The sequence below is a fragment of the Sinohyriopsis cumingii genome, chromosome 15 (genome assembly GCF_028554795.1).
Source record: "Sinohyriopsis cumingii isolate HCF-2022 chromosome 15, ASM2855479v2, whole genome shotgun sequence".
NCBI classification, from domain to species: Eukaryota; Metazoa; Mollusca; class Bivalvia; order Unionida; family Unionidae; genus Sinohyriopsis; species Sinohyriopsis cumingii.
In genome coordinates this window covers 125,913,074-126,057,252 of record NC_142975.1, presented here as the reverse complement: position 1 = coordinate 126,057,252, position 144,179 = coordinate 125,913,074, and the positions used below count along the sequence as shown (strand labels likewise).

Sequence of the window (144,179 nt, the reverse complement as noted above, 5' to 3'; positions counted from 1 at the left end):
CTCATAAAAATATCGAAATCCAAATTGTTTATCTTTTCTTATGACACGGAGACAGTTGAGTTTATAATATAATTTATTTTGTGTCAAGTATTGTTTTTCTTACAAAACCTTATGATAAACTAGATCACAGAATTCCTTTAGCACCTTTTAAAGTTGTGTCAAATTTGATATCTTTCTCAAAGAAGTGTCTTTCACCAATCCTATACTAGTAGACTTATATTTATCATTGGTAACAAAATATAAATAATGAAACTATCACTGATAATAGTGTATTATATACTATCCTACTGTCTATCCCGATTTAAATTCAGAATAAAAACTGATTTTCAGAGATATCACTTACACGCATTTATTATTAAATGGTGCTTGTCAGGATTGTTCTGAACCTTATTTATTTTCAAACCTGAAAATGAATTAGAATTGTAAAAGATAAACGTACTTTCGAATCTTGCTTCCCAGTACTTACTAATTCCCGTTAATCCATGCAAAGAAACTAATAAACGAAAATCATTGAAACATTTTGCCTGTAAATTCAGATCATGCTGCATATGTTAACGCCATTTAACGATATTGTTAATCCAATAATGCATTATGCATTTGATTTCAGAAGTTATTCTCAAAATTGTATGTAAGATATTTGTACGTTTATCAAACATACATTGATGTCACAGACTTGTTTAAGGCATGCAAATAAACAAATGTTTCTAATAATTTGAACATAATTTGATTAACTATTAAAGAAACTAAAGTAGAAGGTGGTGAGAAGCAAAACCGAACAATAATTTTAGGACTATTTTAAGCTGATAAGAAATTTTTTGAAAAGATATGCCATACCTCTTAAGATGGACGTCATGACTCTGAAGTTGACATCATGATTCTTAAGTTGGACGTCTTGGCTTGGAAACTGGGCGTCGTAACTGTTAAATTGAAATTCTGGAAATACAAATCACTACTTCCAGAATTCACAATGCTCACATTATTATTCTGGTCATTAGAAATGGATAACACGGGATAAGGCTCTTTTCCCAGTTAACAAACAACCTTTATTGATAGGAAGCATATTCTCTGGGAACTGAGAATCTATGCTAGGAGATGGTTCTGCTATCATACAAACTTCCATTTTGTTCATGTTAATAAGACTAGAGTTTCATCAAAAGCAAAAAATACATATACAAAGTTCTTTTATCCAATTAGGTTTCAAGGATCCCGAAGAAAGAGTTCAACAACATAAAATGTGAACTTAATAATTATTGAACATTACACATCATTTCGTCCAGATCGTATTGAGATCCGCCAAAAAAGAGCAAAGACCCATCACTCTCTTTTCTAAAAACCTATGGATTCTAAAATAACGCCCACCAAAGATCATGTTAACAAACAAAGGAGTTCAAGACACTTTATTGATCCGTTGACAAAAACAATTTTGATATGGTCCGTAGCATATGATATCGGAATATTGGGCAAATACAGCTATAGAACTTCAACAACTAACCAACTGCAATAATCGCTTACTGTGAGTCCTCCTTCATTAATGTACTGAATGAAATCATCAAAAAGGAATGACTCCTCCGTTCTGAATCTAAATTTGCATCATCTACCTCCTACCGTATGCAAAACGTGTATACCTGTATTTTGGAGCCTAACCTGTTGGTTTTGTGACTGCGCACACAATGTCGTCCTCATTTCATCATTCTCTGAGAAGCCTTTCACGTCGGACGCACTTTTACAGATATTGATTACCTACGTCACACAGAGAACATGACAGTAAAATTCATTTGTATTATTGTCACGTAGCTAGTGAGATATTTTATGCAAAATTACAACACCGTTGGATCTGCGTTGAAAACCAAGCATTCTACAGTACTTTGCAATTAAATCAGATACATAAAACAATAAATATGCGTTCTCTGCCTACGACAAATGTGAATATTGTTTTGATTCATGGAGCGTTTTATAACAGGTAATATAATAATAGCGGCCACATGTAAAGAAATATTTTTTTAAAAATCGAACACTTTAGTTGTAACAGCAAATTTAACTGCGTTGTTTTTCCAAGTAAAATCAGCTTTATACCCATATCATTAACAATTATTATGGGAGGTATGCCTCAAAAGCTGTATTGTTTATCATTCATCAGAGTGCATACAATGAATAAGAATTTAGACAGTAATCATTTGAAAAGGCTCTAATAGTGCACTACTTAATAAAGACGGGTAATACAATAATACCTTTGACTTTTAATGTTTTTAACTTATAAAAGAAAACATGCATTTTTCAGGGTCTTTATATAAGCCTCTTTCATGCCGTTACAGCCAGCTATACAGTGATCGTCTAACCTAGAGACAGAACATAAGCCAGCTATATCCAGTTACAGTGACCGTCTAACTCAGAGACAGAAAACAGGCCAGCTACAGTCAGTTACAGTGACAGTCAAACTTATCGACAGTAACCGAGACATTTCCGTTAACAACAGGTCCATACAAAAAACATCCTTTACAAGAAGAGGTTTAAGATTACAGGCAAAAGATTTCGGATCACTTTGAGTGACATATAACGGCCTTGAATCGTTTGAATCAAGTGTATGAAGTCATTACTACATTACATCACGTGTCAGTATGAGAGGAATTATTGGAAATAGGAACTTTGACATGAAGAGTAGACAGAGGTCATTGCGTTTTTTTGAACTGATGTTGATAAAATAAGTAATAGCGGTAAACCTCATTGGGCCTCGTTTTGGAAACAAACAAATATTTGTCGAAAGGGAACATTGCATACGTTGCTTTGTACATTTTTCCTTAATCTAGTTTTTCCCCAGATGGAATCAAATTAGTAGTTAACATATTATTTGTGAAAAGTACCCTTCATGCTTATGTTCAAGGAGTTGTTTTACTTTCTATTGATGAATTATTTTACATTCACTGACATAAAATATGATTGTGAGTTTCATTGTCTGCCATTTCTTCCTCAACATGCCGATGTACCACCACTATCATCTTCCATGTCATCAAGATAGAAATCATTAATCATACAAATAATCATCAATAACTAATTATTAAACGCTATTCATGATTTAATATTCCAGCCATTGTCAGAACTGCTGTAAAAAATATAAGGCTTTGTTTGCATATCTCTATAAAATCAAAGTCTCGGTTGAATATTCTTTGAATAGCCTGCTTTCGATATGCATACAATGTTTAAGGTGAAATCTAATAGAGAATACGATCGATCCTTATTTAGACGTGAGAGGGTATCCCTTTCACTTTTCATTACATGAAACTTCATTAAATGATTTCATTCTGAACTGAAATTATACATCGTCAAGATCCAGTCCAAACAAAAGATAATTGCGAACGTCAACCGAAGAAAACAAAATACATTCTGTGATCAGCTACGTGGTGGATATCACCAACATTAACATCCAGTAAATGGTGGTGTATTCTAACTTGTTACTATTAAAATGATATGTTATACGTCAACCATTATCATGCCTTCTGTTTCTATCAGATCTGTATGTGTGTGTGTGTGTTACAGTGAACTGCAGGTTTTAACAGAGTATTTGACTTGTCAGTTCTTTCCTAGCTTAAACAAAACGTATTCATTGAATGCAGTTGTTTCTGCATTAGTGATAAGTCGTTCTATGTAGCATCGGATTTGTTAGATTTTCATGAAACACCATAGAAAAACTTCTGGAAAAAGAATCAGAAAGAAAACAAACTTTTCTAGTCGCACATGTCATTGTTATTTAAAGTTATCACACTCCATTGGTACATTTTGATTATAATTAGTTTCACTTTAGTGTTAGTTTGCTGGAACGTGTATCAAAGAGCAAAAGGGCCTTTACTGATTTATTGCTAGACAGCTGATAATGTATTTAAACGCAAAGGACCTTTAGTGATGTATTGCTGGATAGTTGGATAATGTATCAAAGAACAAAGGGCCTTTACTGATTTAATGCTAGATAACTGGGTAATATATTAAATACCAAAAAGGCATTTGCTTACATAGTGCAAGAGAGTTTGGTCGTGTATTAAGTACTAAAAGGGCTTAACTTATTTAGAGATAAATAGACTGGCCATGTAAAAATCGCAAACGTATATATTGATGTAGGATAAAGCGCGTGTTCATGTATTAAACAACAAAAGACATATATTGTGATAGATAGTTGGCACACGTGTTGAAACTGCAAATGACTTTTGCTGACGTAGTACTAGATAGCTGGGACATGATTAAATAGCTAAATTCATCTGTCTGTCTGTCTCTGTGTGTGTGTGTGTGTGTGTGTGTGTGTGTGTGTGTGTGTGTGTGTGACTTTGGATTTTTTATATAGCTTTAACAATTTTTTAATCATATGGTTACGATGTATGCAGTATGGCAGTATATAGTGATGTCTAGCACTGGGGCATCATGCTGCAAACATGTTGCATAATGTCCCACCCAGTCATATTATCTTGACACCAGGACATCCTAATTCTAACGTGTGTGTGTGTGTGTGTGTGTGTGTGTGTGTGTGTGTGTGTCGAAAATGTAATAACTTACATTAAAACAAGGTACACTGCCTATAAGAATGTAATTAATGCCGACCGGGCACTGAAACATATTTTAATAAATATGATAGTGTCATTGACCTACTTTAAGAATTTAATTATATAGAATCAAGACGTCAGGGAAAGGAACAATTATGGAGAAAGGTGTATACATCAGTGTCTAATGATAGGATACAGGGTTGATTATGGTAGATTTGGATCAGTAAAAACATAGGGATATTGACATGTATTTCTGGTATCTCGCCCTCAGCAATAGATAATGAAGCTGACGTAAGTGTTTTAAAATTATACCGCTTTTTGACATAGATAATAGACTAAAAATATGTACAAATGCAGGTCGAATATTTCTCTTGATTACATGGTCAGATTAGAACAGAACGTTATAAGTGACTCTTCAGGTAAAATGGTAGCTAAAAGCATATATAACAAACAATAACTACTATCGGTAATCCAAATCTCAAGGATATATTACCTCGACATGTTAGTTTACGTCATATTAATTATACTGAATTCAAACAATTAATGGTATTTAATGCACTATGTTCTAAAAATACAAATCTTTTCTGGCGTCTTGTAATATAAACCACAGTACTCATGCACTGTGTCACATGTAGCTTAGTGCTCACTGTGTCACGTGAAGCTTAGTGCTCACTGTGTCACGTGTAGTTTAGTGCTAATGCACAGTTTCAGGTGTACCTTAGCATGAATATTTCTAAGAATTTATTTTGTCCTGCTCTGTTGAGTTGTTGCCGAAAAATGTAAATATTCAAGCAGTTCAAACGATATTCTAGATAGAATAAGTTTAAATGATGGGTCCACCTCGCGCTAGTAAACTGAAGCCTGGGAAATCTGAGGGGTAGATGCTTTATGCAGTGATTTCATTATATGTACGGACCATTTAATTGCACCAATATTAACGAAAATATTTGTACATTATTTGATCTTTAATTTCATCCAGAATTTTGGTCAACCGGTATAAAGAAGAAAGGTGATGCAAATAAACCATAGGGGCATTAGTTTACTACTTGTATTAATCAAAGACATTATAACATTTTCACATAAAATTATCAATTAATGGGTGGAAGAAAATGAACTACATTGCGAAGAAAAAGTTGGTTTTAAAGCTAGGTATTCTACTGAAGATAATATGTTTACATTTCATATATTAATCTGCAAATAGTTAAGAAAACTTAAGGGTAAATTTCATGCAGTATTTATAGACTGTTAAAAGCCTTTGATTGGGTGGAAAGGAATTTGCTTTACCAAAACCTAGTTAGTGAAGATATTATCAGAAAACTGTCAAGAAGTATTACAGAAATTTATAATGATTTAAAAGCAAACGATTAGTCCAACAATCGTATTACCGATGGGTTTAATTGTCCACTGAGTGTACGCCACGCTTGCGTTTATCGTCTTTACTCCTTTCTTTATATTTGAACAATCGGTAATCCTTCTTATCTGAAGGAAACATTGGTGTTTCGGTTAAAAATAAGACATTAGAACCATACGTACTGTTGCAAAGCGGACGATTTTATAATATTTGCTGACGCAGCAAAAATCAGTTTGAAACTATGTGGAGAAACTGTACCAATACTGCCTAAAATGGAAATACAAAGTGAATACGAAATATCCAGAGTCATTGTATTTTGCAGAAGTTGAAAAATTATGAAAAGTGATACTATAGCCCTGAAGATGTAGATATTTAAACGAATTGCAAGTATCTAGGATGCATATTTTCTTAACAACTCGTGGCATATGTGCCAGAAAAATCGTGTTTTGCAAGTATTGAAGGCTATGCATATTTTGAAGCTAAGTCATTCACAATGCCAGGGATATTGAAAAGGTTCATCTGTCAATTTGTTAATATATTCTTGGTATAATTAAGAATTAGTATGCGGACTATACGATACAAACGTAAAATTAGAATTCCAAAACTGCAATAAGTCAATTAGCCCAAACAATGCTTCAAGTCACAAGTTAGATGAGTGCAAAATTGTGCTTGATGGGCTGAAATGCTGTTTATAAATGAATCTGGCAAAGTGGTGTAGTCAGGGGTGAATAATGAAAACACATCAATCTTTACCAGGTTTAACAAATGATTTCTTCAACATACACTGCCCAAACTTCTGGTAAATATATAAATCATTAGTTTCATTCGTCTGTATACATTGTGCTAATGTTCCTTACAAATTTAAAACATTATGATAATCTGGAACTAATTTAACCAGACCTTGAAAGTTAGAACAACTTCTCTAAACATATTAAAATCATTAATTGGCTTCCATCTCCGAATATTGGGAATATTGAAAGGAGAAAGGTGTAGATGTTAAAATATCCGTATAGTTCATTTGCTGCTCTTTAAGATAAAATTATAGTCTCCTTTGGTATCCATGGTAGTGATGTCTTTTTCACCCATTAAGGGGGATAAGCTCTCAAATGTTAGATTTCCAATAGTATGGCAGAGCCAGAGAATACTTCTTGTACTTTATATGCAGTTAATCTAACTGAAGCCATGAAAGAGTGCACCAAGAAGAAGAAGAAAACTGTTTACACCTGGCATCATTCCACATACCATACAGCCAGATGTCTGACTAAAAGTACTTTAAAACGATCCGGTGCTATAACTGTTCAAGTGACCATAAAAATGGATGCAGACAAATTCTCTCTCTCTCTCTCTCTCTCTCTCTCTCACACACACACACACACACACACACGCGCGCGCGCGCGCACACACACACACACACACACACACAGAAGTGACGAAACAAACAAATGTGGATCTCCATTCACTCGTGGCACCAGACTGTATTTGCAAATTTGGGTCTGGTAGAATCGACCTGAAAGGGACGTAAATGAGCACGATAGGACACGTATGATTTGTATCGAAAGATGTTTAAATGTGGAACGATATCATTCATTGCCATGGCAATCAAAGCAGCATGTGTGAGAGACGTTAGTTCCAAATTTAAAAAATGGGGACTTGCTTGGAAGCATACAATGATGTGTAAATACTGCAGCATTAAGGCACCACAGTATGATTTTACCTGGAGATAAAAACAAATACATCTGGGCCAAATCATGCTGCTGTGAATATTATGTTGCAAACTGGACTACAACATACACTAATGTGCAACTACAGTACTATATACTATATACTTGCTTGCAACGAATGACATTCCACCACCTAGCATAAGAACTATGCAAATGGACTTCCAACACTGTAGGCAACGCAAAACAAATACCTTTAAACCCACATTAAGAAAGCCGAAATCTAACTATTGTATCATAACGCAAATTAGAGAGAAAATATGCTTTACAAAATGACTAGGACTACTGAACTGGAAGTCAACACTGTGACTTTTTTCCGGCTGTCCTTCTGCAAAGGAGAAATAAAATTGGATAACATATATCATTGTTACGTGTTTGGGATTGAATAAACAGTAACACAAGAAAAAGTGAAAACAACAAGCTTTGAAAAATATAATTAATAATTTATTTCTCTGGAACAATACTGTAAAAATTGAGAAATATGGGAACTTACGGCTTCCTGAATCAAATCCAAAACTAATAGAAGAATAATCCACTAATACAAATTTTGAAGTCCTAATATTTAAATGTTCTAATGATTCCAAGTTCGAGTCCCGACGAAGAAACCAGGATGGAATGCAATGAAGAATGATTTAACCTGTACTGTGTTGACGTCTATAGTTCCATGTAGAAACATAATAATTAATACTCCGGTCTTGGAAATCCAAAATATTTTTTAGAAAGGTCCTTGTTCAAGTGTTCTGCATGAATACAATAATATTTCCAGAGATACTAGTTAATCTTTAAGAGCCCAAATAATTTGAAGAAACTTAACAAAAAACAAAACTGAGAAGTTCATTTCTGGTCACAACAGAAGAAAACAACTTGACATCAAATGTTTAAAAAGCCCTGGACTCTCAGATCTCGATCGATCTCTCTCTCCCTCTGAACATCACTATTAATTCAAAGTATTTTGCAATTTCGGAAATTCTGCCTAATTGCGAAATATATTGCGAAATAGAGTATGACGTGATCATGTTTACATGTAAAAGTCACATGGCTCATGTATGTCCTTGATAAGAACCAATCCTTTTACTCCTAGAAACAGTCGTTTACTTGACCCTCAGTGAATGCAAGGAACTAAGCCAAAAATAGGAAAAAAGTCATTCTATTATTAGGTATCTAAGTTAAAACTCTGTTCAAACTGAATGTTTTGGAAAATATGAAATTTCTAGTAAACAAAATTACATTATATTAACATGAAAATAAAATAAAAAGACTCTGAAGCCCACAAACAATCCAAGCAAATAAATACAACTTAAAGAACGAGAAAGAGTTATATGATAAAGCTTTCTTTTTACAACAGGTTAAAGAAAAACATAAGAATAACACAGTCTACATGAAATAATATATTGTTATACACGGGAAACTACGTCTGCTATTAAATTATATTTTCCTTTAATGTGCCTGTAACATTGCCCTCTTAATAAGAGCGGTGGTTAGTTGGGTTTGGCTGGCTTTATCCAGAGGATGACTTCTCTCGATATTATAGCCTGGCGGGAGTGAAAGATGAATGGAATTTCAACATAGAACTGAGCCAGAATACTGGGAAGAAATACAACAATACGAGCCCCCTTTTGACAAGAAAACAACAAATTTCATCAAAACAATTAATACCGGCAATTCTAATTCAAATTAGATTATATAAGTAGAATTTAACAGGTGTGTCCAATTTGGATTTATTACATCATCTCCTGATCCCATAACGAGAGGTGAAAAAGCGCAATGTCGACGATTGATTACATCACCTTTCTGTCTGACCGTATATCAACATCTCCTATTTCATCCTTCCTAAGCTCTATGTTATGTCCCTTCATGGACTTCCTGGTCCCTTTATTCTGTCCTCGTCCTTCTTTCTCTCTTTTCTCCGTACTGCTGTCTTCGGACTGTCTCGTCTCTCTCTCAGAAAGCTGTTCTTTAAATGACACATTTACCCTATAATTCTGTAAACCCAGTATCTAGAGGTATATCCAATTCACTTACGTTATTCAGAGCATGTTGCTATCCCCACACCGCGTAAATTCTGACTTAGTACAGTATGACATTGACATCAATTCCAATGGCAAGTATTAAATTACCACGTGAACGTCTACCAAATATAACCTTATTATTTACATATGCTACTACTTCTTCGATTAATATTGCATGAAATTCAAACGAAATGTGACTCACGGGATTCTTTAACTATAAGATTATCCAAGCATTACAAAATCATAAATAATTAGGTAATTACAATTAACTCACGATGATCTGTATCGTCCTAACAACAAAGGCAGTTATTTCGTATAACCATATGAAATCCTACACATCTGAACATTTGGATTGCATGCAATCAATTCTACCATTAAACTAATAACTGTATAATGAAAAGGTAAATGGCATAACAAGTTTAGCAACAACACTTTCCATCACAATGAATAAAATTAATTGCGTATTAACTCTAGCTACAACACTTTCCGACCGCTCCGGTGGCCTAGTGGTTAAAGCGTCCGCCTCGGATGAGGGAGGTCGTGGGTTCGATCCCCGGCCGATTCGTACCAAAGACTTACAAAAATGGAACTTACAGCTGCCTCGCTTGGCGCTCAGCTTAAAGAGGTTAGTGTTAGGACTGGTTGGCCTAGTGTCAGGATAATGTGACTTGGTGGGACATCATGCTTCATGTCTGCAGCATGATGCCCCAGTGCTAGACATCACTATAAACTGATACATTGCAGACATAGTAGCTATATGACTGACAAATTGTTAAAGCTACGTTAAACATAAAAATCACATCACATCACACATCAACACATTTCCATGAACAGAACAAAACGATGCATAATATGGAAACCTAGTCATGGCAAACACATTTACAAAAAACAAACAATCAAAAACTAGAATATTACGTGAAACTAAAATTGCGTACCTTATCGCTGTTTCTTTCAGGACTTGTGAGTTCTAGAACTAAACATGCCTTTCTTTTAACACGACAACCACCTAGTCCCTTTCCTGTTTCACGAGGAAAGCACTAATGTCTTTATGCCTCCCCGGAGTCGACTAAGGGTCCTCTTCTAGGAAATTTCCAGACTAAAGATTTTCAACTAATGTAGTCACTATTAAGTCTGATTGCTAGAAAGTGTACGCCCTAATTTATTCTGCCCAATCGTAGGTGGTGGTCCCTAATCTTTCCCAAAGAAATGATTCCTTTCATCAGAATCTGTGAACGACAGTGCGTAACAATTTCTGTTTGAAAATATGATAAGTTGACAGGTTCCTACCAAGCGGTTAGGGTTGGTAGGTCAGATGTTTACTTTCTAAGGACCGTGTTAAGATACCCCGGTCAATTTCACTGGGTCGGAATACTGTCTCTTTCAAGTTTACACTGACATGGGAGAGATGACAGAAGAAAGGTCGAAGTGACACTTAAATGCAATGAGACATTAATGCTCAATGCATTCAGCTTTAACATTTTCCGTAATTCAAAATTCGACACTTCACAGTGCCTGATGTCAAGATTATATTCCTGTAACAGCAAACTCCACCTTACAAGTCTTATTTTTCATCTTGCCGATGAATGTAAGGGGGTTGTGGTCACTAAACACAATAATCGAAGAAGGAGCTGAATTAAGGTAAACTTCAAAATGTTGAAATGCCAATATCAAAGCCAACCATTCCTTCTCGATTGTTGAATAATTTCTTTGGTGCTTATTTAATTTCTTATAAAAAATAGGACACTGGATGATAAATACCATTTTCGTATTCTTGAATCAAAACTGCTCCAACCCCCACATTACTTCCATCAACAGACAATTTAAATGATTGGATGAAATATTGAGCTGCAAGGACTGGCGTGCTTTTAAGTATGGCTTTCAACTTGTCAAAAGCCTCCTGACATGTTACAATTCAAAGGAACTTGTTTTTCTTACTCAGTAAATTTGTCAGAGGTTCAGCAATTATAGAAAAAATTGGAACAATATTTTCGATAGCATCCGGCCATACCCAAACATCTCATCAGTTGCTTTTTTATTTTCAGGCACATGGAAATCAGAGATAGTCTTGACCTTAGCATCTAAATGTTTAACTTCTCCATGTCCCACGATATGTCCTAGAAATGTTACACTAGCACGGCAGAACTCACTTTTAGATAATTAATTGTCGAACATGCATCTCTGAGTCTGTCAAAGAATGTCCGAATTGTTGCTAAATGTTCATTTACAGGTGTCATTGTAAATGATGATATCATCGATGTAAGCATCACAATTGTCTAGACCAGACGTAATCATAATCATGTGACGTTGAAATGTACTAGGCGATCCTTTCATCCCAAACGGCATTAGTTTATGTTGCTAAAGTGCATCTGGAGTCACGAATGTCGAAATTTCCTTAGCTTTTTCAGTTAGTGGAATCTGCCAAAATCCTTTAAGATGGTCAAATTTGGTGACATACATGCCATTCCATATCTTATCAATACAGTCATCGATTATTGGTAATGGCAATTAATCTGTTTTTGTCACACTACTCACCTTCCTATAATCAGTAAACATAAGGAAAGTTTTATCTGGTTTTGGAACAAATATGCATGGTGAACTACAGTGAATTTTACTGGGCTCTATAAAATCATTCTCCAGCTAATATTGGAATGTACAATTTCAACGTAATGGAACATTTTATTTGTTTTTATAGGAACATTTGGAAATAATTGGTCATATTCAAATAATAACTGTTTAAGTTCATTTCTTTCTTGCTCTTCCAAATGTGAAAATTTCAGGTCAAGATCTTTATAATTTCTGAATTCTGAAGATTTTTAACTCTACCATCGGTAGAATCTGATGATTTTCCTTTACATAAATCTTCCCTGAGTGGGACAGGTACAACTAAATTTATTGCATGTTTAACCTGGCTATCTATTTCAATATACTGGTAAACCTTATAACTTATTTAGATCCCAGGAGCACAAATATTATAATTTAACTCATTCATTTTCTTCTTAAATTTTAAAGGTCCGTATTATCTAAACTGAATACAAATCTGAAAAATGAGCAAGAAATATAGAACCGCATTATTACAAAACTCAAAAGTGCTCTCCATCTATGTTCTGTCAAACCGTATTTTCACTGTTGTCTTGACTTGCTTAATTCCAAATTCAAGCAGAATAGACTGCAAAAAGTTCCAGACCTAACATTTGACCCTTGACCCGATTGGATAGATTTGGAAAGACCAAATTGAGAGAAGACTTTACAAAGCTTTTACTATTATTTTAGATTTTATATTCCTCAAGAGAATTGCCTCTGGAAACCTTGTTGGCGCACATATAATTGTCAACATGTATTGGTTACCTGACTTTGGTCTTAGGCAACCGACCAACACAATCTACCATAATTCTACTGAATGGTTCGTCAAAGGCAGGAATAGGTTGTAGATGAGCTTTGGTAATTTTCTGATTTGGTTATCCTACCATTTGACAGGTATGACAAGATCTACAGTATTTACCAACATCACGTTTGATGTTTGGGCAATAAGAGTCAGTTAAGATCTTGTGATAAGTTTTATTAATCCCTAAATGACCAGCCAATGGAGTTTCATGGGCCAAACTAAGAATTTCCTGTCTGTAAGGTTTTGAAACTACAATGTGATAGTCCACTGACCATTAGTCATCAGCAGGTACCTCGAAACGTCTCCCTGTTCTCATAATAATTCCATTTTTAATGAAATTACAGACAGGAACTTCAGTAGCTTCAGTTTTGACTAATGGCCCTTTGATGCACGCAGGAGATCTCCGGATCTTTTCCCTGTTCGACGACAAGTGAATGTCGTTTATCACCCTAATTAGAATAAAGAGAATGATTCGTTAAAAGAGGATCACTGTGATCAATACGTTCTGATTGATCCAAAGTGAAAGTAACCTCATTAAAAGCCTGACCAATACATTTCTCAGCTAAAGGAATACTTTCCTTATCCACATCATTCTCAAGCGCTTTCACTGCCATAGCTCTGGTAACTGCACAAGCTGGAAATACATCAGGGAATTCTTTTTCAATCGGAACGACTTTATGACCCATTCAAGGCTTGTCATTACAAGTGGATTAACCACATCCATGTCTCCAGCTAGGTCGTTGCCTAGTATAAAATGAATGCCCTCAACGGGTAAAACCGACACTGTTTCGACTGTCACGGGTCCTGAGACTTAGTATGATGACAATTTTACACAATGGAGAGGAACATTAACAAAGCCGCACTCTACTCCCTGAATAAGAACACTCCCATTAGAAGAATGCTTCTCAGAAAAAAGTAAAGTACCGGACAATAAAAGACTCTGAGAAGCTCCTGTGTCCCTTAAAATAATAATAGAGATAGAATTGGCCAAATCACCCAAGAGTGATATAGAACCCATCGATATGAATGGTTCATAATTCTCCGTAATAAAATCAGACTGGGGTTTATTAGACCCAACAAATGTATTGCTTTCAATACATGACCGTGACCTTGACCTCGTAGAAATAAGAGCATTTGGAATAGGTCTGTCTTGATTATGATGCATATTTGTTAATTTGTATCAATCAGAAATAATGTGTCCTTTTTTCTTGCAATAGGTACACGTTGGAAGAGACAATGATCATGAATAAAGCTTCTCTGAAGTTTGATTTTTAGAAGTTGTGCCAGTCTGAGTTTTAGAAGGGCTTGTATTAGGCTGAAATACTTTTCTGCCAGAAGACTGTTGAGTAAAAGTCTTATTTAGACAAGGAACTTTATGAGTTAAAGAATACTCATCAGCAGCACGAGCAACATTGTCCAAGGTTTCAATCTGATCCTCGTCAAGATAAGACTTAACGTCACTATGGACACAGTTTTTGAACTCTTCAAGTAATATACGTTGTTTGAGACTTTGATAATCTTGTTCCACATTTTTGGCTAAGCACCATCTGTCAAAAATCTGCTCTTTTTCTCTATCAAATTCGACATTCGTTTATCCAGCTTCTTTTCTATAAGTTCTGCATTTTTGCCGATAAGCTTCAGGAACTATCTCATAACCCCTTACGATGCATTATTCGACCTTATCATAGTCACCAATTTGTTGAAATGACAGTGAACGGTAAATATCACTAGCTTTACCAGTGAGTACACATTGTAATAATTGAGTCCAATGCTCCCTTAGCCATTTCAAATTTCAGCACTTTTTCAAAATAAGGAAACTATTTGTCTTCATCTTTTCTCTGAAAGGGGGCACTAATCTGATATTATTTGCAAGGTGAAAACTTAAATTTGGATTTGAAGTATGAATGTGCTTTTAGAGTCCAAATAATTTGAAGAAACGTAACAAATAACTAAAAACTCAAAAGTTCATTTCTGGTCACAACATAAGAAAATAACTTACAATCAAATATAAATTAAACCAAATATATGTAACATCATGTACAAGACCAGTAACTATTTTTCGATGAATAAATTTCATCAAATGATAAATTTAGTCCATAATTCTTAACTTATATCTTCCATTGACAACTTCAATCTTCAAATGCTAACTTCTTTCTGTCTTCAACAAAATCACTGAAAGTATTTAAACATGATCTAAATATATAAATTACGTTTTTTCACTCCTGACTCATCCAAGATACCTGCTTCCGAGAGGTCACCATAACACGGGCAACACGCCCGGCGAATCGCCAACATTACCTAAGAATTTATCATGTCTAATAAATCACCAGAACCGATGTAACCACGTTTGACTCATTATCAGAACTATGGTAACCTTATCCGAAGAATCACCTCAACCGAGGTAACCAAGCCTGATGAATCACCAAAATCGTAAGGTAACCACGCCTGACGAATAATTAGAACCGACATAACGAACCCATACGAATAACCAGAAACAAATAAGCATGCCTATGCATTAACATAACAATTTAAGATATATTTTCGTTCAATACTGTAAACTGATGTCATGGTGGTGAATTTGCATGTCACTTTCTTGTAAATACGAGACGAATATGTGTTATTAATTACCCCGCAAAAATAATTCATCACAGAGCTCTGTTACTTAATTGTGAGCTTGGCGACAGATGAAGTGAATTAATTATTCGTTGGGGAATCCTACTGACATTATAATGGCAAAAACAGAATTTGCGCGTGTAATAGTATTAATTTTGAATTTTCCGGATAATGTCATGAAAGGATATATCATCCACTTGTCAATATTGCATCGATCTGAAAACTATTATATAAAACAAAAACACCGATTCGTGATGGAAATGGGAGCGAGGTTTTATTCTGTACTTATATCCTCGTCTGCCTTTTCACAAGCATGCTGTAATTATAATGCCTTCTGTGTATGATTAATCGTCAAAATTCTAGACTAATCACATTAAAGATTTGATCCACTTCCGATTGCATAAAAAATGATGATAAATGTTCCAGACAGCAGGTGCTCTTTTAAGTGTCATAGGATAGATATTAATCTCTGGTGTCTGCAAACATTTTGCAGAAAGAAGAATGTTCTCGCCCTCTTTTGTGGTAGTATCGTGAATATTCCACAATATGTTCTAGTAAATGCATTAGCCAGAAAGGAATACGGCCACATTTTAATAACGTAAACAATCCATATAAATTTAATAATAAATTGACTTAGTTCTACCGGAAACTAAATTCATTTTCACGTGTGCTCATTTGCATACAGAACATCACATAATGTGTGGAAACGTCGTTATAACTAAACTGCGATCAGAAAATACAAAACATTATCATTCGCACGCTATAAAACGCACACAATGATATTTAGGATATGCATTTCATTCTTGGTGACTGGAACAAAAACGTTCAAGGAAAAACGCAATAAGCAGAAAGTGGCTGAGAAGGCATATGTATATACAACGGCATGGACGAAACGGTGCTATAAATATAGATATAGGTGTCATAAATCATAGCTAGCATGCAGTGCTGCCATTTTGACACTGGTTGGAACTAATTCGCTTTATAGAATATATATGTGTGTGTAAAATTACGATCTTGAAGACAGTACGTGCAATGTTCAAATTGAATTACTTCTAATGGGCACACAAAAAGGATGGGGAATTTTCTTTTCCAAAAACAAGCGTCAATGTATGCTGTTTTGAAGCAGGTCCCTTAACTAATGGAACAGTTAAAGAGCATAATGATGCTGGTGTATGCTATTATAAAGCTAGATAAACGTAATTATCTTCCTAATATTGATAGTTTTTCATATTTCATTGTTATTGAATAGGCGCAGACAGGCGATCTATTTTTCTGTTCATAATGCATGGCTTATCATTAGATGAGAAAAGTTCATCGAAGGTTTGAGGTCCTAAATGATTTTAAAGCTTATCTAAAGTTATTAATAGTAATCTGTATGTGTCGGTGTAGGATACGAAATATCCAAGCATGGCTCAGACAAGAGGTTTTGCATATTCGGATCCCATGGACTTAATTTTTATTTGCATGCATACTGAGGCCTTTTCAGATTCCTGAACAAACAAATATTGTAGAGGTTAAAAAGGTGTAATGTGAATACTGATCCATCAATAAAACAGCGAAACAACTGGTGTCATTGGCAATTTTCTCGTTTAAATTACAGCGCAAAGATACAATTTAAGCACATCGAAGCGTTCATAAGACAGTGATCGATACCGTCGATATATAAGTTGATCACGTTGAACGAATTATGAATTGAAGATAGCCCGCGCTATAATATAAATGCTTACAGATCAAAAGACAAATTCCACTCTTTTTCCAACAAAGAAGTTTAATACACAAACATAATTACATATGCCTCGATTCAGCTTTAATAGAGAAATCAGTTTCTTTTGAATGACACTAAAGAGAAGATGGTTGTAAAGAAATAAAAATTATTGCTCTTGTCCATCAGTGCATAGCACCCTCTTTGTGGGATACAAACTTCAACCGCTGTATGTTTTATGATGTTAAAGCATCGCAACTAATACTTATTCTATTGTGAAAGAATGCCAAATATATTTTGAAAACTAGAAAGATATAATTTTGTGTGGATTATGATTTAATTTAAAGTTGTGTGATGATAGATGCATTTATTTCCCGTTTGGCTTTCCTTTATAGTTAAAAACACGAAGCATGCACTAGTATGTTGTTGTTGTTGTTGTAGGGTTTAACGCCATTTTTCAGCACACGATAGGCTATACATGGCGGCCAGTATTAATGGTGGAGGAAGAACCCGGGAAATCCCCGGAAAGAACCACCGACCCTCGAGAAGCTACTGGCAAGCTTTCTCACATATCCACATTGGCCGAATCCGAGACTCGAACCCATGCAGACAGAGGTGAGATGGCAGTGATCCGTAACGGAGAGCGCTTTAGACCACTCGGCCACTCGGGGCCCCTGCACTAGTATGAATGTGAGAAACGTAGTGTAATAATTTGTTACAAATCTGTTATGTTATAACACTAGAGCCTTCATCTCTAAAAAGTGAATCAATGTCTGAAACATTATAAGTCTTATTCGTAGTGATACATGAGGTATATGAGAAAAATAACATGAATATGGTATGATATCATAATATAATGCTTAACAGAAATTAACAATTCGATAATAGATATAGGAATCTGCAACTATTTTTCAAGAGCCTTTTGTTACGTGTATTTATTTATTGATTGTATTTAAAACCGCTTCTCCTGGAGATCTTTCATCATGCAAATAAGAATGCGAAAGTAGTAACATTCATCACCTAGTGTCCAATATCTTCGTTATAGCAAATATTACACTATCCACTTGTTTGAAAAAGAAACCTTTGATTGGCAGTTCTAAAATTAATTAGGCGATAAAACATATTTCTTATATTAAAATCGGACTTTAAAAAAAAAATTAAATATCGTTTTGGTAATGTATTGAGTTGGCTGTCCAAATTTGTTTGTATTGATTATTTTAATCGTAGATCTACAAACATTGTTAAGCATTTAACAAACACATATTTTAGATTTCTCTATACGTGTCTAAACTCAACATCATCTAATATCGCTTGTACTTCAAGGATCCATGTATTGTCGTAGAAAGCATCACCGAAAATACTTAAGAATTTTGTATAATAGATAATGCATATAATAATACATAAGGCCAATTGATCCTCGTGCTACCTTTAATGATAGTAAGTAAGGGTGACCAGCACGTTCACTGTATATTTGATATGGAGAGGTACCTTTTTATATTCAATATACTTCTAGGAAAAGACAAATGAACTTTTCAACTATATGTGATCTCACAAATCACCAAATTTCACTAGCATGTATTGGTACAACATTGATCCAATGAATCATTAGCTGACAATCAGTAGACAAAAATAAATACGAGTTTTAGGTAAATACACATTTTTAGTAGCTAATGATACTAGATATTTAGGGCCATAAGAGAACTTTTTATTCGTATGATGTATAAGGCCTTATATTTTTATTCATATACAACATCAACGTCGGCATTTACTAACTTACATTTCTATATCGGATATTTAAACTGAAACAAAGGCGCATGAAATAACGATTCTTTGACAAAGACAGTCATGACTTCAGCAAATAGAATACTATCATTTCGTTAAAGTTGTTATATGTCTGCGACGAATACACTTTGTCAATATCAGCATATAATTTATAGAATTATATACAAGCGTTCTTTTATTATGAAAAAGAAATATTTGGAAACACAGTTATATCTATGTCCGAATATGGAATATTAGTTCCTTCAATCTAACTGAAGTTGTATCATCTTACAACAAGAAATGCAAAATGATCCGATAAAAGTTTGTTAGAATACGCTGCTTGTTAGAATTATTCTCGTTAGATAATATACGTTTGTTAGAGCATGCCCGCTTGTTCATAAATCAAGTTTTCATGTAAATATATATTTTATATTGATAACAATTATCAGACCGTCACAATATTTATTAAACTAATTGAATACGATTTAGTTGATAAATAGCATTAAACTCTCTGGCAAAAACTGAGTATAACACTATCCAACACTATTACATTATCCTGGAAAGACTCCTCCCTTTTACAAATCTAACTTGTGTTGCCTGTATCAAAGGACATGCATTTCTCAGTCTTCGTTTACCTCATCACTCAGGAAATGCAGCTCATATTTCCGTAGTTACAAAAATGGTCTTTGTGCTTTGCTATTTTGGTATGCAATCCTGGAGATCATGTGAAATTCAAACAAATTAATGGCACGTACTCGTTCTTGCGTGATACAGGAGACAGTAGGAATGTGTCATAATATCTCAATTATAAATTCGTCAACTGGCATCCGTTAACCTTTGGACTGTTTAATTAGGTCCAACTTAAGTTGAAATCACTAAATAATGGAGATGAAATCATTAAATCATGAAGGTGACATTAACTCAAGAGTACGCACCATATTTATCAAGATTCAGCAACACTAAATATTACAGGTTTTCCGGTAATCAAAAGACAAAAGTTGCCTCGAGTGACACTTACTTTGAAGGAAAACAAAGTGCTTACGAAAAACCAATTGTATTAATCGTAAAAATTTGTAGAATATTCGATTTATACGGAAGTTGAGTTTTTCACCCTTCAATAAGGAACACGTTATAGACTAAGTGCCCGCAAACTACAATTTGTCTGATGCATAAGATATCGCCATTTATGTAAACTCTTCAAGTGTGAAAACAATCATTGTCCATACTTCTAAAGTTGCAGTATCTATTCCGGTTATTCGATAACAGTGACAATCAGTTGAAAATAACAAGCAGTTTTCCTATGTATTATAAGTGCTTTATTTTGTTTAGATACAACATGATTTCAAATGGAAATGTACACATCTTAATAGTATTTGGATACAGTTCTGAGTTTATGTAACGAATCAAATCTATTCACTTAAAGTTAATAGGTTATTGGGGTTGGTTGCTGAACACTAAACTGAAAAATTCAAATTGTGCATCTTTTATGCATTTACTTTTGTGATCCTGGGCTTGTTTAATTAAAATTATGATTTTTGAAATATATCACCCTAGTGTATGCTCCGATTCGGATCGGTCAAATATAAATCTATGTAGGAAATGACATGCCAGTTTACTTGTTGTAAGTTTATGTCTGTATAAAAATTACATACCTGTTCACTTTTTTTAACTTTATGTCAGCAAAACAATTGCATGCCCGTTTACGCTTGATAACTTTATGTTTGTTTAATAAATGTCATACCCATAATATTTACAACTGTATGTATCTATAAGATATGATATATCCTTTGACCTTTTATAACTTTATTTGTTTAATATTCTGTTTCAACATAATTTACTACAGACTACCTTTTAGCGCTTTTAACTCAGTCCTTCAAAAATGACATTACAAATATGTAGTATTTTCAAACATCGTCTACATTGTGGTGTAAATTTCACATATATTTTTCGAACGTTTTATTTGCAAACAACAGAAATATACACACACATATATTCGAAATGGATATCGATAACCTTTTATTTGCAAATAATTCATCCTTCCAAAGTCTTTTCCTGCACTGATGTATTTGCAGTTAAAAATATACCATGCATCCTGCAATTGCTAAACGTCTGATTTGTTTACGAATTGTAATATTCCAGCCAACTTTATTGTTTCTAAAGCCAATATTTAATGACGATGACAAGATCTTAATGTTTAAATTAAACCTACTAGCAATTATCTTATATTTAGCGAATGGAAGAATATATATATATATATATATATTTATATAAAAATATATATATATATATATATATATATATATATATATATATATATATATATATATATATATATATATATATATGCAATCCAGTGACCCGAAACCCCTAAATTCCAAATACCGAAAGAAACTTAGACCCCAAATTTAAATTTTACGTTTACAAAAATCTCAATACACATGTAACTCACTTCACATTTGGAATGTATATTAACTGCTCAATTCATAGCACACGCTGAGACAGATTAATTAAGTTCGCAAGTATTGTCAGCTCATAAAAAAAGATCCAAATAACTAAATGCCTGAAAGTAAGCCATTTAAACAAGACTATGTGTATCCAATTGTGATTGATGTTTTATGTAATCAGTCTTTTGGGGTTCAATTTTGGATTATCACGGCTTTATTAACAAGGCACGAGGCCTCTTATTTAATGCTTTGCCGAAGGACACGGACAAAACAGTATTATAAAAGCCAGATTCACTAAATGGATTTTCAGTGGAGCAAAATCATTAAAATATATGCATTTAGGTAGTTAAGACTGTCGTTTGTCTTCTCACTTTTATGGCTGTCACGGCAACCGGCTTAGAGTCATAGGCTTAACCGATACTTGCAGGATAACATTTGTCTGATCAATGAGTCTGAATCCTTGCACAAACCCACATTGATGGGCTAAAGGAAAACAATTGGCATGAAAATCGCTACTGTTTAAGACTCCCTAAATTTTAGTTCTACAAGGGCGAATTTGAAAATAACAGTGATGCCAACAAGTGTATATCCAGCAATGCCTGCAAATCAGACAAACTGACTGATCTCATGTTGCAATCACTTGACGAAATATATATATATATATATATATATATATATATATATATATATATATATATATATATATATATATATATATATATATATATATATATATATATATATATATATATATATATATATATATATATATATATATATATATATATTGCCACATGTGTTTTTAGGAAAAGACTGATTTTCGCACCTAGGAAAACGTCAGTTAACCGAAAACATTTAGCAACCGAAACATTTTTATTTTTATTTGTGAATGTTTATCACTTTCTCTCCCCATCACCCCTTAATTATACCTCGTCACATTGTTATTTCCTAATAGTCTATCTATCATAGATTCTCATAGAAATTATGTTATATTCAAACGCAGGGTTTGGTAGTCCATCTGAGTGACTATTAGTTTTGCGATCGCGAAATCTTTAACTGATATTCTTCCAATCACAGATATATTTCGTAACTTCCATATTCAAGACAAAGTTTTTCAGTTTATATGCTTTTAGATCTATGTTCTAATTCCTAGTGTTTTAACACTTTACCAGTTCTGTTTGAAACGTTTACTAGAATAATATACCAGACTGCCAGTTTTCAAGATCGCATACTTTAATGAAAGACCTAAATTTTCCTAAAATCATCAGAGAGATTGAGTTTAACTTAAACTTGTTTCCAGTCCATAAAAACGTACAGCGAATTATGTTTGTTTCATTTAATTGGTTATATAGTTTAACGCACTTTGATGAACATGATTTATAATAGAGTGCATTCTAAATAACAACGTGCTGACAGAAAGGAAGGTTCCGATTATAATTTGGATTTGGTCCAGTCTTAAGGTAATCCAACGTTTCAAACAACAAGAAAAGGTGAGACAACCGAAATTCTTTTTGAAATCGGCAAAGAAGAATGAGAAATCGCATTTTCTGTATATCAAACGTTATCAAACGAAAGTTTAACATTTCGACAAGTTTATTTATTATTATTATTATTATTATTATTACTATTTCCTGATACATAGCACACAATTCATTATAATAGTGAACACTAATGCATAGAATTAATTCCTAATTCTACGCTCGATGCAAAATTTAACATTTGGATACTTTATATATATATATATATATATATATATATATATATATATATATATATATATATATATATATATATATATATATATATATATATATATATATATCCTATCAGTTTACTTTTGTTTGCAATGCTGTTCACGAGATGGTAATGCCCCCAATTATATTTTTGTGTATTTGTTGTCGAACCCACGACCCTTATATTACCTATAAGTCAACTAACTGGCGTACCATGGCCTCCTCCCTCCTCGTTTAGGGATCAAATGTACTATGCAAACATTTTCTCGAGTGTATATATTGTATGGTATACAGCCCGCCTTTGTGAGAATCAATACAAAGCAACGTAATGAAATATTTCTTCAAATCTTGATAAAATATCTTATATAATTTGCAGGTGATACCATCTGGCTCTGGACTGTTATTATTTTCGATACACTTTAATAATGTTTTGCAATCAATAATAATCCCTCATAACTTAATATTTTATCATTTTCTGGGAATGAATCGTGACTAAATGAAGAAGTTAACCTCTTTATGGGTAGGTGTTGGTTTGCAGCAGGAGAGAGAGCATGACGTAGGAGACAGATATTTGAATTAAAATGAAACTGCCAGGTGAACGTCCATATAGTTCAGAATTCCGGAAGCAAAAATAACATACTCTATGATTGTTGCTGTATGCGACTTTTAGTGACTTCAATAAAGATTGCATATAAAATTAAAACATAATTCAAAAGGTATACTAATGCATATCAAAGTTATTGCTATAATGTCAGAGCTTCTCTAGGCAGACTTAATCATAAATACTTTAACAATGCGTTACATACTTAATGAAGCTGAAGTGCTTAAAATTTTGAGCTAAAGCCGCCCAAGACGCAGTGAAACCATCCATAGCCACACTATGAAGACAACAATGAAAGATAAATGATGTCAAACACAATGAAGAGAGAATGAACGACTGGTCAGTTATTATGTATGCTATTGGTCTAAATGTAGAATAGAAAGGGTTTATGTCATGTATATAAATGACCGGGCTTAATTGAAAAGACAATCGGCTTCACTTTTCATGCTTTGTCGACAAAACAGTGTTATAGAAATCAGATTCACTTACTTGATTTTCAGATGAGTGTATTAAAATAGCCATGACTGTCATTTGTCTTCACTCAGATGCCTAGATGAGCTAAAAATCTATGTTGAAGAAACTAGGCATAAAAACATTATGAATTATACGAAGTATTTAAATAGTATGGATTATTATACATATTTAATGAATTTTTAGAAGTATATACTTACATATTGCTTGAGATAAGAACCGTATTTATATTTTAAATAACTTTATTTATTCACGTGACCAAATTTAATTTTCGGAAGGCAGATACGTTGTTGAGCTATTTTTCAATGAATGTTTAACAAAATTAAAATCTTTCATATTCTCTCTCTCTCTCTCTCTCTCTCTCTCTCTCTCTCTCTCTCTCTCCATATAGAAAAGACACTTTGTTACAATTGGGAAAACATCATTAAATCGAAAACCTTAAAAATCCAAAACTTTGGTCCAAAGAGGTTTCGGTACCCCAGACGGCTGAATGATCAATGGCTTTCGGCATTACAGATCACACACACACACACACACACACACACACACACACACACACACACATTTCAGATCTATCCGCCTTATTTGAGTCTAGGTTTGACCAACATGGGTATGCGAGAAAGCTTGCCATAATCTTCTCGTGGGTTGTGGTTCTTACAGGGGTCTTCTTTAATTGCAGTACATCGTAACGTTCAGTATGTGAACAGTTTACCGTGTGAGAATTATCAGTACCATAAAATGAACGCTGTTAATTGGAAAAAGAAAATTTAGAGTTGAAAAGACACAATTAAGAATGTTAACGGGTATAATATTTAAAATGCTCATACAATCACTCACACGGAATTGGAATAAACGAAACTGCAGTATTATAATAAAATATTTAACAAATTCAGTAATAAATATTGGCAATAAAGAATGTAAATAATATACAACATAAAAGATGACAATTATAATAATTCAAAATAGAATGTGCATCATCGACTAATATAAAATGTATGAGTAGATTTAAAGTCCATGCATATAATTATGCTGGAAATCCGCTACAATTATCAGACCTTTGCTCCCGTTCAAGACACATCGACATTTAATTGTTTATGTTTTTAAGACTTAATTTGCCAGTGTATTTTTAAGTGCATGGCTATATAACATTGTAGATTATCTGCAATGTGATTCGCCTATTACGGGGATTATGCAGGTTGTCTACTTTGCAAGTCATGCTTTTATGTATTATGTTATACGTACTGTCATTATAAAGCACATTAGAGCTTATTAATTTTAGGGGATCAGGGGTAGGTGGTTCTTCCCGGGCTTTCCCCGGGTTCTTCTTCCACCTGATATGCTGTGAGCCATGATGCAAAAGATACGTATCACATCATATGACGAAAAATGGCACTAACCCAAAAAAAGCAATCTAACACTGTTTACTTATATACTATTGCATCCACTGATTGTAAAGGTGTATATTAGTGTATCTGTATTAACATATTTATTACATGCAGTATTTTCAGTGTATCATTTTTTAAATGTTAGCACGTTAGCAAACACTTTCTATGAATTTGATTTGTCCAAATAAGCAAAAGCAAACCTTGCGCAGTATTCTCGTTATTGTTTGTATGTATCCGCGTGAATTTTTATCGCACCGAGTACTGGAATTAATTTATTTCACACAGACGCTCTACATCTGATAGGTACCAGAGTTGCAATAAACCTTAGACGCTCATAGAAACACATAACAGACATGTGGTTTCACTGATCGAGTGCGGTCTGATGACAGCAGTAAAGAAACGAAGATTCCAACAGATCTGAGACACGTAATTGTCCTCTGACTGTACCTGAGCATGCGCCGTGACAGCAGACGCTGACAACAAAGCCGGTCATTGTCAGGAAGGCGAACAAACAAAACGCATGCACGTCCATTCAAAATTTATGTCCGTGGGTGAATCGGACGTGGATGATATTATCGCCAAGCCGTCAAGCAAGAATACTTAAAATAAAACTTTGTATGACCTAAAGCAGTTCTTTAAAGAACTTGCGATAAACGAAAATAAGGAGACTTATTTCATCCCATTGCCCCAGATAAACTATGTAATCTCTTGCTCCAGTACGTTATTAAAACACAGAGTGATGGATCAAACTTTGAACCAAATTCAATCAGCGGGAGTTTGTCAAATTTTGCAAATGAGCGTTTCAAATGCGATTATCAAACCGGTTAGCACTCTAAACTTGAATTGCTTTAGTTGTCAAAAGCAGACAAATACAACTAAATCGCAAAGAATAATTTGTGCAGAACAATAAAATCAAATTTCTAGCTATGAAATTGAAATGTTCTGAAAATCTGGTCAACTCTGGTGTTTCAGTACAGCACGCAGGTCTTGAGGGTACGTACGAAACAAACCATGGTCAGACCTACCTGGAATTTTCTGAAAGATGACTAAAATGAGAAATGGTCTAAAACCGCAAGATTTTCGAGTTACTAAGCCCAAAATGTGTCAAAACCAAGATACACCAACACGCTACCCTATAAGGATTTACGGTTGATATGCGGAAAAACATCCGACGGCCTACCGCGACGCAGACTAACTTTTCTACCTAACAACACACGCTATGGCTTTTGCACACCACCCCCAGGGCATGAATAGTTTAACGTCAACCAACACGATCAAATAAACTTACCTGCCTTATAAACACAATTTTAACAACTACTGGTCTCTAGGCTGACGAAAGAATTATCCATCCAAAGACCCCGAAAATATTTAATCCAGAAAATGAATAATCACTACATTCTCAAAATCAAATAATTTAAATATCAGGTCACAAAAAACATCCTATTAGTTAATGACAAGATCCAAATGAATGCAAAAACAGCTCCGGAAATACTCTCTAAATTCTCAGCAACATTTCTAAATCTAACACAGCTTCTGCATCCAACCATACTCCCTTAAATGAAATATCCGACAAATGGAATGCTATTTCCTCTGACAAATCCAATACTCCGTCTGTGGTGAATGTCCATGTTGGAATCAGCACACTTTGCGGTGAAAATGTTCTACAATGCCTCATACAAATTCGTGTATATTGCGCTTCAACTACACCAGAGGACTTTTAACTTTTAACTAATGCAGCTTATCTAGCCACGTGTATTATGTAACAACATCCAGGAATTTTCAGAGCCTGTCCGTTTCTTTAAAAAAATGTCATGTTTGTTAGAAATGTTTTATTGATTCGAAGGTCAGTTGCTCTTTTAACTGTGATTTATTAAAAGTAATAATTCTGACTGGTTTTCTTTAACCAAACTGTTCGCCGCTGCTTCAGCACGCACCTGTGACTATTTTTTCACGGGCAATGATTGAAAGATGCAACGTCAGAGCTAGACTGAAATACAGAACATGACGTATTCTTCTTGCTCTTTATTTCCACTATAAATCAACACCATATGATAAACAGTCTCAAACAGGTAATGATTTAGTACCGAATTTACGAAACACTAAAAAGCTGGAAATTACTTACCTCGTTTCATAAATTCAATTTTACATCATTACCCATCTGAGATCGTTTGTATACAAGCGGTTACACTTTATTAATTATTGCACCATGTTGTGTTAAATATAAGTGTAGATTTCTGAATACATTGTTGCATGCCTTCTGTGGAAGTTGGATAATTAAGCCCGTGTAACTACTTAATCCATAAACTGTTGTTCGGTGTTACTCTCCATATTTATTCTTTACCACTACTTCTGTGTTCTTATTGTTATTTGTGTGTTTGTGCCGCTGTTTGTTTGGTTGACAATAACTGGTCATATTCCAACAGTAGATTGTACATCCTTCGGTTGTTTCTTCGCCCATTGGAAACCCCCTTGCTACCTATGATTACTGAAATCAAACATTAGTCGGGGAGTGTCTCACACATTAATGATTTTACAAAACAAAACAACATCATACTATGCAATTACTAAATATAACACTAACTGAGTATGTATGGTTTTGTTAAATTTGACATATTTTGGATGACCCACATCAAGCTCTTCAAAAAGTTCGAAAGTCTTGACAGAATGGAAAATGGAGATCCCTAATACTCCCTCCGGAGAAGCTCTTCGCTATCTACACAAATCTGCTTTACATCGTAATACAAAATGGAGACAACTATGTATTTACTAAGCCTTCTACTGATTGATAATGAAACGATATATGTCTGCCTTCTGAAACCTTGCTAAAAGAGGGTTAATCTAAAGAAATTCATAAACTTCGGCCACTGTTCAATTGATCCTGATATTGCTGCTGAAGAAGCGTCCATCATAATAAATAACAAAATTAGTAACAGCTAAATTAGTCTGAATACTGCGTTAAAGGCTATAGTACTTTGTATGTAGATCCTCAAAACACTTCTTTCAGTATATCTTCTTCTAAAGTCTGTAATCAATCATTCTCGTTTGTACGCTCTAAGGAAACAGATATCATCACGTTTTCTTCTACTTCGAGAATTTAAAGCTCATTATGGCTTTAGATGATCCAGTGATAGTAACTACGAGGAAATAGATTAGGAGACTTTTCAAAACAAAAAACCGAATCTACATATTTTCAATCATAATTTACGAATTTAAAAGCAACCTGCTCGAGAATTCAGCTCGCCTTCATTGATACAACTCTTTTGCATCACTTCTTTGGGACAATGATTGAAAAGAGTTCTGTGTCAGTAACTACTTTCGAGTAATGCTCCTGAGCCGCATAGACTAAGTTAGTGATGGACACCGAACAAGGAGGTCTGGGAAACGACTCAGATCCTTTATTTTAATAAATTCCTTAAAATTAGTGATATGTGTTTTATGTGTTTCATTATGCGTATGTCTCGATCAACACCCTCTTTATGTTAACCGGTCTATAGGATAGGTAATACGAGTTCTCCACAGGGTGGCAATTGCTTGAGAAATGAAAGTAAAAGCAATGTCTTCATAATACCCAACATTACGTAACGTGCTTGTTAGATATTTTAGGTCCTGATTCGATAATGACACAACCTCGATGCAAGAATAAAATGTTAAGTAATACTAACATTCTTGCTCGATCATTTAGGGTCATTTCCTTTTCATTTCTTCTACTGATTTCATTGCAATTCGTTTCCTTTACTCCAATGATTATATCCCAAAGCTTTTCGTTTACTCTGCTGATTGCATCGCAATGCTTTTCCATTACTCTGCTGATTGCATCCCAATGATTTTGTTTACTCTGTTGATTTTAAGGCAGTGCCACAAAATCTCTACAATCGCAGACATTAAATAATGGATGACCAACGTCACAATGAATAATATATACCAGTTTTAGAAGTTATCAAAATTATCTTTTGAAATGGATGTTTTAACTGTTTTGCTATTTAGTTGAGTATATATATATATATATATATATATATATATATATATATATATATATATATATATATATATATATATATATATATATATATTCATGTATCCTGCAGTTATACCGTTTGACATAATTAGGTATATAAGTGGATGATTCTTTATTTTTATCTTTGCCAAATATATGCCAGTAGCTCGAAATAGATCTGTTCACAAAAACTGAAACGTGGCCATTGAGTGACAAGTATATTAAATACTTATACATACAACGTCTGATGGTTCCATTTTTCAATTGCAGTGCTGCGCCATTCGGAGCAAGTACTGCAATTCTACATAAATTGGTAATATTAGCTGTCTGGATCCTCAACTTGTAATACAATTACTTCATTTAAGTCATTACCTTTTGGCTCCTCATCAATCATGTTGTGTAAAACAGTCTTGGAAATGTAGTTAGGTGAATTTAAACGACGATACAGTAAGACATGACGATGAAACGTTTGTTTGAAATATGTTAGAAATAAACATAGCATCTATAGAGAACAAAATGTTTACGAACTATTGCTAATGGTATGCGTCCTTCTGGGTAACATTTAGATTTACTTTCCCACTACTATCGACATAGTTTATAATAATGATGAGATTATCTAAATTTGTATACCTTTGGAATGCAGTTAATTAACTGAAAGGTTCGATATGTTTGTATATGAATGGACTGTTAACAAAATTGCATTCTTCCTGAGATTTCATCATTATGGACTCTGGATCCAAGACATCTGCTACTATTGTGGTATATATCGAGTATCGATGATATAACAATTGGCATATTCCGATCTTCCCTTCTCATTTTAACGTCACTATGTAGCGCACTTGTTTCAGGCATACTGGTAAAACAGAGAGAGGGATGTGTGTGTGTGTGTGTGAGAGAGAGAGAGAGAGAGAGAGAGAGAGAGCAGGTACAGGGACAAAACCACTTAAGGAGTTGGCACAACAATTGCATGAAATTGAAGGTAAAAAAGTATTCCAATCATATTATGCGGCAAACGTGAAATTGTTAATCTGGCAGATATTGTCCGTTCTCCGTCTAGCGTTGTTTTAGCGTTGTTCTAGCGTCGTTCAATCGTAAGAATCAACGATGAAGCAAACATCAGTAAACTAAATAACACAATATGTGAAAAGTTTTAGTTGGATTTACTCTAATCATCAGTCAGGTTGCAGCAGGTCAAATAACTGAGCACCACGGACCAATAAGAAATCATTAAAAGAAACGACCATGGAGGATAGCTCCTACCAATAGTCGATGGCCGATACAATAAGGAATGATGACGGCAGTAGTTTCTGGGGCATCTTCCTCTTACTTCTCTAAAGTTCCCCATAAGGATTAGTTCCGTGGTTGAATTTGTCGAGTACAAATTAAGCCTTTCACCAATAAACAACATCAAGTGGACGCATCACAAAATAGTAAAAGACATATATTGCTAAACTGAACAAAATGTGTCTTCCTGGCATAACAAATATATGTTGAGTTACCAAGACAGTACGAATTAACCCTTAAGAAATTAAAATAACAATTTTAAGTGATACCTTTTTTTATGTAAATACTGGTCCTTCAAAATAGCCATTTGATCCTTCTTTCATACAATCCAACATGGACTTTAGTGGGTTGTTCTCAGATTACTGCTGAATAATGTATTGAAAATCTTTTTCATTGTAAATGCAATACAGTTATCTTCACTTTAAAATGCAATATTAAGTACCATCGTGTTATGTATTATCTCGTGACCAGCTGTACCAGGCTATGATTATTTTGATTGCGGATATCACACAAAAACTTTAAATATTGATGATTCCTTCTCGTTTAAAACAACAATTGTAAGCCGACTATATGGGAGGGGGACTTATTAATATGTCATATGTGCAAGTAAATTATATGTAGAACAATCAGTCATGATACCATTGTATAATGATATGTATCAGTGTGGTATACTTTTATACAGATATATATGGCATCATTAATGCGTAATTGGCACACGTAGAGTATCGTCTTTATACACATGTGAAATTTGTATGTACGTGTTCGTTACTGTAGTTTTTACTATATATTCACTGGTATGATTAATACAAGGCACACACTTATCCGTGCTGTAATTCCATTGACTGCATTAAAAATGTCTTAGGTATTATTTTTGTTTGTTTATATTGGGTACATTACTTTTATTTTTGGCAGATTAATACTACATTCCTCAAGTAGTCGATTGATGAAGTGACTTGAGCAGGTTACCAACCATACGTAGCTAATAAAAGTTTGTATGCTTTGATTTATAGATTAAGATGCGTATTTTGAAATATTGATAGACATATGTCTCATCTGATTCCGGATCAGTAGTGTAGCAAGCCGCTATGTACCTCACCCTCACGAAACGTAATTCCTGGGACCCCTCTAAGCAAAATATTCGTTTGATAGGAATTTAGTACCAACACCCACTATCGCCCTCAATCCGGGTTCTACGCTAATGGCCCTGATGATAAATGTTGCATGTTTTGTTTAGATTAGTTTTTAATTCATTTGAATTAACGTCTGAGCACTATGCATCAATGGATGCGAATTTTATTGATATTATATTGCTCATTGTTGTTGTAGACTTTACTAATTAACGGCTGCTTCCTATTGATTTTGATGATAGATAACAATTGATAATGACTAATGATGATAGACAGTTACATGCAACAATCAGCGCTAATTGTTCGATACGATCTGAGTTCGTGACCGAGAGTTGCGTTAGTCAAATAGTTATGTCAGAACGCGATTTGTGTTTGTAGGTTTATGATCCCTAACATTTTGCTTTCACGATGATACCAATGAAGTGAACGTTATAGTTTGCAAACTTGGTTTATTCAAACAATTCTTTAAACATGGTCTCATTTGAAAGTTGTTGTTTTTTTAATAAAAATCCATGTACATTTTCATTTTTTTTTTTTGCAAGCCACTAGATTTATATCTTAGAATAGACATTTCGAAAAGACTCCATGTCTATATTGCAGCGTGACAAAATAAGCTGCATTACATTTTTGTAAAACAGTGTTTGACTTGAAAGAGACGTTTTCTAGTTCATCTGGCTTCTGAATATAGTAAAATATGGTAAAGTGCATTTCGTGTCCCTGTTGTCAGCAAAGACCAGAATTAATGAAGTACCAAGCTTAGCATGGTGGCATATTACTGTAGCGTTTAAGTAGTTCATTTTGTATCACTGTTGTAAGTAAAATGATTTTCGAAACAAGACTACTGCTCCAAACTTATGTTTTCTCCTAACAATCATTACAAAACATATATTCGTGGAGACAATCTTGACCAACATGAACCAAGGAAAGAGAATGTTAGTAGCCAAATAAACTCGTCCTAATTACTTTATTTTTAATGGGAAAATGATAAACGTTTCAAGAGATAAATAATGGAAAGAGAGCAAGATAGTGGTGTAATTTTTAATAATATATTTCATGGGAAACCCATCAAACTTAAAGGTTAATTATTGGATCTTTACTGATCTGCCACTTATTACCTATTATGATATCCGTTAGCCCCTCTAACATAGTATCCTTACAAATAGTAATCAATCATTATCAAGGGCATAAAGATTTAGCAGAATCCACAAATTCTAAATTTCCTATGATTGTCAACATTTATTATGAAATTCTAATAAGTCTTGATTGGTTAACTGAGTTATTATTATAAAGAAACATAAGTAAATACTGATCTTCAAAAACTACTAACTTCCATTTGAAAATTTCCAAACAAACGTATCGACTGATTTATAGAGACATAAGAGATATTGCCTGATATTATCTAAAATGATACAAAAGCAGCCCATGCATTAACAACGTGTCTTAACTCTGAGTGCTGCTTTAATACTTAGGTTTTCATTGCCTTTAATATGCAAAAGTGCTTTGTTTTCCTTGTTAGTGTTGTTCCCTTGTATAATGCGTATAATTAATAATATTACTGCTTAAAACATAAACGAGAATTGAACTAGTGAAAAATAATTAAATTTTCTCTCTGCCTTATCTAACAAAAGTTATTGAAGTACCAGGCAGAGTTGTTACATCTCACACATAGTAAGAGAACATGAAAGCAGTTGTAAAGGTTAGACTTTCAATTGTTTCCGTTTTCAGACGGATTCACCCATTAGCATAGAAACATTTAAACTGAATATCCTTACATCAAATTTGCAATTGTTGTGTCAATTAATCATTCAGCAGTGATATATATATATATATATATATATATATATATATATATATATATATATATATATATATATATATATATATATATATATATGTATATATGTATATATATATATATATATATATATATATATATATATATATATATATATATATATATATATATATATATATATATATATATATATATATATATATATATATATATATATATATATATATATATATATATATATATATATATATATATATATATATATACTTCTTGAGGTGCACTCTATATATGAACTACAATTTTGAACGTAGAGTGTTATGAGGTAGTTACTATTTTATTGCATCAAATTTACAAACTGGGAATTTGAAAAGCCTAGTTCGTAACCTGGCCGTTTAACATGGACCAGTAGTAAAACATTAACTTTTTCCTCTAGTCTTAGGTGCTTGAGCCGGTGCTATGGTGAACCAACGAATGCTGTGCCAGAGCCGTGAATAGAAAAGTGAATTTTCGATTGCTGCCATCATATCGGTTAATGTGGCGTGCATTTGGGCGAGACACATCACTTTTCTAGCCGTGGCACCATACAACCGTTACTGTGCCGTACAAAATGCCAAGCCGAATAATGTTTTAAGTGCTTCCGCTAATTTTCACAAAACAATTATGGATCGCGAGATTACTTGGGAAAAGTTGAAAGGTTTCTACAAAAGGTCATACGCAGAGAAAAAAAGCAAAGCAAAACACGCTCAGAATTAAACAGAGGCAGCAAGCTTCATATTCAAAACCCACGCAAAGAGGTTTTTATTTAGTTTGAAACGTTTGCTGACAGATTTTGTCTACTGTTGCTATTAGTACATCACAAATACGGTTGTTAATAACAATAATAATAATATTATTAATAATAATAATTGTCACTACAAACATCATCCGCATCAGCTGCAGTTACTGATGATGATGAGGACGACGACGAGGGAGACAACGAGGATTGTGATTATGATAGCGATGATGAAATTGGAAGCAAAACGTAATCGCCTCCGATTAAAATGACATTTTGTTGTTCTTGTCGTGTATCATAAGGTCTGGTTTAGTGTTATTTGTGTCATGAATTGAGAAAATAGCTATGGTTGTCACGACATTATGTATACTTAATGTTTATTCATTATGTCTGATCTAAAATGTGCTCTGTTTTTGTTTCCGCTTACATCTTTGCCAAAGAGTGGTCTATTTACGTCTTAATTGTTCCAGAACACAGAATTCTTGTCACTCCATGTTGCCCGAACAACGTGCTTGCTATGAGAAAACCCGATAAACTTAACGTTTCTGGCCATGTAATCCATAGTCACCAGAAAATTCATAACTTACGATATTTAGTAGGGTCACATCACGAAACGTTTTGTGAATAAGCTGTTCACTTTATCCAATAAGCAGCTCCACGTGCGCGCATGCATAACGTACATCATTTTTGTACATGATAGTGTCGCATATACTACACGGCTTTATGCGTCATATTTTCAACTATATGGCAGCTGTATAACTGTTTGGCTGTCTTAATTTGGAGGGAAGTTCTGTTTTGGAGGTGTCATTGTAGCCGTAGTGCTATTATCCTGGCTGCTGAGTCGTTGTATTCCGTGGCTTCTTGTATAATCTGTGTGATTATGTTGATAATGACGTTGGCTTGGAGAAAGAAAGTGATTACCTCGTGTTGAGGGACCGAAGATTCAGGACCAACGGCAGACTGGGAATGGTGGGCTATGCCTGGAGGCTCCTTGATCATCCGACAAAGCGGTGGGACTGGAGATAATTTGTGCTCGTGAAATGGACGCTACAAGTTATGTTCCGTTCTTTTGAAATTTGTCTGTATCACTATTTGAGTTAAAGTAAGTATGTATATATATATATATATATATATATATATATATATATATATATATATATATATATATATATATATGTATGTATGTATGTATATATATATATATATATATATATATATATATATATATATATATATATATATATATATATATATATATATATATATGTATGTATGTATGTATATTTCATTTGATCCCCTTCGTGTTCGTTTTATGTTAATGTCTAACCATTGATCCACATATCAAAAATAGTTTGTTTATAATTTATATTAATTATTATTTACTGATTACACGTTTGAGTTCCGTGTTATGATTCGATCTATTTAGGAACAATCTTTTATCAATGTACCTCGGTGCCCATCATTTTGTTAAATATATTGTTAGACTGTGCGTACGAGTTTAGTGTCAGATTTAATCAGTTTTCAATCATAATAGAAGTACACATCTAATCACAATATTAGTAAACACATAAATAATTATCTAGTTCACGACATTTCTTCCCGCTGTAATATATACCGAATCCAGATGACCCTGTTAAACTTGTGTTAAGAAAAGTGTGGGTACTAGAAACATGTACTATCCTTGAATGATTACATCAATGACGAAAATATTTTCTTTACATAAAGTGTTTGAAAGTGGAAAACGGCAAGTTATTTGCAGATGACATTAAAGTATAAATTAAACGAAATAAGGACATCACGATTTAGGTCGGTTGTCGTCAATAAAACGAGGATCTATTTTATACTTAAGTACCTCAGTTTTAGTGCTAGCGATAGTTTTAAATCACTTATAGAACAATTACTTTCCTTCAAATTGATAGGTATATGTGTATTTATTACTAATGCCGTAAGAATAAAATAGAACCCATGTTTCATACTTTGTCATTTTTCTGACTTGTTAACTAAAACTCGTCATTAGTCTGTCTATTCAATTCGATATATCCAAATTTTATCCAAAGATTTTGTAATTGTACCATGTTAATCTACAGTCAATCATTTGTTTTTGGCACGATGAAGATATTTCAAATCTAAGTCTAGAATGCATTCGACTCTGAGATGCATGAAATTAGAGCAAGATTCTTCCCCTCAGGAAACTTGCGAATTATTTGACCATCTGTCATTTTAACATACTGTTGTGTTGTCTCAGCTCTTTCGATCTTTTGGAAGGGAATGATTGACAGTCTTTTGCATTTCACTCATTTTATAATACGAATGCATCATTTTATAAGAATGTTGATGAGAATGTATACTTTGTGCTGCAAAAAAATACTTTCCCTTTTGCTGTTTGTCCTTTACATAAAGGTTCAGATTTATCTGCTAAAGTCTAAGTGGGTCCAATGACTTTATAAAAATGGTGGAGGAAGCAAAATCCAGATCTTAAAACATTTTGAAAGAATGGATATAAAAATTATTACTTTTTATACGACAGATCACATTAGTATAGATCTGGAATGAACTGTTATATTATCACATGTCAGATAATGTACTAATTTTGTGATGTAACGGCGTTGATGAATAACATAAAGACATTCGAATGTCTGAAGCTGGAAACCTTAATGTATAAACTTCGGAAACGTGGTTGTAAATGGTGCGATTTTAATAATGTTATATGGTCAACATAATTCAGTGAAGACACTGATAATTTCATTTTATATTAATTGTACTCATTCATGCATACAAATATTGATATGTTCCTAAAGTATGATCGCATCAATTAGTTGATAATGAATTAAATTACGAAACACTGATCGTGAAGTTTTCTTGAACTATCAACCTGATGACAATATATTGTTCTTGTTATTTTGAGCAAGTAGGACTGACGGATTAGTGAGGACAATATAGACTTCCATATAAAACTACTGACATAATCAAATTCTTCAAAGTTATATTAAGCCAGTAATGTTAAGAATGATGTTTATTGGATCGTGGTATAATATATGGGTTTGGAGGGACTTTGTATGTTATAGATTTGTGATTCAAAACAAAAATTATTCTAATGACATGGTTTCATTGATGTTCTTTCATCGTGTTTTGACAGATGCAATTTTTATCATTGCAAATATTTATGTGATTTTCAAGAATATATGCCTACATGTATATAAAATATTTCACTTCGAAAGAAACACGCCTAAAGCAAAGTATAAATGTTTAATCATAAGCAGTGTTAAAGAATATTACTCCAGCGTACTATTTTATCGTCTACATATTTTCAAAACGTCAACTCATTTTTCACACATATGTAATTAGCTGAGCATAACGTTGTATGAAAAGACAGTTGTTGTAACCTTTTATGTTTCGTTCATAACACGTATTATTGTATATTTATTTCACCTGATATAAAGACGTGGCAGTGATTTAAACTGAGTCATTAGGTTACTTTCTATGTACAGGAAGATTTAAAATAGAGCACAAACAAATGGATGGAACAAAACTTTATGTCAAAGCTAAATGAATCAATATGCCATATTAAAATATAAACAAAATATTAAAGGCAACAGCTAACTTAAAATCAGCTGATATTTGTGATATCATCAGCAAAACCTAATTACTTTATATCTGACAGAATTCATAACAATAACATCCTGAAAATACTCATAATATGCCTTAATCAATATGCAATAATAGAAGATAAAAGAATGTTTACATGCATTTCCAATAGCTCGTACTATTAAAACACATAACGAAAACAGAATAAAAATAAACAGGTACCAAACTTTGCTTCAGAGATAAAATAAATGGTTTCCCATGGAAATGCAAGAAAACAGTTGATATGGTAATGCTATGCAACTCCTGTTTTGCATTCATTTCTGTTAAATAGTTATGCTTCTTTTGCAATGGACACGTTATTTAATTTTAAACAACAGAAATTAACAGTTTAGCTTATGTACATGTTTAATTGTGTATGTATATTTCCCAAATTAATTTGTTTTAAATGGCTCTTGCAAATTCCATTGCAGTTACAAATCTTGTTGTAATTGTCTCAAACGATGGTTTTGGTATCCGAATAATGATTCACTATCAAGATTATTGTCCGTAAACCTCTTTACTGGTCTTATGTACAATTTATCCGTCTTATTATTGGCAATTACACTAGGAACAATTTTTATTCTCTGTTTGTGTTTCACACAGTCTATTTCTCTATACCTGTTTCTAAAAGTCCATTTATTTTATACGTCCACTTTTAATAGTCTGATTTGAATCTTATATTCGAGTTCTTCACAGCTTGATTCCAGTAATGCTAGTAATATGTAACAAAAACATATAGACAATGAAATACTCGAAACAAATAATGACCTTTTCTAAACTCTTTGGTAAAACTATATGCCGAGAGGGGCAAGTAAATGGTAAACAATCTACAGCTCAAAAGCTTTAAGACCTATTTAACAAAACATTATTGCAATCCCTAAATAAATATAGAAAATATTTACCTTTAAAATTATCCGATGCAAAGCCGTAAGCACATTTGAACTACAACACATTACTAGATCATGCTAAAAATGCATGGCATAACAGTTTTTATTTTGATTTGCAAAAGCTATGCATATATTCTGGTATATAAGCTGGAAGCATAAATTGTAATATTGAGCTTACTATAACATGTAGATAAACAAATAAAATAGAAGATGTACATAAGTATCCTCAACCGCCCTTGGGCTTGCTTTTACTTGGATCTATTCGAAACGTTAAACTTGCTCTCATCATCAAGTAGTAGTATTATCGGTAGCATTATCTTTTGATATGTTACTTAGTACGATATCATGGAAAGATTGAACTCTTCTAGTTTTAAAGATATGTTTTAACATGATCATTGTTGGTAAACTTGAAGATAATTTTGAGCAAGAAATCTATTGCCTGTGGGAATAATTAAAAAATATAGTTTCTGGTTATGGAATATGTGCAAAACTTCCGTAAATGTCCGTGTTCAATTCTGCATTTTTGTAACCTATGATACCAACACAAGATATGTCACTGAGGCGTCACTAGGCGAACACTCTGGTAGCTGCTTTCGTGTTACATTCGAATGCAAATCGGCAGCTTAAGTAAAATATTTTTGAGCATTGTCTGCAGTCGAATGTTTCATCTATGAAATATTCTACGTCTAGCACAGTAGTGAACATTACTGTGGAACAATTAAACAAGTCTCATTGAAGTATCGCATGTCTGTCGATATAGCCTTGTAAGTGGCATAAGATTACAAGTTACAGTGATTGTGATGCGTCTGCGATTTTCGGAGTTTTAGAATCACTAACATGCGTCTAGTATTAAGTGGGTATTTGCCTGAAACTAGCGAATAACGGATACGTCATCGTGTGCATGGAAGTACTTACAGTTTTAATAGTCTCTCATTGCAAACAAAATTTCTTTTTAACTTATGCTCAAACGCATTGGCTACCAAGATTTACAGCATAACATACTAAAGTAGCCATTTTCCTACTAAGTCCCGTGGGATGTCAGCGGCTTACCTTCATATTCTGTTATTTGATTATTCGCAAAGAAAATACAGACAGTTAAATAATTATCCTTCACAGTTCAAATTTAAATAAAACATTAAGAAAAAATAATTTGCGCCTAATTGGATTTGGACTCGAGTTTTTTAACGGGAGACGTGCATTATTACAACTCGGCTACCTGAGCGTCTAGGAATAACTTGAATTGCATGGTTATGTTATTTGTGTATATTGATGACCAGTCAAAAAGGATGAAACTGTTTAACTCCATTAAAATATCGATACCATTTCTCCCAGAAAATTCAGTGAATCAGGATCTATGATAAATTAGAATCGAATAGGAAAGTGAAAGAGTAAAATGCATGTACATAGTCAGAATGCTGAAGAAATGTCTCAAGCGGTCGATTTGTAATGGTTACTGTTTTCTATGCTCTCCCTCTTCCTCATCCTCGTCTTGGCCGTTGCCGGAAGCTTTGCTGCATGACATGAGTATCATAGTCAGCTCGTCACGGTTAATTTTCCCGTCACGGTTCATGTCACACTTCTCTAGAAGAATACGTTTGCATTCCGCCAGGTCGTCAGTGTCATAATCCTGAGGAACAATTAAGGAAACAAGGAAAAACAAATAACGTGAGTCAAAGGACCATGCATAATCCTGCTATCTAAACCGTATTTTAATGAAATCAAAATTTCCTAAGAAAACTTTAGTATGCACAATTAACATAAAGAATATTTTGTCATATCAGAACCAAGCGACGGTCATTAATCTGTATGTCGTTATGGTCAGTGAAGTCTGAATAACGGGATAATGTCTTGAACCAATTTTTACCCATCTCAACAATCTAATATTGAAACACCGAGGACGAGTGGATTAAATAATATAGATCTTCTATTAGAAAGTAATGGTCGGTGTTATATTTTAATGCTCTTAAATAGTGACATGCATAACTCTCACTATTTATTTTCCTCTTAACAACTGAATTAAGCATTCTGGGTCAATCAGGAATGAACACTGAAGTATTTCAGGGTGTATTACAAATACTAATCTGCAAAGTAAATGGACCCATGCGTACAAAAAATACTAAATGAGATCTATCACGCATTATAAACCGAAGCAAACCCTTTATTATTGCCTTTGTGAATATTTTCGTTTATTGGATTAATATGGTCCATATTTTGCACAAGTAATATAAGTTTTTAACTCAACTCAAATGCCGGTTTAGAAACCGCTGTTAAAAAGTCCTATTTAACAGTGTGTTTGTACGAAAATTCTGACTGCAATGGTATTTAAATAACCTACGGTTTTACCTCTTCTACTAGTTCCATAAGATCCTTCAAAAACCCATGCAGTTCTTCATCTTCTATTCTTCCGTTACCATCCTGCATGCAAAAGAGCCAATTAAACTCGAAAGACGATGCATTATCCTTGTTGATGAACATACGTGTCGAATCTATTGAGGAACTGTTATTTATTATTGTATCGTAAGTAAACTAAATGTATACCTTACACCCGATTTTCATAAATGAAAATCTGACGATTAAAAATTAAAACATCCTTTACATTTCACTTTCATCTACGCCATATTTTGCGACATATTATCTGCAGAAAAGGTAAATAAAGGATGTTTCAATAAACAAGAGAAAGCAAGTAACAACTAAGACATACGATTATGTTTATATTTGCATCGATTTTCAATTTATTTAGAAGCTTACCACGTCGTATAGTTTGAATACTCTTTCAATGTCTTCCTTTGTCAATTTGTTAGCGCTCTGGAAATACACAAACATAAATGAATAATTACACTGAATCATCCCTGAGGCATAAATATAGTGATAAAGATATACATTGTTTTCAAAAGAACGATTTTAGTTCATTAGAACTTTAAATTCATGTTGTAAAGAAAAAAAAAACGAAATCTACTAAATTTGGAACCAAACAAAGTGTAACATAATCGTTTTTCTTCGGTATTTAACAATTCAACATAATCGACAAAATATAAATCTAGTCACTGACATAAACAACGATGCTCCCTGCAAATGAAAAAGATGCGAACGTCAAAGATATTTAGCGTGATGAAATATTATTTTAATGGCACACAAAATGAAGAGTTAAACTGACTCTTTCAGGCAACAACTACATCAAAATATATTTCAGCCAAGTTATTCGTCAGTACATTGATTATTCTTGCGTCCTATTCTCGGTATGATGTGATATTAAAATATTGTAACATAGTCAACAAACATACCAGGATAGACATATTGGCTGTCAATGCAGAGTAAATTCGGTTATGTGATTTATTATTTTTCTCTCACTAATAATATTGTTTATTTTTTCCTGCCAATTGTTTTGTAACATACTGCATTTGGGACTAAGATAAAGAGAATTCTTTTAATTGAGTCACCTAATGGACCCGTTCTTTTAGTTCGTTAATTTAATTTCAGTTAAAATACAGTGAATTAGGGACCCAACGTCACAAAATTATATACAAAATATATCCCACATAGGTTAAATAGAGAACAACTTTACCAACCAAATGTGCATGCTTATGAAGACATTCATGTATTTTCAAATACAGCCAGAAAGCTATACTTTTACATAAACTTTCACACCAAAGACCACATTTGTGTCTAGTACAACCTTAAACCAAATTACTTCAAATAAATTAATCCCTGGCATGAGCCTTGAATTTAAAATATAAACAGTGTCATGGAACCTATTAAATAAAGCCAAAAAGAGAAGAGTAAATTATTGTTTCCCGTTGCCTCAATGATGACTAACATATTTCCAATCATGTTTTCTGAGTGGTCAATATTTTGCATGTCAGATTATTCTACCTGTACAGATGACTAGATCAAGAATATTTTTAGGACAGCCAACCTTGATAAAGAATTTGAAATGCTTCATGATTGATAGTATGATGGTGTCAATACAAATATTTAAAATATAACACATGTAAATTACACGAGGGTCTCTCATAGTTTATATGAATCACACGAAAACTTTGAAAATAATGCTACCAGACATATCTTGACTATACATTTAACACGTTCTTAGACACAAAAAGGACAAAATAAATTTAGTTATATTTGTACTGCGAAGTAATTTGTATATATTAGACCAAGAAAATTGAAATAATGCCGTTATTTCGACAACCTATATTCAAAACCGGTGCCAGAGCTGCAAGTTAAAATAGAAAACAACTTTAAACAGTGCGAGAGCGTCTGCTTCTAATTATAGAAATGATTATATGTGTTTCAGGTTATTGCCATTTTATGTTACTTTCCTATCTTATAATCTACTTCAATATATTCTATTTATAATACCTTGTGTATTCTTTTATGTTGTGTGTTAGTTAAGACTGAGGGAGTTTTCATATTTATAACGAAACTGTGAAAACCAGACAAATATGGCATATATTTTATTTCGCTTCATATCAAATTAAGGTCGCTTGATTTAGCACTGACGATCTTTTGTCTACTAATCATCTATCCTTGTGTAATTAAAACTAGACTGCAGTAAGCAAAATATGGTTCTTCTGTTTCCTTCAGATCTTACTGCAATACACAAAATACAGTTCAGTTTTCTCTCAGGGCTAACAGCAATACACAAAATATGGATACTTCTCTCTTTATTTCAGAGGTTACTGCAGTACACAAAAAATAATTGTTCTCTGTTTCATTCAGGGCTTTCAGCGATACAAAGCTATAATTTTCTCTGTTTCTTTCAGGGCTTACTGCAATGCACAAAATATAATTGTTCTGTGTTTCTTTGAGAGTTTTGTGACGCACAGGCCATCATATAGTCCATATGCACTTACAAGAAAACAAACCCACACGACTTTAGTTTTGTATTAGGAACAACTTAACAGGTCGCATAACATGATACAGAAAGAGTACTACTCCAATAATTATTAACACAGATGTATTTGGATCTTTGTTTTCATGGGAGTATCAAGAACAAGTAATCCTTCAAGGAGTGACACACAGCGCTTAACTGGAATCAAATTGTTTTTGTATGAATGCTGACACTTGGAAGCACATTTTATGAATATGACCTTCCAGCTAGAGGGCACTGGACGTATCAATAATTAGCTTAAGGAACAGCTCAAATACATATAGAACTTATATATAAAACTAGCATCTCGTTTAAGCAAATGATAAACAGTAAATGTCATCAATATTTCAAGATACTTGATTTGTCGATAAAAACCAATCTATCTATATCCGAAACAGACGTGCTATTGAGGCAGTGCACGAACTATTAGACGTCATTTAAATACGATCGTTTCAATCAGTTTCTTTTTGTTTCATATCAAATGTGACAATAAATATTTAACAAGGGTATATTTTGAATGATTTTACAATGTTACATACCAGATTTGGATTCTCTTTCAGTGATACCTCTTGGTTCTCCGATAGTCAGAACCCGAAGTAATTTAAGTACGGAAATTATAATAACTTCACATGTGTTCTATATCAAAGTATTTTTATTTTTTTTTTCACTTTGAATCAACATTGTTCTGCAATTGAAAGATAAACTACGGAGAGAAAAAAATAGTAGTTATGTCAACACTCTAGTTTTAAGCATTAGCGTTGGTATCCAAGGTGACACTTCAATTGACTTTGGATCTTGGACATATTGATAGAGTTATCTAGAACCTTCTGTCTAATGCATGTGTAACTTCCTCTAGGGCGCTGGCCGGATATGCAATTTGTAAAGCCACACCAGTGAGATACTTGATCCGATAACATCAGATCGCGAGCCGTAGGTCGTACATTAATGGTCTAATGGATAGCGATCTCGTTGGTAGAAATCTGTCATCAGCGTAAATTTTAACAATTAAAATAGTGTCATCAACGCATGTTTTCTCATTAAGCGAATACTTGATAATGATTATAATCAGCTTTCACTATGCAAATATCGTCAAATAGATAGATGGATGGATAGATGGACGGGTGGACGCAGAGACAGAAAGATGCATGAATAAATTCTTGGATAAATAGATAATTGCACGAAGAAAAAAAGCACGGCTGCTATTTAATTCTCCAGCATATAAAAGTTAAAATATACATGAATATAATGGTACTAATGCAATATGCATCTATTTCATATTTAAAAGTAGGTAGGTATAGGATTATGACAACATTATATAATTCAATCCGTAACGGCCCAATAAAGCATGTGCAATATAATTATGGGGTAAAGCAATAAATTAGATGTTATATCGAGATAACGCTATTGCCAAAAATACATGATGGCCCTGAAACATACATAGATTTAATGTATGTGTAATTATGTGACATAGGTAGTTTTAAATGTAAATAACAAATTTACAACATAATTACATCGATCTAAAGAGAAAGATATATATATATATATATATATATATATATATATATATATATATATATATATATATATATATATATATATATATATATATAAGGATTTAATATATATGAAACAATAATTTGTAATAGAAATGCAGCAAAAATAATAGGTAATATCAGGAAAAGAGTAGAAGCTGTTGTTGATGTTTTGTTGGAGTAAAATATTTACTAGGTATTACGGGCCACATTGAAAAATACATTAAAAAGATAAATCATGTCTAAAAAATCTCCCAAAACTGTAAATCGGTTATTTTGTTTTATTTATTTATTTATTTATTTATTTATTTATTTATTTATTTATTGTTTAAAATATAAAACTAACTCACCAAGTAAAATACGTACCCAGACCTTACTAAATGCTCGTAAATCATATACTGCATACTTTGGTGGTCATACGTCTTAACGACTTGAAAATTAACGAAAAGTCTCCGCATACGAGCATGCCAACATTGTCTTTGAATAACGAACGTTTTAACAATATTTTGTTGAATTTACTTTACTAAATATTTCGGAATTTAAGATTCAAAATTTGTTCTTAGTTATACACAGTGATAACATTAACATTAAAATTTAAATATTAATTATATATTGTCTATGCAATTGAAACTTTCATCCGTTTATCACAGTACTTCGACAAGAACAAATTAGTAACTAGTGCGCTAAAACTAGTATGTTTACATCTTTAGTAAACAGATGGAAAAAGTAACTTCTACACTTTTAATTCCTTTTAACTTAATGTATTCACTGCAAATAGAAACTGACCGCTCCGTTAGCCTAGTGGTTAGAGCGTCCGCCTCGGATGCGGGAGGTCGTGGGTTCGATCCCTGGCTGAGTCATACCAAAGACTTACAAAAATGGTACTAACTGCTGCTTCGCTTGGCGCTCAGTATTAAGAGGTTAGTGTATGGACTGGTAGGCCTGGTGTCAGGATAATGTGACTGGGTGAGACATGACGCTACATGTCTGCGGTATGATGCCCCAATGCTAGACATCACTAAACTGTCACACTGCAAGCATTGTTTTTTAAAGCTACGTTTAAAAATCCAGATCACACACACACACGCAAACAAAAACTAATACAATTTCACGCGTTAACACTTGCAGAATCAAAATGGTACATAATATAATCAGTTGAAAAGTTAATTGTTCTACAGGTCAAAACGTTTTCTTTTTGTTAAACTAAACCTTTCGGGAAAGAAAAGACATAAAGGGCAGATATAAAGTTGCTTGCGAATATTATTGGTTTCATTCAACAATAAGATCGAGTGACTTTCCCATGCAATATACATGGTGTATAAACTGAAGGAAACATGCAAATTTAAACCCTTTGTCCTAGTTTTCCAATTCTGCCTGAACCTGGATATGAAGCACATGTATGACATTAAATATTCTCCTCCCTTTAATCTATGGATTGTAGATTTATCATAGACCCAATGCAATAGAACCTTTAATGCTTTGAGGACTGGTTGTACCATTCATTTTAAATACTAATTATGTTTACTTATCTGGCCAATTGAATCTTTAGGAATAAAACTGAAATCCCTGCATCTCTATTTGTGTAGCAAAAAGTCGAAAATGTATGCTTAAGAAATGCGTTGCCCTTACTAATCATAACCCAGTGGCGACAGTCTTACCTCTGCCATATAACGTTAGTAAGTTTCAAAGGCGTCGTATTGACAAATCGTATTCCAAGCCATGTAACAATTTTGACGTAGTACACAATGTAACACAAAGACATATGACGTAGTACGCTTATGTCTCTTAAAACAGTTTCATTTGTACCCGAAATATTAGGAACAAGATTCGCAATTAATTTGTCGATCACAAATCCTGTTACAACCATCGCGAAAGGGTTCGCATGTGTTGATATTGCTATCAAAACAAACCATCCAATCCCAAATTAAACATGCCAGTCTTAGAGATATTGCAATCAAATCAAACCATCCAATCCTTAATTAAACATGCAAGGCTTTGAGAAGACAATTAAGGGCAAATAAGTTTATATAAAAAAAGAATTGAAGTAAAATAGATATACAAAGGTCTGACTTGTCCATGCCTTATAACAACAAAAACATTTATAGACAAACTGAATTGAAAGCTGAGAAATTGTATAACAGTGCGGATGCAATAGCTATTTTATGTGGACATGAAGAAAAATAGGTTTATTAAATAACTATTTTTATCTTACGTTTATTCTTTGAATTAGCGATGGATATAAAGATGAATAATTCTAAAAATGGAATACATAGTGTGGGCCACGACATGATAGCATGGCAAAATAGGAAAGCGTTCAAGTATTTGTCAGATATCGATGGAAAAATAACAAATGCCACACTAGATGGGATTTTGTTTCTTTATAAAAGTTTCCATTTTTGAACTTTATATATAATAGCTTGCAACATTTCAGCTGGACTGCAAATTGTTATGTCACGAGTAGTAATTATTACCAATTATGTAGCAAAGAAATTGTTTTGTAGTCTGCTTATTTTTTGTCTCGGATTTCCTATTTCTTTTTTTAATTAATATTTTACTTCGATATCGCTTAGAATTACCAGGTAAAATATTTATACAGATACCATGATATCCTCAACTTGAACGCTTATACTTGGGAGTGAACAAGTTAATCTTTATAAAATAGTAACAAAGGACAATTGCAAAGAAAGGTATTCACCAGATATTTCTTCAAGCGGAATTAAGAAGCATGAAATGCCAAAGACAATCCCTTGTTATACTTTAATATAGGAAAAAGGACAAATAACTTCATACAAAAATAAACATAAAATAAACCTGTACATTGTGTTGAAAGAAACGTAACGTGTTCAGATTAATACTTTTTAGTAAATAAATGAACTACAATATTATAATAGTAAATAAGTTTATTGGCCTTGTCTCCCACAGATCATAACTTAACTAAACATTATATCAACATGTCGATTAAACATATTTCGAAAATAACCAGAAAAATGGTCCCAAAACTTTTAACAGCATGCAGGTTTGCGTCAAACAGTGTTATTTATCCCACCACCTAAGACAAAATTAGACTTATATAAATAAATGTATTCTCACAGCAAACCAGTGGCCCCCTCTTTTCTACCAATAAAAGAAACAGACTAGTGTTATATCTAACTTCTTCAATAATTATGTGTAGCGATTAGCAATCAGTGGCATCAGCTTCAAAACGAACTAAACCAAGAAACACTGATTTATGACAAGAATTTACATAATCCAACTTATACGATGTTAAGCGAAAGTAATTCTGTACATTAGTAAGCTACACTAACTTGCTGGTTTCATTGGTTATAATTTTCTTCACCATGAATACAGATGGCTAACTTAAAGAATATAAATCTTTTTTCAAACCCATTTAAAAACAGAGTAAAATATATCCATTATATTAACGATGTTCATCAAACAAATATATCCCGACTCATCTCATGCTTTATATATATATATATATATATATATATATATATATATATATATATATATATATATATATATATATATATATATATATATATATATATATATATATCGTAAACCTCATTTGAAACATATTTGTTCTTGTTAAGACAATTAGATATATTAAATACGTAATATTTTGAATTGTGCCAAGATAAGAGTAATAGCTGGTTTATTTCATACACTGAAAACATATCCCAATCAATAAATATTAAAGAAATGAAAACGAGTATTGCATTGAAATACTTTATCTTCGTTGCATTAATATAATAATATTTAGCAAACGAAAAATTTGAACCAAATGGAAACATAATCACTTCTTCGTAATGGTTGGGTCAGTTTTTATATAGACTCTGGCTTAACATTTGAGTCATAACTGCCACATATGCCTTCAAATTCCGTAATGGTTGGGTCGGTTTATACATCGGACTCTAATGTTTGAGTCAGTTATGTCATAGATGTCTTCAGGCTCCAATCCGTATAGTAAGAAAAATGATCATGTTACAGAGTGCACTATTGTCTACTTGGTCAATCATCATGTGACACGAATGACTATTTGGTCAATCATCATGTGAAACGAATAACTAATTGGTCAATCATCATGTGACACGAATGACTACTTGGTCCATCATCATGTTACACTAATGTCTACATGCTACAAAATGCACTATTGTCTACTTGGTCCAATATCATAGAGTGTACTATTGTCTACTTGGCACAATATCATGTTACAGAGTGCACTATTGTCTACTGGGCCCAGTATCATGTTACAGGATGAACTATTGTCTACTTGGCCCAGTACCATCTTACAGGTTCATTATTGTCTACTTGGCCCAGTATCATGTTACAGGTTACACTAATGTCTACTTGCTCAATCATCATGTTACACTAATGTCTACTTGATCAGGTATCATGCTATAAAATGCACTATTGTCAGCTTGGTCCAATATCATACATACAGAGTATACTATTGTCTACTTGGTCCAGTTTCATAGTTACAGGGTGCACTATTGTCTACACGGCCCAGTGTCATGTTACAGTGTGCACTATTGTCTACACGGCCCAGTATCATGTTACAGGGTGCACTATTGTTTACTGGGTCCAGTATCATGTTATAGGGTCGCTATTGTCTAATTGGTCCAGTATCGTTTTACGTGGTACACTATTGTCTGCTTAGTCAACATCATGTTACAGGAATGCACTATTGTCTACGAGGTCCAGTATCATAGTTAACAGTAAGGAGTCCTTAGATATGGTGTCAGATGTACCCTTAGACACTGATCACATATTAGTCCTTTCTGTGTTTGGGTTAATTTCGCGTCACCAGGTGCTAGGTTATTTCGACTGTATATTAGTAGTATCAGTCCTTATCAATGCCCATGGACATAATGTATGTTCTATCCAGGAAACACAATTAGGGTTTTCCTTGCTAGAGAAACCTAACCGATGAGAATTCTCAGTCCAATGAGGCATGAACTATAAACAGAGAGGAAAGTGAAATCAAAACAAATTTTAGCAACAGCAAAGGAAGAGACGTATTGTTCACAAAACCTGAACCCTATTCCAAGTCAAAACATTGGTTCCATTTGGAGGTTTAATGGCCATGTCACTAAGCTGCTGACAGCAACATAAAAAGCGTGAAGTCAACATAATAATATAACGTCAAATCAATACCATCTTCCTATAATTATTGATTCTCAGACCCAAACAATCAATCTGTGCATCAATCACCACTGTGATGAGCCTAAATACATGTTAATAACAAGAATATCATTTCCACTCAAACAATCCATTAGTATTCAACAGTGTCTAGCTATCCTTATAACCATTTTACAGCAGCAACTAATAAAAATGTTTGTATACCATACCTTACTACATAGTGTAGACAATTAATTTTTCACCTCTAACCTTTAATCTATATAAATAACGCCTATCCAACAACAGATGAATATTCAAATAATTGCGACTAATTAGTGACAAATTGAAACAGGAATATTTTCGTATCCATAATACAATTATTAATAGACATTATTACCCATAACTCTTAAAATCTATTAATCCAGTTCTTGACATTTACTAATGAAGTCTCCATTCATGAAATTTGTTTAAATAATTCACATGTTATGTTGTATGCAAATATAGTGGTTGGATAGACATAATATGCTGTAATACATTTGGGAAATTTTACATACCTTAAACACCGGTCTGCACAAGAAATTTTCCTTAACTGGAAGTAGTCTGCAAATATGAACAAACTTGTAGAGATCTGAGATGAAATCGGAAATTTAAACAATTGCAGTTAATTATAAATATACATAAAATGTATCAGGTCGCAAGAAAATATATTTTTTCTATTGTGTTTATCGGTTTCTGTGTGTGTCATAAGGCCGAACAACCCAACCAAATACATTAATAAGTAAGATTGAAATCTAAGTAAACCTTGTTTATCTCTTTTTGTTGTAGAAACCAATTATCAGTGCAAAACCCTTACTACCCCACAAATGTCGAAAAGAAAATAGGCATTAGGCAAACAAAACGTTCATGTAACACCTTATCGCGTAGATCTCTAAATTCCAAGTCAGCGAATAAATATCATGGCATTGGTTAGAGAAGTGAAATTACTTCTTTAACAGAAATGTAAAATAAACTTAGAAGACAAGTATAAATAATTTATCCTAACACATTAATCGTTTCCATATTTTTCCCGGAAACTGTAGCATTATTTTTGTTCTCAGTATATTGCGTAAGTGCCATTGCTAACTTTTCCCTATCGGAACTATGATCTTTTTATAATTTTAACTACAGAAAAGCTGACACAAAAAATTGCCGTAGAAACAAACAGAGCAAGAAATATAGAAACCACAGTTGGACGCATCAACAAATATTTACACACAGTGTCTGAATGACGAGAACCAAAAAAGCATTATTTCACGTTAGCACTACTGAAAGAAATAGATTGTAAATAATAAGGATGGTGAACCAGTGATATGATCGAACGATGTGTGTTTTTAATTTATTCGGTAATACAAATTTAAATAGATGTATACATTTCCGTACAAATGTAATTAGACTTGTATATTTCCGTACAATATTCAATAGACTTATACATTTCTGTACAATGTCCAACAGACTTGTACATTTCTGCAGCTACATTATGTGAGTTGGTATTCATGACAGCTTAATGCTATTTTACTTAATCCAGCCACGTATATCCTTCCGCCAGTAATAGATAACTCATGAGGCATCGCAATCATCAAATTGAAGTACTATTTTGACTATATTGCTATTTTCTGGTTTTGATTTACTTCGATCTCAGAGAAGTAATTTCAGCAACTCACGCAACTACATATTTCCCTCACAATGAGTCACATACCGACATTGTTTCCATCATTATGATTCACAAACGTACAAAACAAATCCTCAAACTGATTCACATACTGACATAGCTTCCCTTATAACGATTCACATGCTGACATAGTTTCCCTCATAACGATTCACGTGCTGACATAGTTTCCCTCACTAGAAATAAGAGTTTTTAATCAAGGACAAGAGTAGTATAAACTTTGAGCTAACAGTGAATGCATATCTAACAACAGAAGCAAATATAGCGATAGCGTAGAAGGAACATTTATATACAAAGGTTCGGTTGTTTATCATTTCTACTGGCTTCCCTTTGGTTCACGTTTTCCTCCTTGGATATGATACAAAATAGTACGGTTGCTGATCATTTCAGACCTAATATAAGTTGTAAAAAAAAATCAAAACTTAAAATCAAAATGTACACCATTTTTCTTCTCAGTCTCAGGTTAATAAAGACTTGCCACGCGTTTTTGTCTAATCTCAGTTAAATAATGACTGAATACCACACGTGTCTGCTTAGTCTTGTGCAAATTAAGACATGATAGCACGAGTGTCTGCTTATTCTCCGGTAGATTAAGACCTTATACCAAGCAATTCTGCTTAGTCACACGTAAATGAAAACATTACACCACACGTTATTTGCTTAGTCTCAGGTGAATCAATAATTAACACCATACGTTTCCGCTTAAACTAGTTTAGATTATGATCTTATCCAGGTTCTGCTTTTAGCCTCAAGCAGTTTAAGACCTTACACATCTGTTTAGTCTCGTGTAGATTAAGACATTGCCACACACGTTTCTTCTTGGTCTCAGATAAATAAAGTCTTAACACCACACGTTTCTGCTTAGTCTGGGGTAGCTTAAGACCTTATATCATTGTTTCTGTTTAGTCTCGTGTAGAGATTAATACATTGCCACACATGTTTCTTCTTGGTCTCAGATAAATAAAGTCTTAACACCACACGTTTCTGCTTAGTTTGGGGTAGCTTAAGACCTTTCATTATTGTTTCTGTTTAGTCTCAGGAATATTAAGACCTTAAGCCTCACGTTTTTGGTTAGTCCCAGGCAAATCAAAACCACACCTTCCATTTCTACACCTTCAATTTACTATTACCATTTTTTCATCATTATCAGTATGAGTTCTAACATCATCGTCGTCGTCGTCATTATCATAATTGTAATCTTTCATCTTCTTTGTTTCTTATCACTACACTACTACCATCCCCTGCAGCATCAGCGAACCCCTAACTAGTGTTTGAATATAACAACATTAATAATACGATAACATCGCAGTCATATGAATTACAACGAAGAAACTTCAAGGATTGTAGTTCGATCAATAAGTCCAATAAATCTTTCGTGCACCTTCAGGCGCGGTATTCAATTTCCAGCACCTTAAATCTGTACAGTCCTACATCATTACCGCTGCACATGTGTAATTCGATATTTTAACTAGATATAAATCTGGACTGTAGTATCAAGTGCTACCAAACTTTCTCGTAAAAGGCCATGGGAAAAAATCAATATGAATGTGTCTTTTAACACAGAATGGCTGATAAAACACACAAAGTACTCTAGTTTGTGGTGGATGATCTCCAGTACTAACATCCAGTAAATCCAGTAAATCGTGTTATGTAACAATTTATTGCTATCATTTTCGATCGTACTGATGAGAACCGTACCCGCCGGTTATCGTATATCAATATTAAATGCTGTCATTAAATTGATCAAGGAGTAATTAGGCATAAAAAATGGCACGCTGGCATGAATATTGTGGTTCGCACAACATATTAACCTGTACATTTTGAAATCTTATGGGAATTAAATTGTCTCAAGAATGCATATGCAGAAAATAAAATAGCATTCATGAAATAAAATAAAATAAAAATATGAATAAAAAAAAAATTAACAAAATGAAAATAAAATAGCATTCATGTTTATGTTTATCAGTAATCAAAATTATGAACAAAAACTTACTTTGCCATTTCACTCAGCTGAAGCTTTCCATCTTTATTTCGGTCAAACAGCTGCAACTGCAAGAGATAACGAGAAATGACAAAAAGGACTTAACTGATGGCGAAACATTAATCAAAATATAATACAGGGAGTAGATGCAATATCATGCTATTACCTCATTTTCCTGCCTTTAATGAGGTGAATATAAGTTATATTAACCCGTATATCTTGTACGGATCGGTTAATGTGGAACTTAATAATGATGGGTTAGCGGGTGTATACAACTATATACAGACTAAAACAAAAGTGAATCATTCCATTATTACTTGATGTAATGCACAACATGTAAGTTAGTGTTTAAGAGCAATTGCCGGACCCCATATGTCATAGCGTCAAGTACACGGCGATTAGATCACGACAGCGCCATATGATGAAATGTAACAGCATACGTGATGTCGTGTCATACAATGATAAATAAATATCTCTCCCGAGAAACATGTAAGAACTATATATCTTTACGATGTATCTTCACGTCTTGTCAATATGAACTTTACCGGTTCATTAAAGTTAACATTCACTTCAAAGAGGTATATAATTGTATAATATAATAGGGTAACAACGGAGTTAAAAACGCAGCTACATAAAACAGGTATTAATTAAGAAGAGACCTATGTCGCGATCATTCGAAAGTGACGGAAAATTAGAAATCATATGCCTTTGCTCACCATTGTATCTGCATATGTGATCAGTTGTTCGTCTGTAACATCAGTATCTCGGTTGGACTGCCGTAAAAGATCCCGTAGAAAATTCTAAAATAAAAAATTCCAAAGATAACGGATGAACACAGAATTGCGCAACAAAATTAATAACAACGTCTACATATATTTTTTCTGTTAAGTTGACTCTGAATGAGAGCTTCATCGTCTATTACCAAAGAGTTTGCTTGAAATGCTGCATACTTAGAAATTGATTGCCTACCAAAAGGCATTCAGGTTTTGCTTTCAACTATAATACCCCCGTTACGCTTCATATCGTACAGCCACAAATACTAAGTGGAAAACCGCATATATATATATATATATATATATATATATATATATATATATATATATATATATATATAATGTTTCCTAACTAACTCAATGTTTTTGGATTGTTAAATGTAAGTTACTTACATAGAGCTTATACTGAAATGACAGCAAAAGAAAACATGAATTATTGCCGTTGACATCTATGTTCTCTCAATCTACAGTTTGATTCTTGACTTAAGATTATCTAAACACTTACTTTAAGTTCATCAGCCTCTATATAACCGCTGTGGTCGGTGTCATATTGCCGCCAGATCTGAAAGAGCACACATAGTCAAAATATTGTCACAAGGCGGATACTATTGACGAAAGAGACCGCTCCGGTGGCCTAGTGGTTAGAGCGTCCGCCTCGGATGTGGAGGTCATATCATACGAACATACTATCATAATAATACATAAATACATATAAATCACCATACCAGTAATACACACATACAAAGATCCATACTGTCCATTTGATTCCTTTAATTAACTTTGTCAATTTTAATTTTTCAAAAACAATGCGTTTATCTTAGCAATCTGTCAAAATGTTCATTGTAAAAGTTATTGGTATGTGTACAAAATTAAGAATTTTTTGGATTTTTTCCGTCATGTACTTAAAATGTTTTGTCTTATTGTCTACGCTTTGCGTATCAATTTGTACCACAAGAACCCACCCCCATCTCTCTCTCTCTCTCTCTCTCTCTCTCTCTCTCTCTCTCTCTCTCTCTGGGTCACATCCACTACTTTTAACAGTCGATGCCTGGCTCATATGTATTTGTGTCATGGTCAGTATAGCATGTGAAAACATGTATGTGCATTCTTGTTTTGGGCGATGGGGTTATTTCAAATTAACAATGTATACTTAAAAACATACAATAAGAAAACCATTTAATGTATCATATAGTAAAATGAGCAAACTGTAACAGTACAAATCAATAAACGCAAAAAAAAATCAATATTGATAATGAAAGTGAAGTATAAACATGTGTAGATTAGCACGCGTGTCCATATGTAGGAGTGTTATGTTTGGCTGTGTTATGAATGGCAGTCATCTAACTAATACGGGGAGAAATGTTTGCTAATTTAGATTTAAATAACTGAGGTAATACATGAAAACATTCAATTTTTTTATCTAATTACGTACACAAATTGGAGAGACCGCTCCAGTGGCCTAGTGGTTAGGGCGTCCGCATCGGATGCGGGAGGTAGTGGGTTCGATCCCCGGTCGAGTCATACCAAAGACGTACAAAAATGGTACTAACAGCTGCCTCACTTGGCGCTCAGCATTAAGAGGTTAGTGTTAGGACTGGTCGGCCTGGTGTCAGAATAATGTGACTGGGTGGGACATCATGCTACATGTCTGCGGCATGATGCCCCAGTGCTAGACATCACTATAAACTGTCACACTGCAGACATTGTAGCGATATGACTGAAAAAGTGTTAAAGCTACGTTAAAAAGCCATATCACATCACGTCACAAACTGGAGAACTTTTGTGGTTTTCATACTTTGCTGAAATTGTTTGAATTTCTATTAAGTAAGAAATAAATGGATTATAACAGGAATCCAATAAACTATATTTGTATATACACATTCTGCTAACATCATCGAAAAATGTTCAAACGGAAGCTACTGTGTTCGATTCAATGGCGATAATTGTGGAATTGTCAAGTATAAAATGAGATCCCATGTTCGATAATGATGAAAGGTAGGTTTCTATAGAAAGGCAAGTTGAATAATGAAAAAATAGTTTAACGAATGCATCAAAAATATCTTTGCATATGCCAAATATCTGAATCAATTGCAATTCAAATTCTTACTTCGGCTTGCAAATGAAAAAATGCATGCATATGCATCAGCTAAATGAACAAAAATATTCTATCATGGAGATGCAGTCAGCTAATAAAGTACTATTATTGTGTCACCTCTTCTGAAGCTAGCTAACCCTAATTGAAAAAAAGTTTCGCTCAAAAGTGATTAATGGTCAAAAGACTCTACAAAGCAGTCCGTAATGGGTTTTTTCGAAGAGATCTGATCTCGGCATACCTCCTGAAACACATGAAGACATTAATAATGCAGACTTTTGCTACAAGTCAGGTCTTAATTGGTCGCTTTGGGCAATTCTAATCCCAACGCCATTTCTGAAAAGTAATCAGACATCAACAGTGAATTGGTAGACCAATATAAAATTGTCCTTCTTGATTTTATTGGCTGATAAGAGAGGAAAGAATTATACGCTTTGCGTGCCCTGTGTGAACAAGGCAAAATTTGACAAGATAATTTGGACCATTCAAAAATCTTCCTGGTCATGGCTTAACCAACTACATAAAACGTGTATGAATTTGAGGTTAATATGTCATTTTAATAGTAGCCCAAACAGATGTACATGGCAGAGAGTCAATAGACGCTCCGACAATTTTGAAAACAAACTAAAAGCACCTTTTATGACTCGCCATCACAAATCGGCATTATATATATATATGTGTGTGTGTGTGTGTGTGTGTGTGTGTGTGTATATATATATATATATATATATATATATATATATATATATATATAGTCATGTTTACCCCGACCCAGAGTAGCCCAGTTTGAAACATGTATAATCAAGGTAATTCTGACGGGTCATTGTTTGATGTCGAACATTGCCGAAGGCTAGCACTAATCCGTTACGTAAGATTGTTGTGGCTAGAATCGAAGGACCGGACATTGGAGTTGCACACAGCCAATTATCACCTAGGTGTCGAAATGTTTCCAAGAACAAAAGAAATTGCCTGAAGAAGTGGGAGTGTCCTAACTTCTTTCCCCTGCAAACAGACAGACAGGTTGAACTGGCCGCTAAGACGATTGGACAGGGGCACAGCGCCACCCAATCAGAATCGAGATGGGGGGGGAGACCTTGATTTGGGTAGAATGATATCCCTGCGTTTTCCGGCAAAAGTAAGTTCCCTGAGAGAAATTACCCAGAGAAGAGGTTAGCGTAACTCCGAATAGCCATTCCTTATTGGCGGGAAAATCTTAGAGCGGGAAGGTCTAAGTACAGAAAGCTTCAAAAGGTCAGTAGATATTCGTTCGGTCTTTGTGGAATGCGACTGCATTTTAATTGTAGGTCGTATGTATACTTTATTAGTACTAGAATCGTAGTACGAAGAATTACTTTGTTTTGTTAATATGTTTGCATATTTTGAAGGAATGAGTTGTTTGTTTGTTAATATGTTTGCATATTTTGAAGAAATGAGTTGATATTTGTAAAGAATTATATAGCTTGCCAGCCGTCGTAAGAGTTAGTATTGTAATTTACTATGTGGGTATTTTATAGTAGACTAACACATATGTTCATATGATTATAGATTTTGCCATTGTTGAATATTTGTAATGTACAGACATGCGTCTGATTTTGTCAGATTGTAGTACGATGAGATTAAATATATATGTGTATATACTGACGTGACGCAATGTATTGATGTCTGTATAACAATTCGCTGATACTGTGTTATTACGACATTGTTTACCCAGCAAGAAGTGTGTGGGAATTTCGATGTGTATGCATGCGTGGCCGAAACAGTGACAGCTATCTGATGGTTAATTGTCGATATAGTGTGAGGTGAGGTTCGATTAAACATTTGTTAACGCCTTGTGGTTTTTCACAGGAAGCTTTGAGGGACAGACCAATTAAAGTTTGGTCCCGTTGTCTCGGATAGAGAGACGGAGGAAAGGAGGGAAGAAGAGGGAGAAGTTGAAGTCTAGGAGCGGAATTGGAGGAGGAGATAATAGAGAGGGAAAGGAGAAGTTGAAGTCTGGAGCGAAGCTGGAGGAGATAGTAGAGAGGAAACAGAGACAAAGAAGGAGTTAGAGGAACGGAAAGGAAGGAAGGAATCAGCGGGAAGAAATAGATGAGTAGATGCAAGGACAGGGGAAAATCGAACTCACACTGTAAATCACGGGATGAATTAGGCTGTCACTTGGTCGAGGGAAAGACGAGTGATTGGAAGTTATCGTTTTAAATTATCACATTTATTAAATTGTTATTGATTGAATTTCATCTTCGTGTTCTCTATAATTTAACCGTCGGCATTGCTGACTGGGGGCTCAGAGCTGTAAATCTACATCATCACTAATTTAACTTTCTAACCTAACAAGCCAGGGTGGAACTTTCAATTTAATTTAATTAAATTATATTGGGAGAACCCCACCCCAATACGACAGAACGCCACAGTGGGCGCTTCGTCCGGGATTTGAATTAGACATAAATATTATTTTACGATCTAAAAGTTTATTTGTTAGGAAGTATTAGTGAACAGTGTGAGATATTTTCCATCCTATGTATTTTGAATTTTTATGATTTTCTCATCTTGTGTTTGTTACATTTGATATTTGCATGTTTGGTAGATCTTTAATTACTTGCAGTAATTGTGAAGCAAATATCGAGCAAATATCTTACCTGAACGAAATTAGTTGTTGTCGACAGGTAAGTATTTGGCTGGGAACTTGTAATATCTGTCCACTGTTAGTAAGGTCGAGACAAGGTATCACTTCCTATTAGTATAACAATATGGCTACAGAAAGGCAAATGATAAAGGAGTACTGTGCCACGGGTTCGGAAGATCTCGGCTACGAGGGAGATCGCCTGGCAGCATTTATTGAAGAAAGAATCAAGGAATGGAAGGCAGAAAAAGCAGCGGAGAAGGCGCTGGCCAAAATAGCAGCGGACCGAGAGCAAGAGCTGGCCAAGATAGCAGCGGACCGAGAGCAAGAGCTGGCTAAGATAGCAGCGGACAGAGAGCTAGAGCTGGCCAGACTGGCTCACACTCTCGAAATGGAAAAGGTCAGGCTAGCGGCTAGGGACATAGATCGGGACGACGCTAGCACAAGTTCTGGAGGGACTGGACGACCTTTCATTGACCACCGAATGGTCCAGATAAGTATGCCGCGGTTCAGCGAGAAGGAGGAATCTATCGACGATTTTCTTGTTCAGTTTGAGAAACTCGCTCACGCTCATAAAATTCCTGAACAACATTGGGCGATTAATGTCTCAGCTTTTTTGCAAGGTGCAGCTCGTGAAGTCTACCACGGCTTAGCTGCAGACGATGCTGACGACTATAATGCGCTCAAAAAGGCCCTTCTCTGCCATTATCGGCTGACCGCAGAAACATATCGCAAACTTTTTCGGGACTCGGCGAAAAAGGCAACGGAGACCCACTCTCAATTCCACACCCGTGTTCGAGGGTTATTTGAGAAGTGGATGAAGATGGCCGAAGTCGAACGATCGTACGACGGGCTACGCGAGGTTATACTCAAGGAACATGTCCTGAGTACTTACCGTCGCGAGTTGACAGTCTTTCTAGCAGAGAGAGAGCACCGGACGCTCGAAGAGATCGCTAGCATGGCGGAGCGATACGAGCAGGCACACTCGAAAAGTGGAGGTTCCGGGGGTGCGGACAGACCCCGACCCACTGAGTCGCGCCGTGTGGTTGAGGTAGAGCCGGCTGTCCGTAACCGTCAGGGCGACGGGAGGGTCGGAGGGGGATCTACAGGTAGGGATGCCAACCATAGACCTGGACAGGCCTCACCCACGAAAGCGGGACTTGCAGGTCGGCGAGGGCCGCCGACGTGTTACAACTGCAAGCGCCCGGGGCATATTGCCAGGGACTGTCCCAAGGGCAGGCAGACCCAGGTGAATGCCGTCGCTAGGAAGGAGCGCGAGCCGGAGGCAAGTTGTAACCCAGCCAACCTCGCGTCTGCTACTGTCAACGGAGAAGGTGCCACCATCTTGTATGACACTGGGTGTAGCGTCCCAGCCCTTGTCGACAAGAAGTACGTTAAGCCCGAGGATTACACAGGGGAGGTAATCGAAGTTCAGTACGCGAACAGCGCGCGTGACTCATTACCAGTGGCTGTCATTGACCTCGATTCACCGTACGTGAAGGGGAAAATTGAAGCTGCATGCTTGGATGGTTTGTCGCATGACGTCATACTGGGATGTCGTTATGTGTTGCCACAACCGAACCCCGAAACCTGCACACCGATGCCGGTGAGTGCTGTGGAAACCAGGTCCAAGAGTCGACAGACGAAAGCGAAGCCGATGAAAGTTACATCGACACCGGTGAGTAACGTTCTTCCGGCCGAGCTGAGGAAGCTGCAACAGGAAGACGCAACTCTGGCGCAGTTGCACAAATACGCTGCAGCAGGAACGGAGAGAGAAACTCCGAATGGCGGGGTGAAGTTCGCATACAAGAAGGGGATCTTGTATCGCCACGCCAGGAAAGGCCGCAAACACTTTAAGCAAGTCGTCGTGCCGAAAGAGAAGCGAGACGAAGTGTTAAAACTCGCGCACGAAAGTCTCATGAGTGGACACATGGGAATTGCCAAGACGCTTGACCGTCTTGTCAGAGAATTCCACTGGCCAGGGGTCCAGGGAGACGTTAAGCGGTTCTGTCTCTCCTGTGACAAGTGCCAGAGAATGGCACCGGAAACGGCTCATCGACCCGTCCCCTTGGGGAGTAAACCCGTTATCGATGAACCATTTCGATGCGTCGGGATGGATTTAATCGGACCGATAAAACCCGAATCGTCGCACGGGAATCGTTATACGTCGCGTACGGCAGTCGGAAGTTGTCAGCTGCCGAGAAGAACTACTCCGTATCGGAGAGAGAATGCCTGGGAATTGTGTTCGGTATATCACGGTTCGAGCGGTACTTATACGGGCGGAAGTTCATCTTGGAGACCGACCACCAACCACTCGCGTATCTCGCGCAGGCGAAATTGTCGAATGGACGATTGATGCGATGGTCGCTGTTCTTACAACAATACCAGATGCAGATCAGATACGTGAAAGGAACTGAGAACGTAGGCGCCGATTTCATGAGCAGGAGCGCTGGAATGGTATATCGCTATATATATATATATATATATATATATATATATATATATATATATATATATATATATATATATATATATATATATATATATATATATATATTCATGTTCGCACTCAGTGTGTAGTGTCGCGATAATTTTGTTCTTTATTTCGTGTATTAATGCCATTGCATTTGAAGTAATTTTGAGGGAATAAAATCCCGATTTTATTCTCAAGCGTGGAGGGGTGTCATGTTTACCCCGACCCAGAGTAGCCCAGTTAGAAACATGTATAATCAAGGTAATTCTGACGGGTCATTGTTTGATGTCGAACACTGCCGAAGGCTAGCACTAATCCGTTACGTAAGATTGTTGTGGCTAGAATCGAAGGACCGGACATTGGAGTTGCACACAGCCAATTATCACCTAGGTGTCGAAATGTTTCCAAGATCAAAAGAAATTGCCTGAAGAAGTGGGAGTGTCCTAACTTCTTTCCCCTGCAAACAGACAGACAGGTTGAACTGGCCGCTAAGACGATTGGACAGGGGCACAGCGCCACCCAATCAGAATCGAGATGGGGGGGGGAGACCTTGATTTGGGTAGAATGATATCCCTGCGTTTTCCGGCAAAAGTAAGTTCGCTGAGAGAAATTACCCAGAGAAGAGGTTAGCGTAACTCCGAATAGCCATTCCTTATTGGCGGGAAAATCTTAGAGAGGGAAGGTCTAAGTACAGAAAGCTTCAAAAGGTCAGTAGATATTCGTTCGGTCTTTGTGGAATGCGACTGCATTTTAATTGTAGGTCGTATGTATACTTTATTAGTACTAGAATCGTAGTACGAAGAATTACTTTGTTTTGTTAATATGTTTGCATATTTTGAAGGAATGAGTTGTTTGTTTGTTAATATGTTTGCATATTTTGAAGAAATGAGTTGATATTTGTAAAGAATTATATAGCTTGCCAGCCGTCGTAAGAGTTAATATTGTAATTTACTATGTGGGTATTTTATAGTAGACTAACACATATGTTCATATGATTATAGATTTTGCCATTGTTGAATATTTGTAATGTACAGACATGCGTCTGATTTTGTCAGATTGTAGTACGATGAGATTAAATATATATGTGTATATACTGACGTGACGCAATGTATTGATGTCTGTATAACAATTCGCTGATACTGTGTTATTACGACATTGTTTACCCAGCAAGAAGTGTGTGGGAATTTCGATGTGTATGCATGCGTGGCCGAAACAGTGACAGCTATCTGATGGTTAATTGTCGATATAGTGTGAGGTGAGGTTCGATTAAACATTTGTTAACGCCTTGTGGTTTTTCACAGGAAGCTTTGAGGGACAGACCAATTAAAGTTTGGTCCCGTTGTCTCGGATAGAGAGACGGAGGAAAGGAGGGAAGAAGAGGGAGAAGTTGAAGTCTAGGAGCGGAATTGGAGGAGGAGATAATAGAGAGGGAAAGGAGAAGTTGAAGTCTGGAGCGAAGCTGGAGGAGATAGTAGAGAGGAAACAGAGACAAAGAAGGAGTTAGAGGAACGGAAAGGAAGGAAGGAATCAGCGGGAAGAAATAGATGAGTAGATGCAAGGACAGGGGAAAATCGAACTCACACTGTAAATCACGGGATGAATTAGGCTGTCACTTGGTCGAGGGAAAGACGAGTGATTGGAAGTTATCGTTTTAAATTATCACATTTATTAAATTGTTATTGATTGAATTTCATCTTCGTGTTCTCTATAATTTAACCGTCGGCATTGCTGACTGGGGGCTCAGAGCTGTAAATCTACATCATCACTAATTTAACTTTCTAACCTAACAAGCCAGGGTGGAACTTTCAATTTAATTTAATTAAATTATATTGGGAGAACCCCACCCCAATACGACAGAACGCCATATATATATATATATATATATATATATATATATATACCCTTCCATCCATCGCGCTGGGACCCAGGGGTCATAATTTGAAGTACATATATACCCTGACAACCCAAACCCAATATTTGCCATAACCCAGGAGTCGTAGAACAATGACCCAGTGGTCACAAATCAAATCCATTTCAGCAATGATGTGTCTTCCCCTTACGAGTAAATTCACAAAATAAAATATCATGTATATGTTATATTTTGAAAATGTGACCCCTGATCACCTAAGAAGGGGGTGGAAGGGGGTGAGAGGGATAGAGACAAGGCCATCGTGCACATTTTCTCCCAGCAGTCTCTGAGAAGCTCGCGTAAATGGGTAGATAGTAGATAATCCTAAAACGTTCAAATAACAATAAGCATTCGGGGAGAGATGTATATCATTCTTATGCCGAACTGAGTGAATGATCAGCGAAGGCATTGAGGCGGACAGACTGAAATGGCACAGAGGCGACAAGGCCACAAAGACATTGAGGCAAGAGAATGTATATAATAACGCCGTTCTTTTGAACAATCATGCGGTATATAAAAATATATATTTGATTTAATTTATATTTGATATGATTTGATTATTTTTTTGTTAATTTTAAATTTTGTATATTTTTATTATTCCATTACATAATATTGTAATGTAATTGTATTTACTGGATTTGATATTTTCCTGAAATGCAGTTCAGTTTTTTTGAAAACCTAATATTAGAACTTTGTATCTAAAAGCTGATCCAGTTCCTGTCCTTATTTCATGATTGGAAGTTTTATATAAAAAAATCACTTTTTTCTTCATTTTTAGTGTGGGATTTATAGAGTGAAATCGAGGCTGTAACGTGACTTTAAACATGTAGCAATTATTTTGAAATTATGGTTTTACCGGAGGGTTGACCCTTATCCAGGCGTCTGTGTTGCGACGTAGCCAGATTTAATAGTCATGTTTTGATAAATAATTTGAGTTGGGTTTTTAAACACTTTGACGTCAAGGTTTTATCTTCAAATTATTTGGATTCTAAGAGATTATTTTAACTGGAAATAATTGTGCTCGGAATTAATTCTTGCACAAAGAAAGTTATTGAAATTTACACAATTCAAACATCGGAATATTATTGTATGTGGTTCATCAAAGAACTGTTGATACTTCAGTACTATACTAACTACAGTATACATCATCGCCTTCCATTTTTAATTTTATCAGGAGTCGAACTCAAATTCATTAAAAGATTTTATTACTAGGATTTCTAAATTTTTTATCCTTGGATTATTTTTAGATTTGACTCTTAAAACCGTAAGTTCTTTTCCTCATTACCTTGTTTTCTAGGGGAACACATTATTTGTCAAAATTTACAAAGCTTTTTACTGTTTATGAGAACCTATAATAATAATAATAATAATAATAATAATAATAATAATTATATATAATTATATATATATATATATATATATATATATATATATATATATATATATATATATATATATATATGGGGGGTGGGGGTGATTTACCTTTGACCAAGCATTCATTCATTCTCCTCTACGTAAAGCGTCGAACCATTAGGTCAAAAATTAAATGGAGGTTGTAATCCTTTTCATATGAAGTATTTATGCAGACTGATTAAGGGTATTATATTTCTTAATTTTATGAACACGTTATTGATGTTATTTAAATTTTAAACCAACAGTTCAGTGCATTTTCTGCAGTAAATCAAGCATAACAAAATTTAAAGAAATGAGTATTCAATTATTCTCTTATATTAGCTGTATAACTGCTTTTCAACTATCTTAACTGATTTTTTTTATATTTGTGAAAGAAAGAAAACAATTTTTGTCGGTTGCTTAGAATAAACGTTATGGCAGTGGTCATTTGCCTTTGTAGACGAATAGATAGCTGCCGCTAAGAGGGACTTTGGAGAGTTCCTCGATCCAATTCTGAATTTCCAAAGAAGCTTGGCAGTAATTCTTATTAGATGTTTTATTTCGTAGAACGTGTCAAGCGTGAATTTTTATCCTCCACTTGTCGGCGTTTCTCAGAGTAGTGAATAACTGCCTTCGCCAAAGACGATGATATGTCAGGTAATTGACAATGTTCTACGATTTCACATACTATTTTCCCCAAAGACAACAATCAGTTTCGGGAGTTTCTCATCAGACAATTACAATGTTGACACGACAATTAGTCAGAAAGGCATCCAAACACAGACGAAATTAGCATATATAGATCATTAGTCGAGAACCGGAGAAGTTTTAGTAATGGTTTCTGATAGATTTATTTGATTTATATTTGTTTCCTTACAGCTAAAGGGACCATATGGCTAACCAGATATAATACTTTACATGGTTTAATGCAAGAAATATAATAGCTAACAATCACTCTTTAATGGAAACTGTTTTCTGCAATATCTAAAAGGCTGAGTTATATCTTCGTTAATTTATTAATTTGAGCAAAGACTAAAACTGATTTTACCAAATTCTCTTTTGAGATCGAGTGCTGCTTTCCATTCTGGAGATCCTTTCCTGCATGGAAATGTAACTTTAACACCCATTACCGTTGTGGGAAGAAATATAAATTGATGTACTTTTATGTCTGAGTATTCTCTTTTAAAGTTGTCACAACGCTATTCTTTAGGATATATCTTACTGTATTCTTCTGATAAATATGCCACAGTGGTGTGCACAATGGCGTGAGGGGCCCCGAGTGACCGAGTGGTCTAAAGCGCTCACCGTTCCGGATCACTGCCATCTCACCTCTGTCTGCTTGGGTTCGAGTCCAAGGCTCGGCTAGCGTGGGTACGTGTGAAAGCCTGCCAGTAGCTTCTCGTGAGTCGGTGGTTCTTCCCTGGGTTTTCCAGGGTTCTTCATCCACCAGTTATGCTGGCCGCCATGTATAGCCTATATTGTGCTGAAAAATGTCGTTAAACCATAGAACAACAACAACAATGGCGTGAAATAATGAATAGCAGTAAATGGTAGAAAGTAGTCCAGAGATTTTAAATCATGCGAGGTCTTCTACTTCTTATCAAAGTTCCATCGTAAACTTTAATTCTGATTTGACTTAGATCGTCTACGTGTAAAGCCTCACGCCAAAATCGATTTCAGTCCATGAAGTCCTTTAAAAGTAATGAATCGGAAACGACCATGAGTGGCAGAGTTTAAAGTCCAAACGGACCGTAATTCCTTAAACGTCTGTCAGAAGACAATACAAAAAATCTGCCAGCCCAGAGTCTTGTTCATGTCACGCTTCACCCCATATCTGATCTGAATCCATATAAATGGGAAACCTGTATGCCTATACAGATGGCGTGGACATAAAAAAAAAAACAGTAATGTTACCCATTTCCAACCATGGCAAAGAATTGTTGGTTTTAATAAAGTATGGCTACTGACACCTAATATAACGATCGATTTTGATTGAAAACTGAAATCGAAGCACGACTTGAGGCCAGTGATACACTGTGGGGCACATCCGTACCATATAATCATTTATAAAGACTACCGATATTTTGTCTAAGGCCAATCAACCATAGTTCTCGAAACAGGGATGTCCTTTTGTAGGTTAATGAGTTTGCTATGGAGGTGAGATTGATTCACGACAAGTTTTAACTACTACAAATGTAAATGTTATGCTTAGAGACTTAAGTGAAAATAAGTGAAAATACATCAATCATTTCACGGAGTAAATCAACCAGTTAATGGAATTTAAATGTACATGACTCGTTAAAAGGCAGATGGGTTGGTGAACTGAATATTCAAAATGTATTAATTATAAAAGACTGCCGGAAAAGAGAGGTGGTAGAATTTGCAAAGAATTAATTAAAAACATGCTTCATCAACTGCAATGGTTAAATTAAACTGGAAAATAGTAGAAAGGAACACTGCAAATTGTAATAAAAGTTGAGGAAAGGAGCTTAGAGTGGGCTTTTGTTGCTGTCTGTATTAAATTGTCATATTATGCTATATGTAAAGGAACTTAGAGTGGGTTTTGTTTGCTGTCTGTATGAAATTGTCATATTATTCTATATATAAAGGAGCTTAGAGTGGACTTTGTTTGCTGTCTGTATGAAATTGTCATATTATGCTATATGTAAAGGAGCTATGTAAAGGAGCTTAGAGTGGGCTTTCTTTGTTGTCGGTTTCGATAAAAGTTACGTATTATGCTATAGAATTATTAGCTCACCAATTGGTGCAGTTACAAACCAATTTATCAACCCTTCAAGTTAATAAATCTCTTCTTCATGGGAAGAAATAGTTTATAACAACAAAACAAAACGCATAAAGTAAATGTCGCATATAAGCAAAGCACTTTACGTGACTAAATGACAGGCTGAATGGTGAAAACTACATTACTAAGCATTGAAAATAATCAGGAGGAACCAATATCAAACTGAGTAAAGTACATTTCAATTTTGCGTTCGTGTCACGTATATATATATATATATATATATATATATATATATATATATATATATATATATATATATATATATATATATATATATATATATATATATATATATATATATATATATATATATATATATATATATATATATATATATATATATATATATATATATATGAGTCATGGTAGAGAGGCCATCTAATGTTTACAGTGAGACAGATAATGTATTGTAAATCAATGTTCAATGTCATTAAACAATGTGATTGCAACGGCCATAAAGAATATTAAATCGTATTGTACCTCGTCCCCTGTCCTGTATAAAAGACTAAAGACCTCGTAACAATTTAACCCATACAGTATTATTTATCGGACCACATCGTATACACAAGACTCGAAAATCATAGCACCATAAGCCTTGCACTAACAAATAGTGTCTAACAGACTCTGGACTCCTAGCAACCAAATCCTTATTAGATTACACTGTGAAGAAAACGACCGTGAACACACGGTAATAAGGCGTTGAACCTCTAGCTTTTACCGCAGTGAATAAATTAACCTAGAAAACAGTGCATGCAAACCTCTCAATAAATATCAAGCAGAATTTTATCCTACCCTTTATATACCCTGCACAATGGCGGGAAATAATGAATATGAGTTCTAATATATACAAGATACTTAAATGTACGCAACTTAAAACAAACCCTACATGTATTGAAACAAAACGTCAAAACTCGTATTTACCTAACATTTATCCTAATCTATCGTATATATATATATATATACACACACACACACGCACACACACACACACACACACACACACACACACACACAGAGGTCCCCAACCACTAAGACACTGTCACGTTGACAGTCCAAGAATCGTTAATTTTTACATGATCATTGGAAAACGAAGTAATCTGTTTATATGTAACTAAACGACTTATATGCAAGAATTGGTAATTAGTGACTAATGTGTGCTATTTTTAACTCAAATCTTCATAGAAAAAGAAATTTTGTTTACATTCATGTAAGTATTTTCCACAGTTATTCTGATTACTTTATGGGACTATTTATTCTTTACCTAAGCTTCCGTTCCGATTTTAACAGAACCAATTACCTCTCTTGGTATCCGTCCTTCTACGGGAGACGATGGTGTAGCTCCAGAGTAAGCTTTTGTTTCTCCTTCTTTCTAGCTCTCTTTTCAGCTTGCTTTATGTTTCTGTCTTCCTCGGCTTTTTGAACTACTGTCTGACAGCTAGGCGCCAGGTGGAACGGCCGTTAGCATAGCTCTCCCAGTCGTAGACATTGATGATGACTGTCTTCCTGTCCTTCTTGCAAATATCTTTGTAGCGCAGAGTGGTCGTCCAGTCGGTCGTGCACCTTCTACTAACTCCCCATATAACAGGTCCTAGGGAATGCGGCCTTGGTCCATTCTCTTGACATGGCCGAGCCAGCGAAGGCGCCACTCGCTGAGAATGGAGAACATGCTGTTCATGTTGGCGCTTTCTAGAACCTCTGTGTTGGGTACTTTGTCCTGACACTGGACGTACAGAATGCGCCGCAGGCATCTCAGGCGGAAGATGTTGAGTTTCCTCTCGTGCCTTGCATAGGTGGTCCATATTTTACTGTGTATAGGAGTGAGCTGAGCACGCAGGCCTGGTAGACACGCAGTTTGGTGTTTTCGGCGAGGTTGGGGTAGTTCCAGACCATCTGGTTAAATCTGGCCATCACTGCTGCTGCCTTGGTAATCCTGCCGTTCACCTCAGAATCAATGGAGAGTGAGCTGGAGATGTTGGAACCGAGGTATGTGAAGTTCTCAACAACTTCCAAGTTGTACCCATCGATGTTGACGGAGGGAGGAAGTCTGAATCCTGCGCCATGACGTAATTACCTCTACGCATATTTTAAGGTAACAGCCAAACTTACTCTTCCGTATGCCGCTGAGTTGAGTCTGTCCGGGTTTGTAAATGTCCTTCAATAACAATTGTACATGTAGACGAAAAGCCATAAAATGAATATTCCATGACTACACAGTTTTAAACATTTCCTGCTAGCCACAATATTACATTATGCAGAAACACGAATTTCAGTCGCCGATATTTTTCAACCAAACAACTACAGAACGTTTCCTAATCTGTTCTGTCAATATTCGTAAGCAGTTTTGGATATATGGCAGTTTGGAATATAGAACACCTTGGACTCAGAGTAACGTAATCAGTTACTTTACCACACTATATTTACAAGACTACGAATTCATCGCAAGTTAACCACCTCCACGCAGTGAATAAAATATTTTGGTATATTAGACATAACCTCTCTTACGCTGAGACAATGTGCCTCAAAAATCTGGATTCAAAAAGTCTTGATTTTTCCACTACGATTTGTTGTATTAACAACTTTCGACCCATATTAATTTAGAACTCTAAGCCACAAAAGCACAGTGTATACGACGAATAGCATTAGATATAAAATACTATTGCCCATGCATTGAATATGTCTTCAAGCAAAAAGATTTGAATCAGACTTTCTTAAGCTGGTGATACTTTTGCACTAGGTTTTTCATCTAAAAATATAAAAGTACTACCTAATCAAATTTAGAAACGTTCGTCAGGAAGAACTGAAAAAATTATAGGTTACACCATTCCGCCAACGATGAGAATAACTTTGACAAGCCCACGATTCGTCTCATTGATGTTTCATGTAAACTATAGTGTCATACAATTTTTCACCCCTGCATGTTTGACACAAAAGTGAAATGGTTTGCCGCCTAAATCATCATCGCACATCACTAAGTGCAAGAAAGGCATTATTAATTTCAGTTAAGACTCGATTGGTTGTGCATTGCTCAGTGGCATATAATTTTTTTATATTCATATTTGTATGCACTTCATAAAAAAGCATAGCATGTGTATTAAGATGGACCTAATTTGACAAATCAAAACCGTTGGCTGATAATAGGCGATATAACACTACAACCAGACTGTCCAGAAAGGTCCTTCCTCTGGCGATCAAAACTGTTATTGCTGACTGTTCCCCTATTTATGTACTATTGATATTCCTAATAATATCTTAACAGCAAGTGTAGGTTTAACTTTGTGATGGCTTTTCAACCGATGGTTATTTACAAGGCAGGTATTTGCGTTCGTTTACGAAATGTATGACAGTTCTAATATTCCATTCTGTATTTACTCGGACTGCAGAAGAAACCAATTAGTCGGTTACTTCATGGGAGTTTTGTTATGGTGATAGTCAGCCAGTGTGTACCTACCGCTCCGGTGGCATAGTGGTTAGAGCGTCCGCCTCGGATGCGGGAGATCGTTGGTTCGATCCCCGGCCGAGTCATACCAAAGACTTACATGAATGGTATTAACAGCTGCCTCGCCTGGCGCTCAGCATTAAGATGTTAGTGTTAGGACTGGTCGGCCTGGTCTCAGGATAATGTGTGGGTAGGACATCATGCTATATGTCTACGGTATGATGCCCCAGTGCTAGACATTACAATAAACTGTCACAATGCAGACATCGTATCGATATGACTGAAAAATTGTTAAAGCCACCTTAAAAATAAAACTCACTCACACACACACACACACACACACACACACACACCCACACCAGTGTATACCTATAGCATGACAGACGCTTGTTAATGGGAGTTTTGTAAAGCCTTAAGGTAGATCGTCTTCTGGTGTGTGTCGATAGCATGAGAGAAGCTTGTTAAAGGGAGGTTTGTAAAGGTCCATGCCAAAACTTAATCTGATGTATGTCCATAGAATAATAGAAAACCTAGATAAAGGCAGTTTTGAAATGGCGTGAGGTCAAATAGTCAACCGATGTGTGCCCAAACAATAATAGAAAGCCTTGATAATGGCAGTTTTGAAATGGTGTAAATGAACATCGTCATCTGATGCGCAGCTATAGCCTGACTGATGCCTTGTTAATATGTGTTTTCTAACTTGATAATAGCTTTTTGTTGAGGCGTTAGGCAGATTGTCAACCGATGTGTGCCCATAGCATGGTAGAGGTCTTGATAATAGGCCTTTGTTTAGGCTTAAGGCAGGTTGTCAACCGCCCATAACATGACACAACCATTGATAATGGGAGTTTTGTAATGGCGTAAATGAAAATCGTTCTATGATGCGCAGTTATAGTATGACTGATGCCTTGTTAATAGAAATTTTCTAAGAGTGTGAGGCAGATTGTCAACTGGTACGTGCCCATAGCAAGAAAAACGCCTTGATAATGGGAATTTCGTAAGAGCGTGAAGCAGATTGTCAACCAATGCGTGCCCATAGCATAACAGAAACCCCTCAAATAACAGAATGTTGTTCGCTATTACATGTGTGTACATGGCAAGACGAAAAGTCTCTGACATGCAAGTTTTTTGTAAAAGAGTAAACGCAGATTGTCAACTGTTGTGTGCCTATAGTACCACAGAAGCCTTGATATTTGTTTTGCCTTTAGGTAACAAATGTACTTAAATATTCATGCAAAAATGGCAGACACTGTCTGATGGATCCATTTGAATTTCCCATTAGCAGTACAATGTAATTAAGAGAAATGGAAGCAGTTTCGCCACACTCATCATGTTTAGCCCTCAGGCTCCACAACACATTACAACTTTGTCTAGTTCAATCACTTCTTGTTTGCTGCTCATCGTGGTTTTTTTTGGGGGGGAGGAAGTTCGTGAAAAACAATTGACTAACAATAGGCTGATGCATTCAAAGAAAGACATGCAATATGTACAACATATAAATACGTGTGTATAATTCGCTTATACAGCTTTCGTTTAAATATATATAATGTGATAGAGTTAAATGAGATTCATTATAGATTGTTGCTAGATTGCAAGCGCGAAAATAGAACGTATAAACGATTCACGAATGTGTTATAGCTGATTTTAGAAATTACTCACATGCAATTGAAAGTGATAGTATATTGCACATAAATCCCATCATCCCATAGTTAATTATCCAATGCCGATCAAATCTCGCTGTCGCGGATAACGTGATGATGGTCTTGGTGCTGGTAAGTGTCGAAGCTGGTATCTTAAAGAAGTCACAAGCAACAGGGTCACAATAGTTTAATGGCTATAAGTGAAGCAATGTTGTTCAGAGTCAGGCGAGTTACAGTACCTGCAATGGAATCTGTTTAGCACAAAGACTAATAGTATTCATCTGTCAGTTTGGGAAGGAAGATCATCAGATTCATAATTCGGCCATATCTATATTTCTGCGAAGACGACGTAACGTGTTTTGGGATATATTGCCAATGATTACATCAGAATTACCGTGCAAGCACATTATTACCAGATAATACTGACGAAAGCAAGGAAAGAACCAAAAAACAAGACCGAGCCTTGCAAGAATGTTCAGATCCTTAGGGAAAAATTAGAGACGTTTATATGGCAGGATATTTACATTTTCCAACATACGTCGGGCAAATGGGCAAAGATGGTTTTCACTATATGATGAATTAGTTGAAATAAGATCCGGTCTATATTCATTAAAATTGGAACAAAGCAAAGCATTGCTACAAGTTTTCATGGCAAATGATCAAAACTTTTTAATCTCCCCTTACATACAGCACACTATAAATGAATTCCTAGTAAAGATGGTGTACATAGCCCCACCTTTTATTAGTATTGTTTCTATGATAATCTCGAAGCTGCCTCTTGACTCTCTACATAGGATATATTACACCAATTAAATGTTTTAATAAATCGAGTACACAATGTACAAAGAATGAGTCTTAAAACAACCTATATTTAACTCCAGTCTCTGATGTTCATAGTCGACTCTTGACCTGTTCAAAAACGTTAGATAGTATCACAAACATGTAGAACTGAGTACTTCAAAAGAGCAATACATTAAATGGGTCAAAAATAGATTACCTGATAGAATGTAGCTTTTTCTGAATTTACTGATTTTACAAACAGGTATAAGACAAGCTTTTAAAACTCAAAATATTATTTAAAAAAGACTGCTTACGAACTTACCTTATTTTAATGCTTGACTACTATGATAAAACTTGTATTCATTTTATACGTGTATTTTATTGCACATAATGTGAATACTGTATGCTTTGATACGTATCCATAATGTGTGAGATGAGCACTTGGCTCAATGGTCAATCGAGAATAAATGATTTATAATAGTAGTGTAGTAGTAGTTAGCTGTAGCCAATGCTTGCTGCGACCATATAGGTGAACTAGGCAATCGCATAAGGTGCCAAACTGTAAGGGGGGGGGAGACAAATTAGGCGGTAGTTTATTGTTTCGGAGGGCCAAAGTTTTAGTTCGCCTAGGGCGCCAGAAACGTTTTGGCCTCCCCTGGTAGTAGTAACAAACAATAAACAGATATAAGCATCAAGGTGACGCATTACACAACAGGTGTAAAAATAAAGATTTACGCAAAGAAATGATCTATATCCGATAACGTACAGTAAGGCTGAGTTAGACGTACTGGCACTTTCTCCTCCTAATTCCGTCAAAAGGAAAGTGAGAGAGACAAGACGCAACTGAAAAACTGACATGGAATAAGTATATAATTTTTGAGGAAAAAAGTCTCTAATTTTATACTTAAATGAATGTTCCAAAATCACTTTCTGAAACTAAATTAGAACCATGTTGTTTGGAGCATTTGATACTATATATGTACGTCCTACTTATTCAGATGTATTGACCTGTTTGCTTACATGAAAACGTACGTGTCTGATTTATATCCAGGGCATGTTTTTATTTACTATTATGCAGTAAATTCTCACTGACCATATACGTGTTCTAAAATAAGTATCTAAATATTATTAGCACTCTTTTGAAAGAGTGCTTTACTAAGAATGACTCACATCAAAACACTAGAAAGAACTCAGAGTATCTTAACAAAGATCCACTCTCATTGAAACACCAAAAAGAACTCTGCTTTCGAAGAGTACTTCATTAAAGGCCATTCGCATAAAACACTAATGACAATTTGTTTTCAAAGAATACTTTATTAATGGCCACTCACATAAAACACTACAAGAACAATGAAAACTTCGCAGTTTGCTTGATGATTAATCCTTCATGTTGTCTGAGAGGAAACCACACATCAAAACCAGTCATGCAATAAATACAAGCGATGTAAATGTCAGATGATTGCCAACAAAACATTTTTTCTTCCCATAATTTCATCATTTTTTTGCCATTAAGTGGAGTGCTAGGATATCACCTATATTCACCGAAGAAGAAAGTCACCGTTTTAAAGTGATTCACAAATATTTGTGATGATTGAGGTAAGTAAATAAGTTTTCATTTCAGTTTGTTAATCCGAAATCCTCATTTATAATTGTATAGAATAGTTTCTCCTGAAGTTACTTTGACATTAGATATCATCATCATCATCATCAACCCTTTAACCCAAGAGGTTGTTGGGGCACCACGTTTGACTTTACAACCGATTCTCTTTCCATATTCTCTACTGCCCTTTGGGAATCTCTTAATCCCATGCCTCTCCACTCCTTAATGTTATCTTCCCACCTCTGCTTTATGTCTGCCTCTTCTTTTGCACCGTCGCACCGTACCTTGCAAGATTGTTTTCGCCAGTCCAGATGATCTTGGGACATAACCGTACCACTTCAGTTTACGCTTTTTTACAGTGGTCAAGAGGTCTTCGTAGGATCCAATAGCTCGTTGGATCATGTTGTGGACTTCTTCGTTGGTTAAATGGTCAATGTATGAGATGCCCAAGATCTTGCGGTAGCATCTCATTTCGAAAGTTTGAATCCTTGTGGATCTGATGTGAGTGTCCATATTTCACAAGCATAAAGAAAGATGAATATAACATTCCAGCTCATCAGCCTGATTTTGAAAACAAAAGCAATGTTAGTATCTTTCCATATTGGTCTGAACCTTGTTATTGCTGCTGTTGTCTGGGCATCATGCAAAGTAGTTCTGATTTGGAGCCCTCATCTGTGATAACTGATCCAAAGTACTTGAAGCTTGTGACTCTTTCCAGCTTCTGTCCACTGGCCTTTATTTCTGCACTGATGCCGTTGGTGTTGTTTGTCATCAGTTTGGTTTTCTCGGCCCCAATCTCCATACCGTATGCTCTGGAGGTTGTTTCAACGTGCTCAACAAAGTCAACCAGTTCTTTTTCCTCTCCTGCTAAACCATCAATATCTTCTGTGAAACAAATGTTGGTGATTGTTCTTCCTCAGATGCTGACATTGTCCTTGTGGTCATACAAGGCATCCTCCATGATCCTTTCCAGGAAAATGTTGAAAAGTGCAGGTGACAGCATACATCCCTGTCTGACTTTAGCTGTAGTTCGAAATCAATCTCTTTTGCTGATATTGACAAGGATAGCATTGTGGCTGTGTCATAGAGGTGCTCAACAACCTGCACCAGGTCTGAGCTGATGTTGTACTTCCTCATAGTTGCCCATAAGTCTGCATGCAATACCCTTTCAACGTCTTTTTTGAAATCTGTAAAGACGTGGTATATATTATGCTGATACTGAAGGTATTTCTCACAAAGGAGTCTAAGATAGAAGATTTGTTATGTGGTGCTCCTTCCTGCTCGGAAGCCTCTTCATCAATACATTTCTCTGCTTGAAGCTTTAGTCTGTTGAGAATTATCTTCAGCATGACTTTGCTCGGGTGACTGATCAGACTTATGGTTCTGTAGTTTTGGCATAGCTGTATGTTTCCTTTCTTGGGGAGCACGATGACCAAGGATTGAATCCGTGGGGTGGGCCATTCTCTTGTCTGTCATATTTTGTTGCAGACTGTTGTCCGGACTGTGATTATCTCTTCTCCTCCTGCTGGTATGTTGTCAACACCAGCTGACTTTCCTTTCTTTAGCGACCTAACTGCAATTTATACTTCTTCAGGAAGAATGGGGTTATCATCAATCTCTTCTGCCTGAAGGCAATATAGTACTACTGGATCTCCTTGTGTCTTATGACTGTAAGATTCTGAGCAGTATTCTGTCCATAGCTTAAGGATCTCTTGATCTTCTGTGAGGCTTTTTCCTGATTTGTTTTGGATGGTGGTTAGTTTTCCCTTGTTTATAGGTTGTGAGATCTTTCACCATTTGATATGCCAGTTTGCTATCATTTCTACTCAGAATGTCCTCGATTTTGCAGCACTGTCTTTCTATCCAGGATTCCTTTGCCATTTTGTGCTTTTCCTAATTTTGTGGTTTTTCTCTCTGTATTTTCTAGCTCTTTTATTCCCCTTTTTAAGTCCTCTTCTTTTGTCGCATAGTTCAAGGACGTCTGTTGTGACCCAATATTTCTTTATTAGATGATATTTGCCAATGATCTCGTTAAGTATTCGAAGTTGATGTATTTGTTGTCCAGGGTTATCAATGGTGTAAATTTATCACGTATCGTTGCTTTTAAGACTTCTGAGATTTTTTAATCTTTCCATTTTTCAAGTTCAAATCTGATTTTTGTTGGTTAAGCTTTTTGATCATTTTCAGGTGGAGGCGAAATGTTGTCATTAATAAATCATAGTCACTTCCAATATCTGCTCCTGGAAAACTTCGTGATCTGGCGATATTCAGTCCTGTGCAGAATCGTTTTTTCACCAAGATGTAGTCAGACTGGTTGTGATGTTGTCCATCTGGAATATGCCAGGTCCATCTTCTAGATGCTTTGTGAGGGTCGAATTTGTTGGCTGGCACAGGATTGTTGTAGGCAGCAAATTTTTAAGGGCCTGAGTCCTCTTTAATTTGTTTCTGCACTGCAGAAGGGTCCACATGTGCTTTGCCAGTTTGTGAATCAACTTCCACTTTGTATTCCAGTCTCCTTGTACAAACAGAATGTCCTTCTTGGGTGAGTTGTCAATGACATCTTCCAGTTGGTTGTAAAATTTATCCAGTTCGTTGTCGTCATAGTTAGATGTGGGTGCATAAGCCTGTATAATTTTGATGTTGAAGGGAGTCGCCCTCAGGCGGATGATAATGAGCCTGCTTGAGACTGGGAAGTAATCCATGATGCTGTTCACAATGCCCTTGTGGACATGAAATCCAAGGCCATGATGGTGTATATCCCCCCCCCCCTTCCGCTCAAGTAGAGCTTTTGCTCTTCGTCTGTTGTTATTTCGCCAAAGTTTTTTTCAGAGCCTAATGTTCCATTTGTACCTATCCAACTCATGTGTAAATTCTTTCAACTGTCCCACTGCCCTCAGTGTTGATGATGATGTCGTCTCTCCATGAATCTTTGCAGTGGGGGCATCAATAGCATACGTGTCACCTCCGTCCTGGTGTGCATCGGAAGGTGCGGTCATTGTTGACCCGGGATGAGACCGATCCAGTATGGAAGAATTGTTAGTTGTCTTAACGTTGTGTGTCAAGGGGCAAGGTACAGCCTGGCCGAGCCCATTCCTCTCCAGACTGATGACCACAGCCGAAATCTACTGATAGTGTGGGACGCCCTGGCCCTAAGCACATGGCCACTCCACCCTGACCGTTGACTTCATCGAGAAAGACTTCCGCCCAGTGATGTTGTGCTATCATCACACTATTTTACCCATAGTTGGGAGACTCGTGGGGACGGGAGCGTCTAATTCCATCCCGTACGGATCCAGTGAATCTGTACCATTGCCCATGACATTAGACATTAGACAAAACGTTGCTTAGATTGATTAGATTCACAACATACCGAGGCAAAAAGTCCCTTTCCTCATATCCAGGCAACAAGTCCTTTCCTCATATCCAGGCAACAAGTCTATTTCCTCATATCCAGGCAACAAGTCCCTTTCCTCATATCCAGGCAACAAGTCCCTTTCCTCATATCCAGGAACAAGTCTATTTCCTCATGTCCAGGCAACAAGTCCCTTTCCTCATATCCAGGCAACAAGTCCATTTCCTCATATGCAGGCAACAAGTCTATTTCCTCATATGCAACAATAAGTCCTTCTCCTCATATAAAAAATACTAGTAAGTCCATATACTCGATTTTTAAATATCGTTTCAGATCTCTGTTTATTACATTACATTAACATCCTTCCTTTCAGCGTTTGCCATGGGACATGATTGCCCGTTTTATTATCTATTTGTATTTGTGCCTTACAATGTAAAGGTTCGATGTTTTTGTTATATAAGGATAATAACACATGTCTGTCAAATGTCACAGGAACAATACAGTCATTGTGTCAATATCTTTTCTTTATAAAGAGCGATTAAGAAATCAATATAAGGTGCAATTAGGAAATCAATACACTGTGGCACTATTGTTTCACGGTTGTGTCGGGCATTTGGGGCATTAATGAATAAATGTTTATCGATTTAGAGATGAGAGGTTCTTACCTTCATGAATTCCACGCTGGACTCAAGCGGGTTGTTTCGTCTGAAGAAGAGCAAAAAGTTCTCTTCCATCGGCAAAATCTGGGCCAGCTGAGAGCAAAGCAAAATTATTACTACACAAGGCATTTTCAATAATCGATTATATTAATGTTGATTTTTAATGAGTATTTCAAAATACAAAAATGTTTACCAATTTCCCCCGAGTCATATATATATTTAAACCGGGGTCGGGCTTTTCTGCACACGTAAGGTTTCCTCACCAATATTGACGCAAAACGCATACCTAAGTCGACTGATTGACGAAAACAATGCAATGCTTACCATTTGAAAAGAGGCTATTGTCACCAGAATATTTTGTTCAAAATACTATTAATTTTGGACACACGGGATACCACCCATGTGTTTTCATAAATCGCAAAATGTCGGCCTATTCTGTTCATAGCTTTGAAAGAGATATAATGTTTATACATCGGGCGATGGGAATGAAATAAATTACATTACATGACTCTTTTTTTTTGTTAGCATTTCAGTCGAGTAATTAGGTAATAAACTTTCAGAAAAACTGAAAAATCTTTTTTGTTCAAACCATTATTTTTTTGGTACAGAAAGATTCAGCATAAAAAGAGAATTTTTTTACCTCTCATTTATAGTATTATATACGAAAATGTAAATATAATTCTACCGTTTGGATTATTTTCTATGGTGTACATATAAATCTATCACTTGGATTATTTTGCATATGCGTTCAGTATAGCTCTGACTATTTCTAAACTGCAAATTCTCAACAATAAAAGAGACCTGTGAATGATGTGAAACTGGTTAAATGGTACCATCTGCTAACAAAATTCTATTTTGAAATAATTTCAGTGGATGTCACCCATGGACCCTGCTAAACATCTATTATGGAAACGTTCTTTCCAGATTGAATTTTTACTTTAGGAGGTATTTGCGCATGGGCAACATTTCCTAAATATCGATTCAAGACGATCAATATTACACACAAATTAATGTGCATGAGTTCTGTTGGAGAAGGGAAAATATATTTACATTAAACTACGGGGGTGGGGGATTTGCCACTGAGGACCCTATGTGCATTTGAATCTGAAAATTGTTGTCCTTTTCTTATACTTACCTCAACTATATCTATTTTTCCGTCCTTGTTCTCGTCGAAAGCGCTCAACAATAACTTCTTGGCCTCTTCTAATGCCGCTTTGGATACAACCTGTGGAAAACAGCACGATGAGAAATCTATCATGAAATGTAAGAAACTGAATTAGTGTCATACCACCGTCTACTCTATGTAAAACAATATCATCCAAACCCAGATGTAGACATGTGACTTTGCAATCCGTTGTTGTGAGAAAAGAAATACACCACGTCAGAATCAGGTTTGAAAAATTTCTTAAACATCCAGAAAATGAATGAACATTTTTGTAGTTGACTATTTTTATAGAAAGGTCAACCGCAAGAATTTGATACTTTTTTTACAGTATGACAAATAACACATTTTTATAACTAAAAGAGTAAAATTTTCCCAAAAGAGACTTGTGTAAGTACAGAGAAAACTTGAGAGTTTCGCATTTATTTCTAGCCAAATCGATATCTTGCATGGAAAGGCTGCAGTGTAACTCCAAGTTAACGGTAAGAAAACAGTAATGATTGTGCTAAATAGATGTTGTTTTTTAATCACCATGTCTGAAACAGTGTATAGGTGTGGACCAAATCAACAAATAGTACATGTAACTGTCTTATAAGCACCGAGTACAGAATCGATTGTGTTTAGTACATGTGATTTCGAGGAAAATAAATTGAATTCAGATCTACTAGCGCTTCATGGATGAAACAATCTCTTTCCACCCTCTGGTGTATTTTTTTCTAGTTACAATATACTGATATCGTCTTTGAAATGTTCCTGCTGACATATCGGAAAGCTGTATTTTCTTTCAAAAGAAAGCCAGGAAATTAATGAAGGAAAATAACACGTGTTCGCGGGAAACTTGAGGATAGAGTAAATTACACTTCACCGATTATGTAAAAGCATCATTCAGACTTGTATCACATATTATAAAATAATGCTTGAGTTTCTTTTTTGTTGTTCTTTCGTATTTGTTTGGTTTTTACGGTGACCATTTGAAAACATAATGATGAGTCAACATGACAATTATTTCTTCACAGTGTTAATAGCAAATGAGTTACGTATGACCAATCAAAAGGCGTCTGCAAACCTTATTTTCCGATATAATGAAGAAAAATCAATTGGTTTTATTATTTGACGTTACACGTTGCACAACAGTTAAACCAATAGCTTGTTATTTTCCATTTCTTTAAATCTCTATACGTATCATAGATACGAAGACACAATGCCATTTTCAAAAATAAACTCTTATAAAATCTTAATTTCTTTGCCTGTTATCACAAATATTCCTCATACTTAATAAACACTTGCCACCTTACCTCTGGACCAACGTCTTGGGCATTTACGCTGGTTACGAGTTCCATGAGAAAATTATCCAACTCGTTGTCTTCGATAAACCCGTTTCCTATATGAAAGCGATAAAAGATAAATGTAAGGTTTTATAAGCTAGCTTAAATATAATCTAAACAAGTATTTCTTAATTAAACAACGACAAATGATGAAATGCAATATGGTCCATTGAAACTTTGTCCGATCAGTTGTTGTTGTTGTGGGGTTTAACGCCTTTTTTCAGCACATGATGCATGGTGGCCAGTATTAATGGTGGAGGAAGAACCCGGGAAAACCCCGGGAAGAACCACCGACCCAAGAGAAGCTACTGGCAAGCTTTCTCACATACCCACATTGGCCGAATCCAGGACTCGAACCCACGCAGACAGAAGTGAGATGACAGTGATCCGTAACGGAGAGCGCTTTAGACCACTCGGCCACTCGGGGCCCCTGTCCAAATAGTATGGGTTAAATTGAGTAAAAAAAAACCCACATAATATCCCTGTGCTAGTGTGCAGTAAGATTCACTTTGGACTGCAGCAACATGAAATAAAGCAGTTTAAAAGATTGTATAGCGTGCTTCTTATTTCCAGACATAGTGTGACTAGTTTAATAATCATACTCCTTGCCTAGCCTCACAACCACTACTAGTGATACTACTACCACCACAACTACAGAAAAAGAATAACATCAAGAACACGACGAAGTGAGGAGGAAGAAGAGGAAAGTACTACGATGAAAAGCAACATTAAAGCTTTTTCAGGAATCAGACAAAACAGTTTTCAACGAAAGGTCATTTTCGTCCATGTGCTAATTCCGCAAACAAGTACCACAGAATGTAAGGAAGACTACCATCTATGGAAAGCATCCCCAAAGTATTGGTCATCTCCATTTTATAGACGATTGGACGCGTTTTGAAAGAAATGAATCATAAATAGATGTTATGTCGCCGTTATGTTACTGGCAACATCCGACCGGAAGTAGAGACGTGTAATGTGAGATGTGTAACTCAGAGCATTTACTTTGCAAACTTGTCAGTCGAAAAACTATAAGGATCAATAAAGGAAACCATTTGAACCATGGGTTGGACTAATGATGAGGTACAATAGTATATGGTCCGAAATAATATTATCGAACATATTACACTGCATAACAGGTCTAACGTATGCATAATGTAACTCCTTGGGAGCATTAGAACACGATAGTTCAGCATAGTAAAACTGGTTCAAGACAAAGGGGAGTGTATATATAGTAAAAACAAGAATAAAATTGAAAATCATGTCAATGAGAGTGATGGACAATTACCAGCCTTAATTGAAAACAAAAACCTTCCTAAAGATAATGAAGGGAATGAACAGTGTAACGAGAATCAGACAATGGACGTAATGAGACGAAAACCCTTGCGGGAGACAAGAAAGCACCATTTTTTTGGGGGGGGTGTATAATTCAGTCATAAATGATATTGTCTAGTAATGGTTATTGATTATTCCGTTCAAAAAGAGATGAGCTCCCCAGTCTTATTAGTATAAACATAAGAAGGAGCGCGCCTCATTTCGCGGTTGCTGGTACAATTTTAATCAGATAGAGTAAAATGTTCGAGACAGCAAATTATCCCTTCCCATGAACTAAATATACAGAAACAAGGCAAACTATGCAGAGCGATTTGACACCATTATATGACAACAATATTCTGAAAAGCAAAGTCCTGTGAGACTTTGTCATCCAAACTCATCCCGGGAATATATCACTGTCTTGGCATCGTACAGGTACCTGTCTCTGAATAAAGATATACAATGTTTTGAGAATCATATCGTAGGGAGCACATTAACGTTCTAAAGACTGCATAGATAGAATGGCAGTGCAATGCAATATTCTTACCCAAGGTAAAGAAAAATACTTAGAAATAGAGATCCTGACGATGGAGGTTAAGGTGGGGGTGGGTAGCACCAAAGCCCAAGCAACCCTGGAAGGTACTACTCTTGTGCGTGTAATGGATACAATGAAGGATCATCGAGTGTATAAGAAATTCATGCAGAAAATGAAAAAGTAGATGATGTTTATATTCAGAGAAATCTGAGTACGTAGATAAAGGGATAGATAGATGCACATGTATTTTCCGATCAGACATTTAGCTGCATAACAGTCTTTCCACACATACAAACTGATGATGCGTTCGTAGAAAGTTATTCCTACAAATGATTTATTTTATTGTTTTGATGTTTCCCTACAGAATCAATAGCACACCAAACGAGATCTCAGACGGATTTTAAAGATTTTTCTAAAACAAAATGAATTTCGTAAAAGACAAAAAGCAGCCACGAATACCATTTGCACTCAAGTTAATTAAGTGCATCGAGCGCATGAAAACAGTGATTGTTATTTGCAAGGCATCTGCAAATTAGAAGGCGATATCGAAATATTAGGAAGCCAAACTGTATAAGCAACATTGTGGTTTTCATTGGTATGGCTGGAAATTGAAAACAAATTTCGACTATTGATCGCAAGTATGCTTTAGAGGGTTTTGGAAACAAGCGTCGTTCTAATTTGATTAGATTTATTTTCCTAGTTTTCTGACTGCCGTATATGTTTTCGCTTTTATTGGCACATGTTTCAGACCGGAGGATATTAAATGAATTTGATACAAAAATACATATTCTTTACAAATTACGTGCGCACATCAAGAAGAAGAAAAATATTGACATTGTTCATTATGATGCTAGTAGTGGTAATGATGACGATGGCTATGATGATAATGCTGCTGCTGAGTAAGACATTTTTACGATGACTGTGTCAGAAAAGATAAATCGTTACGAATAAGAGGCAGAAAGAAAATCAGAAATACGCGATTGGCGTGGATATAAGATTAGAAGATGAAAAATATAAGAGGAAAATGGAAGTCTGGCTGTCTGGCTATTACGCCTTCTAGTTGCAATAGTTATACGCCGATAAGTGCAGTAATTTCTTATGCACTCTATATTTCAACAAATGCTCTTTCTGAATATGCGACTGTCATAGACACATTGTATCTTTTCAGACATTTATTAAAGAAGTTAATGTTTGCTTGACAGCCATATTAAAGTCACGTTGTATGAAACTGATGAAGTAGCAAGCGATCAAATAAACCTGCGCTTTTTGTATATGCGATGTATGCAATTGACATTGTGCTGCAACATCTGCAAATGTAATGTCACTTTTCATTTATAAGCATATAACACGCGTAAATGAGTAGCACCTGCGCACAGGAGAAAAATCACGTAATGTTAGTGTTAATAAGTAAAAACAGTCGGAAGTAGATTTCGTTGACCATTGTATGTTTACATCGGATATTTTAACAGTTTCATTACATGCCTTTTATCTCGATGCTGACTGTAGTCGCAAAGGTAATTTAAAAGAATTAGAAATACAACAAACATGGATCAGGTTTTATTCCGATGAAATAACTGGTTTTTATTGGACGCCTTCTTTGATGACTAAGAGATGTTTTGAGCATACAGATCTTATTTTAATACTTATCTTGAACCATATGTTGAGCAGTTTCGAGGCTTCAAACACAAAATTGAAATTTTTTAATATTTTATATATTTTTACAGATGTAAGTGGTTTATCTTTGTCGGGCAAAATCTTACTACTCCGACAAAAAATGTTGTAAGGGCATCCTACCCCGACCGAAAACCGATTTGCAAAAAGTACCCAGCCATCCCATCACTATGAAAAAGTTCAAATAATGTATTTACCACTGAACGCATTCCTAGTCTAGTCATCAAAGTAACTGTAACCAAAATTCACCATCCGTAAATAAAATATCGCTGAAAGTGGGAGTCGTTTCATTTACAAGTGTATAGTGTGTACTTGCAGGTGTAGGCCTATAGTCTAAACTTACTAGTGTATAGTCTATACTTACCTGTGTATAGTGTATTCTTATGCGACAGACATTCATTGGTCGTATAAAAATATACTACCTAAAACTTACCTGGAAACATCCTTTCAGTGCTATATGACAAACATTCAAAAAAGTTATTTTCTGTCCGTATATTTTTGTTTCGGGGGTATTCTTTCTTTTTTTGGGGGGGGAGGTTTGGTGGCGGGGGGGGGGGGGGTATGCGCATGACATGAAATGCGTAAAAACAAAAAAAAAGCATGTGTCATTGCATAAACGATGGTCGATATTCCAGACGATAACATGTATCGTATTTGTTAAAACTTTATGATTTATATTTGGGATGAGACAGGTTCATATAGTGTGCTGAGATTCTGGACGTCATTCTGAAATACAAATTAAGACAACGTTGGGCTGGAGAAAACTTTATTTGAAAACACCTGAGCAGAACAACAACCAAAGGTCATTTAAGTACCCCCTTCTAAGATTGTGGAAATGTCCTGACTGAACTGTAATTACGGAAGTAGATTCTACACACATATATTGCTAGAGAAAACGTGCAAAGGCCAGAGAGATTATTTAAGTACATTATTACAATAGCAAAATAATGTATTGACACAATAATCATTTTATTTTTATTTAAACATGTTCATTGCTAAAAAAAAGAGGCAGAGTATATTATCTGGATATATATGGCCTGTGAAATTTTAACAAGAGACATAAAATGAATAGCTAATATCGGGTAATCCCTTCTTGTGGTGATAAAATAGAACCAAACAGACTAATCTTCTATGTTTTTGAACGGCGACATTCAAAATGTTATACCATCTCTTCAATCTTCTTAATCCTATATTGAATTTTTAATTTCATAAATTCAATTAAAAGTATGAACAGTATCTTTCGTAATTCATTTTGTTTCTCTCGAGTTAAAGATAGATCTGGAAAATGTTACAATGTCTTGAAGCTGTCAATAAGGATGTAGACAGTTTTGTTTGTGTCAAATATGAGAATGGGATTAATCTTCGCACCATACCTAATAATTTTTGTTTTTGTTTTTTTTTTTTTTTTTTTGGTTTTCTTTGTTCTCACTTGTTTCTGCTTTTGTATTTGTTGTTGTCGTTTTTCTACTTTTTCTTTTTGGTTTTTATGTTTTTTGCATGTTGCTCTACCCGCGAACGCATTCACTTTGCACACTGGGATGACAGTTCCAAATTTCAATTCCATGCTCATTAAAAGTATATGTGGTATTTACATTCTTTTTAAGTCATTAAAAACTACTTTATGCTAGCGATGAACCGATTAATGTTTTTTTATTTCGAGTTCGTTATTGTCTGAGAAAACTATGCTAGATAATGTTGCAACCCATTCAAATTTGAATCAAAACATTACATCTAGACACAAGCATATATGGTTTACTACACAACTCAGAAAAAAAAATATATATATATATATATATATATATATATATATATATATATATATATATATATATATATATATATATATATATTTATATATATATATATATATATATATATATATATATATATATATATATATATATATATATATATATATATATATATATATATATATATATTTTAATGCCTAATACTTAATCATAATGAAGGTCATTTCAACTGCAACCAAGAAAAATAATAAACAACCATATGGCAACAGTATTTAAGATGTGTTTGATCACACAAATATCAATCAAATATGGGAACAAATAATGCGTGATACAACTAAAATATTTAATCTTAATTGAAAGAATGGCTAGCTAAACAATCTACCTACATATTACACAAGGAAACTAGAAAACTGTTTCCGTTCAGCAGGAGTTGCCAGTCCCCTTGATGACCAGTGGAAGGCAGATATTGGTGACATGAATGAATATGAAATCTACATTAGTGGAAATCAATAACTGTCTTCCCAAGATACTCGTGGGCTCAGAAGATGAAAACAAAAGATCGAGACAACAAACACGACAATCATCAATAAATATAAAGGAAAGATGATACAGTTGGACATAAGACGAGAATTCATAATCGCAAAATTAAGGCACTATTGGAGAAAGAAATATCGATTTAGTTTCCGTTTACTCGTATTAAAATGTACCATTAGTGGAACGACTGAAAAGCAAAACGTGGAAGTATTCCACTCAGACAAAATTAGAAACTGGATGCATGTGTTGCTTAATAATACTGAATAATGTAAGAAAGGATATCACAGATAAATGCATAAGACCATACATGAAGAAGAAATACTTAATGTAATTATTAACATAACAGGTTAATTCACAAATTGTACCTATGCAAAGGCTAAATATCAAATAGTTGCGAAAGTTAAGTTCTTAAAGAAGAGCTTTATATTTGGCAAAATACTTTCTAATTTTACTATAAAAAGTTTTAAATGACGCAATTAAATTTACTTTATCACGCCATGTATAAATCTGAAGACTCAAAGGAAGAGAATATTGAGGGGCTATTCTGTATGATAAATAGGACGAAATATTCAAAATTGATATACAAAAAAAATTAAAACCGAAGGAATGAACGATAAAATTTACGGTGGTTCTAAAATAGAAAGGATATTTTAGAGAAAGATGAAACATACATAACAGATTACTCCGATAATCAAAGATAAACATCAGAATAGTATGACCGCTCCGGTGGCCTAGTTTTAGAGCGTCCGCCTCGGATGCGAGAGGTCGTGGGTTCGATCCCCGACCGAGTCATACCAAAGACTTACAAAAATGACGCTCAGCATTAAAAGATTAGTGTTAGGACTGGTCGGCCTGGTGTCAGGATAATGTGACTGGGTGGGACATTATGCTACATGCCCGCGGCATGATGCCGGAGTGCGAGACATCACTATATACTGCCGAAGACATCGTAGCGATATGACTGAAAAAATTTTAAAGATACACTAAATATCGAAATCACACACACACACACACACACACACACACACACACACTAATTATTATTCAGAATAAAAGAAAACAACTTGTTCTGAAGGACAGATATAGTGACATCTTGGTTGATGAGATTATCCGATAAAAGAAAAGGATTTTTTTTTCCTGCCACTGAATGAAATTTTAGACACTAACATAAGTTTTGTCATCACAATGATACTGAATATTTCTACTCAGGAAGTAGCAAGCAGATAATAATAGGCTTGAGAAAAAAGGATATAAATATTGTCAAAGCAAACAAGTTCAGTGTCTTACCACGGTATCTTAATAAAACTCAGACCCAAGTTTAAATAATAATTACCGACTTAAGCAATTTAAATTACGTGTATGGAGCAGTAAATTTCGAGAGCAATGGCATATCACATTGATGTGTGAAACATTCGTACAAAGCTTGGCTGAGTATATCACATGTTTTCGATGTAGTGCAAAATACCGGAAACATCGTCAAAACACACAATACCAAAGGTGCAAGCAGCGCGTTAACATGAAAATCAAACTGACGTCGTAATGAATGAAATACAATTAGAATCAGAAGAAAAAAAAACATTCAGAAAAGAATTACTTGAGTGTGGACAAACTGTAACAAAGGGATCATTGTACGATCACTAACAAAAATAAATTTCGTACTAAAATACATGGCTTCAATTCATACGTTTCAAAGTTATAAACACCATCAGGATTCAACCATTTTTGTCTCGATCTTGTTCTTTGTTTGTCTTTTGTGGGGGATCGGGTGACCGAATAATATGTTGGTATGTTGATCATTTTAAAAATTGTTACAACCTACTGCAAAATCTATTCTCAACATTATAGTGGATCATTTCCCATCTTTGTTATCAACTGGATTGAAAAATACATTTCTTTTCCGACTTGACCGTCTACGGTAATTTAACATTCCTTGTATGCAGTACGCAATTAATATAATTTAACATTCAAACAAATAATAGATACAGACTTTCTTTTTATGTTGCATTCTCGTATTCATTTGCAACTGTTAGAGTCACGAAATATGTATTCCTTTATTTTGTTTCCATCTGCAGCTATGCTGTTTTAGTTCTTTAGTATCTTGACTGTCAGCGTTAGCCACTTTGTCATTTACTGCACATATTTCCTTGCATCTGTTCTACTCGGTCACTACAATTTAAATTCTTTGGGACTTATCATTAGACCGATCTGGTGTCAAAATGGTTAGAGTGACCTTCTCCCCTCAGATGCGAGTGGTCGCGAGTTCGAACCCCGGCTGAGTCATATCAATGACTTTTAAAAATGGTACGAGCAGCTGTCTCTCTTGGCGCTCAGCATTAAGAGGTTAAGAGGTTAGTGGTACGAGTGGTGGGCCTGGTGTTAGGATAATGTGAATGGGACATGACGTAATATGTCTGTGGCATGATGCTCCAGTACTAGACATCACTATAAACTGCCACACGGCAGACATCGTAGCGATATGACTGAAAATTATTTAAGCGATGAAAAAATAAGAAAGCACAGACACTTATGTAATTATTACATACCGTCTTACTTTCTCTTTTATATCAGCTTTGCCTTGAGAAACATGGCCACAAAATATATAAAACTAAACAAACAAACTACATGCCATAAATCCGTAAAACATGTTGGTAATGCTGCAAATCTTTAAACTGGAGCTGGAAAGAACTTGAATTTCGTCTGTACTATTTTCTGACCCGTCCGCAATGTTCGACCTCATTAAGCAAAACATTCGTAATTTATTTGATATTTATCAACCTTAAAATTAATGCCCTTATTGGTAGGTATTAGTGCTGGAGAGAATGCAGGTGAACTTAATACCTTCTTTACCATTTTAATGCATTAAACAGAAAGCTTAGCCTTAGGTGTTACATGAATGCCATTTTAATGCATTAAACAGAAAACTCAGCCTTAGGTGTTACATGAATGCCATTTTAATACATTAAACAGAAAGCTCAACATTAGGTGTTACATGAATGCCATTTTAATGCATTAAACAGAAAGCTTAGCCTTAGGTGTTACATGAATGCTATTTTAATGCATTAAACAGAAAGCTCAGCCTTAGGTGTTACATGAATGCCATTTTAATGCATTAAACAGAAAGCTCAGCCGTAGGTGTTACATGAATGCCATTTTAATGCATTAAACAGAAAGCTCAGCCTTAGGTGTTACATGAATGCCATTTTAATGCGTTAAACAGAAAGCTCAGCCTCAGGTGTTACATGAATGTTAGCAGGCGCTTTGAGTGCTTAGGTATATACAATCTTTTATTTTGTCGTAGTTCGCTTTTTAAAACTGAAAATCAACTTACCTTATATTCCACTGGCACTTATCTCGACTTAACGCTACTTCTATAATTAATTAATTTATCTGGTAATGTGGATTGTGTGATTAGATATATAATCGTAAATTAACGCAAAATAATTGGAATAATCAAATTTACGGTTTCTTCAAAATTAGTTTTGGGAGTTGTGGTGCTCGATTCACCTATTAAACGTCTCCACAATCATACTGTGTTGAATGCAAGATCTCAGTTTAATGATATCTGCTAAATATTGTAGGTTGTGGCGTTTGTCTCACGTCCTATTTATTATTGTGGCATTTTGAGTTGGATACGATATCTCTGTCAATGGATTTTCGTTTTATATAAGTAATGAACTGTCTGTTTGGATGTGACCTTATAGTAACACCTATCAAGTAATGTTGTTGTTGTGGGGTTTAACGCCATTTTTCAGCACACGATAGGCATTGTATGTCGGCTAGTATTAATGGTGGAGGAAGAACCCGGGAAAACCCAGGGAAGAACCACCGACCCACGAGAAGCTACTGGCAAGCTTTCTCACATACCCACATTGGTCGAATCCTAGACTCAACCCACGCAGACAGAGGTGAGATGGCAGTGATCCGTAACGGAGAGCGCTTTAGACCACTCGGCCACTCGGGGCCCCACTATCAAGTAATACTTCTGTATTAGCTACTTACATTATCTTTTCTTCTCTCACGTGTTTTCTAGCTAATCTTTTAAGGTATCTGCTTCGGCTTCATGCTATTATAATGCATTTGTTTACTGAGTTCATCTCTAAAACATACGAAATTACTTATTCTGGCGAATTTTCAACCTTAGGCCTTTCTTCAAATTTTTGCTGTCATCACTTTCCGTTTATTTTAAAGAACTGATGATAACGGTTCTTGCTAATATGACTTAAAATGTACTAGCTAATTATTCGACGCCACATTTTTCAGCTAAATTTCAAATAAACTGTAAGTCAACATGCATTCAGGTTTTAATAATAATAGTATCAGAACATGGGTAGTATCCAACCTGACTACTGCAGTATGCATGAAAAGCAGATCCAACCTACTGACTATTGCAGTATGCGTGAATAGCATGACAAGCTCATAGTGCAAACCAGAAAAAAGTAAATGAGTTTAGCATATACGGTTATTACGGAAATCTTTGTTACAGAACATACATAAAACAGCGGAGAGATATGAATAAAGATTGTTCTAACAATCGTGGAGGCGAGAATAAGAAGACAAAAAGGAATTCAGAAAAAAATTCGAGAAATTAAAATAGAAAACACGTAAACTTTGAATGAAAATTCTAAACATATATACCATGATGATGAAAATTATAAAAACACTCACTTGACAAAGCCAATAATTTTAAGGCAATTATTTGTGTTTCGTCATTTGTATCCTACACGAAATATCCATACTTCAGAAAGCCAGAAGGTGTTTATAAAAGATATGCCTATATGGAGTATGCCATTCCTTGTGCTTCTTTCGAAGTTTCTAAGCAACATTAAAAATAATATTTCACTTGGTAAACGTTTGATCCACGAGTGTTACTAAGACAAGGTCTAACATGTCAGAGAAAGATGAAAAGAAGAATATCATAAACGTACAGGGTTTTTAGCAAGGCTAATCGTATCACTGTCAAAACCTTTAATTTAGTTCATAAATGTGGTCTGTATCTTGTCTCAAATATTAAATAGGTAGTAGATAGACGCCCTCTTATAACAAGAGTTGTTACAATTTTGGCAAGTGGGAAAATGCATCGATTACAACGTTAGCAGCAGGGAGGGCGGGCAGACTTTTTAGCTATTTTCAGACAAAAACCATCATTTTTCAGGGGGGGGGGGTATCTCAATATTGTAACCTCCGAGATAGAAAAATAATCCTCGGCAGGGAAGTTGTACAGACCAGACGTTCCAGACCAAATAAAGCTTCCTACGAGAACTTTCTCCGTAGAAGCCTCAGATTTCAAAAATAAGCCTTCCTACGAGAATTAATTTGCGTAAATTCGTCACCGATTGCAATTTTTGTGTGCAAAAATCATTGATTTTGGACAGCAATTTTAGGGGGGGGTAGGAGAAATTTATTCCATCGATGAAGTTTGCAAAGTTTGGCTGCCGATCCTAATTTTACCTCGCATTAAAACAATATAGTTGAAAATAATATGAGTCGGAAAGCTAGTAGAGTTGGAGAGCCTCATTCTGCCAAATTAGCGCGAGAACAATTAGCGGCATTAAAGAAGCTTATCCCGACAAAACAATTATTCAAGAGAAATGTTCGTGGTTACGAAGATGTACAACATGGAATTGCCGAGGAATCATTGAAATGGTTGAAGCCAGTTACCGGAACAATCGAGCAAGTTGTATTTGGTGACGAAAAAGATCCGGATACTAGGAAAAGGGGAATTTTTCCCATGTTGAAAGGTATTGAGGAACAATCACGAACATTACCCGATCGATTAGCAATAGCAGCAGCAGCACAAGAGCAACAACCTGCAATTGATTCTGGAGCAAGTAATGGAAAACCTAAAGTAGGAAAACCGGGAGTAAAAAAAGGGAAGTTTAATATCGAGAATTTAAGAGAAAATTTCACCGATGGGGGATGGGAAATAATATCACGACCGCTCTCGACACTGTATTCCATAGATCGAATTGGTCAATTTGCGGAAGATATGTTTAATATTCGAAATGAATATTTGACTGAAATAGGAAAGGAAAAATATAAAAAACGTAATAGTTGGTATAGCATGTTATATAAAGTTTATGCGGAAAAAACACATGCGAGTGAAAGGGATCCATTTTTTAGAAGATTTTTAGAAGCAGCAGATGGTAGATATAAACATAATAAGCAACTAGCGGAAGATATAAAACAACAGAAGAAGGAAGAAAAAGCTAAAACACGAAGGAGAAAAGTAATACCACAGGAAGAGGATATTCAACCACAGGAACCGATAGTTCAACCACAGGAACCGATAGTTCAACCACAGGAATTAGGAGCTAGACCAAAAGAAAAAATTCCACCTCAGAAAAAAGAGATAAAATCAAGAAGGAAAAAAGAAGATATTCAACCACAGGCACCGATAGTTAAACCAGCACAACCTAAGGCACAACTTTCCGAAGATATAAGGATGAAGGAAGAATATGAACTTCATCCAATAAAACTTGATACTAGTGTAACCGCTGATAATTATTTGAACACGAACAAATTGTATTTACTTAGTAACTATGATTCAAAAGTTCAGATGGCTGCAGATGATTCTATTGAAAATAGAAGATTTTTTTTGATAAGACCTATTTCTGATAAAGTCGAAGAAGTTGATTGGCTGGCGATAATTTATTTTGGCACTTTAGGAAAACCAATAGACTATTCTGATAAAAATTTTGAAAAATTTATATCGGATGTTGGTGATTATAAATTTACGAAGCTAAGGGAAAGTCTATCATCTACAAGGAAGAGTGATATATTAATCCCGGGTTTTCCCCCCCCCCCCTTCCTTTCAACTCCCCTTAGAATCACCATTAACGTCGTCAGGGACATCGTCAGGAGAAGTATTCGAGGAAGCGTTATCGCCATCGTCATTTTCAGAACCAAAAACAGGAAGCGGATATACCGTTTGCCCTGACAGCGTTGTCAACGATGTATCTCGCCTCGAGGTATTAATCGGAGGAAAACGAGCCGGAAATAACTCTCGCGAAGTAATTAACGAAGCCTCAGATATTTGTCAGCGGTTATTCCGCGGTGGCATCATTAATTCTCACATTTACAAGGAACTTGTCGATGAGCTCATCGATTAAAACAACACAATTGAAATAACATGATTGTTCACAAACATCAGCGCAGACCCAAACAGGTCCGCATAGTAAACTCTAGATTGCCCGTGTACAAATATATCCACGGCAATGGATTCGGTGATATCATTGGAAGTCTCGTTACGCGAGTAATACCTAAAATCGGACCCACGATCAAACAATTCGCGTCAAAAGCAATAGGAAAAATCGGAGAGACTGCCATTTCTGGTATCGGTAATTTGGCCAGCAAGGGTTTCAATGCTGTCAAAAGTAAAATATTAAATTTAGTGCGCAAAAAACAATTCGTCAAATTACCCATCACCAGAGAAATGCCACCCGAAATCAGCAAAGTCATAAACGACGCGGCAAATAAAAAAATAAACGATCTAGCACAGGAAGTTGCTAAGACAAATTTAGCGCAGGAAGTTGCTAAGACAAATCTCGCAAATGAAGTTGCTAATACAAGTTTTATTTCAGGCAGTGGTCTTCGTTTTAGATGATATTCTTAATAATAAATGTTCGCACAAGTGTCAAATGAAGTGTTCGACATGGACGAGCCCGTAGGAAGAGACACATCCGTGCGAGATTTCCAGTATTTCTCGTACGATGCAGTTGAACCAAATACACCTAATCGCTTGGAAATTCAAGTTCACGATACAACAAGATATTTTCTTCCATCTGAGGCATATATCGAAGTTATCGGGGAAATTGTTAAAACAGATAATACCCTCTATGGAGCAGATTTTAGAGTCGGATTTGTTAACAACGGTATTATGGCGTTATTCAAGAGCGCCACTTACATGATTGATGGAAGAGAAATTGAGTCAATTACTAATGATGTTGACTTAGCAACGACGATAATAGGCCTAGCTAGATACTCGGATGATTTTACTAGATCAGCTGGTCCTAGTATGATGTTTGCCAAAGATAATTCTGACCGTCCCGAAAGTAGGCCGTTTGACATCAGACAACCCAACAATCGCGCCAATCCTGCTGTTCCCAATAATGATGTCGAAGATATGATCATTAAACCTTATCCTGATTATAATCTCGGATTTGCCACGCGAAAATCTATGCTGCAAGGACTTCACAGAAGATTCTCTTGTGCTATTCCGTTATCCCATATATTCGGATTTTGCAGGCATTTCAGAAAAATTATTTACGGAGCGAAACATACCATAACACTTATTAGAAAAGGAAATAGCGATGATGCTATCTGGCGAGAAGGTAATATCGATTACGATACTAACGTGATAAATGCTCTCGATGCGGGAAATGCCGGCCAGGTAAAATTACTCAAATTTACCTTGTGGATGCCAGCGATAACTCCATCAATAATCGAAGAAGAAAAATTATTGTCATTTATGAACCAAGGCGGTAAATCTATCATGTCATGGCTAACAACAACAACAGATTCTATAACTACCGATATTGATGGTGATTTTACTTGGCGTATTGCATCGCAGCAAGGTACCTCTGCACCTAGGCATATCTTTATCGCTTTTTTGCACACGCGAAGATATCATCAATTATACAACCATATGATATTCGATAGTATCAACGCAACAAACGTGTCACTGAGAGTAAATGGCCAACAAGAACCATCAGAGGAAATATCAATTAATTTTGAAAATTATTCGACAGCTCGCGCGTATTATCGATTGCTAAGTTTTATGGGTCGCGATCAAAATATCGATACCGGATTGCAAATATCACAGCTAGATTTTAATACTCGCTATCCTATCTATTACTTTTCCCTGGAGCATCTCGATTTGGTAAAGCAATCCGTTGTTGATATCCATTTCAAAGCTAGAATTCGCACAGGAAATAATTTATATAGAGCCATCGCGGTGATCCTCAGCGATAGAACAATGATCCTGGAAGGCATCAGTGGTAGAATGAGAGTCATCGATGCTCCTGTCGAGAACATGTGACAAATTCTAAATTTAGATTAAGCGGTTATTAATATGCCATACGAGCACGTCAGTGTAACTCTGACCCCGGGTCAGATAAAAAAGCTCCAAGCAGCAACAGCAGCGCGACGCGGTTTGAAATTAACCTTGAAAAACAATCAGATTCACGGTGGGCCTAACAAACTATCACTAACTAGAGGTCAACGTGAACGATTTACCAAGGCCAAATCAGCGAATTCCGGCGTTCATGTGAATCTCTCAATAGGCGCAATCAAAGACATGGTCAAAATAGGCGGATTTCTTCCTTTTCTTCTTCCTTTACTAGCTCCGTTAATAACAGGCGCAGTATCGGCCTTAGGTGGATTCGGGGCTAAAAAAATAATAGAAAAAGTTACAGGAGGACGATACGGTAAAAAAAAATATCATCGCGGATCCGGCCTAAGACTAGGACGACCCCCTTTGTACGGATCCGGCCTAAGATTAACACGCCCCTATCAAATTTAGATCTAATCAACGAAGCAAAGAAAAAAAAAAAAAAAATTTTCAGAGGTGTATTTATGCGAGATCAACTACCAGACAAACCAAACTCTACCGAGACAGGAATAATTAATCTCGATAAAAATACCGGCCCTGGCACACACTGGGTTGCCTACGCGATTAATCCTCGCGAAGTCGTTTATTTTGATTCGTACGGATTAGCACCGCCAAATGAATTTATCAACTACGTGTCTTCGCTGAAACTTCCGGTTTGGTATTCGACACTTCCAACGCAGACATTAGCGGATCCGCCAATATGCGGCCCAGAGTCAATTAACGTCCTCGAAGCAATTTCAAAATCATCCGGTCCTTATAACAAAATTTTATTTGAATATACCGTAGATAAATATCATGGTTGACATTTACGGTAGATTTATCTACAGGAAGGAAAAAGCAGAAGTGACTGACGTCGATCTATCAAAGTTCGCAACCAAGAGCGATATTAACAATCTTCTATCGCTGTCAGAGGTGGATCCTGGTGAAGTTGCTGTTTTTCAAAATACCGAAGGGCGATTACAAACCAGCAATGTCAAAATAGCTGATATAATCAAGCGAGAAGAATATAATGATCATATCAGTCAATTTACTCGTCAATCAGAATTAGTGTTGAAATCTATAGCTGATATTACTGATCTATTAGCGGTATTGCCACTAAAGGCTAATATCGCGGATGTAGAAAAATCCGACAAAGAGCTATCAGCGGCGATACTTCTAAAGGCCGATAAAGCATTACACGACGATCTTCAGGACAGAATGATAAAAAGATTTACCAAGCTAACTAACGATCTTAAAAAACTAGACGATACATCAAAAAATCTCAATAAAAAACTCGACGAGGATATAAAAAAATTCATCGAAACCTCCTCAACTACACACAGCGATCTCATCGAGAAAACAAAGAAAATAAACGAAGATATCGCCCAAATCAACAGAGAGATTGAATCGGTACGTGCATTAATATTTCAAAAAGCCGATAGAACATCACATAACGATCTTACCGAGAAAACAAACGAAGATATCGCCCAAATCAACAGAGAGATTGAATCGGCACGCGCATTAATTTTTCAAAAAGCCGACAGAACATCACACAGCGATCTCATCGAGAGAGTAAAATCCATCAACGAGGAAATTACCAAAATAAATACCGCGATGGGTCAGAGAGCAACAATCGACGATATCAACAAGGAAATTAATAAACTCAGCGAACTTGTTGTTCCCGAATTTACTAAGGGGTTTAACGCGATGCGTGAATCGACAGAGGAGAAAATAAAAAAAATCAACGAGGATCTTCTCGACGCATCTACAAAAATTAACGATATCAACACAAAAATATCACCACTGAATCTTGGAAGATTATCGCGTATTTCGATACCAGCGGAGGTAGAAACAAAAAATCTACAATGCCGTGTGCCATTTATGGTAGATACACAAAGGGGCGCATGGACACCCGAGAATAACATATTTAAATTTACCCCGCCAATTACTGGAGTATATCGAATATTTCTTCAAGCTCCGATAAAATTTAAAATAAAAGCCGCAGGTGGCGCTTCTTTCGATGAAAATTTTAATTACATTATGACCGCAGGTTACGAGTTCATATTTGTGCTAGAACCACCAGATAGAACCAACATGGGACCAGTGTATTATATTATATTTTTCGAATTTTTATCCGAATATAAGCAGAATCCGTAATTGTTATCGTAAGATACTAATAAATGACCGCATCTGACTACCGTTACAATCAGGCGCGATCATGGCAGGATTCGCTAAAAAAACTACTAGACGAGTATCAGATAAAAATAAAAAAATACCAGCGTAGATTAGTTATCATTGACGTCGCCGTGTACACGGTATCCGCGATAGTCGCTGGTGCTGGAATAATTTTATCCGCGGTAACAACAATCGCGCCGATCGTAGCAACGATAATAATCTCGTCAACAACAACAATCGCTGGTGTTCTCAATATCGTAGCGAAAAAGATATCCTCGTGCACGAGTGAGAAATTATCGTTGTACAAGAATAAACTATCCAAGGTCAACGACGCGTATTCGAAATTATCATCGCTGCTTTCCGAGAGTCTCAACGATGGCGTTATCTCCGATCCAGAATTTTCGGCAATGATCAGTATTTACTCGGAGATTGAACAAATGAATATTAATAATGTCCGAACTAGCTCAGATCGTGACAAACACGACACCGCCGACAACAACACTAATATCGTTAAGCTCCACCAAACCTGAATTTAGCATTAATTTTCCAACACCAATCAGCGTCAAAGAAATTGCGTTAACGCAGCTGCGTGTCTACAACAGCTGGCCTAATATCAGATCAAAATCATTTGGTAAATTATTGTCAAACAATTCACTTGTTATCGCTAATAAAAAACGCGCCGATGGATCTCCCGATTGGTTCACTGTTAGTATACCAACAGGCAGTTACGAAATTGAGCAGCTGGATAAGGAATTTACCAGCAGGATATCAAATATAACCGGCGATGCTACTCCAGGAATAAAGATATCCTCACATGAACCAACACTATCGTCGATCATCGAGGTATCATCACCTTACATGGTAGATATTTATCATTCGTCGATTAGGACCGTATTGGGTTGGCCTGAAATTCCACCCGGGGAGATAATAACGCCAGAACCAAAAAAAGAAGATTTTATCAGCAATGAAAAAAAACTATCACGGAATCAACTTGGACTACATCGATAAATATGAAAAAATGAAAGAAAGCCTCGATTTTTCTTCAGGTTCTGTGTATATGCTGCATTTGTTCGAGGATGGTATCAAATTATTGTTTGGTGAAATTATTAACGAATACGAGAAACAAAAAAAATTATTAGATCATTTTTTCCAGGAGTGCATATTTAACGTGCAAACTTCATGTAACGAAATTACCATAACAGTAGAGCGAATAAATAAATTAGCCGCTGATATGGAACTCATTAACAACCTAGCGACGGAAAATATACAAAACAGCGCTGTTTTTGGTATTGGTTATATTATTACGGCATTCATGCAAAGACATAACTTAACCGAGAGGACACTGCTAAGTTACAAATTTCCTGGTTATAACGTTAATGAAATGAGAAAATTTGTCACTGATACCACTGATAAGTTATTTCCTAAATTACACGATGCGTGGACTAAGAAAAAATTACAAGCAGAATCGATTTTGCAGCATAACAACGACGGAGTGGGGCAAGGACGGCATATTTCACCTGGTATCGTTAATATAACAGAAGTTATCGCGATTTATCTTCACGCGGATGTTGTCGAAGGCAGCTACAATGTTGATTCGTCAGAGTCAAATCAGGCGCAGCAGGGATTTATCTTGTATTCGTTTTCACCTAACGTCTCTCCAGGTTATTTGATAATAAAAGAGCCAGTAAATCCGTTTTATCTGCGATGCCACAATCGATTATTATCAAGAATAAATTTCAAACTAACGAATCAAGACGGAAATTTGCTTGATATCCGCGGAGAAACATTAAGTATCAATCTGCTGGTAAGATCGTGAGAATCTTCGAATCTGTCTGCCAGGGAAAAATGGGCCAAAAAAATAAATAAAATCCAGGGAAATTTTCAAAATTAATATATTTTTTTAATTTTTGTTTTTTTGTGGAATTTCTTCAGGAAGATTCAAGGATCAGAAATTTCCTTGGCCTTGCTCTCTTCGACAAGTTTTTTCAGTTGTCTGATGCGCGAGCTTGTAATTTTTTTTGATTCGTATGCTTCTGATAAAATCAATCTAGCTTTCTCCACTAGCGTCGATAATTTAACAAAATCCTCGATGCGATCATCGCTGACTGTCGCAAGTGATTGATACATCGCAATCTGAATTTTCTTTATTAATTTGTATTCGGATGGTAGCGTGTATTTGTATTCAAGTTTCCCCTGAACAATCGCCTCGAATTCGGATCGGATTTTATTCGTGTCCAACTCCGATGGAAGATTTATATTTTTTTTTCTCAGGTCATCGATGGCTTCGATAATATTGCTTATGGTTTGTTCATTCATGTTATATTAATTTTGTAATATTCAATTATTCTTCGTCGAATATTATTGGGATATAGTAAAATTCGATCCATTCACCGAGGTCATATGAAAACGTCGCCCTGTATTTTTTTTCTGCTGCATGTCGTACCGATGCTGAATTAATTTTATAATATTTCGCAGCGGCGCTCATCGATTCGAATATCATCTCCTCGCCTGTTGCCTGATTTATCGATTTGACGGCCTTAGCTGATCGTGCGCCGCCGGTATTGCCGGATCTTAAATTTTCACTCTGAGACACTGCGCGTAGATTGGATAGTTTATTATTGAGTTTGTTTCCGTCGATGTGATCGATAACAAGGCCAATCTCTATTGGTCCGTGATAGCACTCGTATACAAACCTGTGATTGTAATAACTCATTTTTCTCATTTTTTTATTCTCGCCGACTGAAAATTTAAGATATCCACTGTTATCAACTCTACCAACAAGATTCTTCGTTCTGATATGTCTGACGGTACCATCCGATGATGCCTCGTATCCCATGATCGTAGGATGAGATTTATACTCGTGCGTGATTTTCATTGCAGGAATCGTTGATTTCATTTCCATTATATAATAATTATCTGTCTAAATCATAATTTGCCTTGAATCGATTAATGTAATCCTCTTCGCATGTTATCACCAAGGAAGATTTCTTTTTGTAATATCTGAGCAATTCCCGATAATTTTTCCCTCCACAGGATAAACACAATCGAGTCTTTCCTCGCGTGCCAACTTGGCAAACTAAACACCGTTGTGGTCCTTTACTGCCTCGTCGAATTGCATATATATGAGCGCCACAATATTCGCCTCTGCAGGATTTGTCGCATGATTTTGTTGATCCGATTGGTATCCATTTGCATTGCATTATATAATTTAAACATTTGTCTAAAATATAATAATGGATACATTTGATCTTGATGAGGCAGAATATATTATACCTGAGGTTGATCGTGCCAAGAAGGAATTCTTCGATGATGGAGCGATTCATGTTTGGTCGACATGGAAAACTAACACTATTGACGCTACGATGAATCTGGAACGGGCCAAGAAGATAATCGAGCATATAAAATCCGAACATAAGGAAGAACGATTTATCTTTGGAATAAAATTTATTGCACAAATGCCTGACGACACTTGGATTATTCGCGATAAACGAGATCCCGTGCGTGGCGGTAAGAAAAACGTCGTTCTTGATAAAAATTCGAAGCCAGGATTATTATTGGGAATCGATGGTCCTTATTATGCCAGGGCGTATCCTTCTAGCGCTGTTGTCTATGGAATTTATCGGCTAAATAACAACCCGGATGTGAAAAATCTACCTGCGATGAAAGAATCACCGATGATAAATTGCGTTGCCGAGCGTGTTATCGAGCACATGAAAAACGCTCGTCGTGGATCTGGATTGACTCAGTTGAGGTTGGATAAAATTAACGCGTGGGCGAAGACAGTTGTTGATGGCGCATCGATTGACGATGTTGCTGTGTTGAGCAAGAAACTTAAATTTCCTATCACGGTGAAAACACTATCGGGAGAAATATTATATTCGTCGCCATATAGATCTCGAGGAGTACCAATCGAGATTGTTGATCATAATTCACATGCGTGGTCGCAGTCGGTAATGATATTCCCGCGAGATCGGGTTGTTAAATTTTATCCTGTGGAAGGCGCAAAGGATAATTCTGATGCTATGTTCCGATATATCAAAATATTAGCCGCATCTGATCCGATATCAGTTTGGTTATTCTCGAGTGAAGAAAAATATGATCAGTTTATCTTGCCTCGAGGAGATATTTACCGTGATGAAAAATTGCATGAATCGATGAAAAATATCGCGGTGAAATATTCGTCAAATCCTGATCAGTTACTGACAAATTGTTTTACGGTTCCGTCTGTTGCTGCTCACGCTGCCAGAGAAAGAAATTCGTGGAAACCTACAAGGAACGAATACCTCGCTGATATTCAACTTAGTTGTATCGAGTACGGCCATGGCGGATTGTGGAATACCAAATATTATTTCGAAGATATGATATCCGTTGATATGAGCGCGTGCTATCCTGGAAGTTTCCTAGGATACGGCGATTGTGCGGATTATTTTGCTAAATTTGGCCATCCCACCAGCGAGATGACGAGAGTGGCAATTAACGGACCGTTGCCAGATTTTGTTATGACCGGATTCGCTTATGTAACTTCATTTGAGTTTGCTGAAAATTTACATAAAATTTGTTATATTTGGTTTGGTCGGCATTTCTCTCAACGCAGATGGGTCCCTATAGTGTTGTTGAGGTATATGCTAGATTCGTCAATGTTAGTATCGTCGACAGTGAGCGAGGCAATTATATCGTATAGAAAACAAACTAAGGTGTGGCTACCGACGGACTGTGAAAACGCGAAGGATATTGGAAGAAAAATAATTGGAAAATTTACTCAAGGGGGATCCGTTGATCATAAACACCGACACGCTAGGTTGTTTATCAACGATGCCGAAATGGATTTTATTATTGCCGATACGGTATCGCGAGGAATATTCTGCAACAGAGAGAATATTATCATTGACGGAGTAAAGTTGGGTACCGTAATTAGCTATCTCGACGGAGAATCAGCGCAGTATACGCATTTGAGGTCTTCGATGCTAGCTTATGTGAGCATAAATTTACTGTCGATGATAAATAAATTTTCTGATATCGCGGTAAGGGTCGCAACGGACTCGTTTTATATCGATAAGAAATATCAGCATAGGCTAGAAAATTTAATCTCCGACGGCTCTTGGGGCACTTGGAGGATAAAAAACGAAGATATTCTAGATTATTGTGAGGACGCCGATGTCGAAGATTGCGATAAATTTCATCGAGATAAATTTGAGGAAATATCAACGGCTGCATCCGCATTTGACCCGATTTCGCGTAACAAATTCGTTTACCTAAATGGTCCTGGTGGTAGCGGTAAAACAACGCGAGCGATAAATTTATTTGCGAAATCTGATATGATAGTGCTGACTCCAACTCACAGATTAGCGCGAGAAATAAGACAACGCGGCGTTGATTCTGGTACTTATCATAGTTATTTCAAATACAGCGGTGGATTGTGGGATTCGGCTCGTATGGGAAATAAATATATCAACAAAATTATAATATTTGATGAAATTTGCACAGTAAATTTAGTTGTATTAAAATCTTTCCTGATCTGGCTGGAGGAGAAAAATACAGCCGTGATAATGTGCGGCGATCATGGCCAGCCTGATCCTATTGATGGAGAATCTCCTCACGAATGGCTCAGGAATTTCGTTGACTATTATGAGGAAATCGACGCCGATTATAGATCCGATGATATTTTACTGACTGAATTCAAAAAATTAATTCGATTACAACCGAATAAGTTTCAATGCGATGTGATGAGAAAAATAATCGACGAGACTCCAATGGATATTTTTCTAAATTTGTGGCGTCCCGATCATCTGATTGTTGCTGGTAGGAAAATTGTTCGTGATGTTATTCAGGAAATGTTATTCAAGCTTCATTGCGAGAAATTTCCAACATTGCAGGTGCCGTTGTGTTACAGGCCCGCTGATACCAGGAAACAAAATATTAGTGTTACTTTACCCTGCGGAGAGGAAAAGATCTTGGTACTGAATGATATTATTCTTGTTGATATTAATCTTGTCAATGACGCGATAAACGCAGAAAGATCACCATGGAAACTAGGCTACGCAACAACGATACATTCATCGCAGGGATTAACCGTGGATGGCCAAGTTTGGATCGTCGATGATAGAATTTCCTGGTCAAATTTAGTTTATTTAGCCGTGTCGAGAGTAAGAAAATTATCTCAGTTAGGTAGAATTCGGTTTCACATTAATGACGCTGGCGGTAGTTGAGTATCTTTCGGTATTATTTGTAATTCCTCCTTGGTAAATCCGCGTTGTGGCGCTAGTGAATCTAGGAAATAAATTGCCGGTCTTCCCGATGATCTTGTTACGGCTGATATTTTGTGTGTTGTAACGCTCCAATTTGGATCAGTTGCTCTTTTTCTTCCTCCTTCGGCCTCGCCTTCTTTATATAAATACCGGACCGTGACGCTACCTAGCACAGGCGGAATTGTGGAACCTCGCTTTAGGGGTATATTCGGTTTTGTAATCGCAATTGCGGGTTTCATTGCTATTGTTCTCGTTGTCTCGTTATTTAGTGCGTTAATCACATGAGGCAACCTCGATACCCAATCATGAGATCGATTATCCTGAATAAATTCACGCGCGTACTGGTATCCGAATAATCGTTCTGCAAGCGTTTTATTGAATCTCTCAACGATAGCTTGATTGTGATGAACACCTACAATACCGCGACGGATTTTAACATTATTCTTTTTCATCAATGAAGTAACCGCACCAAGAAATTCTCGACCTGGATCAACCTGGAGAAGCTTCGGCCAGGTCAATGGGGATCGTAAATAAATTTCGCTAAACGCCTTAGCGATCTCCGTTGCTGTTTTATTCGATAACGGTTCTGCTTCCTTGTATCTGCTAGCGATATCAACAACCGTCAACACATACTTGTATGTGACTCCGTCGACGGTATCGTAAGGAAGAAACATTAAATCAGCCTGATGGACTTCATTAGGGACGCTGACAGAGAAACTCGCATATGATATTTTCTTAGGTGGAGGAAGATAAATTTGCCAGACTGCCTGTTTCGATAGCCACGATTCAGCGGTGGATTGTTTTACTTTTGCTGCCTTGGCGAGTTTGGCAATTGCTGATTTTCCTCGCCAGAATCCTCGCGGAGAATAATATATCTGCTCCATTATTATTTACCAGCACCGAATACTAATTTACCTTTCATTGCGCCTTTTATCAACCAAGTTGCCAATTTTTCTTTGAAACTTTTATCAGGAATCGCGTCTATTGCATGAATTAGCCTAATATCAGCGAGATGTCTTTGTTGTAAATCCCCGCTGCGATACGCAAGATCGTGATAGTAACACGCGTTATCGATGGCGTTTACTGGATCTTCGCCGGGATTTGGTTGATTATTATCGTTGAGTCTGATATCGAGCCTCGTACCAGGTCCGCAGTAATTGTATCCTGGCAGATGTTTTTCTCCGGGATATTTCGCCCAGGGCAGCCCAGGTAGATTTTTCATGGAGGCGGTAATGTCTCCTCCGGTTCTTCTATTTTTTTTTTTACAAATCTGAATTTGCGTGTCTTACAAACTTCGCGTTCTCCTGCAATTGCGTTCCTGTTATTGCGTGTGACGATTTCGGTTGGATTTATCGTAGCTGTGCGCGTGCGACACTTAACACAATATAGATCCATAATATTCTAGTAACATGAATGTAATTGATTTTTCGGCCACGAAGCGACGCGAGCAAGCGAAACACAACGCGGTGTTACCGAATTCGATAAGGATGATAATTATTGGCCCGTCCGGTTCTGGAAAGACGCAATTGTTACTAAATTTGATAATGCGATGGCTAAAATGGGACAAATTGTATTTGGTTGCACCGTCCGTTGATGATCGGCGTTGCTATCAGGTACTAAAAGAATTTAGCGACAATACCGACGAAGGCACGATAGAATTCATCACAGACATCAATGATACCCCATCCGTGGAAAATTTAGATGGCGATGTTAATAATCTTGTTGTATTCGATGATGTTATGCTGGATAAGCAAACTAATCCGGCTAGGATATTCTCGCGTGGCCGACACAAGAACACCGATGTGATTTACGTGACGCAGCGATATACGCAAATTCCAAAAGTAATTAGGGACAATTGTAATATTTTGTCGGTGTTCAATGGCGTCGATACTCACACGTTGAGAAATATTCATCAGACTTGGTGCAACGGCGATATGGACATAAATAAATTTAAAAATTTCTTCAGCCGCGCCCAGGCAATACCGCATGGTTTCATCACGATTAATCTTCATGATCCGCGTAGTAGATATCGAATCGGTCTCGATCAAATTTATTCATGAAAAGGCAGCCAAACTTTGCAAACTTCATCGATGGAATAAATTTCTCCTACCCCCCCCCCTAAAATTGCTGTCCAAAATCAATGATTTTTGCACACAAAAATTGCAATCGGTGACGAATTTACGCAAATTAATTCTCGTAGGAAGGCTTATTTTTGAAATCTGAGGCTTCTACGGAGAAAGTTCTCGTAGGAAGCTTTATTTGGTCTGGAACGTCTGGTCTGTACAACTTCCCTGCCGAGGATTATTTTTCTATCTCGGAGGTTACAATATTGAGATACCCCCCCCCCCCGAAAAATGATGGTTTTTGTCTGAAAATAGCTAAAAAGTCTGCCCGCCCTCCCTGCTGCTCAACGTTGTTACAAGTTTGGGAAGTGGGAAAATGCATCAATTACAACGTTGTTACAATTTTGGCAAGTGGGAAAATGCATTGATTACAACGTTGTTACAATGTTGGCAAGTGGGAAAATGCATCGATTACAACGTTGTTACAGTTTGGCAAGTGGGAAAATGCACCGAGTACAACGCAAGCAATAGACAGTGATATAGCAATGATTTTGGTCTTGTGCTTTCGACCATGTTTGTTTTTCATCCTCTTTTTGACTTTTAAAACTTATTTGCTTCAGTGTTATCAAAGGTACATTCAGTTAAATGATAAAGGTCCCAAAAGGTATATAATAGTTCATTGCTGTCTCGTGTTCTTGTTTCACTTTTTCATTTGCTTTGCGTCCATTTCTTTCAGCTTATTATCCGTTATAGTTGCCTTCCTTTAGCTAATCGAATATTTAATTCCGGTTTATGATGTTAATCTCTTACTGTTATCTTCGGTGAACCTAAACCATTTTTAAGTTGTTTTAGTTTAGATAAATAGTGTAAAAATACCTGAAGGATTGTGAAGACTTTGATAACCCTTGTTAAGACGAAGGAGAGGACTACACTTCTATTGAAAATTATGTCACAGATAATTGTATTGCTTTCATGAAAGACTTTTCATCAAGCCAGATTTACCATGTTTATTGTTTTCAAACAACGCACAAATTTATGGAAGATAAATGTTAATATGTTAATGAGGAATGAGCACCTTCAACGATTATACTCAGTCGGTTTTCAATCTGTGGAGATGGATGAGTCAAAACAGGTCGTCTTTCTCGTCAGAAATTTGCAGAGAATCATTCTAACGTACACTTCCAATAAGACGTCTCGCTATCTTTTTTTAGCTTAAAATCAAGTTACCTTCTATGTCTCTAAACAAAAGGACATTGGACTCCAGAATGTCCACAACGTCAGGAATAAAACTTCAAAGACAGGAGAAAAGTACGACAAAATTAAAGAAATATGTTAGCAATGTCAAGACAAAGCACACTGGTTTTCAGAGTGCCACAAAGACAAAGAGAACAAGGAGAAGCAGGCAGAGGAGCGTTCTTCAGAAACAGAAACAAAATAAGTACCCCTACCAGACCGTAAATTCAACAAAGCAAGACAAGGAGGAGGAATCCATGGCAGCAAAGAAATTGAAAGAAAGTGGCAGACAAAGAGAGCAAAGTAATGATATACTGTGCTGTGTTATTCATATACTAAACAAAACCTACGTGTTTCTTTGTCATCATGTTGTCTTTTAGTACGACTAAGACACTACAACACACTCACACACGTACAAATATCATGCAATGACTTTGGTTTTCTTTGATTGGCAGTCATTGGTTAGTATCTCTTTTCCAAAGATATTGATAACCCTGGCGTTTCTTTCTTTTTTTCATAGCAAAAATAACACAAGAACTTAACATCATCGGCTTAAGCAGTCTTAGTAATTTTCCCGGTCCAAGTCCTACACCTGCTCCTGATGTTGCTGCTTTGGTAGCCATAGTTACAATTGCAGCTGTTGCATCTCGGTGGTTAACGTCGATGTAGTCGCATAAGGTTTTAAACGTCTATTGCCGTTAAGATGTATTCCTCTTCGTTAAAACCTTTGCCACTTCTTGCCTTTGTGGTTATATGGTGCATATAAACATTGCTACTTTTTCCTTGGTTATGCATGCATGTATGTATGTATGTATGTGTGTGTGTCTGTGTCTGTGTCTGTGTGTATGTATGTATGTATGTATGTATGTATGTATGTATGCATGCATGCATGTATGGAAGCACTAACGTACGCACGTAGTTACCTATGTAGGTATAGTGTGTGTATAAACACCAATACCCTTTACTTTTGATAGTGATGTGTGTGTTTAGAAATTAAATACCGCGTACTGGAGAGAGAGAGAGAGAGAGAGAGAGAGAGAGAGAGAGAGAGAGAGAGAGTGAGAGAGAGAGTGTGTGTGTGTGTTGTATCTTGCAATCGGTTGCTGGATAGTAAGGGACTGTGTTTGGATTGTAATCAAACCATGGCTGCTGGATAGTATCATATGTGTTTGTATAGTAATTGAAAACGCGATTGCTGGATTGTAGAAAAGTGTGTTTAATTGTAACATAAAAGAGGGTTGTTGTTGTTGTTGTTTTGGGGCTTAACGCCATTTTTCAGCACATGATAGGCTATACATGGCGGCCAGTATTAATGGTGGAGGAAGAACCCGGGAAAACCCCGAGAAGAACCATCGCCCCACGAGAAGCTACTGGCAAGCTTTCTCACATACCCACATTGGCTGAATCCTAGACTCGAACCACCGCAGACAGAGGTGAGATGGCAGTGATCCGTAACGGAGAGCGCTTTAGACCACTCGGCCACTAGGGGCCCCTATAAAAGAGGGTACTTGTTAGCATGTGAGTTGTGTTGGATTGTAGTTATAAAATTTTAATTTTTCTATTCTCGTTTGTCCCCATATATTTTCGACCCTCTTTCCATTAACAACAATAATCTTACCATTCCCGTTTAAAGTCATAAACCTTTCGACCCTTTGTTCCTTACAACACTTGTCGACATACCCTATTTTGCTTCCAGAAACACTGTTGTCCCATCATACCATTATCGTGTTTAACCTATAGACAGTTCTAACGTAGGATTTCCAGATTGTCCCCAAGTGTCATTTCCATGTAAACCTGTATATCAATTTAACATAGGATCCCCGTTCATACCCAGAGTGAGTCATGCTGAGATCAAGTCAGACAATGTTAAAATGTAGCCCTAACCTATGTCAGCCTCGTGTAACAAGTCACAATGTAGCCATGACGTTAAGCGTGCGGAAAAATTTTGACCTAAACTTTTTGGTTCTTCCCACAAGTGGAATTTCCTTGTAAACCTGCGTAATTCTCGTACGTCCCCATAGAGGCACGTCTAACTGCTTGTATAGGATGATACTTAGACGGTTCATGCCTTTCAAAAAGACCAGTATATACTGCAACTATACGTAAAACTTAGAATCTGACAGCAAGTGCAAATTCTTGATGAATTAGGGATTCTGGGAAAAGATGACTGAAATAAATGAATTTTAAGGAGCGAGTTGAATGGAATGAATCTGTAAACCAGACGATGAGTTCAGCAAAAGATATTCCGGAAAAAACCGACAGATCACAAGTCATACTCCGCAAGAATAAAAGTAATTAAGAGGTTACATAAATGCGATTGAAGCAGTTAAATCTAACATAGAATTATTTCAATTGCAATTAGAAGTTGAAATAAATGACACATAAAGCAATATAAACATACAGAGCACGTAAAGGAATAAGCAAACAACGGCTGCATCTTACAACACCTAAATTGCAAGAGTTCTTGCAAAACACAGAAAGTATCTGTTCATAGAATTGACATAATCAAATTATGAAGCCCGTGCATTACACTCTTAATGAGTCTTTTTCAAAGGCAAATACAAAACATAGACAAGAACAACAAATAAAACAAATAAAACAATCCTTTTTCACACGAATATCTGAGTAATAGCAGCTTTGATATTTGAGTGATGCCCGGAAAACAAAGTTAAAACTACAATAGAATAGGATTATGTAACTGGAAAATAATAAGGGCTGGCTGGATATTTTTTTAAATTGTTTTGAGTGGGGTATTGTCTGTAAGAAAATTGGTTGAAAATGATATTTTTTATATATATATATATATATATATATATATATATATATATATATATATATATATATATATATATATATATATATATATATATATATATATATATATATAAGTAGTGAATGGAGTCACTTTAGCGTCAAGGGGAATTAGCATTAAAAAACACCCTGGGTCACTTTGGTGTCAATGGGAAATTTAACATTACGAAAACCCCTGGGTCACTTTGGCGTCAAGGGAAATTTAACATGGGAATAGAGTTTGGGTCTGTTGAGCGACAAGGGAAATTAACATGGGGAATAAATCGTGGGTCTGTTGAGCGACAAAATGAAACAGGGTCGGGACCCTATTTTAATAAGGTCCCGACCTGAGGGGTCAATGGAAAGGGAACAGGGGAGAGGGATAGAACACACACACACACACACACACACACACACACACACACACACACACATATATATATATATATATATATATATATATATATATATATATATATATATATATATATATATATATATATATATATATATATATATATATATATATATATATATATATATTAAATAAAAAAGGGGTAGGCAATTGAAAGTCGATCTCTTTTCGAGAAATGTGGGTGGCCCTGAAAAGGGCCTTTGGGTTTATATATGCCCTTAACATCAAGGGCATCTGTGACTTCTTCTTGTCCTTAGGCTTCGTCTCACTGTAGGACCGTAAATCAGGACTCTTTTGAGGCATTCTTGCCTCACCACGTAAATCCTAGGTATCCATAGGTTGCTGGCGGTCCTATGGACAACTGTCCATTCGGATCGGACATACATCGGTATGTCCGTCCTGAACATTATTGTTGACACAAGGGTGGAAGATTCAACGTCAGTCCACATGCTGAGGCGACGAGAACAGGTAAATCAATGCAGTGAACTGCGCTTATTTATAGGTAGAGGAAGGATTGAAACGGATTGAGTTCATTGACCAATCCAAAAACGCGTTACAAAATTCATTCAGCTCGCATCCAATCCGAAGAGAACAGTCTGTGACGTCACGTGGTCTATATAGATTCGCTACCGCCTGTGTGCAGTCAATCGATGCGAGACAGTGATTCAACATGACGGAAACTCAGAAAACGATCCATTGGGGTGCACCAGCAGTGGAGAACACCCAAGGGAACCCGGACTCACTTTCAGAAGAGGTACATTGGGATTTTGTGGATTTTCTTACCTCGCAAGAATTTGTTCCGGAACCTTCGTCACCTTCATTACCACACGTGGAGAATTTTAGACAGAGACAGGAAGAAGAATTGGAGAAATTTATATAACGACAAAAGGAAGCGGAACAAACTTTTCTTTTACAGCAACAACAGCAAGAAGAGGTAAGGAAAAAAACAACAACAACAACAAGCAGCAGCAAAGAAACAAGAGGGTGAAAATCAAACGGTCACGGTACTGTTAGACATTTTAGCGGAGTTAAGAAGTCGGAAACAAATGTATCAGACTTCTTTATCACGACCGAAGAGAATACGACCTTCCCGAGCTAAACACGCCAACCCTCTGACTAAGCCTACCGTACCACCCTTAGTGATTTCAACCCAATCATCATCATCAGAAGTAGGCCTCGGCCGTGGCAAAGGCTTAAGGCAGTTAAAGTTGATTGCTTAAAATCTCCCCTACACCAAAAACCAAAGGCCCTTCTCTCGAAATGAGATCGACTTTCAATTGTCAATAACTAAAAAAAAAAAAAAAAAAAACATTTTACCCCAAAGCACGTGTATATGACTGCGTGAGTGTAGCTTCTTATTTAAAATCAAAACTCAAAGACACTTACCTTTTTATAAATAGTTACAATCCAATTCACAATTCACAACATAGCCCTTTAAAAAGTACATTCACTTCTTCTGTCTCACTGTTTAGTCTCTCTGTTTTTTAAATTTCTTCACCGTCACAGTCTTTTCTCCCTCTTTCTCCTCACTTTCTTCCCTTCTTCTTTTCTTCTCCTGTTTCTTTTTCTTCACCTGTCTGCTATCTTCCTCCTCTTCTTCCTCTGAAGAATCCCTCTCTTCTTCTGACTCCTCTTGTTTCTTTTTTGGGCAATCTGGAGACCAATGTCCTTTTTTTGACAATAATAACAGGTATCTTGACTTTTGTCTCTTTTAACCCCTGTTTTTCTTTTCTGACGGTCTGGACACTCTGAAGACCAATGCCCTTTCTTCTGACAGATATAGCAAGTATCTTCACTTTTATCTCGAAAGGAAGGAGAGTAGTCCGTCGGCTGGTCTGAAGAAAATTTTCTAATGACCCCTCGCAACGCTCTGATGAAACTTTCCATCTGGGTAGTCTCTTCCATCGTTGTGCTCGGTTTGAGAGTGAAATGAATAGTGAAAGGACAAGACACATACCCTTTATATACGCTGGTCTGCTAGGACTATAAATTAGTCCATGGTGTTTAAACTGGAGTCATTTTGACGTTTTGCACTCAAGATGAAACGATCCAATTCATTTGAGAAGAAAGAAGAAGAAAGTAAGAGGCAGAAACGTGATCTATCGCCTCGTACCAGAGCTGAAATCTTGGCACAAATTCATGCCAGTGATTTTGAAGAGGACATGAGTGAACCAGAATCCGAACCCTCTAAACAAAGTTCACCACCCTTAGTTAACCCTGAAAAGTACTATTCCATTCGAGAGACGGAAAAGCGCTCCTCTAGAAAATTTAGAACCACGGCTTACAAATACACGGTGAAGTTTAAAGATTTCAAGTCCGAAGTACCGTTAGAGAAAGCAGAAGGGTTCATCACCGGGGTGTGGGATTCTTTGCTCACCACACTCAAGCGACAATGTCAACCCAAAGAAGACGATCGCTTGAGACTTTCCATACAACACGACGGTTTGAAATCCCCTGTTTGGATCGAGTTTAGCAGCCCTGCAGAATTGACTGCTTCCAAAGTCATCGACAAGATTCAACACGTACAACAATCCAATGACCAGTTTGACATCACCGATGGAAAAGCCACACTGTCCATCACCCACGTCTCTCCTCCTCAAGGGACTAGCCGCAAAAAAAGTCTTATTGGTGAACGACCTTCGCAGCACCAAAAAGAGTCTCGTCGGAATTCACAACCCTCAAGACCAGATGTGTTTAGCCAGGGCCATCGTGGTGGGACGAACCTATGCCAACAAGAATGACACGGTAGAATGGAAAAAAACTATTCAACAATCCGACCGAGCCAAACAACGAAATAAAGCAGAACTCCTGTTACAACAAGCCGGACTGTCCAAAGACAAACCCTGTGGCATTCCTGAGATGCAAAAATTGCAATATGCCCTAGCTCCACGATACACTTTGAAAGTGCACCCTCAAGAAGTGCGCGGACCTCTGTTGTTTCGAGGGAAAGACTTTAAGGACGGAAAATACATTCATGTCTATTATCACGATGACCATTTCGATACCATTACCAGTATCACCGGATTCCTGGGATATGTTTATTACTGTGAGACATGTGACCATGGTTATAACAATTGAGAGCAACACAAGCATTGCGGATTGAAATGCTCAGGATATTTGGCCTCTCCACCCTGTCTGAGCGAAGGCCCAGTCCATTGTTCAACTTGTCTGCGCACGTTTGTCAGCTCTACCTGTTACCAACAACATTTGAAGACGCAAGGTTCACAGCAGAAATGTGCTTGTCAACTGCTGCGATTGTGCCCTACGTGTGGACAAGGCATACGTACCAACAGTGCCAAGGCACACGTATGTTCAGGAAAGAAAAACTGTCACATTTGTCACCACATCGTGGACTTGGAACATCAATGCTACGTGCCAAAATACCAACCCCCACCAGAGAAAGAGGATGGACACAAGAAGAAAGGCAATTTCATCTTTTTTGATTTCGAATGCATGCAAGAGACTGGCATTCACGTTCCTAATTTCTGCGTGGCTCATCGAGCGTGCGAGAAGTGCATTCAAGAACCTATCTTCAGTCATTGCCCTCACTGCAGCAAGATTCCTGGAGGACGGGAAAAAATCGTTCGGGAACCGAGCACGCTAGCCGATTTTGGCCAATGGGTCTTAGACCCCATCGACAAGACGTGGAGCCAAGAGGACATCGAACGTTACGGAGATTGTCATCGTTATGCCACGGTGATGGCTCACAATATCTCCGGACACGATGGACAGTTTCTTTTGAGATACTATACGGAACAAGGCACCGAGCGTCCTAAAGCGACTTTGAACGGAGCCAAAATCATTTTCATGCAAGTGGGACAAGTACAGTTTAAAGATTCGATGAGTTACTTGGCCATGCCTTTGAGTCGAATGCCTAAAACGTTTGGAATGACAGAAATGGCTAAAGGGTACTTTCCACACTTTTTCAATACGGAAGCCAATCAACACGCCGTTCTACCCCATTTACCTGAGGCTCACTATTACGACCCTGACAACATGCGTACCGAACAACGAGAAGCTTTCTACGCTTGGTACCAGGCTCACGCCTCCGACCCTTTCGACTTTCAGGAAGAAATGTTAAAGTATTGTCGTTCCGACGTGGACATTTTACGACGTTGCTGTGGAAAATTTCGAGAACTGTTCATGGAACACGGAGGGGTCGATCCTTTGAAAGAAGCTTGCATCATTGCTAAAGCGTGTTCCTTAGTGTACCGGCAACGATTCATGCCTGAAAATACCGTGGCTGTCATCAGCCCTCAAACGACCAACTATGTCAAACGTCAATACTCGGTCAAAGCCCTACGCTGGTTACGTTACTTGTGCGACAAGGAAGACAAATGGATTCAGCATGCCCGCAACGGAGGGGGCAAAAAGACCATCGGAACGTATTCGGTCGATGGCTGGGACTTAGAAAACCCCAAGATCGTGTACGAGTTTAACGGTTGCTTATTTCACGGATGTCCCGTCTGTTACCCTGACCGTGGCACTAAAAATCAGTTTTTACAACGAACCATGGAAGACTTGTACCAGGCCACTTGTCAGCGATGCCTAAAGTTAGAACAGCAAGGATACCAAGTGGTGGAAATGTGGGAACACGAGTACGATCACCGTTTGAAAACCGATCCCGAATTTAAACGCCTCGTGGAAAGTTACCAGTTCATGGACCCTCTGAACCCGAGGGATAGTTTGTACGGAGGAAGGACCAATGCCACCTGTTTGCTGTACCAAGCCGACGAAGAGAAAAGAGAAGAAATCAAATACTTGGACGTGTGTTCGCTGCATCCCTACGTGTGCAAATATTGTCGCTTTCCTGCAGGGCACCCGCAATTGTTCAGGGAACACATCGACCTGAAAAACATTCGACAATACGAAGGCTTCATCAAGTGCAAAGTCTTGCCTCCCACGGACTTGTACCATCCCGTCTTACCTCACCATTGTCAAGGCAAACTGATGTTTCCTTTGTGCCGTACTTGTGCCGAAACGAGCAACCAAGATCAACCTTGCCAGCACACCTAGGAAGAACGCGCCTTGACGGGGACGTGGGTCAGCGTAGAATTGTTCAAAGCTCTGGACATGGGATATCAACTGTTAGAAGTGTACGATATTTGTCACTTTCCCAAGACACAACAATACCACAAGGGTGACCCCAGTCAGAAAGGCATTTTCGCTGACTACGTGGATGCCTTTTTGAAACTGAAACAAGAAGCCAGTGGCTATCCTTCCTGGTGTCACACTCCCGAAGACCAAAAGACATTCAAAGAGAAATACTGGGCACAAGAAGGCATTCCTTTAGATCACATCGAGAAAAACGAAGGCAGGCGATCGTTTGCCAAAGTGATGTTAAATTGCTTGTGGTGTAAAATGGCACAACGTCCGTGTTTACCCAAGACGGAATATTTGACAGAACCTTCTCGCTACTTCCAGATGATTCACGACAAAACCAAATACATGAAACACGTGGACGTCGTTCGTGAGGATTTGATCTTGGTCAATTACGAAGAAGATCTGGACTTTGTACAAGACGACCCTTTTGGAAATGTCATCATTGAGGCATATGTGACAGCCCATGCTCGCTTAAAATTGTACGAAGCTTTAGAACTGTTAGGGGAATGCGTCCTGTACTTTGACACGGACAGTTGCATTTACATCCATCACCCGAGTCAACAGCACCCTGACATCGAAGGAGACCGTTTAGGAGCCTGGACAGACGAGCATCCCGACGACAAGATTCTAAGTTTCGTCAGTGGCGGTCCAAAAAATTACGGCTACGAATACCGGACAAACAAGGAGAAGTGCACACAAAGTGTAAAGTGAAAGGATTGACTCTTAATTATCGTACCAGTCGTGCGGTCAACTTTGCGGTATTGAAAGAAGCCTTGCAATCTGGAGAAGATGAACACTTTAAAGTGACCACATATCAACCGAACAAGATTGTACGTTTACCCACTCACCACATCGTCAGTCGACCCTTCGAGAAAGTCTATCAAATCGTGTACCAGAAGCGAGTGCGACTTCCCAATCATTTCACCTTACCGTATGGACACGTCGGTATTGGTCTGTATATAAAAAGGAACCCTAGGCAAGATCGATAGTTCATTGTGACTACCAAGACCAAGCGAACAAGATGAATACTTTCAGAGAAACACAAAACAAGTTTAGAAAGGCACAATTCAAGTTTGGGGCTTCTGAAGTGGAATGCGATTGTGAGCCTTGCAACTTTTCAACCTGTGTTAGTGACAGTACCAGAAGAACCCGTCACCCAGGACAGGACTGTCGTGGACAGGCCTGAAAGACCCTTTCGGGAGGACACTTGTGTGACCTTACCCCCTATAGAACTGGTCAGAACATTACCCAAAACATGTTGTACAGACACTTGTATTTATTCCACGTTGATGGTTATCATATGCCTTTTATCGTTGTACTTAAGCCTTTGGCTTTTACGTATTTTTGTCTTTCGTATTCATGTTTAAAACATTCAATAAACGTGTCCTGAAAAAAGTATATAAACTCTCGTCTTGTTTGTTTTCGTGTTACAAGTGACATTCCTCACACTATGGCTACCTCTGCTCCCTCTTCCTCCACTGTCAAAGTCATCGACGAACACTTAGATCGTGCCAGTTGGGAGGCTTTGTATCTTCGCCATCCCTTTAACATGCTCATTGCTGGACCTGGCGGTTCAGGCAAAACCGAATTCGTCAAACGCTTGATCGAACATACACATCATTTGATCGATCGTCCACCTCAACGCATCGTGTGGTGTTACAAAGAGTGGCAATCGGCGCACAGCCTCTTGCGAGAAAGTCAAGGCGATTCCATCGTGTTTGTGGAAGGCATTCCAAAAGAAGACGACGGCATCGTCTCTGACTCCCGTCAAACCCATTTGGTCATTTTCGACGACATGGTTTCACCACTGGTGCCAAGACGGAGGGCCTGTCCTGTACACGTCTCCGTCCTCGACTTAACTTCATTCCACAAAAAAAAAATCTATAAAATCCTCAGACCCTTTATGTCTGTCTCACACACATTTTGAACATGACGTCCCTTCAGTCGCATCTTCCCGTCAAATTGATTCGTGCCTTGTATGGCATCAGTCGAGAAAAAAATCCACAAACACGAGCTCGTGTCTTAGAAGCTAGTCTCAAGGAAGTCTTACGATGGTTCACGGTGACGGCACGTCAATTACTACAAGGGATCATTCAGATTTCTCATCAAACCAAACGCTTTTTTGATCGAAACAAAGTCGCTTTGACCCAACTGGATCATCACCGCATCGACACTCAAACCAAAAAACAAATCATTTTGAAACCTGGAGGGAGCGGTACTCTAGGAAGGGTCATCATTCGCTCTCTCTTAAGATGGGATCCTAATGCCCCCAAAGTTATCCCCAAGAAAAAAGTCAAACGAAGCTCCAAGAAGAAGAAGAAAAAGACCAGGTCCCCAAGGAGAACTTCTCCAGTGGCGGGACCCTCCTCTTACCAGACACCACCCCGGAAAGAGAAAAGAAGCCCCCAGAAAAAGAAACAGAGAAAGTCCCCAGGAAAAGAAAAATCCACAGAAGAAAACTAGTCGCAAGAGAGGCATTTCGGCCAGGACGCAACCTTACACTCGCAAACCACGACCTGCCACGGCGGTGACCGCGTCTTTGGCAGCCTCAAGTTCATCCACTTCTCCGTTGATGACACCAAGAACTGAAGAGTACTTGGAGACGTTGATCACACCATGAACTTCTCCGTTGATGACCCCAAGAACTTCCCCAATGGCAGGACCCTCCAATTTAGCGGCAGTGGCTGCTGCTCACAAAGTACCTTCTCCCAAAATCAAAGTCCAAGAAAGATCGGGCATGTTACAAAGTTTACTGGATTTGTCCAAGCAAGAACTGGCTCGATTTAGTCCGTTGCTTACCCCTGCACGACGTGTCATGCCTGTCCTGAAGTTGATACGACGTAAAGACAATCAGTGGCGAAGCGTTCCAGTATAAAAAAGGTCTGTGACCTAGTAAGGGTATCAGTGTTTTGGTGCTCCTGAAGATGTCACCCTCCAGAAAACATCCCTCTTCTAAACAACCCCAAGGAAAGAAAAGGAAAGGACTGCCTCCACGTTTAGTCAAACATGGGGACATGTTATCTGTCCTGTCCAAAGCTTCTCCACCCCTACGAAAAAAACTCATTCAAGCAGCTTCCAAAGAGGTCATCGATACCGTGTGCGAATGTTGTTTGAACGTCTTGAAAGGCACGATCCCTTTGTCCAAACACCAGAAACAATGCTTAGGCAAACGTCGTCACGTTCTTCGCCAAATGGTTCCAAAAAAAATTTCCCTTCGTCAAAAGAAGAAGATGTTGGTCCAACCTGGAGGCATTTTACCCCTCTTGTTAGGCCCACTGCTGAAAGGAGTCTTGGGAACCATGTTGGGAGGACTGATGGGAGCAAGATAAAAAGGCCCCCGGAAGTCCCAAGATCTCAGAATCGACCCTTGACAACCCCATGGAAGGACGAAAACTAGCTTTAGTGCCTTACAAACGATGGATAGAATACCATCGTTGACAAGAACAACGCACCCCGCATTTACCTCCTAATCCCCATTTGAAAGAAATGTCCCAGTTACAACACGAATTGCAGTCCTTGATGGATCGCCAAGATTTGTCCGAAACAGAAAAAGTACGGTCAACTCTTGCAACGTCTACAACTCTTTCACCAGAAAGCTTTAGACGAAACAGCTCTACCCACTCTGAAAGATTTTAAGACCTTGATGAAAAGTCCAGCACCATCACCAGTACCACCACCACCACTACCAGTGACCAAGACAGAAAAAGAAGAAGAAAACGGGTTTCAAACTCCACCAGAAAAAGTACGCAAGTTAACACCACCACCTACCTCCAGAATTGGATGGATTAAAAAGATGATGACCACCCCTTCTTCATCACAAGAGAAAAAGAAAGTGAAGACAGAAGTGAAGACAGAAGTGAAACAAGAACCGATATCCCCTGTTCCGACATCCTCCTCTGCGACACCTATTGCTGGTCGCACACGCAAAGCATTGCAATCCAAGAAAGTACCCCAAGAGAAAAAGAGTAGCATCTTCCAAGAGTGGGTGCCTTATTAACACACAAACACAAAATGGAAAAAGTGTTAGGCAGCATTTACTACGATCCCTCGCATCCTGCAGGTTACGCAGGAGTTCAAAAATTGTATCGTGCTGCCAAAATGCGACTGAAAAGTCTCCGTTTACCTCAAGTGCAACGATAGTTACAAGAACAAGCTACCTACACTTTACATAAACCCATTCGACGCAAGTTTGCGAGAAGTCGCACCCGAGTGGAAGGCATCGATCATCAATGGCAAGCCGATTTAGCCGATGTCTCTCATTTGGCCAGCTACAATCGTGGCTACAAATATTTGTTTTGTGTCATCGACGTCTTTTCCAAATTTGCCTGGGTCGTGCCCTTGACTTCCAAATCGAGCAGCGAGTTAGTGCGAGCCCTGCAACGGGTGTTGAAACAAAGCGGTCGTCACCCTCTTCGATGGCAAACGGACAAAGGCACCGAATTTCTGAACCAAGCTTTCCAAAAAGAATTAAAGAAACGTGACATTCATTTTTTTACCACCGAGAATCCCGAAACCAAAGCCAGCATCGTGGAACGTTTTCAACGCACTTTGAAGGAACGCATGTGGAAATATTTTACGCATCACCACACTCTGAAGTACATCGACATCTTACCGCACCTGGTGCAAGCGTACAACCAATCTTACCATCGAAGCATCGGACGTGCCCCGCAAGACGTGACTTCCGACAACGAAGTGCTGGTGTTTGAGCGCCTGTTTGGTACGTCCCCGACGAGGGCTGTCCCCAAGAAAAGTGGAGAGTTGGCCGTAGGAGATTGGGTACGCATTGGCAAAACAAAACGCACTTTTGACAAAGGTTACTTACCTAACTGGACGACCGAACTGTTTCGCGTCACTGGACGAGTGCATGGCCGTCATCCTGCCGTCTATAAATTGGAAGACATGAACGGAGAAGTGCCCAAAGGAACGTTTTACTTACCCGAGTTACAACGTGTCACCAAAAGAGAAGACGACGTGTACGACATCGAAAGCATTCTCGAACTCAGAACCCGTAAAGTGGGCAAACGACGGGTCAAAGAAGTCAAAGTACGTTGGAAAGGATATCCACCCAGTTTTGATTCTTGGATCGACGCTTCGCAAGTCATCGACTATAAAAAGAAGTGACCATCATGCCCTTTCACACAGACGCAGCTAGGTCGACCACTCCTTCACCTAGCTCTTCTCTGCAAGATTTACAAAAACAACCCTTGTGGGTGTGGTGTGGAGAACGTGTACCTAAAATGCAAATCGTCTTTTTCTGCCAAATCTTCGTGGTGTATTGTGTCATCGGGGCAGCCATCGCCAATTTGAGTTTCCAACAAGGAGACAAACAATTGTGGACCATTTTATTGAGCAGTTGCATCGGTTACCTGCTTCCTAATCCCTCCCTGAAATTCTCTTCCAACGGGAACCAGGGGAACCTTGTGTCCAGTGCCAGTGTCAGTCACCACTCCAATAACAACAACATTTTGGGCGGAGACACGCCTCTGACGTCCAGTAACCCCTCGGACAGCCACAGAACTCTGGAATTATGAGTCACCAAAACCAATTTTACTTAACCTTACCCAGTGACAGTTCCATGGAGGTGTTTCTCAAGAACACGTTGTGCTGTTACACGGCCAAATTACATCAGACCATCCCATTAGATCACAAAGCCCATTGGGAAGTGGCTTTAGTAGAAATCATTCACCCGACCCAAGTCCTCAATGTCCTTCCCAATCAAAACTTTTTTGATGTAGAAGTTTATGACGAACAATTGCAACAGTACTTGGATACCCATGGCAAATATGACAAGAAAACCCCTGGCACAAAAAATCAAAAGTACACCACCTATCACTTGTTCGTTCCTCCAGGCTATTATTTTAGTGGTCAACATTTGGTGAGCACCATAACCTCCAGGTTTAACGTCGTGTTTCTGAAAGCTTTAGAAAGTGTCAAAAAAAATGTCACCATGCAATACCACAAAGCAGCTCGTCGCTTCTTGATGAAATTTGACGGGAGTAAAATCGTGTCAATTTTATTTTGTCCTGAATTGTTTGACATGTTGGGCGGAGACATGGACATGAGAAAGGCCATGCTCAAGAAAAACGAATTACCAATCAAACGAGTCTTTTAGCAAGTTATTTCGTGCCCCGGTAGAACTGAACCAAGGACTGAATTTGATGTTTGTGTACTCCGATGTGGTGGAGTACAACGTGGTGGGACACACCTCTGTGCCGTTACTGCGTGTCATTCCTTTCAAAGTGGATTCTGCCACGATCACTGACGAGGAAGGTGGAAACACTTACCACGTTCACCGCGAATTTGTACATCCTCACTATTTGCCTGTCAGCAAGTCGTATTTGGACACGGTCAACATTACTATAAAAGGAGATCTGGGACAAAATATTCCATTCACCAAAGGAAAATTCACGGTGAAAGTCCATTTTCGAAAACGGTTCTCTCACGATTCGTAAGTCATGTATCCAGTGTACCGAGGGGTTGCTCGACAGCGAGGACACGGTTTAGGAGATATGTTAAAATCGGCCTTTCGTTCGGTGGCCCCGGTGTTGAAACCGATGGTGACACGCGGATTGCACGCCTTGAAAGATGCGGCATTGACACAAGGCAAAGAATTTCTCCAAAATGTCATCATCGACAAACAAAATCCTAAAGAAGCCTTCATGAGGGCAGGCAAAAATGTCTTGCTGCAAACGGGCAAAGACCTTTTGGGCCGACGAGACACACCTATAAATGCCCTGCACGCTACCGAGTCAAGCATTCAGCAAGGACAAGGCAGAAAGAGATGACGAAGAAAACACCCTTTCACCAGACTTCACACGTCTAAAGCTAGAAAGGCAAAGAAAAGAAGAACCGTTCGAGACTTAGACGTTTTCGATTATTGAGAAAGAGAAAAACATGATGCACCGAGAGTCTTGCGCCTGTTCCAAGTCGGAACTGGATCTGTTTGCCATGCCCCCCACCATGATGACCATGCATGAATCCCAGTGGGTGGAATTTCATCCCGTCTCCTCTTTGACGGATTCCGCTCCCATCGAGTTTGAAATCAAAGGACAACCCGAAGATTACATCGATCTGAATAGCAGTTGCCTGTATTTGAAGGTGAACGTGATCAAAACGGACAACACCAATCCAGGAGGCGATGCTAGAGTAGCTCCTGTCAACAATTTCATGCATTCCTTGTTCAGCGAAGTGGACTTGTACTTGAATAACAAACTGGTCAGCAGCAGCATGGATACTTACCCATATCGTGGCTACCTGGAAAATCTCTTGACGTACGGAAAAGAAGCCAAGAATACTCATCTGGATGCTTGCGTGGTATGGAAACCTGACACGGCAGGTGTAGGCACATTTAGCGACACAGTCCTGACAGAAGATGACAATCCTCACAATGTGGGGTTTAACGACCGTCGTAAGAAAATTCTGCAAGGGCGAAGTTTAGAACTGATGGATCGTTTGCATTTGGACATGTGGTTACAAGAAAAGTATTTGCTCAACGGGGTGGATATCCGTCTGAGACTGAATCGTAGCAGTGCCGCTTTCCATTTGATGGCCCATGCCAATGAATACAAAACTATCATTCAAGAAGCCCGACTTTACGTGCATCGTGTGGAAGTGTTACCTAAAGTGAGAAACGACGTCAGTCAGACGTTGAGCAGAACGACCGCCAAGTATCCGATACGACGCGTAGAAATGAAAACGTTCACCATTCCCGCTGGACAGCGATCTATGATCGAAGATCATCTGTTCCAAGGACAGTTACCCAAACGTTTGATTGTTGGTATCGTCAGGAATTCAGCCTTCAACGGAACCCACGATCAAAATCCTTTTGAGTTTCAACATTACAATGTGTCCAAGATCGAAGTCAGTCGCGACGGCAAGACCTTGTGTACCCGACCCTTTGAGCCCAACTTTGGTGTCGCGAAGAATTATTTGAGATCGTACTTGTCCCTGTACGAAGCCACCAGACAGTTATGAACCAACACCAGTCACGGTATTTCGTACGACGATTATGCAGGAGGCTATGCTTTGTGGGGTTTTGACTTCACTCCAGACCAAGGCAGCGACATTTCCACCCTATAAAATCGAGTCAGATTCGTGTGGAACTTCAGTTTGCAAATCCACCTCCAGATCACACAGTGAACGTCCTCCAGTATGCAGAATTTGACAATACCATAGAAATCAACAGATTGAGAGAAGTCATTCTAGACTATTAGAAGCCATGGAAGACTGTTATCCCTCTTTGCCTAGTGGAGAAACTTTGAAGATGGAATGTGAGGAGACCGGGGAAGAAGAATCTCAAGACAAAGAAGAAGTTATCATGATGAAGTCAAGAAGGCCAGAACAAGAAGCCCATTTAGTCTCCTGTTTTGCCAAACATTTGGTCGAAAAAATGACGGAATTGATCAAGAAAGATTGCTATGGATGTCAAAACGATCATCCCAGTCAAATTCAACAAGATAAATGCCTAATGCTGAGTCAAGAAGAAAAATTGAACGGGTATCTTTACGAAGCTTGGAGTCTCATCTCGGACGAAGTCGTGTTGCATCAGGGGTATAAAGACTTGCGTGAACATTCTTGTCCACCATTAACCACTCAAGAGATCCATCGTATCGAAGCTCTCCTGAATCAGAGTGGGGAGACGAAGCGAAGAAACGGTTATTTGTCAGACATTTTCAAGCAAAATGTCAGGATCGAATTGATGACTTATTATTACCTGTGAAGAAGAAAAAAACTGTATTACCTTTTGAACCACAGTTCGTATACGGCTTCTTGGAATCCTGTCGTCTGTGCTAAAGATGAACTCCCTCATCGCAAACCTAAAGACCATCAAGCTTACGTGATCAACACGGACGACAGTCATCTCCCAGGAACCCACTGGGTAGCCGTCTACTTTCCTCAAGAAGGATGTGTGGAATATTTCGATTCGTACGGATTGCCCCCTTTGGAAGACGATATCATTGACTTTATGAGAAGAAATGCTCAGACCATCCGATTCAATAATGTGAAATTACAAGGCACAGATTCCTTGGTGTGTGGACAATATTGTGTGTATTTTCTGCATCATCGCAGCCTGGGTTATTCCTTAGAACATTTAGTGACTCATTTTGATCCTCGTTCTTCTTCTAGAAACGCTGTGAAAGTAGATCAATGCTTTTGTGACCATTATGCTTAATCTTTTGTCTCAAGCTAGGAAACGTAGTGTCCATCAATGGCCTAATGACTTCCAACAGTGGAAATCACAATTTCATTCACAACGTTGTCAGCCTTGTCCAAAATAATGTGTGAGTTGGAAAACAAATGTTTGTCATTTGAAACAAAATGTTTGATGTTATATTGTTGGATTATTGTTAAAAATGTTAGAGTTGTTTGTCAGTGTTAAGTGATTTTGAATAAAAAATGTTGTGTTTTGAAAAAAAATGCCTTTGTAGTTTGTTTGACTATAGAAATCTTGATTCATGCTCTTTGACTTCTTACTATCCCTCTCATGGCACTCATTGAACGTTCCGGCTCGAAAACCGTGGAGGGATCTTTTCCTTCACGTCCGCGCTTTTACTTTAAAGCCGGGGTAGCCTCCAGTCTAACCATCCATTGTCGACTCATCCTCCTACGAAGATGTGCTCCAAACTAGCTAAGCTAAACGAAGCCTACGTGAATTTGCATAGGGTCAGACACACTCTGATACCGAAGCCAGAAGAGATAGAGAATGTGAGAATGCTAAAAGTCACTGAAGACCTGATAGAAGAGCTCTTCAGAGAAGAAGTGAACAGGGAGAAAGAAGAATGGACAGAGAAGTACAGACTTCAGAAACAGCAGAGAGAGCAGCATCAGCAGCAACAGCAGCATCAGCAACCTGAACCTGAGAGAGGCTTTGTCGATTGTCGTATCGACACCAAAGAGTTCTTCTTCTCTTTCCGAAGAAGCAGACCTATCGTCAGAAAGTCTATCCTCAGAGGACATCGCATTCTTAGAAACTAAAAGATTCCCATAGCAAACAAAAAAACAGCCCTTTTCAGGGCTACCCAATACTCTGGAAAAGAAATAGCAATCCATTTGCCAATGTGTGTAGGTAGAGTAGTATGAATATAAACACTGGCTCTTTTTTTATAGTGTGAGTGTATGTGTTTGTGTATATGATTGTGTGTTTGTAAGTGCTCACGTACGTTTGTGTGGATAGTAGATTATGATGATGTTTTTTGTTTTTTGCTGTTTCACGTGTGGGGAGAGTAGATTTGGGGTTTGATTGGATTGCTTTGCGTATGTGGATAGTATATTATTTGTTTAATAAAAAATTTTAGAATAGTGATGGGTAGTATGAAAAGTGAGTGAGTGTTGCTTTTAGGTCCGCGCGTTGTTTGGTTATGATCTAGGTAAGATCAAATTTGTTTAGGGGATGTTTTCCATCACGTCCGCGCTTTCAGTATAAATTAAAAATCGTTCGGCAGTCTAGCTACCCTTGTTGATTGATCAACACCACCAGAATGAACACCAGACTAGCTAAACTGCTTGAACTTCATGTACACCTGGAATATGCCAGGCGTATAGTGAATGAGCTGGCTGCAGAGACCACCGTAGAAGAGGGAAGGATGAAAGAGGAGGAGAGAAGAAACAAAGAAGAGGAGGAGAGAAGAAAAAAAGAAGAGGAGGAGAGAAGAAACAAAGAGGAAGAAAAGGAGAGAGGAAATTTCAGAATCCCAGAGACAGAAGATTGGGGTTCTGAAGCCACTTATCCCGCCTCTGCTCTCCCCCAAAAAAGAGTGAAAAGAGACTGGGGAAGAAGATGTGTGTGTGGTGCCAGGCCTGGAAGGTGCCATCATTAACCAGGTGCCATGGAGTTCAAAAACAAACAGCCCTTTTCAGGGCTAACCAATACTCTAGAAAAGAAATAGTAATCGATTTGCCAATGTGTGTATGTAGAGTAGTGTGAATATAAACACTGACTCTTTTTTTCTTGTGTGTGTGTGTGTGTGTGTGTGTGTGTGTGTGTGTGTGTGTTTTTGTAAGCGCTCACGTACGTTTGTGTGGATAGTAGATTTGGGTTTAATTTTAATGCTTTGCGTGTGTGAATAGTAGATAAGGGGTTTTTTTATTGATGCTTCACGTATGTGGATAGTAGATCATATGAAATGAGAAAAGTAGGGGATGTTTTCCTTCACGTCCGCGCTTTAATTATGAAACTAACAGTGTTTGCCATTGGAGCCCATTCCACGGAATAAGCAAACAAGAAGATGCCAGCAGCTTCAGCTTTGTATAACAACCTTATGGGAAGTTGGTACTGGATGGTGGATGGATTGAATGTAGCAGAAAGGCTTGAAAAGGAATGGAGGCATGCAGTGACAAAAGACTTCGTCTCAAGACAAGTAACCAGCCTCCACTTAGCAATCGATATTGTGAAAGAAATGATAGAGGATGAGGAGAAGAGAATCAGAGGTTTCATTAACCCACCGTATGTGAAAGTGGGCAAGTTGAAAGAAGCCATAGTTATGTGACGAGTGTAAGGTGTTTTTTAGAAGACATTGTAGAGTGGACAGATTGGTCTTTTGTGAAGTGGGGCTTAGACAAGCTTAAGAAAGCGGAAGAAGTAATGAGGAAAGTGTTGACCGAAGAGGTCAAGAACATCAAAGAAAAGTGGTCAAAGGAAAGAAAAGAAGAAGAAAATAGAAAGAAAAAGGAAGAACTAGAGAAACTAAACGCTAACTGGATGAAAATCCAACAGAAGTTCCGAGCCATGGGTTACCCTGACTGGATACCGGAAACAGAAAAGAAGAAGAAGAAAGGAATGATGGAAAAAATAAGGAGATGGATAAAGAAGTTAAGGAGTTAGAAGAAAAAGAAGAAGAAACCCAAAGGCCCTTTTCAGGGCCACTCCAATTTCTCGAAAAGAGATCGACTTTTAATTTCCTACCCCTTTTTTTATTTTTTTTATTTTAAAAAAAAAATCCCATGTTCAATTCCCCTTGTCCCTAGAATTGCTTTTTTTTCTCCCATGTTAAATTTCCCTTGTCGCTCAACAGACCCACGATTTATTCCCCATGTTAATTTCCCTTGTCGCTCAACAGACCCAAACTCTATTCCCATGTTAAATTTCCCTTGACGCCAAAGTGACCCAGGGGTTTTCGTAATGTTAAATTTCCCATTGACGCCAAAGTGACCCAGGGTGTTTTTTAATGCTAATTCCCCTTGACGCTAAAGTGACCCCATTTACTACTTATATATATATATATATATATATATATATATATATATATATATATATATATATATATATATATATATATATATATATATATATATATGCACACACACCAAAGTATTGTTGAACGCCAGTTATCTAAAAATAACCAGAATAAGCTCATCGAAAGATTACTGCGGACTAAACCACGACAAACCTACTGCATGCATATTTCCAGCAGTCGTTGTTGTTCTGAACAGACTAAAGACATAAATAAAATAAAAATTTAATTAAAGTCATGACTTTAATTAAAGTCTTGCACATTCACGAGACTCTGGTTTCACATTTACATGGTTTTTATCGCTTCACATCCGTAGGACTTATTAGTACGCATTCCTACGCCATAAATCAATATTTCATGCAACACAGTACAAACATGACAGAACACCAGATACCGAGAAAATTAATAAACACTTATATTAATAAATCTGGGAGGAACATTTAACTAAACTTATCCATTTTACTATCAAATCCCATGAATACGTTTCAGTTTGAATAAGGTCTGTACCTACTAAATTACTAATTACTCAGTTTATGAAACATAATCCTCAAACTGATTTCCAATAAATATACACATTTTCATCAAGTAAGCGGTAGCGCAGTTTTATGCCACAGCTGGATAAAAATTATATATATATAAGTCTATGCGTTTAAAACATGTCAAGACAATAAAAGCTTTATCGTGCCGCAGAAAAGCCGAAGTTCTAAAATGCTTTCATAAAGAACTGTACAAACAGCTTTAGAAGAACTAAAGAAAAAAAAAACTTTTAATTTATCGTACGCGAAAAATTATCTCCCTTTAGATATGAATATCACGAGATCCCCATTATTGCAATAGTAGTAATAATGGAAGTGCAAATTATGTAAAGTTTTTGTTTTGTTTTAACATGATGTGGAAATATATTCAATTGAATCACTTGATGATCAATATTACGTTTCTGACAAATTAATACAGAGATTTTTTCATGTTTTTTTTCAAATTAATAATGACCATAGAATGGTTAACTTATCGATAAGCTAGACTCGTTGACGGATACGGCATGACAGGGCATGTAAAATGGATTCGAGGACAATGAGAAGATGAGTCTACAAACAATAAATAATAAGAAAAAAAAAACAAATAAGGGGGAAACGAGAGAAACCAGAAGCACGAGTCAAATACAGAATTCTTCTATAGATTAGTACTGATAACGAAAGTACCAGTCACTAGTGACCGCTCCGGTGGCCTAAGTGGTTAGAGCGTCCGCATTGGATGCCGGAGATCGCGGTTCGAACCCCGGCGTTCGAAAGACTTATAGAAATGGTACTTACAGCTACCACGCTTGGCTCTCAGCATTAAGAGGTTAGTGTTAGGGCTGGTTGGCTTGGAGCCAGGATAATGTGACTAGGTGGGACATGATGTCACATGTATGTGGCATTATCCCTCAGTGCTAGACATCACGAGAAACTGCCACACTGCAAACATCGTAGCGATATGACTAAAATTGATATAGCTACGTTAAAAATCAAAACACATACACAGAACGCACACACAGAGAACATACATAAACACAAACACACACACACACACACACGTTACTTGTGTGGAACAGGACATCCTCTCATTAGTATAGAACAGGGCATCCTCTCACTAGTGTGGGACAGGGCATCATCATAGTAGTATAGAACAGGCATCCTCTCTCCCTCACATTCACACATCACTAGTATGAAACAGGGCATCCTCTCACTAGTATGGAAGAGGACATCCTCTCACTTGCATGGATAAGGGCATCCTCTCACTAGTATGGAACAGTGCATTCTCTCACATGCATGGAACAGGGCATCCTCTCACTAGTATGGAACAGGACACCCTCCCACTAGTGTGAGACAGGGTATCGTCTCACTAGTCTAGAACAGGGCATCCTCTAATTAGTTTGGAACGGGGCATCCTATCATTAGTGCGGAACAGGGCATCCACCCACTAGTGCGGGACAGGGTATCTTGTCAGTAGCATACAACAGAGAATCCTCTCACTAGTGTATAACAGGGCATCCTCTCACTAATATGGGACAGGGCATCCTCTCACTCGTATATAACAGGGCATCCTCTCACTCGTATAGAACTGGGCATCATCTCACTAGCAATAGAGCAGGGCATTCTCTCACTAGTGTCGGAAAGGGCATGCTCTGATGAGTTTAATACAAGTTCTATTTTGGTAACTTTAAAGATACTAGTATGAAACAAGGCATCATCGCACGTGTTGAAAACAATTCCTAATTGGTAATTTAAATAATAAACAGATTATCATACGGTATCGTTCACGCAAACAGGCTCTGGAAAATGTATTCACAGTAACTACAACAAAAATGCTCCAATGTCTTAATGTTGCCGCACTTGTAGTATTTAACAATACGTCAACATGTGGTGGGTTGGTCCATTATAAAAGAAAGGAGAAAATATGAGGTTTATATTTTCGTTACTGCTCTAACAAAAGTATGGACAATCAGAACAATAGTGGAATCCAACCACTAACAGCTCAACGTCAGACCTCTGCAGGCATGGGGATAAAGAATGTGCACTCGTACATTTCTTACAAAGGACACAAACTGTTTGCTCTCTGGGATGAGTCCTGTGATGATGTCCCAGCTGAGAAAATATATAATTTTACCCCTTTTTCTGGGTGGGGTGGGGACTCCTTTTATCTGACGACTCTTAAGGGGACTGTAAATGCATAGGCACTGTATAGCCAGCTTTCTTTTGATGAAACACACACGCACGCACACATACACACACACAAAAACATACATACATACATACATACATACATACATACATACATCACTGTCTTGGAGTGTACATTTCTTTTCAGAGTCCTCTGTGATTTGTCAGCGCCCTATTTATACGTCCATTTATGGCTGTAGCCTCGAAATATTATCATAAGTATTTGGTAACTATTTCGAGTACATTTCGAATGAATTATTATGTTCAACTGAAGTTTACACTTCTTGTAGAAGAGTGATATTCATTTCTGATAGAAAAAAGTATTCATATACTCCATAATGTAACTTTCCACTATGACAGTATTCTACAGCTAGCGAGATTCAAACGTCATCAAACCACTGATTGAAGAATATCCTTAGGGCAGATTATCCATTTCTGAGTATAAAATTACTATCATGTGTCATTCAGAGTAAATATTTTATAATTAGCGGGAAAGTCTGCTTTCTTTACCTTTAAATACAGAAAATAGTAAATAACCATTCAGTTTTTTTTAATTTATTTCCAATGAAGTTATTGACTGTTCAGCATGAAGCTTACTGGCTAGAGTGATTTTCCGAAAAGTAGTAACTTTTGGTTTTCTGCAAATTATTAATTGCGTAAATGTTTCCACAAGTTGTTTATTCTTGTATCTCCAAATTACACAAATATACACAAAACAATTGCTTGTAAATCGTGCATCTGATCCTGCTATAACACGAGGACGGCGATAACTTTCAGAATGCGCATTTTCAATGCACACCTGCGGTCAACAATCGACAGGGCTGTTTACATTTATCGCCGGTGCACCGATGGCCTGAAGGCATGAAGTGCATGCAGCCCAAAAGCCAATGGCCATCGACATATACACAGATTATGCCTTGGAATGAAATATCACAAAAAGGTGAGCTGACAGCGTCCGCTTCTCCACTTTTTGGAAAATGCTCGGCTATCTTTTGATCATTGCCATTTGGTTGAAATCGGTATTTTTCTATTTGATAAATATCTTAGTTATTCACAGATGACGCTTGGAGTATGTTTTGAAAATTTCATAAAAATGGAAAAGAGATATACAAATTTGAAATCACAGCACGCATAGATGGCCAGCTTGTCTCGTGACAGGCAGCTTAACTGACCCACAAAGCATTGTAAGTAGTTTGTTCACCAGACAAGTGGAATGTTAGTTACGTGCTAGTTGGTATATAGTCGCCATAGTTCAATTTAATGCATCCGAATTTTCTGTAAGTTGCTTTGGAACGCTCAAAAATAGTTCGAGATGTTAAGAAATTATTGTATTGATTATCGCATTTCATTAGCCAAGAAAAACCTCCAGATCTTTAAAGATTTGATGAGCTACTTGGCCATGCCTTTTTATTCTCTATTTGAATCTTTATAAAACAAAAGAGAAATTGTCTCTTTTATGTCAATTTTACTTACAAAAATGGTACAATCAGTTGCCTCGCTTGGCGCTCAGCATTAAGAGGTTAGTGTTAGGACTGGTCGGCCTGGTGTCAGGATAAAGTGACTGGGTGGGACATCATGCTACATGTCTGCGGCATGATGCCCCAGTGCTAGACATCACTATAAACTGTCACACTGCAGACATCGTAGCGATATGACTGAAATATTGTTAAAGCTACGTTAAAAATCCAAATCACACACACACACACATGTCAATTTTATCAAACTAACATCTAGAAATATCAAAATTCAATCGACTGTCATATTCAAAACATGGGATGTGCAACAAACCCAGGTGGGTCCAATATTTGCATGAATGCAATAGCCAGCGACAACTGGAGTTTAATCATCTATTGTGTTTCATATCATAACAGAATTTCATAATTGCATTATCACACCGGACGAACAATGGTGTTGTATTGATCCGACGCCACGCTGAGCCTAGATAAACAAACGGGGTCCGTGGTAGGTTATTAAGAGCCTGTGCTCCGCTGCTGAAGCTGAGATCGACTTTCTCACTAAATAATACTATAAATTTTAGACAAAAGTCAATTGACTGACAAATTACCATCTTTTGGAGCACTTCCTTCAAGTCCCAGAATAACAGAATGATAACTTGCTTGTCCACATATATTCTTGAGGAAATTAATTTCTGATCGTACAACGCAGCAGATAGAATTACTCGCTACATTGGCTATGAAGATATTGGGGTGTGATACAGTTAACCTTGTCCTCATGAATGTTTACTTATAGATAAGAAAGAAAAGAAATTAAAAAACTTACCGTCATTGTCATAATGAGTCCAGACCTCTGTGAATTGACCTGCAGTTATTCTCTTGAATTCCCTCGTGTGCAAGTCCCTAAACTGTCTGAGAAAGTTTTTGGAACAATCAAATTTTTTCTCGGCCATTGTAGCAATGACTTCGCTGACTTAACTTGATGTATCAATATTGTAAAATGAAACGATCTGCGCCGCACTTGCCAGAAAGGAGCGTGGCGCATGCGCGCATCTGATCGATATGTAACAGGTGCTAACATACGGCGCAATGTTGTCACAGTCTCCGCATTTAACTTTGGTCACACTGGAGGGCAGGAGAGTGTACTTTAAATGGACAAATTTGTAGCAAAAAGCCGACAATCTCATAAACTAGTCAACGAAATAAAGATAAAAGTCAGAACATAGAGCAACAAGTCACTGACTTCTAGATACATATCTACTGTTGCATGTATAGATGCAAAATTCGACACTACGTAATCATCTTTCCAGGGGAAAGATTTCTGTGTTCTATATTGATTTTTGTAATAGTTTTAAGAAAAAACGATCTGTATTGTCATCATATACAAATATAACATATTCATTTATTATAAAGCTTTTCCTGGTGGCGATACGGCTCACAATTTAAAAATGTGTTGCTCATTGCTTCGTAAGATAGACACAATATATTGGTATAATCAGAGTTCTGTGTTATTTCCAGAATTAATTTTTGTTTATATTTTGTTTGTCCCCATAATAGACCTGCGCATTTTCTCTGTGATATTTCTGTCATTTTGCGTCTCGTACACCTGTATATGCATAGGTGTGCCCAGTCATGCAAACGTCCAACAGCTATTAACGATTAAGGAAAGAGAAACCTGCACATCTGATATTGGATATACAGACCCGGTCCTAGGGCAAGGCGAACGAAACTAACTCCGCAATACAATTTGTTTGCTTGGGGCCCCGCTCATCGCTGGCCGCCTTGGGCCCCGCACATCCTAGGGCCGGGCTGGTCGATATATATTTAGATATGCAGATGTTATCCGAGAGACATGGATGAAAATGTAATACGAAAGCGATGTTATAATGTCTAAATAATAATGTACAGTTTATCGTGCTTTGTAACGGTTGCAGTAGGGCTAAAACTGTATCCATGATATAAACTTGGCTAATTTATCACGGAATCGCATATTGCTTTCCTTACATCAGTACGTTTAACCGATGATATGAACGTGCCTATTAAAGAAATTACTTTTCTTGCCCTAACACACATACACACCCTCGCACGCACGCACGCACACGCATACATACATACATACATGGATATACACAATTCGCAAATTAAAAAAAAAACAAATTTCATATCATGTGTGTGTACTTTTTTCAATTTTAAATTCAACCGCAGATAACGACTTAGTTTTTTATTGTGAAAAAAACATGCTTACTTTTATTCTTCCATGGACACACTGTTTTTGAACCTGATAACTTTGCAATCGTTTATGAACTTCATTTGCAAGTTGACTATACCTTTTCTTTTATACAAGCTTCTTTGAAAGGTCTTGTGCTTGTGTGTGTGTGTGTGTGTGTGTGTGTGTGTGTTTAATTTTTTACGTAACTTCAAAAACAATTCAGTCATGGATTAGATGTCTTCAGTGTGACAGTTTATAGTGATATCAAGTACTGGGGCATCATGTCCCACCCGGTCACTTTATCCTGACACCAGGCCAATCAGTCCTAACACTAACCTCTTAATGCTGAGCGCTTAGTGAGGCAGCTCCTGGTATCATTTTTAAAAGTCTTTCGTATGACTCGGCCGAGGTTCGAACCCGCGACCTCCCGCATCTGAGGTGGACGCTCTAAACCAGAGGTGGGCAAACTTTCCAGTGCAACTGCCGCATACACAAATTTACACCTTGTCGCGGGCCGCATAGTTCATTAAGTAAAATAATTAATATTTGAAATAGCAAAAACAAAAGGTTTTTCTAAATAACATCATAATTAATTTTCAGTTGTTAATATGTTGTTAATATTTGAAAACTTAAACTTCAAAAGAAGCACATTTATTTGATAAACAGAGTAACATAGACAGAGTCAGAGCGAATGATGACTTGTTCCTAGGCCGCATGAAAACCCTTGGCGGGCCACATGAAAGCCCTTGGCGGGCCCCGTGCGGCCCGCGGGCCGTAGTTTGCCCACCCCTGCTCTAAACACTAGGCCACCTGAGCGGTAAAGAGCAGCTTTTGTGATGGCGGTGTGGATGTGTGTGAGGATATCCAAAGCACGTTTTAAAATCCATTAACAAACAATCTATATACCCATATAATTTGCTCATCTTTCCTCCATCCAACGCATTAAACGAGCATGTGACCATCTCATTTCATACAACCTATCATTTTTCCATCGACATTTACGTAATATTTTTTGTTTACTGGTATTTATCTATGTGGCATCATATTAATACCACCTATTATTCAACTTTCAATCATCAAAAATATGCAGTTATCTGGCAAGAGTTCAAGTTCTACACCCGGCATCTTGAAAAGGGCATTAACGCTAAATCTCGTGCACTGTAATAGTGAACTGGGTCAAGTTTGAAGTTTGCTGTACGTATATTCATATATACTTCTCGAAAATGTTTCATAACGTCAAAGTATATTTCGTGTCATAATAGTGGTAAATGTCGTCTAGTGTTTTCAGTTTCAAGTGTGGCATCTCATCTTATACACACGGGTAACTGTCACACATTAGCGTCATTTTGACATGCGTACAACTTTACTTAGGGTGGTATAAGTGCTTCATTCAGTCGTTCAAAGTTAGCTATGATCTCTTATGATCAAACATCACGAACATGTAGACTGCTTGCTTATAAAATATTGTGTCATTTAAAGGAACTGTCACCGGCCACTCTAAAGATTGGACTATTAACCAAAAGATGCAATAAATCGTTTTATAACTTATTTCCTTGTCAGGCTTCGCGAATCGATCAAGTAAGAATTACTTGCTGAAAGACATGTATTTTCATTGCTATTGTGAATGAGTATTACTTCTTCGTCTGGATAATTTGAATTTGACTCAAGCACCTTGATGAACTGGTGGCAATAATAAAACAAGCGTCTTGATGAACTGACGGTAATCATAACCTGACACATTATCAATGAATAGTGGAATGTAGTAAGGGTATATGAAATTGAAATGAAAAGTGGGATGTAGTTTGGGTATCTAACATTCAGATAAATAGATGGACGTAGTTTGGTTATCTGAAATCAAATGAAAAGTGGGATGTAGTTTGGGTACCTAAAATTCAAATGAATAGTGGGATGTGGTTTGGGTATCTAAAATTCAAATGAATAGTAAACTTAGTCTCTATCAGCAGGACATTTCAGTCAAGTTCTCATAATCGCGAACCTTGTCTTTTAATAATTTATTCTTCCAGATATGTCATGTACTGGTTGAATTATAATGTTGTTCCTCTTCATGTCCGAATACCATAGACTTTGCAGTTTTCAGTTCGTTGTAGCTAGTCTCGCTTTTCAACCAGCCAGCCATAAAATACCTCATGTATTCAGTACTTATGTAACTTAAGAACCATACGATTTGTGAATGAAGTTAACTTATATAAGCAAGCCTGTTGGGTCATGCTTCGCTGGGGCTTCTTAGTGGTCATAATATACCTGTTTGATTTTAGCACATTTCTTATTTTGTGGTGAGTAGCTTATTCACGAAGTGTACGGTAAGATGATACTTTCAAAGTCGCTAAAACTACTTACAAGGGTATTTCTTTATGATGACAACTGATCAGGTATAATATCTATCGATTTGTGTACACTGCAACCCATGGCTGTGATCTGATATTGTTTCTTATCGATTTATAAAAAAATTCAAGCATTTCTACAAATGTATTTCTTCTATCACGTTTGCTTCTTTTTATGATGGTATCGAATTAAAAAAATCTTCAATACCGAAATAATGGTAATTTTCATCATATCAAATAAAACCAATATGTTGACATTCTTATTTGTTTTTCTGTGTTCTCACTCTCAATGCTCTAAGATATTTATCTTGAACTATTTCGACGGCTCCGGTGACCTAGCGTTTAGAGCGTCCGCCTCGGATGCGGGAGATCGTGGGTTCGATCCCCGGCCGAGTCATACCAAAGACTTACACATTTAGTACTAACAGCTGCCTCGCTTGGCGCTCAGCATTAAGAGGTTAGTGTTAGGACTGGTCGGCCTGGTGTCAGGATAATGTGACTGGGCATGATGCCCCAGTGCTAGACATCACTAAAAACTACAACACTGCAAACATCGTAGCGATATGACTGAAAAATTGTTAAAGCTAGGTTAAAAATCCAAATCACACACACACACACACACACTTCAACTATTTTATACATATTCGTCTAGATATCATATTCAAGTTTAATGTTTGGTAATATCAATCATTACATAACATTAATTGGCCCAATGACTGTATCTAACCAACGACTGTATCTAACCAACGACTGTACCTAACCAATGGCTGTATCTAATCAATGACTATGTAGCTAATGACTATCTAACCTACGACTGTATCTAACCAACGACTGTACCTAACCAACGACTGTATCTAACCAACGACTGTACATAACCAACGAATGTATCTAACCAATGACTGTATCTAACCAAAGACTGTATACAACAAAGGACTGTACCTAATCAATGATTGTACCTAATCAACTAATGCATTCAACCAACGCCTGTACCTAACCAATGACTGTACCTAACCAGGTACTGTATCTAAGCAATTACTGTATCTAACCAAGGACTGTATCTAACCAATGACTGTACCTAATCAAACTGTACTTGTATGATCTATAGGAACTTTTGTGAGAGACTATTTTCCACAAGAACAGAAGCTATGATCTGTATTTTTTCTCACATTTATACGAGCCATTCCTTTACCTATTGAGACACACACACACACATACATACATACATACATACATACATATATATATATATATATATATATATATATATATAGAGAGAGAGAGAGAGAGAGAGAGAGAGAGAGAGAGATGTGTGTGCGTGTCGATTGACACTTCTTTACATCAAATGTCGAACTTTTAATGCTATCCACGTCTCTTATCTTCTGTCCATATGGGTAGACTGTCAAACAGTTGTCAATAATATCATCAACTTCACCTCTTTTCGTTAAGTTCATAGGTCTTGTTCTGACTTAAAGTCCTTTATATTCCGTTTTCTCTCCTTTATGTGTTGTGTCTTTTTTTCAGGAATCAGGTTTAAATGTCTAGATGAACATTTACGGAAACAGTCTTGATGAATATTTACAGAACCAATCTAGTCGAAAATTAGCATAACCTGTGTAAATGAATAGGTAAAGAACCAAACTGACGGATTTGTTGAATTGTTGCTTTTTAGACTTCAGGGTCATTAAAGAAAAACATGCACATCTTGAATGGTACTATCGTAAATTTGTTCTCATCTATAAATAGTTAAGCCTTTTCGTGATAATAATGTTTACATTGTGCTTTTTAATACGTCTCAATTATTTACGACTTTGTAGACGTCTTATAGGAACCAATGCACTTTACAATCAGTAAGTCAAGTATGAAAGGCATCATTGCTGATTAATTAAAGCTTGAGTATGTATTTTAATAAATTTGACGTACGTTAGAACGACGGAAAGTAGAAGAAATTGTGTTAGCAGTGTAATAAAATATATGAATCTCTAGAGCATAATAATCTGAACTTATGTAAAATCAAAATTAAGTTTGGTCATTTGTGTGCAGGCATTCACCCAAACAGGTGTCCATTGTGGCAAGTCTTGCTCTCATCGTATCATATCTTTAAACAATTGTCAATGTTGTATTGATGTCCGCTGCTTGCAGTATGAACAGATTTTTGGTATTCACATGTGCCGGGTATATGTGTGTGTTCACTAAAAACAGGTGTCCATTATGAGCAGGTGCCACTGAAGGCTTGAATGAAGGACATACTCACTCTTGGCAAATGAAATTAAAGCATAAATTTAGTTTGCACTTATCTGGGAATCGATTTTAATTATTGATTGTCAATCGAAAAGCTGAAAAAGCGTATCTGTCATATCATGTACAGCCTTTGTGTCGTTAAGATTTGATATGCCAATGTCATTTGAATTTATATTTATTGAATTTCCAACAAATGCCGATTGGTCCCCTTTACTCTTGTTCACCGTGCAAAAAAAGCTGGCTAAGGTTGTCTCCCATGCCATATTGCGTGTAAAAATCGTTTTTATTTATATTGGACCTGACTATCCAGGCCTAAAACTATTTATCAATACATTGGGGGATATTTTATATTCTTTTGAGTTTACGTGTTTCGGTACTGCATGATATTAAGTATCATTCGTCTGTATCCACGATGATCAGACAGTCGCACAGAATTGTAAAGCAATTTTTATATAATGACAACGGTCAAACCCGACAATAGTCCCCATTGGCATATGTAGATCGCCTGGCTAAAAAAAAACAAATGCATACATGTATTTCTACTTCAATTGCAACTTCATTTTAGGACTTGATAAAAAAAATATGACGGGCATCACAGGCCGGGTGAGAACAATGCGCCTGCGTGCATAAAGATATATATATATATATATATATATATATATATATATATATATATATATATATATATATATATATATATATATATAGTGAATAAACACAAAAGACTTATCTACAATGTATAAATAATTTCGTTCTCATATCCACTTAAACGATACGTGCTAGCTCGCAGATTTGAAGGCATCCGTGCTGGGGCCGTAGCTGCGTTTTCAAGGACTTGTTTCCAGTAAACAACTATTACAGGCGAAAAATCAGTGCTGGTAAATGTTGACCGTGCACTGATACATGGTGCACTTATTTGAGTGGCTACATCGTTGATTTTACTCATGCTGGGTGTTATGTGCATGGAACAGCAATACTCTTGCTGAGGTTGGATGGTATGTGCATGGTGCAGCTATACTCATCTTGGGGTTGGGTGGTATATGCATGGTACACTATACTCATCTTGGGTGGTATGTTCATGGTACAGCTATACACATGCTGGGGTTGGGTGGTATGTACATTGTAGGGTGGTATGTCCATGGAACAGCTATACTCGTGATGAGGTTGAGTGGTATGTGCATGGTACAGCTATACTCATGCTGGGGTTGGGTGTTACGTGCATGGTACAGCTATAATCACGCTGGGTGGTATGTGCATGGTAAAGCTATATTCGTGCTGGTGGGTGGAATGTGAATGGTACAACTATACTCATGCTGAGATTGGGTGTTACGTGCATGATACAGCTATACTCATGCTGGGTGGTATGTGCATGGTACAGCTATACTCATGCTGGAGTCGAGTTATATTTGCATAGTACATATATACTCAGGCTGGGTGGTACGTGCAATGTATAGCTATATTCATGCTGGGTTGGGTGGTACGTGCAATGTACAGCTATATTCTTGCAGGGTATTATGTGCATGGTACAACTATACTCATGCTGGTGTTGAGTGTTATGTGCGTGGTACAGCTATGTGCTATACATAGGTTGGGGTTGAGTGGTATGGAATGGTACTATACATAGGTTGGGATTGGGTGGTATGTGCATGGTACAGCTATACATAGGTTGGGATGGGGTGGTAAATGCATGGTACAGCTATATTCATGCTGGGTAGTATGTGCATGGTACAGCTATACTCATGCTGGGGTTGGGTGGTATGTGCATCGTAAAACTACTAAGCTATTGATAACTTTGCATAAAAGGGTAACGTATGCGCAGGTGGCCATTATTGTAACGATTGTCCGTGTAAAGTATTGATCATGATAAACACGCTCTTTGGATGGCAAATATTGTTTGGTTTATTTAATACAAACTGGCCACATTCCCCTGAATATGTTCCACTTGCTTAATGTGCATCTTATATTGAGGGTTCCAAACGGTTGATGTATATTCCAGCTTCGGTCTAACCAAGCCTTTTACCTTCAAAAGACAATTTCTTATATTAACTTAAAGAAATCCCAGCACAGTTCAAGCTTTGTTGGTGATGGTGTCAGTCTACATGTTGTACACTTAATTCTTCTCCATGGTATTTAGGGTGCTGCAAGGCATCAACAGTGTGGTCCTCTATGGTGTTGAAAATAGTATCTGAGAAATGCATGATGGCGCCTTTCTTGATAGTAAACTTCACCTGTGATGCGTAGCTCCTTTTAACAGAAGTGTCTAGCTCTTTCTCTACAAGAAGGTGATCATTGAAGTTGTTGATATTTTGCTATACTACATACTTCTAGACGAAGAGGCAGGCAACTGCATATAGGGTATAGGCAATGTCATTTAAGAATGGGCCAAGCGCAGTCCTCTGGAGAACGTCTGAACGCCAGATGACACAATCTAGCACGACCTGCTGACATATGTGTTGTATCTAAGAATCAAACCATTTACGGGTTTCTCTTGTATATAATATGACAACTTGTTTGACAATTTCTAATGTCGTACCTAGTCAAAGACGTTTAGGAAATTTAATATGTCCATATCGACTTTAGTACCTTTCTTCCCAGTTCCTGACAATGTCGTCGGTGATATGAGGAGATATTTATCTTGAAGGACTTTTTCTGTCGAAATCCCTACTGGTTTTCATTCAGGATGATTATTTGTGTCTATGTTCGATGCTGTGGGAGACTATAAAGTAAGTGTTCCAATATGTATGATGCAACTGCAGTTGGTGATACAGGGCGATAATTTTCTGCTATTTATCGGTCTTGAAGACAGACATTATGTTAGCATTATTTTCTAGTCGGATCAAAAACTATTTAAGTAACTATCTATTTCGTGATCCAGTAAGCTAGAATAATATGCATGTATTTTCTAGTCGGATCAGCATTTTTTTTTCTCGTCGGACGATACATCTGACTGTTTATAGATTGACACAATGACGATTGCTATTATATTATCAGTCTCTTTCAGAGCTGATATAAACATTTCATCTGGACCAGTTGTTAGTTTTTGGATTTAGCCTACTACATATTTCCACTCCTCCTATGAAAACATGGATCTTGGCATAGAGTGATATAGAGAGTTGCCTTTACTTGGGGTGGTAAGCGTATCCTCCATTGTAAAGCAGATGTTAAATGCTCATTCAACATATCAGCATGTCACGTGCAGTTTCTACTGCTATGTCATCCGATTTGAAGTTCATAGGCTCCGGTTGCCTTACTTTCTAGATCGTGTGTATTAACCAAAAACTATTTAAGTAACTATCTATTTCGTGATCCAGTAAGCTGGAATAATATGCATGTATTTTAATCCTTACTTGACAGCAAAGGACCTTAATACTTTCATAAATAATATCTATTTATGTTGAAAATTCAACAAGAGTAACATAAATTTGTTGCACTCACCAATTTCGAAGTGATATTCTGCTAAAAATATCGAACAGTTCTGTTGTCAACATTTAGGCTAAACGATCAATTAGACTAGTTCTCGTACTAATTACAGAGCATAAAAGCAGTGTATAGTTTATATATATATATATATATATATATATATATATATATATATATATATATATATATATATATATATATAAAGATAAATTGTGTAAACGTGGACGCGAAAATGATTATATTATCTGGTGTTCATTTAATGAAATATA

General features: G+C 36.9%; 1 protein-coding gene across 2 annotated transcripts; it reads right to left on the bottom strand.

The window, feature by feature from the left end:
- Positions 1-38,184: 38,184 nt before the first annotated feature.
- Positions 38,185-134,717, bottom strand: LOC149782705 (calbindin-32-like). 2 transcript variants are annotated; one of them, XM_089934205.1, is made up of 12 exons: positions 134,528-134,717; positions 82,375-82,460; positions 81,053-81,142; positions 79,924-80,010; positions 55,667-55,723; positions 55,105-55,188; positions 54,401-54,456; positions 51,257-51,302; positions 48,669-48,692; positions 41,925-41,981; positions 41,520-41,591; positions 38,185-40,803 (listed from the first exon to the last, which is right to left on the bottom strand). In XM_089934205.1, exons 1-12 carry the CDS (start codon positions 134,652-134,654, stop codon positions 40,627-40,629), a joined length of 963 nt encoding a protein of 320 aa, XP_089790331.1. In that variant the 5' UTR covers positions 134,655-134,717; the 3' UTR covers positions 38,185-40,626. The 2 variants fall into 2 exon arrangements, with proteins under 2 accessions (XP_089790331.1, XP_089790332.1); XM_089934206.1 differs by lacking the exon at positions 48,669-48,692.
- Between the last annotated feature and the right edge of the window lie 9,462 nt (positions 134,718-144,179).

Coding starts and splice junctions, on each gene's coding strand:
- LOC149782705 (XM_089934205.1), bottom strand. CDS start 134,654: ATGGCCGAGAAAAAATTTGATTGTTCCAAAAACTTTCTCAGACAGTTT. Junction 48,693..51,256: donor TGTGCAGACCGGTGTTTAAG/GTATGTAAAATT, acceptor TTTTATTGGTAG/AAAAGAGGGGGCCACTGGTT. Junction 40,804..41,519: donor TTATGGAACTAGTAGAAGAG/GTAAAACCGTAG, acceptor ATTGTTCCTCAG/GATTATGACACTGACGACCT.